Genomic DNA, 129,444 nt, shown 5'->3' with positions numbered 1-129,444 from the left:
AGAGTCATACACTTATAGAGAATTGGCAAAAGAAAAGGGATTCCTAGGGTTGGTAAATTGTGTGGAGGTAAATACATGGGGGAAACTAATGGAAGATAAGGTAATTGTAGTAAGCGTTATTTGTGTGGACCCAACTCAGTGCTGACTTTCTGTCTCCAGTAATAATGTTTGTTTTCCCTCATCCTGGTATAAAGGAAGAGACAGGGAATATCTTCACAAAGGGAAATGTACATCCTGCTATGAGGCAGAAGGAAGGCAGAGATCTCCTGCCTTTATTGCTTCGTAATCACCTTCAACTCAAAACAATTCTCCTGCAAAAGAGGCATATTTTGATGTGCCACATTCTGATCCCCTTCCCTATCATGACTGATTTTTGCCTAGGCATAAGTCATTTGTTTTCTAAGATCATTTTCTTTCCCATTTCTTCCCTGTTTAAAGCATGTGTGTGGAAATATCATGGGACAGCCATACAAAGTTCAGCCCTCGCAAAGATAAGCTCCCACCTCCTACCATTTTTGAGACTTTTGCCTTCCCTGTCTCTAACTCACCTCAAATTTGGACTCTAGAAATCTTTATTAAGGCTTATATTTCTGCTGACATCATAGTAATACATTGAAATACATAAGATTATAATGATCTCCCACACATATTTATTCCACACCCACTATGTTCATGAGTTTGCACTAAGTACTGAAAACGCACTGGCAAACAAAGCACACTGACTCCATGCTTGTCCCGGGTGAGCTTACAGTTTGATGCATAAGACAAACAAAAGTAAAGAATTTTTTTTGAACTGGAGTGAGGCTCTTCAGGAAAAGAACTGAATGCAGAGAGAATAGCAGGGAGGGCTACTTGAGTGGGGTGATGTGGGGTGAGTTAAGGAATGCCTCCCTGGAAAGGTGAGACAGGAAGTACACAAAGGAGCTAAGGCGGTCAACATTAGAAAGAATGCAAAGGAAGGACTGTGGGAAGGCGCACCTGAGGGAACAAAAGGACAGAGGTACCCAAGAGAAGATGAAAGAAATAGATAGGAATGCGTTTTTCCAAGTCTTGTAGTCCTGAGTTAGGTGTTGCGATTTTATGCTAAGTGCAGTAGAAAGCTTGGAAGCATTTTGGAAAGAAAATGACATGATCTAATTTACACTCTGAAAGAGTAGTTCTGGCCGCTATATAATAGAGGGAACAAGAACAGATGCAGGGAGAACATTCTGGAGATTACAAAGTGCCCTTGTAAGTGCTATTTGAATGACTGTAACTATTCCCACAGCATTATATAAATAATTGCTGTCCCACATGAACCATTTTTTGAAACCCAGAACTGTATCAGTAGGTTAAGAGAGTGGGTGCTGAAATTTCCTCACAAATCAGCTTAAATCCTGAGACTGATGCCCGGGATTCACAAAACTGAGAGACTACAATAGCGTGGTCAGGCATAAGTGATGAGAACTCTGAAAATGAGAAGAAAGAACAATCCAGAGACAGATGAAATTACAGCACTTTCTCGTGACAGGAGACAAGAAGTTATTATGAAATCTAATTTTTTTTAAAGATTTTATTTGACAGAGAGAGACACACAGCAATAGAGGGAACCCAGGCAAAGGGAGTAGAAGAGGGATAAGCAGGCTTCCCACTGAGAAGGGACCCCGGAGCAGGGAGCATTGAGCAGGGAGCCCAATGTGGGGCTCAATCCCAGGACCCTGGGATCATGACCTGAGTCGAGGCAGACACCTAAAGACTGAGCCACCCAGCTGCCCCCATGAAATCCAATTCTCAAAGGGGGATGTGACTCAGACCCAAGAGCACACAGCTGCTCAACAGCATGTGTCCATTTGGAGTTCTGTATCATACTTTCCTCGTCTAAAAGATAGACTTGGGACACCTCGGTAGCTCAGTGGGTTAAAGCCTCTGCCTTCAACTCAGGTCATGATCTCAGGATCCTGGGACGGAGCTCACATCCGGCTCTCTGCTCAGCAGGAAGCCTGCTTTCCATCCCCCCTGCCCCTGCCTACTTGTGATCTCTGTCAAATAAATAAATAAAATCTTTAAAAAAAAAAATGGGCATAAACTAGGGTTTCCTGATCATGGTGGAGAGGTGAGGATTCAACAGCTAGCAAATATGAGTACTTGGAACAGTGTCTCAAAAACCGTAACTGGTTCATAACCCATACAAATTTTAAGTACATTTAAATAAAGTCTCAGATATCCCCCATGTTTTGTTCTGACTTCAAATAATAGCAATTCCATATGGCCATCTGGGAAAATTTAAGATTTGCAAGGTCATTTTAATATAAATTTTATTGACTTACATGATTTAACTGCCCCATTTTATTAACTTTTATTTTTTTCTTAGTTATTTTACATACACCCGGTACCTCCTTTAGAAATCTTGCTTATCCATTATGTGTCTCCCTCTTGAGTTTAATAAGATATTTACTCTTAATAATGTAATAATTCTAGGTAAAACAGTATTGCATGGTTTGAAATTTATTTTCTGACTCAATAAAATATTTAAGTCTCTAGATAGATCAAGGCTCTATCTTACAAGGCTAGGATCAACCTAGAAAATAATCACCTTCAAGATGATGAGTAAAGGTCTTAAGACATTAGACAAAACAGAGAGGCATGCTTTTACTTCGAAACATTTTTGGGAAAGGTTAAAAAAGCAAGTATTTTTATTTGAAGGATGATTCATATTGCTCTTTCAGTGATTACAGATCAGTAGAAAGTGTTTCATTACATTTCAATACCTAACTTGTAAATCAAATAGCTGTTGGGGTCATAAGTATTTACAATGTATAATAAATTTTTCAGTTACAAGTGCTAATATGAATCAACATTAACATTTTATTCTTTTCCTTCACAAAGGGATTAAGGAATTGAAATCCCTTTAATTGTGACTAAATCCTCTTCCGAATTTGAATGTGCTCTTATGGAAATTTTAAAGCCCTAGAAGTTTGAACCCAGTCTCCTTTTAAAATAAATGTCACTTATTTCTTGCAACTTTCTTTTAATAATTGTTTAAGTTATTTAAATGCATGCAGACTTCTTACTGAGTGCTGAAAGTAGGTACCAGCACTAAGGGTAAAATTAAATGACTCATTTCCTTTACGATCAAGGCAGCAAACCTTTTCTTGTTATTATGTTGTGAATTCCAGCAAGTAACTCCACAGCCATTTATTGAATTTTTTCTTCTTTCAGACATTCACATTCCAAGCTCTTGTATAATAAGTGAACTGGTAACATTTTTCAATAAACCTCAAAATTTCATTTGGAATGCCCTGCAGCAAAGACAATACTAGCTATTTCCTAGCAGAGGGGTGAGCCAGTTTAGCCTTTCTAAAGTTTGACATTTAAAAGAAGTCCAGAAACATAAATTAAGAACATCTTAAATTAATGCTGTAGATTAAGACTGGGCCAAGAACACATTTGCCATTAACTATTTTTGAAAAACTCTCCTGCTTGAAAGAATTTACCTTCTTTCCCAAACAAGGTACCCTCTTGTGAGTAAGCTGGAAATGTAATTTCCAAAACCACAAAGCACATTTGCTCTTTTTCTACAAATACAACAACTCTGATACCTCTACTTATATCATGACCCATCATTCTATTGAAAAAGGAAAAGATGGGGCACCTGCATGGTTCAGTCCATTAAGCATCTGCCTTCAGCTCAGGTAGTGGTCCTGAGATTGAGCCCCAAATCAGGCTTCCTGCTAGGGGAGCCTGCTTCTCTTCCCTCTCCCCATCCTCTGCTGGTGCTCTCTCTGACTCTCTCTCTCTTTCTCAAATAAATGAATAAAATCTTAAAAACAAACAAACAGAAGCTCTACAATGGTAAAATCTGGCAGCTAAATGGTGATTTTCAGAGTCAGGAACTGAACATCACTAATGAGCTCTACGAGTCCTGGTAATCATTCAAGAATTTTTTGAAAGCTTAATAGGACGACATGATGGTCATTCATTACAGTGAACTTTTGCATCTCCTTTAAAATCAACTTCCTTGCTCCTTTAAAATCCTACCCAAGATCAGTTTGGTTTTAGATGGAAAAATATTTTAACCCATTGATCACTAATAAAAACACGATCTTTATATGTTTGGTGCGTTGCATTTCTGGTTTCTGGTGCAGATAAAGAAGACAGCAAGATATCAATCTGTTGATAGGACATCCCAAAGGATGTCATATTTAAGTGTCATATTTATGAGATGAATTAAGGCAATGCTATGTGTAATACCAACTATTAAAAATGATACCCAGTCGCAGTATAATTTTTGAAGGTATCTTTCACTCTCTCCCTTTATCTTCTACATTCGATCTGTCACCAGGCACCACCATTCTTCTTCATCATCTACCTGCCTTCACTGTTCTTTCTTCTCCTTCCCCAGATTCTCATCATCTTACTCCTGAATAATGATAATATTCTCTTAGCTCAGTGAATCTCAGACATCAGTCTGAGGAGACAGGCAGGCCAGGGACAAAGTTTTAGAGGTACAAGAGAAAATGAGAAAATAAGAACAATGCAGTAAGTCTTTAATAATACCAAGTGGATTCATTTTAAAGTTCTGTCCTTGGCTCTGGGCAAGTGTCCTTTCTACTAATTTAATGTTAAAATTTGATTCCTTTATGAAATTTTGGAGATAGCATGTGGCCATTTACTTTTTATTCTTTTAGTTTTGTTTTTGTTTTTTTGTTTTTTTTCCTTAACATCGCTCCTTAGCAAAACAAATATTTGACAACTACACATTAGTTCTCAAGAATAATTTTTGGAAAAAAAAAGAATTTTTTTAGGAACTTTACTAAAGGATGAAATTCAAAATTCTGTAAAACAGTAGTAGCTGATCACCCTGAGTCAGGTTACCTCCTTCAACATCTACACCCCAGGATCAGGCCAAACAGATGTAATGAATAGCGTGATGATGATAGTTAATTTGAAAGTTGTTAAGAGAGTAGATCTTAAAAGTTCTCCTTGCAAGGAAAAAGTATGTAACTATGTGAGGTGATGGATATTAACTTATCTTATTGTAGTGATCATTTTATATTTACATATATAAATGCATCAACATATATCAAATATCAGTATATCCATCATACCATAATACCATTATGTGGTAGGATGACCTTACACTTACACAATGTTGTATGTCAGTTACACCTAAATAAAATTGGGGAGGGAAAGAAACTTCAACAGCAATTTGCTGCATTCAACATGCATTTCCACACCCACAACAGCCTCTGCAACTGGCCTTACTGTACCTACCCACACACTAGTGAGCCAGGCAGCCTCACCGTCTCACACACACACTAGCTTCCCAGCTCCAGATTTGATTATGCGCTTAATTTCTGGGAAAACAAACAGAACAAAACAAACCACCTCATTCTTTCCCCAGTTTGGATATGCCTGAAACTAAAAAATTCTTTTTATTTCTATAAGGGGTTGCTCATCCTGGTTACCTGTTCTAGTTCCCTTCTAGAACCAAATTCTCTGAATTCCTATTCTTCCTATTCTACCAATTAATCTTAATCTTATTGTCTCGACCATTTCCAGGAGTCTGTGCCTATTCTCAAGGAGACTGACTTTGAGAAGGATTTTACTAATATAAATTTGAACTGGGAAAGGCAAAGCCAGACTTCTGAATCCAACTGTTCACGGATCTAGTACTTTAACGTTTACAAGTATCCAGAAAGCCTACATTTTCATTTATCGGCTATATATCAGCCTTACAGATGGTGTCCCGTAGACTCACAGACACAGATAAATGAGCCAGGGTGCCCCCAAATTTTGTTATGAATATTTCAGGATGCACTGAAACTTAAATCAACAGCCTGGGACTTAAGATAACAATCATATCCAATTGCTCTTCTCACCATTTCTACGCAAACTTCTTTAACCTCCTCTCATTGCCAAAGACAATTAAACAGTCATCTCTATGTTAGGGATAACGTAAACGTATCTGTTCGGAACAGAGAGGTGAAAGTGTATCTATTAGCGTGTAGGATGGTTCCTAATTGCCAGCCTATGCCCATTTAGTATCTAAACGCATTCAATAACAGTTTGATAAGGCATCCACATAACTCTAAGTTATGAAAAATGCGTGGTCCTGTAATGTTTTAACAAAAATGTCAGTTTAAGAAATAGATTTACTTTGAAGAGTCACTGTACCTCTGTTGTTCCATGTGTACATGTGCTGCACTCATTGTAGAAACACCTCTAAATCATGATCGGAAAGGCTAGAGTTGAGCAAACACATACTCACAACCTGTGGCAATGTGAATGTGGCCATTTATCTTTTTCTCTGAGTTTCAGTTTCTTCATTTGTAAATGGGGGGGGGATTAAATACCTTTCAAAAAGTTGTTTGAGGATTAAATGAGGAGATGTCTGTGAAAAATCTCTGTCATATTATTGCATCAATATAGGGAAGTCTCAAATTGAACAAGCCTTCATTATATTTGTGTTCAAGTACTGTGTAAGTCAAAAGGGAAAAAAAAATAAATAAAAGGTACGTTGCCTGCCATCAAAGTCCCCACCAAAATAAACAAGGACAGGAAAACACTTTGCCCACCTTCCTAACTTGCAACCAATGGTAATACTTCAAGTGACACAAACCATTTTTATTGTACAACTTTCTGTTTACTGCTAACAAAAATATATTATTTCTTATTCAGTGCAGTTTGACTGACAGGTTCAATTTTCTCTTCGGCTAATACAAAATGAACTACTCAGCAAATAATCGTGCATTGTGTCAAAATATAAAATTAAAGAGATTCATGCAGGAAGTAAAACAGAAAAAACTAATTATATGTGGTTTTCATGAAAAATCTCCTTGGCATGAGCCATTTCAGTAGACTTACGAGGTCAAACATCAGTTTGCTGTGGGCTGAAAAGGTAAAGAAGTACAAACTGAAATTACCTGCCTCTGTTTTAAGAAGTCCCACTGAGAGGGGTGCCTGGGTGGCTCAGTGGGTTAAGCCTCTGCCTTCAGCTCAGGTCATGATCTCAGGGTCCTGGGATCGAGCCCCACATTGGGCTCTCTGCTCAGCAGGGAGCCTGCTTCCTCCTCTCTCTCTCTCTGCCTGCCTCTCTGCCTACTTGTGATCTCTGTCTGTCAAATAAATAAATAAAATCTTCAAAAAAAGAGAAGAAGAAGAAGAAGTTCCACTGAGAAAGGATGGAGGAAGCTGTGATCAAATCTCAAGGAAGCCTTACGGAGGCCGCAAGGAGGGGACGAAGGAAAGAGTACGGAGGTACAGAAGTTCAAAACGAGCAGGGAAAGGGGAAGGGACAAAAACTGATGGGATCAATGCCAGTTGCTGATGTTTGTGAATTAAACGAGAAGCAAGGAAATGTGAGAGCAAAAGCCTCCCTCACTTCTACTACAGCCCAGACCTGTCATTTTTCTTCAACTGCTAACCGTGTCAAAGGGAGTGTTTTCTTCATATCGTGTAACTTACTAAAATTACAACTGACCTCCTAACTGCCAAATGAACACTTTTCAGTCTCTGTCTTGCAATGAATACTTGCTGTCTTTGTCCTCTTGAAACCTCCCGCCATTCTCTTTTCATCTCCCTGAAAGTCTCCTTCCCTTAAAGCCCTCGAGGTATCAGGAGGATCCCAGGAGGTTATTGTGCGGTACAAGGAGTTGGGTGGCGTATCCCCAAAAGAGTGTATTCCTTACTTACGTGGCAAGTCTCAGGCAGGTCGTGAGAGCCTTGGCTATTGATATCATTCAGGGAGACAGGGGGACAGAGGCTGCATCTCAACACATTTCATAATCATCACGGCAAGAAGAAGGGAGCCAGCTGACTCATACGTTGCCTCCTAAAGCTTCCGCAGGCCAGTGACATGCATCACCTCTGCTCATATTCCAGTAACCTGAGCTAGTCGCATGGCCATAATCTCACAAAGGCCAGAGACGTGAAATACTTCTCTATGCCCAGAAAGAAAAGAATGGGAGTATTTGTCAACAGTCCCTATAGCTACACCCTCTCCCTCCCTCTGTAAATAGTGCACAAAATTAGATTAACTTCCTTTTTCCACTGTGTACATCCTTCCTGAGTGACCTCATTCACTTCCTTATGAGAGTAACACCAAATTTACATATATTGCCCAGAAATCTCTTATAAACTCAAGACCCATTTATCTCTCCGTGGATATCCCAAAAGTACCTTTAATTTAACGTGTAATTGTAAATTAATCACTGCTCTCACTACCCTAGCCTGTCTCCTATTAACCATTTGCTGACTTTCCCTCCTATTAAACTATGATTTCCTTTAAACTGTGTTTTAGTTATGCTTGCATACCCAGGACAGAGCAACACATGAGCTCTGGGAGGACACAAACATTCAGTCCACAGTTGCTATTAAAGAATTTGGATTTTACCCTGAGGGAAATGGGGAGCCATTGAATTGCTGTGGCTTGCTATTTTAAGAGCAATTTAAAGGAGGGTTGGGACGCCTGGGTGGCTCAGTTGGTTGGACGACTGCCTTCGGCTCAGGTCATGATCCCGGAGTCCTGGGATCGAGTCCCGCATCGGGCTCCCAGCTGCATGGGGAGTCTGCTTCTCTCTCTGACCTTCTCCTTGCTCATGCTCTCTCTCACTGTCTCTCTCTCTCTCTCAAATAAATAAATAAAATCTTTTAAAAAATAAATAAATAAATAAATAAATAAATAAAGGAGGGTATATTATCTATTTCTACATGAATTTCCAAAACACATAGCAACTTAAAACAACAAGCATTTACAGTTTCTCAGTCTCTATAGGTCAATAATTTAGAAGCAGCTAAGCTAAGTCATCCCAGCTCAGGGTCTTTCATGAAGTTATCGTCATGAGATGTCAGTAGAGGCTATAGCTCCAAGCTCAAATGAGGTCAGATGATTCATTTCCAAGATGGCTGACCCATATAGTTGCTGCCAAAAGGTGTCAGTTCCCTGTTGGCTGTTGGTAAGAGATTTTTTTCAGTTCCCTGCCATGGGGATTCTTTGTAGGGTTGCTTAAGTGTACTCATGGCATGCCCACTGATTTTCCGAGAGTAAGTGATCCAGGAGAAAGAGGATAACACCACAATGTCTTCAATGACCCCGCCCTCAGAAGATGCACACTGTCCCTCATGCCTTATTCTATTCATTAGAAGCAAGACTTTAAATCCAGCCCATACTGAAGGAGAAGGGAATTAGGCTCTACCTTTTGAAGACTCAGAGTTGGAGAATATACTTTAAACCTCCACAGAGGGCAAGGGTAGAAACAGGGGACAAGGCAGGAGGCTAGAACAGGGAAAGGTGATATGAGGTAGAACAGAGTTGTAGCAACAGAGATATTAAGAACTGACTGGATGGTTGCCAGAGGCAAGGGGTGAGAAGCTGGGCAAAATGGGTGAAGGGGAGAGGGAGATACAGACCTCCAGTTATGGAATGAGTAAGTCTGGGAATAAAAGGCACAGCATGAGGAATACAGTCAATGACATTGTAATAGCGATATCATGGAACAGATGGTAGCTATACTTGTGGTGAACATAATGTATAACCTTGTCAAATCACTAAGTGGTACCACTGAAACTAATGTAACATTTTGCATCGACTGTACTCAAAAAGAAGAAGAAAAACAACAACAACTTATTGGATTCTTGATACATTCTGAAAATAGAGCTAGCAGGATTTACTGAGGGATAAGCAAGATGAGGAGTATAAGAGAATGAGAGAAGTCAAGAAGCGGCTACAAGTTGCTTGGCCTGAACAACCAAAAGGATAGAGTTATCACAAAGTGAGATAAAACCAACGAAGTAGCAACTTCTGGGGTTAGTAACAGCATTCCATTTTGGACATTTGAAGTGAGACCAAGAGGGAGTAACTGATAAGACTGGAAGAAAACAAAGTCTGCTGTCCTAGTAGAAACACATATGTGTATCAAGGGGAAGGCAGCGATTGAGGGTCAAGGAAGACAGGACTAGAACTGACCAGGGAATTAGGAAAGTGCAGGACAAGGAACCTCATCTGATGCCATTTCAGTGGGGTGTGGAGAGAGAAGCTGAAAGGAGTGAGCTCAGAGAAAATGGAAAAGGAAGAACAATCTACCATTAACAGTTAAAGAGCCTAGGCACAGGTGCAAATGGAGGCTAACATACATTCTCCTCTTATAACCAGTAATTACATCTTTATTTAGTGAAGAATATGATGTTTCAGGAATTTCATGTGACCTATCCAAGCTGAGGGTTTGATGAGAAAAATTTTTTTGCTCGTTTTCCTTATTTTGATCAATAGTTAAGTCATCATTAGTTTATTAAATTTATTAATTCATCATGTCCTATTCATGATTTTTATGTGAGTCATACTCAAAAGAATGTTTCCTTTGTTTCTAGCTTTTAAAAATGTAAGCAGACTGCCTCTTTGTAAGTTTTCTATTCCTTTTCTTTTTCTTTTTTTCCCCCTCTAATTTTCTTCTTTCTTGGGCCTCACTTTTGAGGGAAGTGCTTTAAAAAGTAAGACTCAATTTTTTCCTATTTTTATTCTATTTTTATCACCATGTTGACATATTCATCCCCAATAACTTAAAGAATTAAAAAGTAAATAGGGGTGCCTAGGTGCCTCAGTAAGTTAAGTGTCTATCTTCAGCTCAGGTCATGACTTCAGGGTCCTGGGATGAAGCCGGCATTTGGCTCTCTGCTCAGTAGGGAGCCTGCTTCTCCCTCTCCCTCTGCCAGCTGCTCCCCCTGCTTGTGCACTCTTTCTCTCAAATAAACAAGTAAATTTTTTTAAAAATTAAGAAGTAATTGTAATATTTTTCAAAGTGTTCAAATGTATATATATTTGTATCAAAAACATGAGTTAAAGTGAATGTTAAAAACCGAAATATTATTACTGACATATTTTCAAATAGTTTTTCTCTTAAAATACTCAAAACTGTCTCTTAAAATTAAGTGAAAACTACTAATAGAGTCAATTTTTAAATCAGAACTATTTAAAGTCAGTAGTTTATTTTTAAATTTAATTAATAACCATAATTAATTACAGTTATTGATATTAATCAATATTATTCAGTACTTTGGAAAAGTAAAACCATTCCCAGTTCTAACCCTAAATAGCCATCTAGTTGTCAGTGTGGTGTCATAATTAATGTATAGTATATCTAAATGTAAATACCCAGTAATTATGTTTACGAATAAAACAAATTGTTTATCACTCTAGACATTCCTCAGCAACCATGTGTAACCATTAAGAATACTTCACTAGCTCATGCATGCCTCCAAACCACACATGAAGGGAGACAAGAAAATGACACCAGGCACTATGGGACCCAGCATTCACGTGGACAGGAAGGCTTTGGTAAGTTCACTTGTCTTTCCTCTCACTCACCGTTTCCTCTGGTCACATTCTCCCCATTCCCTGAAGCTGTGGTCTTTCCAGTGTGAACACCACAACACACCACTGTCACAGCATCTAGCGTTAAAGACTTTGGGACAAGAGAAGTAGGGAAGTTTTCCCTGTGCCTGAACAGTGGGAGTCCTGAGCATAAATGCTTTGTAACTGCATCTTGACCACAGGTATTCTCTCTCTCTCTCTCTCTTTCCCTCTTACTCACCCCCAGACCCGAGAGAAGAGAAAGGGTCATAAATGCCCCATTTTGTTTCAGTAGTAACCCCGTACCCTCTACAAACTGTTAGATGAAAATGACACAGTCAATACTGAATGAACTAAGAGGTTGGGCATGCACAACTTTTTGGATAGTTGAAGACTCTCACCTTCATTCAGGTAGAGGACTGAGAGCAGTGTGATTAAAATCTGAATATTATTGGGACACTTGCATTCAGTAGAGAACAAGGGGCAGGAAGAAGTCTTTGAATGATCTTTCTTAGCCTCCTAAAATTTCCATTTTATTGCTATTTCAAAAATCAAAGTAAAGTCTAGCCTAAAATGGAAAGTCATCTCTACTTTTGACAGACAACTGTTTTCTAGTTAAAGGTCTTTAAAAAAATAAAAATAAAGAGGAAGATGTGGCAGAGAGAGAATCCCAGGCAGGCTCCATACCCAGTGTATAACCTGACTTGGGGCTCAACCTCATGACCCTGAGATCATGACCTGAGCTGAAATCAAGAGCCAGATGCTTAATCCACTGAGCCACTCAGGCACCCATACTTAAATAAGATCTCTTCATTTTATTTTCAAACTGTCTGTCCTATCTCCTTTAGCCTTAATTTCTTTCAGTTCCTATAGAGAGGTTAAGTTATATAATTACAACATATCTTCCATAAGTAGCTGTTCATAGGGAGAAATTCTATAGTTTTGCATATATTCTAATTTTTGGATTAAATCATACAGAATTTTTTAAACAGTTGAGATCCAAAATTTAGCTTTTCTGGGGAAAAAAAAATCTCTTCTGAGAAGGTGGTATACTTTTTTTTTTTAATAGCCACTGTGTTCCATACTTAATTTTATGAAAGGTTTAGTCCTCCATTGAGCACATGATAAAACTGATCCCAGATGCAGTTTTTATTTCACTAAATGCAATCTGAAAATGAACATGCTCTTTCATTTGGGAACAAAATTCAATTATAAAGAAACAGAAAAATACGATCTGAGATCAATAGCCTATTACAGTGCCAGCATGAAGGATAATTTCAGTTCAGTTTAATCTACTGAAATATGTGGCTATATACTGTTTATTGTTTGTGCATTCCTACATGAGAAGTGACATACATTTAGTTTAGTTTTATGGGAATACAAAGGATATATGTAGAATTGAGTAGTGTTCACAAACATAATAGAAAATTCAAAACCAACAAGCTAACAACCTATAGCAAAAAAAAAAAAAAGCCTCAGCAAAATATATAGATCCTATTTTTAAAAAACAATAGAATTTTTATATCCAATAGCCTCATTTTAATGAAATTTATATATTTTAGAAGTTGATTGTCAATGGAAATGCTCTGTCTCTGAACTGAAAATTAATTTTAAAGATGAATATTTCAATTTCATAGATTTGTTTTAAAGGTATGAGATTTAAACAGATTATATAATCTACTTCTGTGCTTTCTTGGATGGACAAACAGAGGTCCAGAGAGGACACTGAGTGACTTGTTAGGGTCAATCAGTTAGTTAGTTAGGGTAAGAAGTGTGCTTTCTTGGCTGGTTAGATGGGATAGGAAGCCTCCATATTAAAAATGTCTCTGACAGGGCTCAGGACATGCTACCCCATGTACAGAAACTTGGCATGTTAAATATTTTAAGCTGAAGAAATCTGAGGAACGGTGTGTTAAAATAAATGTCCAGGCACAGGACTTAGATAATCGCCAAAACTTAGATAATTTTCAGGTATCCAAAAATGATCAGCTTGACCAGATATGTAGCCAGTGCCCATTTTCTGAGTTATCCATTTATTTGTTTAAATGTTTTACTTATGAAAGTAATGCATGTTTGTTATAAATAATTCAGACCAAAGAAAAGGCCTAATGCTTTGTTTCACAAATACTCTCCATTATACGGCTATTAAATGGCATAATTCTCTTAAACTACATCATGTCCAACTTCATGGTCTTCTTCAGAAATTTCTCCCTCCATCACAAATATTGATTCTGATCAAGGGCCAATCTTCAGTCAAACACATTCTCTTGGTGTTTGTGAAAAACTTCGTCTCTTGCTAGGATTTAATCACAGTGATTTTATAAACACTAATACAGGAAGTGAAGTCCAGGTACCTGACATTGCTAATGTCCTCAGCTATTAAGTTTCCTCAACTCCTTAAAAAAAAAAAAATTTTTTTTAAATAATCACCATGCAACATGGGGGCTTAAGTGGGTAGGAGAAGAATAAATGAAACAAGATGGGATTGGGAGGGAGACAAACCATAAGTGACTCTTAATCTCACAAAACAAACTGAGGGTTGCTGGGGGGAGGGGGGTTGGGAGAAGGGGGGTGGGGTTATGGACATTGGGGAGGGTATGTGCTTTGGTGAGTGCTGTGAAGTGTGTAAACCTGGTGATTCACAGACCTGTACCCCTGGGGATAAAAAATATATTATATGTTTATAAAAAATTAAAAATTAAAAAAAAAATAATCACCAACATAAAGAAGAAATAAGAATGTCATCTGGATCCCTAAATCCTCCTGTGTTCTACAAAAACATAAAATTCTCTACATATTCCTTTCTGATTTCTTCTGTCAATGTAAGGTACTATTACACTAATAATCAATGGGGTGATGCTTCACAAAGGAAGCCAGATGGACCACCTATGTCAGAATCACCTCAGCAGCTGGTTAAAACTGCAGATCACAAACCTCACCCTCAAACTTTTTGATTCAGAGTGCTTGATGGTAGAGCCAGGAAATGTGCATTTTTTTTTAAATAAATAGGGATTTTTTTGGAAATTTTTAACAAGCTTCTCCAACCCCAAGGCTGGTTTCAGGTGATTCTTATCCACAATAATTTTCAAGAACCATTTGGTAAGTCTTAGCATCAGTCCTCACTGTCTCACAAAACCTGGTCTAGATAGAGTATAGTATCACTAATAAAATGGAACATAGGCTTCTTTGGGACTCTCCTCTCTCTCCTAGAAGAGCACAATAAACTAAAATTTGTAGTAAATACAAATTTAATTAACCTAGAAAGAATGAAGACAACATAAGTTTCTGCATAAGGTCTCTCACTTTTTGTCTTACCTCTATAAAAACCAACGGTATTCCTTAGATGCCCTGGAGATTCTCCTCTAAAAACTGCCCACAAAACAAATTTTATATGTTTTCATACTGTCCCAGATAACAGAGTTCCTTTTAAATGTACTCAATCCTAGGGGCGCCTGGGTGGCTCAGTGGGTTAAATGTACTCAATCCTGCCCTTGTTTAGCTGTGAACTGAATATTCTATCTTTAGCAAATTACAGTCAACCTCTACTTCTTAGATACATTCACACAACATTAAAGTACACTGCATTAAAAATAAAATAAATAGGGATGCCTGGGTGGCTCGGTGGGTTGAGCATCTAGGTCATGATCTTAAGGTCATGAGATTGAGCCCTAAGTGGGGCTCCACACTCAACATAGAGTCAGCTTGTTTTGTTCCTCTCACCCTGCTTCTCCCCCCACCCATGCTCTCTTTCTCTCTCTCAAATAAATAAATTTTAAAAATAAAAATAAAATTTTAAAAATAAAAATAAGATAAATAACTTTCTTAAGATACTAGAAAGTCACAAAACCTATGGAGAGTAACAAAGCCAGAGAAAGGCTAAAGAATGCCAGATTAGGGAGTAGAGACTATAATTTTAAATAAGGTAGTTAGAGAAGGCCCCAGTGAGAATGTAACATTTGAAAAATGAAAACAAATATGGTAAGAGACTGGGGCATGCAGATATTAAAGGTAGAGCTTTCCATACAGGAGGAAAAGAAGATGCAAAATCCCTGAGTTCAGAATGTACCTAGTATTTTGGAGAAAGAGGAGACCAGTGTAGCTAAACAGGGTAAGCAAGGAAGACAATAGTAGGTGAGGTAAAGAGGTCAGGAGGAAAAGACAGGAAAACAAGATAGGAGCTTGTGAACCAGAGTTAGAACTTTAACTTTTACTCTGAGGGACACAGGGAACCACCGACTGTTTTGAGCAGAAGAGCATCATGACCTCACATTCAAAAGCATCACTCGGGTTGAGAATAGATTCTAGGAGGACGCCTGGGTGGCTCAGTGGGTTAAGCCGCTGCCTTCAGCTCAGGTCATGATCCCAGGGTCCTGGGATAGAGTCCCGCATGGGCTCCTTGCTCGGCAGGGAGCCTGCTTCTCTCTTTGCCTCTGCCTGCCTCTCTGACTGCTTGTGTACTCTCTCTCTCTCTCTCTCTCTCTCTCTCCTTCTGTCTAACAAATAAATAAATGAAATATTAAAAAAAAAAAGAAGAATAGACTCTAGGGGCACCTGGGAAGCTCAGTAGGTTAAGCATCTGACTCTTGATTTCAGTTCCGGTCATAATCTGAGTCATGAGATTGAGCTCTGTGTTGAGCTCCATGCTCAGCAAAGAGTCTGCTGGAGATGCTCTCTCTTTCTCTCTCTAAAATGAAGAAATACATAAATAATTTTAAAAAATAGACTCTAGGGACACAATGGTGGAACTAGTGACAGCAGTGGTGGTAGTAGTGAGAAAGAGCAGGATTCTCAGATTTGCTGGTGGGGTTGGTCTAGATTGTGAGAGAAAAGGAGAAGTCAAGGACGACTCTATGGCTCTTCAGCCTGAACAACCACAGGATGGAGCTATCATCAACTGAGGAGGAGGCTTCATTTGAACATGTTAAGTCTACGTGTAAATTAGACATTCCAGTGGAGTTGATGAATAGGCAATTTAGTATAGGAGTTAGGACTTCAGAAGAAATCTTTATACTAGATGAAAGGATCAGGAAATGTCAGCATAGGAATGATATTAAAAATCATGAGTCTGGCCATGATCACAAGAAGAGTAAGTGTAGCTACAAAAGAGAATGCAAGGCTGAGCCCTTACCACACACCACGTTGGGAAGTTGGAAAGATGAGGAGGTGCCAACAGAAGAGACCAAGAAAGGGCAGCCAGTGAAGTAAGAAAAAGAGGAGAGGCGATCAGTGGTGCTGAATGCTGTTGATGAGTCAAAGAGGACGAAGATGGAGAATTACCTACTGCATTTAGCAACATGGAGGTTGTTGGTTACCTTCAGAAGAACAGTTTCAGCAAAAGATTCTGGGTGAAAACACATGGCAGTGGGTTTAAGAAGAATGGGAAGAAAGAAACTGGAGGCATTTGAGAAGTTTTGCTAGAAACTACTCTGAAAGCTCGCTCTGTCTCCCGCTGGTCTCTGTCATGTGAAGACCAAGCAAGAAGATGGCCATCTGCAAGCCAGGAAGTGGGCTCTCATCAGACACCAGATCTGCCAGCACCTGAAACTTGGACTTCCCAGCCTCCAGAATTGTGAGAAAGAAATGTTTGTTTTATAAGCCATCCAGTCTGTGGTAATTTGCTATAATCTAAGGCAGGACAGAAAGAACACCTTGTTATTTTATGATGGAATAATTCACAGCAGGGGCAGAACCGATGACTCAAAAGAGAAGTGAGAAATGCTGTAGTAGGCCTGAAGAGACAGGATCTAGTGCCCTAGCAGTAGTGTTTGCCTTTGGATGGAAGATCAGACAATTCCTCTATGGGTACAGAAGTGAAAATAGAGCAGATAGTCACAGAAGTTTGTAGGTGAGAAAACGTGGTGATGGAAACATGTGAAAGTTTCCTTCAGAGTCCTTACGTTTTCTTAGTGGGAAAGAAAGCCAGGATACCAGTTGAAGAGTGGGGTTAGGGGGCAGGCAGTAGGGAGGGTTACAGCAGATTCACCAGTAAATTCTCAAACGTCTACTACTCCCGAAATGAGCAAAGAAAAGAATATCTCCTTAATTTTCTATAACTCATTTAATGTTTTTTTATAACTTATTTACTATTTCCTCCCATTTGGAGGAAATTGAGAGGACAGAGATTTATCTCAAAACTGCCAATAAACAGTTTCAATTTAAAGAGACTCTATGATATATAAAAAAAAAAAAAAATCCATCAACTCAAAGTTTAACTCCCTATCAAAGCTGTTCTTCTCATCCTCCTCTTCCCAAGCTGGCACTGGAGTATAGGGAAGCTTACCGAATTCAGGGGATTATCCTGTACAAGTAGCCTGCCATCCTTGTGCTGATCTCTACTGCAGGATGGTTGGTGTGACCCTCGAGGATACCAAATTGTGTGACTGAGGAATACAAGGTCTGTTTTCTTTGCTCAGTCATAGCCTGATGAGACTCCACCCTCCACCTCACTCAACTGGCAGTGACTGAACCCACAATCCGGCCTTGCTTGCTGAGCACATGTCCTCATAGGGTCTGGGGATAGGTCCCATAAGTGCCTAACCTCATCCACCACTGCAGCAAGTTCCCAGCAAGATCCCTTCCAGACAACAGCTGGACTGTGGGCAGCCAAGAATGCTGCCTCAGACTCCTCTCTCTAGCCACCTCCATCACCCATTCCCACACTACTACCTCCCATGGGGACACACAAGCCACCCTAAATGGCAGCCTCATACCAATATTCCAAAAGAGAAAGGGAAAAAAAGCTAGTCTATTTTTGGCTGTCTTGTGAATTTATCAGCCAGAAGAAGGACACTTGTGTCTGACTACCTCTTTCCTTCATATTCTGAGACCATTAAAAACAGACTTTCTCCCTTCCTTCAGGCAGAGTCTTCCAGAGCACAAATTCCTCCTTTTGCTTTCAGTCTGAACTTTCAGTCAGAACTTTACTTCTCAGTCTGAATGGTAGAAGAACTGTTATAGGAGAAAATATGTGATCAGAGTCCTCTTGGCATGGTTCTAAATAATGGAAGCTCCAGGTGAACTTAGACCTGGGGATTACTAAGATGGAAAATGTATTGGTTGAGTAGCCTTGCAGTATTACCCTGTCATCCCAACAACTACTTTCTACTTGCTCTGTGTAATTTGGAACCATTAAAAATCCCTGACTCTCCTCAATAGTTGTCATTAAAAGGGTGACTTTTTCAAAGCATTTTTCATTCCATGATTGTTTTAGTTGTTCATGTTTGTTGTCATCACTGTAAATTTTGCCTTATTTCTACACTGAGGTGATTTCTCAAAAGGCACAATTTTTAAAAACCAAATCAATAAATAAATATGCTTTATTGCCATCTAAACTGTAAACCCAAAATATTATAGCAAGTGATTATGTTGAGATTATTTATGCATTCCCTTTTAAAGGTCACTCCTCTAAATTGAAGGCTTTCTATCAAACTGACATTGCCTGTGTTTTGCTCATCATTGTTTAACCTGTAACAACCTATTTTTCCTCTTGGGAGAAGAAAACCTCATTAATTCACATTAATACACAGGTTTGACAGCCAGTGCTGCTAGGAATTTAGTGCTTATTAATACTTATGTACCACAACCTCACTGAGAACTTATCTTTTTCCAAACACACTGAAAACATGGAAGCATCTCTTCACCAAAGAGGCTTTCTTGAAAGTTAACACTGTACCTAAGGGATCAATAATATTTAATCCATTGATTGTTCCTCTTCAGTTCAAAATTTAATAGGCGAATTCATTAATCATATAGAGTTGTTTTGTGAAGAAGGAAATCAATTTATTTGCGCTGAATGTATTTTTGTGATGTGAGAATATGGGCTCTTTTGGGCTCTCTACAAATATATTGGAGGTTAGGTAGAATGGTAAGGTGGTTGTGTAGAAGTCTTATAACAGAAAAGCAAATATAAATTTTAAGTTTTAAATTTTATAGTAGGAGAAATTTAATGATGTTGTGTCTATAACATCCCAAAATCTTATATTTTATTATAGTTTTTATGTTATATTTTATTAGAAGAATGTTTCTATTAAGATTTTGTGCTTTTTAAAAAATATTTTTATTGATTTATTTTTGAGAGAGAGAGTGAGAGTGAGAGCATGAGCAGGGGGGAGAGGCAGAAGGAGAGAGAGAAGTAGACTTAGGTTGAGCAGGAAGCCTGATATGGGGTTCAATCCCAGGACCATGAGACCAGAGCTGAAGGCAGATGCTTAATCCACTGAGCCACCCAGTGGCTTTTTTATTTCACGTTGAGCAAAGAAAGATTTTAGAAAATATTTTCTAATCTAATGACAAAACTATTTATATTTATGAAGTTTACATCTTCTTACAAATGCCCTAATGAACTTTAAAAATAACCGATGGGGGGCATCTGGGTGGCTCAGTGGGTTAAAGCCTCTGCCTTCAGCTCGGGTCATAATCCCAGGGTCCTGGGATCGAGCCCAGCATCTGGCTCTCTGCACAGCAGGGAGCCTGCTTCCTCCTCTCTCTCTCTGCCTGCTTCTCTGCCTATTTGTGATCGCCCTCTGTCAAATAAATAAATAAAATCTTTTAAAAAAAATAATAAAATAAATAAATAAAATAAAAATAACCGATGGTTCTTGCCCTAAGATAATCTCCATTTCTAACTTTCTGGGATGAGGGGCTCCTACTCAATGAAAGCACACTTTTCAATATCCTGTGTTCTATTTAACTGAGCAGACATTTAGTGAACACCTACTAAATAAATGCAAATGTTTTTATATTAGTTAATGAATGGGAAACGTTTTTTAAAAATTGTTTTCAGGGCATCTGGGTGGTTCAGTCAGTTAAGGAACTGCCTTCAGCTCAGGTCATGGTCCTAGAGTCCCAGGATTGAACCTCACATTGGGCTCCCTGTTCAGCAGGGCGTCTGCTTCTCCCTCTGACCCTATCCCTCTCATGTTCTCTCTCAAATAAATAAAAAAATAAATATTGCTTTCAGTTCTCTAGGAGCTTATAATCTAGCTTCTAAGAAGCCAACACATGTTTAACAATTAAATAATGACCTCACGTGCTCCATTTGAGGACCCTAACTGTCCTTATGGAGATTGTACAGTGGACTTCCAAAATATGTAAGCTAAGCCCCTGCATGTCCCTGCAGGCAAATGTGAGTGTATAAACACATAAAAACAGATATGTTGCATTTCAGCTGCTACATCAGAGCATCCTGCCCAGTCAACTCAAAAACCACTGCTGGGAGAAGTATGGGCTTTAGAGTCAGTCTTGCGTGTGAATCAAACCACTCCTACTACTCCTGTGGCCTAGGCAAGCTGTTTCACTGTACTCAGTCTCAATGCCCTTGCCTGGAAAATGGGAACAATTATAGCTATGTTACTTTTTGAATAGTGACAGAATTTTATGAAGTGCCAGACAGATGGCAGGTGCTCAGTAAAACGTAGTTTTAAAAGATTCCATTAAAAGGAGGGCTTGGGACACCTGAGTGGCTCAGTTAGTTAAGCGACTGCCTTGGGCTCAGGTCATGATCCTGGAGTCCTGGGATGGAGTCCCCCATTGGGCTCCCTGCTCGGTGGGGAGTCTGCTTCTCCATCTGACCCTCCCACTTCTCATGCTCTCTCTCTCATTCTCTCTCTCTCAAGTAAATAAATAAAATTTAAAAACAATAAAAAAATTAAAAGGAGGGCTTGAGGGAGGCCTGGGTGACTTAGTGAGTTAAGCTCTGCCCTCCCCTTCGGCCATGATATCAGTGTGTTGGGATGAGTCCCACATTGGGCTCTCTGCTCAGCAGAGAGCTGCTTCCCCCTTTCTCTCTGCCTGCCTCTCTGCCTATTTGTGATCTCGCTGTCTGTTAAATAAATAAATAAATAAAATCTGGATGCAGAGGAAACACAAGGCGTTCCGAAGGAATGAGGCATTCTGAGACCGAAGTCTCAGAGGCGAACTGAGCATGGTGCATCCAGAGTGTTGTAAACAGAAAGCTTTATTAGGACTCGTGGGAAATAAGCTACAGCACGCAAGGTTGGGCCATATTCAAAAGGGGTTTAAAAGATTTATTTCTTTATTTCAGAGAGTGAGAGAGAGCATAAGCCGGAGGAGGAGAGGGAGAATGAGAGAAAGAATCTCAAGCAGATTCCGAGCTGAATGGAGAGCCCTCAGCTGGGTTTGGTCTCATGACCCTGAGATCAGGATCTGAGCGGAAACCAAAAGGCGGACTTTCAACCAACTGCACCGTCAGGTGCCCCTTTACCTGAAAGGGTTTTGAATATCTGAAAGGCTGAATATTATCCTTTCCGATAGTTCTCAAATGTTAGCGCACGGCAGAATGATCTGCATTGCTTTCTAAAAATGCCGATTCCCAGGACCCACGTCCAGAGAGTTGATTCCATGGAGGTAGGATGTGCACAGCAAACTGTACCTTTAGCAAACACTGCAGGGGACTCTGGAGCTGAAGGTCAGGCATCATGCAACTACCCTTTGAAAAGCAAAGAGCTATGCAAGGTTTTATTTCTTGGGTAAGTAGCATAAGGGAAAAAAAAAGAAGTCCCAATTTAAGATCAGTGTTCCAGCATTCAGTCTAGAATGAATGGAAAATACATATAAAAAATTAAAACATGGGCGCCTGGGTGGCTCAGTGGGTTAAGCTGCTGCCTTCGGCTCAGGTCATGATCTCAGGGTCCTGGGATCGAGTCCTGCATCGGGCTCTCTGCTCAGCAGGGAGCCTGCTTCCCTTCCTCTCTCTCTGCCTGCCTCTCTGCCTGCTTGTGATCTCTCTCTGTCAAATAAATAAATAAAATCTTTAAAAAAAAATTAAAAAAAATTAAAAAAAATTAAAACATATTAATCTATTAATGAAATTATCAAGGACTAGCTAAGAGCAGTCGAAGTGAGACCAGACTATAATTGGCGGATACTAAGGGAATTTCTAGACAAGAGTCAAAAGGACCCTGATTAACTGAATTTTGAAAATAAAGGCAATGGAATAATACCAAAAATAACATCAAAGTGTCAGACCTAGAAGAATGGGGGAATGGAAGGAAAGAAATTGGTAAGACTCACTGATTTGCAAATAAAGATGATACAGCTGCATTTCCAATGTGTAGTTTAGGGTAATGGTGGGGACTCCTGGTAGAAATAAATGTTCAGCAGGAGGACTGGAATTTGAGTGAGTACTAAACCAAAAATACAGGAATTAAAATCAACCGTGGGGAGGAAGTGTTTGAATCCCTAAGAATGGGTCATTTCTTCATGGAGAAAAGTTCAAAGTGAGGAAAAGCAGAGGGTCAAGGAACAGAAAAATCAGGTAAGAAGACAATAAAGCAATTTAAAGACTATAAATGAAATGTACTGTTCAAATTGACTAGCTTTATATTTAGTCTCTCTAAAACCCTAAGAAGAGTATTAAATAATTTCAGAGAACAAATTTTGTTATGTGTTGAAATACTAAGAGGCAAGTGATTATCTGATGATCTCTCTGAAATCAGAAATAACTCAATTCATTCATTCATTCATTCATTCATTCATTCAACACCTACTCTATGCTATTTACTCTATGTGGAACTGAAGATACTGAGTTAAATAAAACAGTCCCTGACCCAAAAAATGCTAATTTGAATGCTGTTAAGAAGCTTTAACCTAAATACAGGTGGCCTTCCAGAAATCTTATTTCAGCTTATCAACCAAAAAAAGAAAAAAATAATAATAATAAATAAATAAATAAATAAATAAATAAATAAAAAGAAAAAAAGCATTGCCAGATGCCTTGAAAAACCGCATATTTACCACTGCTTTCCTGAAAGGGGTAGTACAGATGAGTGTTAAGTAGCGTATCACACAGAAAGTTGCCTAAAATTCCTCTTGACAGTTCTCTCTCCTCCCAGTACATGGCCATTAGTAAACTTACTCCACAGCGCCTGTACATTTTCAAATTACAAACCTTCTTTCCAACCCCTTAGGATAAGGGTTTATGCTCAAAGATGATCACTTTTCGTGAGAGACCCATCCACCAAGATTTCTGCCAAATAAAATTCTTTGCCTATCTCCAAATGAAGGTTTATTAATCCAACATCCCAGTTGGTTTATAAGGCTTCAGCTCTGTGCTTTGGCTCTGTCCTCAAGACGGACTCACTCAGGTACCCTGGGCCCTTCTGCACCTCATTAGTCTGTAACACTTACATCCTTGCAAATCATGAGTTAGAGTAGATGTTCCTAAATCAGAGATACTGTATGATATCTGAGCCATTACAGTTACTGCTGGAGTCTGTTTGTGTATGTTTTCCTAGGCTTGATTTCTTCAAGTGTACTCCTATGAACCCTAGACCGAATTTCACCATCTACAAAATCCTTCCTTCCAAGATGGACTTTCACTTCTTCAGAAACTAACATTAAACAGATTAGGAAGCAACCACTTCAAAATCTCCTTTCCTATGAATTTGTCATTTGCTTTTGATGTCTTAGCTGTGAGCCCATTTAGATACTCATTTTTAAATTTTCTAAGATAGTGTTTACTGTGGAAAATTTTATACTTTTTATTGAAAGAAAAAAATAAAATCTTTTTGAGACTCAACTTTCATTAAGTAAATGCCTTTTTTGCCTCTGTTACTAAGCAGTATGAGATTAATCATAGTTTCTGTCCAGCATTGCCCCAAGGAAGCTTTGTATTTGGAAGACATGACCGAGCACTGTAACTAGCAATATGCATCCTTCTGTAAGAGATCACAGAATTCCCCCAACCCTTTGCCCTGATTTAATTCGCTCCCAAAGACTAATAAGTGGATTGAAGCTAACTGGAAATACATAAGTAAATAGATGGATACATAGATAATATAATATCTATATTGATATCTATAGATCCATATGACTTTTTAGTCCTGAAAATTCTGCTTTCTTAAATAGTTCAACCTCCAAATGGGTCAGCTGCCACTTACCACCATTAGTATCTAGTGTCCTTATTATGAAACGGATGATACTAGCTTTCACATAACACCTGACTTTCTACTCTATGCAACTAATTCTCAGGCAGAAAAAAACAAAAAAGGGGGACACATAAAGGAAGAAATGATTTCCTGCCTATGTTCCTCAACTGATGTTCCCTTTAAATGATTTTCATCCTATTATACTGCATATATTTTTAGAAGCTACTTCAAATGCTTTTTGAAAACGCAGAGTACAAATATAGACACACACTTACATAATATAGTTCTATTTTCTTCTGACGCTTCCCATTCTAATCCCTGTTAGAATATTTTTCCCCATTCTGGAAAAATATCTCTATTACACAGATTTTTTTTTTTCTTAAAGGTTACCACAGTATCTGTCAAGCTTAACATAAATATAACTATTTTAAGAGCCTCAAAAATCACTATCTTTAGCAAGATATAAAGGACCTTACAGCTGATTGGTAAGATAATTAGCATTATGCCCAGCAAAGAGCCAAAGGTAAAATTTTAAGGATTGTTTTTATTTTTTGATCATTTAATTTCATTCTATTTTATTTCATCATGATAAGGGTACAAGAATGTTTTTAAAGCTGTATGGGTTCATATTTCTTGTGTACAGTCACAGAATTGCCAACTTCAGACTTCTCTAGTTCTAAAACCACTAAAGGAAGTTGTTTTAGGTCATTTAACAGAACGTACATTTGCTCCTTGAACAGATCTATGAGAGCTATTCCTTATCTCCTGCCTGCTCGCCACTCTCTACCAGCAAGTCTAAGCAGCATTTTGAGTGCAGAGATTAGAAAAGGAATAAAATATTTCAAGAAATTAAGATTTCTCCAACTCACTAATGAAATTATTTCCTTTTTTTTAAAGATTTTATTTATTTATTTGACAGAAAGAGATCACAAGTAGGCAGAGAGAGAGAGGAGGAAGCAGACTCCCTACCAAGCAGAGAGCCCGATGCGGGGCTCGATCCCAGGACCCTGAGATCATGACCTGAGCTGAAGGCAGAGGCTTTAACCCACTGAGCCACCCAGGTGCCCTGAAATTATTTCTTGAAGACTACCTCTTTATAATTTTTTTAAAGGACATAAGCGTTGTAATTTCCCACCAACAGGAAATCTGCACTTAATACTAAGAGCTTGCTGAAGATTGACTTCTATAATATTTAGTACTTATCAGGTATTATCTTAAGTACTTTATATACATTAATTCATTAAATTCTTTCAACAGTCACATATGATAGACATTAATATCATCTCCCAAGATGGTATAGCTGGTGAGTGGAAGAATCTACCCCCAAAGCCCAGACTCTTAATTATTAAGCAGTCTTTGTCTCTGTTGGGGAGACATATATTATTTTTAGAAGCATTACTGAATAGGATATCTTTTTTATTGAGGTAGGTGATCAAAGGTGATGAGGGAGAGATGTGCCTTTGAGGGGAAAATGATGTTTTGTTACCACAAAATTTGTGATACCTTGAATTAAATTACCAAAGTCTTTGTTAAGATTCCTGGGTGGCTTAGTTGGTTAGTCCTCTGCCTTCAGCTCAGGTCATGATCCCAGGGTCCTGGGATTGAGGCCCACATTGGACACCGTGCTCAGCGGAGAGCTTGCTTCTCCCTCTCCTCCTGCGGGCCTACAGCTCCCCCTGCTTGTGCTTTCCTCCTCTCACTATCTGTCTCTCTATGTCAAATAAATAAATAAAATCTTTGAAAAACGGGGGGGAAAGTCCTTGTAAGTCTTCTTTTTAGTGTCTACATATGTTTCCATGTAAACATACTTTGAGTAACCAAATTGAGGGTTGGTGTACTATCAGTGATCAATTGTCACAATAATGGTGCTTAATAAGCTATCCAAAAACATAAAATCTTAAAATAACAACTATTTATTGTTTCTCCTAAGTCTATCAGTCAGCTAGGCAGTTCTGGTCTCAGCTAGCCTCATAACTCTGCAGTCAGCTGTGGGTCAGGCAGGAGGTCCTGCTGATCTGGGCCAGGCTTGAGTTGATTCTAAATACCTGGGATAACTTGGCTTTGTTCTACCTTCTCTGTCTTCCTCCATTAGGCTCACTCAGACTTGCTTTTACGGTGATGGCAGGGTTGCAAGAGAGTGAGAAGAGTGCAAGCATTTTAAGGACTAAACTTGGGACTTTTACACTCTCATTTCCATTTATTTCATTGTCCAAAGCAACTCGCTAAGCCACCCCAGATTAAGGGCATAGAGAAAGAGACCCCACTGTATAATGCAAGGAACTGTCAAGTCACATTGCAAGGAATATGAACATAAAGTAAAGAATTGGGCATTTTTCACAGGAACTTCTTTCAAGACATGTCTCCAAAGGCAAGGGAAACAAAAGCAAAAATGAACTTTTGGGACTCATCAAGATCAAAAGCTTCTGCACAGCAAAGAAAACAGTCAACAAAACAAAGAGGCAACCCATGGAATGGGAGAAGATATTTGCAAATGGCACTACAGACAAAGGGCTGATATCCAAGATCTATAAAGAACTCCTCAAACTCAACACCCAAAAAAACAGATAAGTCAGAAAATGGGCAGAAGGCATGAACAGATACTTCTCCAATGAAAACATACAAATGGCTAAGAGACACATGAAAAAATGTTCATCATCTTTAGCTATCAGGGAAATTGAAATCAAAACCACATTGAGATACCACCTTACACCAGTAAGAATGGCAAAAATTAGCAAGGGAAGAAACAACAAATGTTGGAGGAAAGGAAAGGGGAACCCTCTTACACTGTTAGTGGGAATGCAAGCTGGTGCAGCCACTTTGGAAAACAGTGTGGAGGTTCCTCAAAAAAATTAAAAATAGAGCTACCCTATGATCCTGCAATTGCACTACTGGGTATTTACCCCCAAAATACAGATGTAGTGAAAAGAGGGGCCATATGCATCCCAAAGTTCATAGCAGCAATGTCTGCAATAGCCAAACTGTGGAAAGAGCCAGGATATCCTTCAAAAGACAAGTGGATAAAGAAGATATGGTCCATATATGCAATGGAATATTACTCAACCATCAGAAATGATGAATACCCAACTTTCCATCAACATAGATGGGTCTGGAGGAGATTATGCTACGTAAAATAAGTCAAACAGAGAAAGTCAGTTATCATATGGTTTCACTTACTTGTGGAACATAAGGATTAGCATGGAAGACATTAGAAGAAGTAAGGAAAAAATGAAGGGGTGGCTATTGGAGGGGGAGACAAACCATGAGAGACTGTGGACTTAGAGAAACAAATTGAGGGTTTTAGAAGGAGGGGTTGGGGCAAGTGGTTGAGCCTGGTGATGGGTATTAAGGAGGGCACATATTGCATAGAGCACTGGGTGTTATAAGTAAACAATGACTCTTGGAACACTACATCAAAAACTAATAACATACAGTATGGTGACTAACACAACATAATAAAAAATAATTTAAAAAAGAATTGGGCATTTTTGTGATCTATCTACCATTTTACATGCCATTTCTAAGGCCAATTCCCAATTACTGTATACTTCTGTATATAGCATATATAGCACTTGCAATAAGATAGACCATATTCAAGGCAATAAAACAAACCTCATCAAATTTAAAAGAATAGAAATCACAAAAGTACATTTTCAGGCCATAGCAGAACTAACTAGAAATCATAATAGAAAGTTATCTGAAAAATCCTCAAATACATGAAAAGTAAACAACACATGTCTAACCCATAGGCCAAAGAGAAAGTCCCAAGAGAAATTTTAAGATATTTTAAACTAAATAAAAATTAAAATACAATATTTCAAAATTTATGTAATACAATTAAAGCAGTGCTTACAGAAAAATGTATGGCATTAAGTGCCAATTATATTTAAAAAAGAAGAAAGATTTAAAAATCAATAACTTAAGTTCTACCTTAAGAAACTAGAAAAAGAGGGGTGCCTGGCTGGTTTTGTCGGTGGTGCATGTGACTCTTGATCTCAGGGTTGTGAGTTTGAACCCCACACTGGATTTTAAGTAGAGATTACTTAAAAATAAAATATTTTAAAAAGGAAACCACAAAAAGAACAAATTAAAACTAAAGCAAACAAAAATATAATAAATATGACAGAAATCCGTGAAATTAAAAATACAGAAACAATTGAGAAAAACCTATAAAACCAGAGATTGCTCACACTAAATGAATTTGAAATGAGAACTTCCTTGAGATATTATAAGGCATTGGTTCTCACACTTTTTAGTCTCAAGACCCCCTTATACTCTTAGAAATTACTGGGAACATCTCCCTAAACCAATTTATTTTTTTTAAAGATTTTATTTATTTATTTGAGAGAGAAACAGTGAGAGAGAGCATGAGCGAGGAGAAGGTCAGAGAGCGAAGCAGACTCCCCATGGAGCTGGGAGCCTGATGCGGGACTCGATCCCAGGACTCCGGGATCATGACCTGAGCCGAAGGCAGTCGTCCAACCAACTGAGCCACCCAGGCGTCCCTCCCTAAACCAATTTAAACACAAGAATACACAATCATATATTCCAAAGCCATCATAGAGATATTATCATCACATGTCGTGTAGCCTCTGAAAAACTCCTCTGCACATTCATTTAAGAATGGAAAAGACAGGGTGCCTGGGTGGCTCAGTGGGTTAAAGCCTCTGCCTTCGGCTCGGGTCATGATCTCAGGGTTCTGGGATCCAGCCCCGCATCGGGCTCTCTGCTCAGCGGAAAGCCAGCTTCTCTCTCTCTCTCTCTCTCTCTCTCTCTCTCTCTCCCCCTCTGCCTACTTGTGATCTCTGTCTGTCAAATAAATAAATAAAATCTTAAAAAAAAAAAAAAAAAGAATGGAAAAGACGATGTCTTAGCATTAGGAAAAAAAATCTTTGAACTCATGAACAACCAGAAAGTCTCTCAGCAACTCCCATTGGTCCCAGACAATACTTTTATGAATTGAAAGAGGAAGATATCCAAGGCGGAGGTAGACTGGAATGCCAGAGTGAATTTATCACATAAAACTAGTCCATCTGCCCCCTAACCATATCATTTCCGAGGGTCTAGAAGACACTCTTTTCACGAAGGCTGTGCAATATACATTCATAAGGGGAGTCCCAGCATCCTCGAAGCTCCATGGTGGCTGTTTTCTGTAAATCAGGAAAGACAGGGGAAGCTCCAGCCATGGAACCGGGCCCTTGAATGCAATAAAGCACAGTGATAGGGCCAAGTTTATTGAGAAAAACAAAGGGGAGATGGTCATCATATGCATAGTAAAGCCAAAGCAGTAATCAGAATAGTTTGACATAGATTATCTTTGACACAGGTAAATCATGGTGCCCCTAACAGTGAATCAGATGGGCACCCTACTGAAGTCTTTTTTTTTTTAATTCCATTTAGTGAACATACAGTATTATATTAGATTCAAGTGTATGAAGTTTAATTTGAAGAAGTAGAATAGGACTGACTTGAATCACAAGAAAAAAGAGTGGGTCGCCCAACAAATAAATTTCCAGGGTGAAGCTTCTAAACTCATGATGACTAAGTTTACATTATATGTTATAAGCCCCCTGTCTGCCTAGTTTTCAGCATTTCATAGTACCAACTTTTCTTTCCTAAATTAATCATAATATTCATCATTAATATTTCAAAACTTATGGTACTAATTTTCTTTCCTAAATTGATCATAATATTCATCATTAATATTTTAAAAGTTTTAACTTAAATCTGACAAAGTTACATTGGGTGGGGATTTCAGTGGAAATAGGAACTTGTTGCTTTGAGAATCTGCATTATGCTAAAGTGAACAGGCTTTATGGATACTTGCAGAACCAATTGCCTTAGTGTGTGGTACAATTTACAATGCATAAGTGAATTTAATCTTAGGTAAAGTAACTTCATCTTTTTGTTTAGAAAGAAGTGTCAAAGCAGCATATACATCATGCCCAGCATTTTACTTTAAAAAGAAAGAGAAAAAGAAAAAAGAAAAAAGAGAGAGAGAGAGAATTACACTCTTGTATCTCTGGGGACATGGGAATTTCTCCCTAAGAATACTCATCTATCACTTAAGTTATTTTTTAAAGCTAGTGGCTTCCAGTGCACAGTTGGTAAATTTACCTTGAAACACAGAAGCACAACAGAGGATTAGTTTCCATCAACATCGATACTATACTAAATACAGATAATTTTGAGGAAACCTCTTTTAGGAACGTTCTATTAGTAACTGCTAAGTCCCATTTTTGGCCTTCCTGTGTGTAGGCCCAGAGGTCCTCCTAGAGCTACAACTTCTTATCCATAGCTGATTGGAGAAGCTCTTTGGTCCCACACTATAGTGTGTTCCCTCGAATGGAAATAAGTTGTACTGAGCTACTGTTCAGTACTAACCTAGAACACAAATAGTTATTTACTGAGGATTGATTCATTAAACTTCTGGGCTGTTTCTGCTTGAGACAACAAAATGGAATGCTGTAGAAAATATATCCAAATGTTAAGAAACATTGAAAACAGAAGCTTAAAGACAATCTTAGTATCTTTTATCCTTCACTTAACCTTTAGTACTTTGTTTCTTTTTCTTTTTTTTTAATTTATTTATTTGACAGACAGATCACAAGTGGGCAGAGAGGCAGGCAGAGACAGAGAGAGGGGGAAGCAGGCTCCCCGCTGAGCAGAGAGCCCGATCCGGGGCTCGATCCGGGGCTCGATCCGGGGCTCAATCCCAGAACCCTGGGATCATGACCTGAGCTGAAGGCAGAGGCTTTAACCCACTGAGCCACCCAGGCGCCCCTTTAGTACTGGATTTCCTGGGGCGGGGGGATATATATTAATGCTGAAAGTAGGAAAGTATAAAAGCCTTTTCAAACTACCAAAGTTATGTCACGATATAAATTACTGGGCTTTCAACAACCAAAAGTGAAAGGTAATTACCCTTAGTGAGAGACTGGTTGTAAAAACCACTTATGTTGTGAAGAAACCACAGAAATCTACATAATTAGTAAAAAGGGCACAAACTGTATCATGATACTTCTGTACTAAAAAGTATCCAATCCCTGTTTCACTCAGAGTGTTTAGTTTTTTATTACTGCTAAATCAAATTATCACAAATTTAGTGGCTTAAACAAGGCAAAATGTATTATCTTACAGTTCCCACAGGTCTGAAGTCTGGAGGCTGGGAGGAGTCTCTGCTTAGAATCTCATGAGGCAAAATCAAGAAGTCAACAAGGATGTGCTTCCTTTTGGAGGCTCTTGGAGAGAATTTCCTTGCTCATTGAGGTTGCTGCCAGAATTGAGTTTCTTGCAAGGCTGGAGGACTGATGTCTCCATTTCCCAGCTGGCTGTCAGCTGAGGACTCTATCAATTCAAGGGACTCTGGTTTAGGTGGAGGCAGGCCTCCTCTGAGTTTAAGAGCTAATACGATTAGATAGGGCCCACCTGAATAATCAGAGATAATCTTCCCACCTTTAACTCATACCCTTTTGATGTTTGCTTGTTTTTTTTTGTTTTAAATTGAGGTACAATTAATATACAGGTTTCACGTATACAACATGATTCAATATTTGAATGTATTATGAAATGATCACCACAGTCACAAATTTTCTTTTAATTCTATTTACTCATTTAATGGAGAGAGAGAGAGCACACTCTCAAGTGTGCACAAGCAGGCAAAACGGCAGGCAGAGGGAGAGGGAGAAGCAGGATCCCCACCAAGCAAGGAGCCTGATGTGAGACTCGATCCCAGGACCCTGGGGATCATGACCTGAGCTGAAGGCAGCCAGTTAACCAACTATGCCACCCAGACACACACACCCCCAATTTTTTTTCTTTTTAAATACTTGTTTAGAGAGAGAAAGAGCAGATTCGAGCAAGAGGAGGGGCAGAGAGAGAGGGAGAGACTCTAAGCAGACTCCGCACTGAGTGCAGAGCCCCTCGTGGGGCTCCATCTCATGATGGTGAGATCTTGACCTGAGCTGAAATCAAGAGTCTGATGTTCAACCAATTTAGCCACCGAGACACCCCTGAATTTTTTTCTTCTGATGAGAACTTTTAAGACCTACTCTCAGCAACTTTAAAATATATATTATTAACTATAGGCACCATGTTGTACATTATATCCCATGACTTACAACTGGAAGTTTGTACCTTTTGACCCCCCTCACCCATTTTGCCACCCCACGCACACCTCTCCCCTATGACAACCACCAATGTCTTCTCTGTTATCTATGAGCGTGGTTTTGTTGTTGTTCTTCTCCTGTTGGTATTTGTTTGCTTAGATTCTATGTATAAAATGATATATGGTATTTGTCTTTCTCTGTGTGACATCTTTCACTCAGCATAATGCCCTCAAGGCCATCCATGTTGTTGCAAATGACAAGATTTCATTCTACGATGGCAGAGTGATATTCTATCATGTATATATACTACATTTTCTTGATCCATTCATCCACTGGTGGACATTTACGTCGTTTCCGAATCTTGTTTTTGTAAATTATGCTGCAATGAACATGGGAGTGCATATATCTCTTTGAGTTAGTGTTTGTGTTTCCTTTGGGTAAATACCCAGAAGTGGAATTACTGGATCATGTGAGATAGTTCTATTTTTAATTTTTTTAAGGGAATTCATTCTGTTTTCCATGGTGGCTGCATCCATTCATGTTCCCATCAATAGTACATTAGAGTTCCCTTTTCTCCATGTCCTCGCCAACACTTGTTATTTCTTGTGTTTTTGATAATAGTTATTATTCTAACAGGTGTGAGGTGATATCTTGTGGTTTTGATTTGCATTTTTCTGATGATTAGTGATAGTAAGCATCCTTTCATGTACCTGTTGTCAAGTGCCATACCTTTAATCATTACCTGCATACTTACTCTTACCACATAACATATTCACATGTTCTGGGGATTGGGACACCGACACCTTTTGGGGTCATTATTCTGACTACTACAAAAAATAAGTCAAAATATTTTTTAAGGTCTAGTAGATCCAGTGCAATCTGAGCCCTCATTACCTTTCATCTATTTCCCTACTACTCTCTCCCCTTGGTCACTCAACTCTAGCTTCCTCTATGCTTTTAACACACTAGGCAAACCTCCTGCCTTCTTGCTCTTCCCTCTGCCTGGAATGTTCTTCCCTAAATTCCACGCTAACAACCTCATCCCCTTCAAGTCTGCTCCAATCTCACCTTATCAACGAGGTCTCCTCTCCCATGAGTTCTGTGTAACACTCCAGTATTTCTGACCTTTTTTTCCCCATAGCACCTATTACCCTTTTACTTACTCTATGACTTATTTACTATGATTATTTTGTTCTTTCTTTCTGCTGGGATGTTAGTTCTGCTGCTTTTATTCCTCCAGTATAAGCCAAGGCTCTAGAACATATTAAGAGCTCAACTATTATTTGACTTGGTTGTTGAAAAACGTTTTCCAAATATTGATTGGTAGGATTACAGGTACTACATACTTTTGGCAGGTCATATAAACTGTAGTACAGCTGCTAGAAACACTGAGTTACATTTCCTTGATACTAATTTTTCTTTTTTTTTTTAAGATTTTACTTATTTATTTATTTGACAGACAGAGATCATAGGTAGGCAGAGAGGCAGGCAGAGAGAGAGGAGGAAGCAGGCTCCCCGCTAAGCAGAGAGCCCGATATGGGGCTCGATACTCTGAGACCATGACCTGAGCCGAAGGCAGAGGCTTTAACCCACTGAGCCACCCAGGTGCCCCCTAATTTTTCCTTTTTAAATCAATGAAATAACTTGGCATCTATTTCAGTTCATCAATATTCCTTTTATTTTGGCTCAAAAGAAACTTTGAAAAATGATCTATTGGGGTGCCTAGGTGGCTCAGTGGGTTAAGCTGCTGCCTTCAGCTCAGGTCATGATCTCAAGAGTGTTGGGATCGAGCCCCGTATCAGGTTCTCTGCTCAGCAGGAAGCCTGCTTCCTCCTCACTCTCTCTGCCTGCCTCTCTGCCTGCTTGTGATCTCTCTCTGTCAAATAAATAATCTTTAATGATCTATTTATACATGTTCATTCCCTCCAAAAATATTTTTGATCTTCATGATAAAAGTAAATATGTGCAGTAAGACTAACACCAAGGCTCAAAAAAAAAGTCATAAAGGAACGAAGATGTAAAGAAGTTGTCAATATTCCCAAAAACTTAAATTTAGCAATTGCTTTTCATTGAATCTTCCAGCTTTTTCTCTAAAATTTCTTCACCTTGGACACTTCTGACAGTCACCACAAGATGGAGGTACATCTGTAGTTTGAGTTAAATGTTTCTGAAGTACTTGGAATACAAACATTATTTTCAACAAGAGAAAATCTATTTAAATTCCACTTCAAAAACTGTTTGGGTAAGAATTAGCAGTTACTTATAAGAAACAACCAGAAAGTTGTTCCACAAATTCATCAAGAAATAACGTGGTAATTTGTGACCGGGAGGCTCTAAAGAAACCTATTTCACTGACCCATCTTAGGAAAAAAGTCCCAAGTCCTTCTCCAGTGTCCATGTCTGACTCCAGCACACAATACCGAGATTTCTCCCAGTTTGCAGAAACGTGGAGACTTTTTTTTGCCAAGAATTCCCCTATGGTAATGCCTAGATAAGGGCTAGCCAGCACAAACATAATATATGAAGAACTCAGAAAACGTTGATGTTTAAATATTCACATTAACAATTGTGTGCAGTGATTTGAGATACTTTGTTCATTGTAAATTTTTAATAACTTTGTATGTCCAAAAATAATTCACTCATTTGGTTTTATATTTTTAATACTTTCTTTTCAAATATTCTTTTACATGGTAGTTGATTCTAGAGCTGCGGTTGTAACCCAGGAGATTGATTAAAAACTTCTCCAGTGCATCTTAAATTTAAATGACTTAAAAACAAATAACCTAAATATAAAAGAAACTAAACTGTAATTCAACATTGCATTCTATAGAATCTGGGTTTCTGTCCTATTCCTATCAGTAAATATTTATGCAATCTTAGGTGAGACATTTTTAAAGATTTATTTGAGAGAGTGCCAGTGCACACACACTAGAGAGGGAGCGGCAGAAAGGGAGAGACAATCTCCAGCAGACTCCCTGCTGAGTGCCGAGCCCTACCACAACCACTTGGGACTATTCCCTTTACCATAAGATCAGGACCTGGGCTGAAACCAAGAGTTTGGTGAGCCACCCGGGTGCCCCTTAGGTGAGATATTTATGTGTTCTGTGTTCTCACCTTCTGTTTCAGTTGCTGTAAGACCTATCTCCCTAAAATTTAAACAACCATTTCATGATATCTCACAATCTCGTGAATCAGGAATTCAAGCAAGGCTTGGCTAGATAAATCTTCTGCTCCATGGGATGTGAATGGGCTCTCAGTGACATGACCTGGCAGTTGGGCAGTTGGGCATACTTGATGCCTTGGGCAACTGGAAGGTTGGACTTATCTGGGTCCCTCTCCACTCCACTGGTCTTCTCCATCTCTGTCCTGCAGGGTAAGGTGTCTTCTTATGGCGGTAAATGAGGACTTCAAGAGACCAAGGTAGAAGCTGCTGGTCGTCTTATAGGCTAGTTGGCTATAGTTGTGGAACTATAGACTAGCTGTGAAACTGGCATAACATCACTTTCCCTGTACAATATTGGTTTTCTTTATATTAAAAACAAAACACAAAACGTACACAGGAGAGGAGAAATAGATCCTGCCTCTCAGCGGGGAGGAATGTCAAAAATTTGAAGGCATCTTTAATCCAACACATAATTTTAAGATTTTATTTATTTGACAAAGATCACAAGTAGGCAGAGAGGCAGGAAGAGAGAGAGGGGGAAGCAGGCTCCCTGCTGGACAGAGAGCCCGATGTGGGGCTAGATCCCAAGACTCTGGGATCATGACCTGAGCCGAAGGCAGAGGCTTTAACCCACTGAGCCATCCAGGCACCCCCACCACATAACTTTTTTTAAAAAATGAGGCTAATTAGCAAGCATAGTAACTGATCTTGCTAACTACTTCATGATGGTTAATGTTTAATGGGTTCTTAGTACACGCCAGGCACTGTTCTAAACGACTTACTTGTATTTATTCATTTAATCCTAACAACCCTATGAAGAAGACACTATCATTATTACCATTTTACTGATGATGAAGCTGAGGCACAAAAATGTTACTTGTCCAAGATCATGTAGCTAGTAGACACAATTAAGTTTTACTCCAAAATCCATGCTCCTAATCATTGTAGGATGCAAATTCTAAAATTCCAGTAACTTTAACCACTAGTTTTTAATTAACCAATTAGTACTAAGTAATCTGAACTGTACATATTATCAGAACGCTTACTAAAATTAATGCAAGGACCTTGAGTCAAGAAAATAAGTATTAAATTGAAAATTATGTCAAATAGATTATTTTTACTTTAAAGCATGACCGACTTCTAAGTTAAAATAATATTGATTCAAGTTATTTACTAACCTGAGGTAATTTCAGAAACTGAATCTCTGAGTTACAGCACCCACGCTTACAATCTCTGAAGAATTTTAACTTCTATCAGCTTCCTACATCATGTAGAAATCCCAACTCTTTTAAAGCCTACCCTGGATCTCCAAAAAATATAATTACAGCAGTATTTAATTTTGTGGGTAAGGAGAGAAGTTGAAATGGGGCATATGGAAACTGCAGGTAAAATTGTATTTCTTCATGCATGGTAGTTACATGTTTACCACCTTAAAATTTATTAAGCTGTATTTTAATTTTCTGTATTTATATCTTATTTGGCAATTACAATGCTTTTTTTTTTTTTATTTCCAGCATAACAGTATTCATTATTTTTGCACCACACCCCGTGCTCCATGCAATCCGTGCCCTCTATAATACCCACCACCTGGTACCCCAACCTCCCACCCCCCGTCCCTTCAAAACCCTCAGATTGTTTTTCAGAGTCCATAGTCTCTCATGGTTCACCTCCCCTTCCAATTTCCCCCAACTCCCTTCTCCACTCTAAGTCCCCATTTCCTCCATGCTATTTGTTATGCTCCACAAATAAGTGAAACCATATGATAATTGACTCTCTCTGCTTGACTTATTTCACTCAGCATAATCTCTTCCAGTCCCGTCCATGTTGCTACAAAAGTTGGGTATTCATCCTTTCTGATGGAGGCATAATACTCTATCCCCAGGGGTACAGGTCTGTGAATCACCAGGTTTACACACTTCACAGCACTCACCAAAGCACATACCCTCCCCAATGTCCATAATCCCACCCCCTTCTCCCAAACCCCCTCCCCCCAGCAACCCTCAGTTTGTTTTGTGAGATTAAAAGTCACTTATGGTTTGTCTCCCTCCCAATCCCATCTTGTTTCCTTTATTCTTCTCCTACCCACTTAAGCCCCCATGTTGCATCACCACTTCCTCATATCAAGGAGATCATATGATAGTTGTCTTTCTCTGCTTGACTTATTTCGCTAAGCATGATACGCTCTAGTTCCATCCATGTTGTCGCAAATGGCAAGATTTCATTTCTTTTGATGGCTGCATAGTATTCCATTGTGTATATATACCACATCTTCTTGATCCATTCATCTGTTGATGGACATCTAGGTTCTTTCCATAGTTTGGCTATTGTGGACATTGCTGCTATAAACATTCGGGTGCATGTGCCCCTTTGGATCACTACGTTTGTATCCTTAGGGTAAATACCCAATAGTGCAATTGCTGGGTCATAGGGCAGTTCTATTTTCAACATTTTGAGGAACCTCCATGCTGTTTTCCAGAGTGGCTGCACCAGCTTGCATTCCCACCAACAGTGTAGGAGGGTTCCCCTTTCTCCGCATCCTCGCCAGCATCTGTCATTTCCTGACTTGTTGATTTTAGCCATTCTGACTGGTGTGAGGTGATATCTCATTGTGGTTTTGATTTGTATTTCCCTGATGCCGAGTGATATGGAGCACTTTTTCATGTGTCTGTTGGCCATCTGGATGTCTTCTTTGCAGAAATGTCTGTTCATGTCCTCTGCCCATTTCTTGATTGGATTATTTGTTCTTTGGGTGTTGAGTTTGCTAAGTTCTTTATAGATTCTGGACACTAGTCCTTTATCTGATATGTCATTTGCAAATATCTTCTCCCATTCTGTCAGTTGTCTTTTGATTTTGTTAACTGTTTCCTTTGCTGTGCAAAAGCTTTTGATCTTGATGAAATCCCAATAGTTCATTTTTGCCCTTGCTTCCCTTGCCTTTTGCGTTGTTCCTAGGAAGATGTTGCTGCGGTTGAGGTCAAAGAGGTTGCTGCCTGTGTTCTCCTCAAGGATTTTGATGGATTCCTTTCGCACATTGAGGTCCTTCATCCATTTTGAGTCTATTTTTGTGTGTGGTGTAAGGAAATGGTCCAATTTCATTTTTCTACATGTGGCTGTCCAATTTTCCCAGCACCATTTATTGAAGAGGCTGTCTTTTTGCCATTGGACATTCTTTCCTGCTTTGTCGAAGATTAGTTGACCATAGAGTTGAGGGTCTATTTCTGGGCTCTCTATTCCATTCCATTGATCTATGTGTCTGTTTTTGTGCCAGTACCATGCTGTCTTGATGACGACAGCTTTGTAATAGAGCTTGAAGTCCGGAATTGTGATGCCACCAACGTTGGCTTTCTTTTTCAATATCCCTTTGGCTATTCGAGGTCTTTTCTGGTTCCATATAAATTTTAGAATTATTTGTTCCATTTCTTTGAAAAAGATGGATGGTACTTTGATAGGAATTGCATTAAATGTGTAGATTGCTTTAGGTAGCATAGACATTTTCACAATATTTATTCTTCCAATCCAGGAGCATGGAACATTTTTCCATTTCTTTGTGTCTTCCTCAATTTCTTTCATGAGTACTTTATAGTTTTCTGAGTATAGATTCTGTGCCTCTTTGGTTAGGTTTATTCCTAGGTATCTTATGGTTTTGGGTGCAATTGTAAATGGGATTGACTCCTTAATTTCTCTTTCTTCTGTCTTGCTGTTGGTGTAGAGAAATGCAACTGATTTCTGTGCATTGATTTTATATCCTGACACTTTACTGAATTCCTGTATAAGTTCTAGCAGTTTTGGAGTGGAGTCTTTTGGGTTTTCCACATATAGTATCATATCATCTGCGAAGAGTGATAATTTGACTTCTTCTTTGCCGATTTGGATGCCTTTAATTTCCTTTTGTTGTCTGATTGCTGAGGCTAGGACCTCTAGTACTATGTTGAATAGCAGTGGTGATAATGGACATCCCTGCCGTGTTCCTGACCTTAGCGGAAAAGCTTTCAGTTTTTCTCCATTGAGAATGATATTTGCGGTGGGTTTTTCATAGATGGCTTTGATGATATTGAGGTATGTGCCCTCTATCCCTACACTTTGAAGAGTTTTGATCAGGAAGGGATGCTGTACTTTGTCAAATGCTTTTTCAGCATCTATTGAGAGTATCATATGGTTCTTGTTCTTTCTTTTATTGATGTGTTGTATCACATTGACTGATTTGCGGATGTTGAACCAACCTTGCAGCCCTGGAATAAATCCCACTTGGTCGTGGTGAATAATCTTTTTAATGTACTGTTGAATCCTATTGGCTAGTATTTTGTTGAGTATTTTCGCATCTGTGTTCATCAAGGATATCGGTCTATAGCTCTCTTTTTTGGTGGGATCCTTGTCTGGTTTTAGGATCAAGGTGATGCTGGCCTCATAAAATGAGTTTGGAAGTTTTCCTTCCATTTCTATTTTTTGGAACAGTTTCAGGAGAATAGGAATTAGTTCTTCTTTAAATGTTTGGTAGAATTCCCCCGGGAAGCCATCTGGCCCTGGGCTTTTGTTTGTTTGGAGATTTTTAATGACTGTTTCAATCTCCTTACTGGTTATGGGTCTGTTCAGGCTTTCTATTTCTTCCTGGTTCAGTTGTGGTAGTTTAGATGTTTCTAGGAATGCATCCATTTCTTCCAGATTGTCAAATTTATTGGCGTAGAGTTGCTCATAGTATGTTCTTATAATAGTTTGTATTTCTTTGGTGTTAGTTGTGATCTCTCCTCTTTCATTCATGATTTTATTTATTTGGGTCCTTTCTCTTTTCTTTTTGATAAGTCGGGCCAGGGGTTTATCAATTTTATTAATTCTTTCAAAGAACCAGCTCCTAGTTTCGTTGATTTGTTCTATTGTTTTCTTGGTTTCTATTTCATTGATTTCTGCTCTGATCTTTATGATTTCTCTTCTCCTGCTGGGCTTAGGGTTTCTTTCTTGTTCTTTCTCCAGCTCCTTTAGGTGTAGGATTAGGTTGTGTACCTGAGACCTTTCTTGTTTCTTGAGAAAGGCTTGTACCGCTATATATTTTCCTCTCAGGACTGCCTTTGTTGTGTCCCACAGATTTTGAATCGTTGTATTTTCATTATCATTTGTTTCCATGATTTTTTTCAATTCTTCTTTAATTTCCCAGTTGACCCATTCATTCTTTAGAAGGATGCTGTTTAGTCTCCATGTATTTGGGTTCTTTCCAAACTTCCTTTTGTGGTTGAGTTCTAGCTTTAGAGCATTGTGGTCTGAAAATATGCAGGGAATGATCCCAATCTTTTGATACCGGTTGAGTCCTGATTTAGGACCGAGGATGTGATCTATTCTGGAGAATGTTCCATGTGCACTAGAGAAGAATGTGTATTCTGTTGCTTTGGGATGAAATATTCTGAATATATCTGTGATGTCCATCTGGTCCAGTGTGTCGTTTAAGGCCTTTATTTCCTTGCTGATCTTTTGCTTGGATGATCTGTCCATTTCAGTGAGGGGAGTGTTAAAGTCCCCTACTATTATTGTATTATTGTTGATGTGTTTCTTTGATTTTGTTATTAATTGGTTTATATAGTTGGCTGCTCCCACGTTGGGGGCATAGATATTTAAAATTGTTAAATCTTCTTGTTGGACAGACCCTTTGAGTATGATATAGTGTCCTTCCTCATCTCTTATTATAGTCTTTGGCTTAAAATCTAATTGATCTGATATAAGGATTGCCACTCCTGCTTTCTTCTGATGTCCATTAGCATGGTAAATTCTTTTCCACCCCCTCACTTTAAATCTGGAGGTGTCTTCGGGCTTAAAATGAGTTTCTTGGAGGCAACATATAGATGGGTTTTGTTTTTTTATCCATTCTGATAGCCTGTGTCTTTTGACAGGGGCATTTAGCCCATTAACATTCAGGGTAACTATTGAGAGATATGAATTTAGTGCCATTGTATTGCCTGTAAGGTGACTGTTACTGTATATGGTCTCTGTTCCTTTCTGATCTACCACTTGTAGGCTCTCTCTTTGCTTAGAGGACCCCTTTCAATATTTCCTGTAGAGCTGGTTTGGTATTTGCAAATTCTTTCAGTTTTTGTTTGTCCTGGAAGCTTTTAATCTCTCCTTCTATTTTCAATGATAGCCTAGCTGGATATAGTATTCTTGGCTGCATGTTTTTCTCGTTTAGTGCTCTGAAAATATCGTGCCAGCTCTTTCTGGCCTGCCAGGTCTCTGTGGATAAGTCAGCTGCCAATCTAATATTTTTACCATTGTATGTTACAGACTTCTTTTCCCGGGCTGCTTTCAGGATTTTCTCTTTGTCACTGAGACTTGTAAATTTTACTATTAGGTGACGGGGTGTGGGCCTATTCCTATTGATTTTGAGGGGCGTTCTCTGAACCTCCTGAATTTTGATGCTCGTTCCCTTTGCCATATTGGGGAAATTCTCCCCAATAATTCTCTCCAGTATACCTTCTGCTCCCCTCTCTCTTTCTTCTTCTTCTGGAATCCCAATTATTCTAATGTTGTTTCGTCTTATGGTGTCACTTATCTCTCGAATTCTCCCCTCGTGGTCCAGTAGCTGTTTGTCCCTCTTTTGCTCAGCTTCTTTATTCTCTGTCATTTGGTCTTCTATATCACTAATTCTTTCTTCTGCCTCATTTATCCTAGCAGTGAGAGCCTCCATTTTTTATTGCACTTCATTAATAGCTTTTTTTATTTCAACTTGGTTAGATTTTAGTTCTTTTATTTCTCCAGAAAGGGCTTTTATATCTCTCGAGAGGGTTTCTCTAATATCTTCCATGCCTTTTTCGAGCCCGGCTAGAACCTTGAGAATTGTCATTCTGAACTCTAGATCTGACATATTACCAATGTCTGTATTGATTAGGTCCCTAGCCTTCGGTACTGCCTCTTGTTCTTTTTTTTGTGTTGAATTTTTCCGTCTTGTCATTTTGTCCAGATAAGAGTATATGAAGGGGCAAGTAAAATACTAAAAGGGTGGCAACAACCCCAGGAAAAAATGCTTTAACCAAATTAGAAGAGATCCAAAATCGTGAGGGGGGAGAAAGGGGATAAAAAGAGGTTCAAAAAGGAAGAAAGAAAAAAAAAGAAAAAAGGAAAAAAAAAAGAAAAAAGAAAAGAAAAGAATTTAAAAAAAAAGGAAAACACCTAAGAAAAATGTAAAAAAGAAAAAATATATATATTAGATAAACTAGTAAAAAATCGTTAAAAAAGAAAAAGGTAACAGTTAAAAAAAAAAAAAAATTTTACCCGAAGGCGAGAAAAAAAAAAAAGAAAAAGAAAAAAATTAAATTTACTGCAAGACTAAAAAAAATCACATGGAAAAAGCCATGAGTTCCGTGCTTGGCTTTCTCCTCCTCTGGAATTCTGCTGCTCTCCTTGGTATTGAAACCGCACTCCTTGGTAGGTGAAGTTGGTCTCGGCTGGATTTCTTGTTGATCTTCTGGGGGAGGGGCCTGTTGTAGTGATTCTCAAGTGTCTTTGCCCCAGGCGGAATTACACCGCCCTTACCCGGGGCCGGGGTGAGTAATCCGCTCGGGTTTGCTTTCAGGAGCTTTTGTTCCCTGAGCGCTTTCCGTAGAGTTCCGGAGGACGGGAATACAAATGGCGGCCTCCTGGTCTCTGGCCCGGAGGAGCCGAGAGCCCAGGGCCGCACTCCTCAGAGCGCCCTCAGAGAACAGCGCCCAGTTACTCCCGTCTGCCTGACCTCCGGCCGCGCTCCGAGCTCTCCGAGCCTGCGACCAGTTCAAGGTAACACCGAGCTGTGAGCTTACTGTCGGCTCTCTGTAGCCGGCTTTCCCGTTCCAATACCCGCAAGCTCTGCGACACTCAGACACCCCTGATCCTTCTGTGACCCTGCGGGACCTGAGGCCACGCTGAACCCGCGTGGGCTTCGCCCCGGTTTAGCCTCTGGAGCGATGTCCCTCAGCGGAACAGACTTTTAAAAGTCCTGATTTTGTGCGCCGTTGCTCCGCCGCTTGCCGGGAGCCGGCCCCTCCCCCCGGGGTCTATCTTCCCGTCGCTTTGGATTCACTTCTCCGCCGGTCCTACCTTTCAGAAAGTGGTTGTTTTTCTGTTTCCAGAATTGCTGTTCTTCTTCTCTTCGATCTGCCGATGGATTTTCAGGTGTTTGCAATCTTTAGATAAGCTATCTAGCTGAAGCAGTCTCAGCCTGCTACTTCTCCGCCATCTTGACTCCTCCCCCCCTACAATGCTTTTTAAAAAAGGAAAGGAAACCAAAGGTTTCACACAATTTAAAAAGATCAATTTAAATTGATCTTTTTTACATACAATTTAAAAAGATCAAAAGAAGATAAGCAGAACTGATGTCAGCAGCCCTACATCCCAGTTTCTAGATGTGAGTCAATTCTTAGGCCCATATGAAATGGGAGACAAGTTGCAACTGAGGAAGGAATTGTCAATGCCATAGCAAGTATATACACTAGCAATTCTCCCAAGTCTTCCGCATTTTTCAAAGTGCACCGATGGGAAATACCCAGATATTTTAAGGACTAGTAGATACAAGGTTATAGATAATGCTGATGAGCCCAAATGCTCTCAGGGTTTCTGTTAGAATGGGGCCATAAAGTGACACTGATGAACCCACAAATAAATGGAACCCTGGCCCGTATCAGTGCAGTGGGCAAATAACAATATATAGTCAGAGAACTCAATCATTCAAATATTGTGCATTGACGGCATCTTGTTCATTAAACCTGCAAGAAGTAAGTGCAAATACTCAGACATCCTGGAAAGGCACATAAATATATGCCAGAGGGTGGGAGGTAAAGCACAAAAATTCAGTTTTACCACATTGGTGCAGGTATGAAGTTCTAACACTGAGACATGCCAAGACAGCTCTCTCTAAAGGATGAATTACTGTACCTTCCTTCTCCCACCACTAAAAGACAAAAAAGAGTACCTGGTAGCCTTCTGGACTGAGACAACACAAAATAGATGGGGAAAATGCTTCAAACTATTCCTTAGGTGACTTGAATATTTTAGTGGGGCCCAGTGAGATTAGGCACCACAAGTGACTTTGTAACTAAGCATCAATTACATAGTGAACCAACCAGGTGACCAGAGCAGCCCATCGTAAGATCAGTATCAGATTCACCAGCCACCAGCCTAGCCAACATGACAGCAGTTCATGGGACACTCAGGAAGGGGGCCAAGCAGGACCACAGGCAGCCAAGTGTCATGAAAAGGTGGCCCAGAAACCCACATCACTTACTCCAAGATACTAACACCTCTCCTCAATTCACAATCTACAACTTAGAGTTCACTACCATCAGTTAATTGGAAAGGAAAAATACAGGTTTTATTCACAGATGGATCAGACACCTATATGCCAAACACTGACTGCTGCGATGTTAGACACAGAGTAGACGCGAAAGACAATAATGGAAAGTCCACCCAGTGGGTTGAACTTCAAGCAATGAACCTAGTCAGCAGACTGGTGGCGATGTCATGTCAAATTTAATGTTGACTTTGCGTCAACATCCTCCTAGTTATTTAGTTATTTAGTTCATCTGAGGACATTCTCTGGAAGTGCTCAAGGAAAACACGTCTCCTGAATTCCTGCAAATTGATGTCTGAGAAGTAATCTTTACACTTCAAAATCAGTTTTGTTAGAAATAAAATATTTTGTTCACGGTTTTTTCCAACAAGTATCTTAAATGTATTATTTTCTCCTGGTGTAGTGGTGCTTCTAAGCCACTTGCTGTTTTTATCTAGATAGCAATTCCAAAGTTTTACGTAAGAGAACACTGGCAGGTAGGTAGGGTGTTCTTTTAATAAATATGTAGCCCCGAGTATTTTTTTTTTTGAGTAAAGTATTCCTCATGTAATTTATTCTGTATATATGTTCATTTTTTAATCTCTAAAATTTGTCACTTTCCCATGAATCTTTTTTATAAAGCCATTCTACTTTTTGACATTCTATTTCTCATATTATCTGCTGTTTGCCTGCTTTTGTGTTTATCCTAGTTTAGTCTTCACCTCCAAATTATTTTTCCTTTTATTTCTAGTACTTTCCCAAGTTTTGAAATTCTAATTTTTGGTATTCTTTCATACTTTGTATTACTTTCAAAACATCTTAGAAGCCATTTTTAAATATTTTAATATTCAAATTAATTTTAAATATTTTAAATAATAAGTCACAGTTCTGACCTATTATGAGCATGCTGTTCTGGTATTCAGTGTCTTTAGGATGCTTTGTTCCTTACAAACCACTTTTTATAGCAACTTTACATCACTATAGTTTCATGTTACTTTTTTTAACAGAAAATCTTTTTTTTAAGATTTTTTTAGTTACTTATTTGACAGAGAAAGACACAGCGAGAGAGGGAACACAAGCAGGGGGAGTGGGAGAGGGAGACGCAGGCTTCCCGCTGAGCAGGGAGCCCAATGCGGGGCTCGATTCCAGGACCCTCGGATCATGACCTAAGCCAAAGGCAGATGCTCAACGACTGAGCCACCCAAGCGCCCCCATGTTACCTATTTTCGTATGAAATCAGCTTTTCTCAATGTTGAGGAAGAGGCCTGATTCAGGATAACTTTTCTAGCTTTCTCAGTATCCACTTCTGTTGTGTTTTGTAGTACTGAAAAATATGGCAGTTTGCTTTCTGATATTTTCTTGGTCCTTTTCTGTTTGTTTTGGTTTTGTTGTTTTTATCATTTTTTAAAATTGAGATCTAATGGACATATAACTTGATACATTTATATCTTCTCTAGCTCTTTTTAAGTAAACGATGAAATGGACACAAAGACAAGTAATACAATATTGGGCTTACACAAAATCAATATAGCAAACAAGTACTTTTGAATCAGAAAGCAAACTTCATGCTCCATGAAGGTCTACAGAAATAAAATGCCCTCTCAAAACAAAACAACAAACTATAATCTTTTTACAAAAATGCGTAAAACACAAATACAAATGCAAGAGTTTAATGGGCTTTAGCACCCAGTTCCACCTTGAAAAACTGGATTCTGTATGTAAGATATAAAATATAATCCTATTTTAAGTTGGAAAAGAAAGACTTCAATGTTACATATCAGAAGAAAAATACTTTATAAATATAACAGTAAATGGATTTTTACCGTGCCAGTATATCTCTTAGTATCACACTTCACCTCACAGAACTATACAAATCTTCAATGGTAGTTTCCTGTGATTTTATTAAAAAGCACATCAATACCTTCCCATACAATGTGCTATTTTATTCTTTGTAAAGATGTATTAAAGTTAAAGAAAGATGCATATTACTCTTAGATACCTGTACTATGAGCAAATATTATTTCAACTAAAAACCTCCTTTTCACTCAAGAGCCAGCTTGATGAGGTCTTACTGGCCAAGCGTGATAATTTGAATAAAAGAATAATGACTACAAGTGATAAAAAGAGTGAATTTAAAAAAAAAAAAAAAAAAAAAGGCTGTGTCTAGTGACACTAAAGGGAAAAACATTTAACTCACTGGACACCAACTAGAGTTACCAGTACCAAAAATTACTCTGAAAAATGGTAAGAGGAAAAGATGAAATATTTATCCTGCCATTCTGGTATGAATACATTCCATGTAACCAAAAAGCCCTAATGGTTGGAGCAAGGTTTTTAAATATAAAAGAATTCCATCTAATAATACAACAGAAGTAATAGATTTGGAAAATCTTGCTTTTGCAAACCTTAATGAAATAAATGACTCAGGCAAATACCACTAATGCATATTTTCAAAAACATAATGCAAAAAAGTTATGGGGACTTTTCCAACAAAGGTGTCAGGCTTTTGCCTATGTACCCAATGGCCAATTTGAGCCTTAGTAAAAAGTGAGACAACCAGAATTAAATACCTCTGATTAAATATAAGGAGCACCATTCCATTACTATCATACTATCAAGTATTATTACTCAAAAGAAAGAAAAAAGAAAAGACAAAGAAGAGAAATCAGAATCTAATTAATCCTCTCTAAATCCAACTTTTAGGATATGGGATAAATGACAGAACAAGGTAACACAATAGCAATCGACCAAATTGAGTCTATGAGACTCTATAGGCAATTTCCACAGTTCCTTCAAGAAGTCATGGTGTGGGGGAGCCTGGGTGGCTCAGTAGGTTAAAGCCTCTGCATTCGGCTTGGGTCATGATCCCAGGGTCCTGGGATCAAGCCCCGCATCGGGCTCTCTGGTCCGTAGAGAGCCTGCTTCCTCCTCTCTCTCTGCCTGCCTCTCTGCCTACTTGTGATTTCTGTCAAATAAGTAAATAAAATCTTTAATAAAAAAAAAAAAAAAGAAGATGAAGTCATGGTGTGAAAAGAGCAAGAACTAATTTAGATTTCAAGATACTTTAAAAACAAAACAACCAGGAATGCCTGGATAACTCAGTTGGTTGAGCATCTGACTTGATTTCAGCTCAGGTCATGATCTCAGGGTCCTGGGACTGAGCCCCCCATCAGGATCCCCACTCAGCAGGGAGTTTGCTTGTCTCCCTCTCCTTCAGCTTCTCCCTCTGCTCTGTCTCTCTCAAATAAACAAACCTTAAACACACACACACACACACACAAACCAAATATACCATGTACGTCTACTCTTGACATTGATTTGAAACAACCAACCATAAATACATTTTGGAGATAACTGTGATTTTTTTTTTTTTTTAAGATTTTATTTATTTGAGAGAGAGAGCATGGGACACAAACTGGTAAAGGGGCAAAGGGACAAGTGGACTCCCTGCTGGGTGGCCCAATGCAGGGCTCAATCCCGGGCCCTGAGATAATGACCTGACCTAAAGTCAAAAGTTAACCGACTGAACCACCTAGGTGCCCTGATAACTGGGAAATTTTTAAATGGACTAGACATTAGATACTAAGAAACTATTACTAATTCTGTTAGGTATGATACTGATACTATAGTTTTAAGTGGGATCGTTCTTTTTTGATATCTCCTCAAGTATTTAGATTAAAATGACATTGTATCTGAGACAGGCTTTAAACAAAAGGGGGAGAGAAGAAACAAATGCCAAAATATTAATGGTTACATCACTATTAAAGCTAGATTACAAGTATGTGGAGACTCCTAACATATTTCCTCTATTTCAGCAAACACTTCAAATTTTTTTAAATAAATCACTTACAAAAAAGGTTCAATATGTATAATTGACAAAGTTTATTATCAAGAAACTTTAGTTAAGTTTTTAAAAAGACTGTTTTGGTTTTAGAATACTGAAGGATGACAATCTACGACAGGACATACATAAACAAGGATAATTAAAATATTAAATACTATCTAAATTAAAAGACCATAATTCAAATTATTTATTATAATCTTTGTGTCTTGTCCGAAGGAGCTGTACCAGTTACCCTTCATGAAATTCACCCCACCAACTCATGAAGACTACAAGGCTTCACCACAAATTCAATTAGATAATTTACGGTAATCAATGCTGAGTTTTTGTGCTGAAGCATGCACTGTCACAGAAAGCACAAAATCCTGTTTACAGGGATTTTTTTGTTTCTTTAAAATATATCTCAAGCATCTTTTAAAGTGCGAGCTACAAATATGCTGTGTCCTTAAAGAAAAAGGTTTCTAAAGAAAGTATGAGATAGCTACCCAGTACTGCCTTGAGTGGTTATACAACTAACCAAAAGGGAAGCCAGCAGTACTCTGCTGTTTTAGTGCAGCAGCCTCCTCCACGGTAGGTGAGCTCTTAGCTTGTACTATGCTACCAGCCGAACATGTACTCCATTGCTTTGGATACCAGACTTTCATCTTTTTTTGGCGTTTGTCTGTCAGAAATAACCTATCAAAAAAACACACATAATTGTTAAATTTTCCTCAGGATCATAGTCAATTCTAGATTAATAGCTAATTTAAAAGAGCCAAACAGTTAAATCCATTTGTAGTACTGAAATGTATATTTAAAGACTAATATATGGATTTAGTTAGAACATCCTTATGCTTTAAAGGACTAAATCTTATTCCTTTGGCAAGATAAATTATATCTACTCCTTATATCAGAAAACTGAATAAACAACATTAAAGCTACAAGAGATTTTTTTTTTTAAGTAGGCTACACTCCCAGCATGGAGCCCAACAAAAGGCTTGAACTCATGACCCTGAGATCAAGACCTGAGCTGAGATCGAAAGTCGGATGCTTAACTGACTGAGCCATCCAGACACCCCCAGGAAATAAGGATTTTAAAATACTGGTTTAGGCGTGCTTGGGCTGGCTCAGTGGGCAGACATGTGACTCTTGATCTCAGGGTTTTAAGTTTTAAGCCCAACAATGGGTATGGAGTCTACTTTAAAAAAAATAAAAAATAAAAAATAAAAATAAAATACTGTTGAGGGCGCCTGGGTGGCTCAGTCATTAAGTGGCTGCCTTCGGCTCACGTCATGATCCCAGGGACCTGGGATCGAGCCTTGCATTGGACTCCCTGCTCGGCAGGAAGTGGCTTCTCCCTCCCCTGCTCCACCTGCTTGTATTCCCACTCTGTGCCTCTCTCTCTCTCTCTCTCTCTCTCTCTGTCAAATAAATAAATAAATAATCTTTTTTAAAAAAATGCTGTTGAAAAGAAAAAACTTAAGGAAAAAAAACAGTTCTAAGTCTCTAAATTTCAAGGAAAATCAAAAGACTAAATTTGCCACTGCTTGTCATTTTAAGCATGAAGTGTTTTACTTGCTGTTTCAGGACCAATGTCTGTGGTTAGGCAAGTTCAGAACCCGGTTAATTTAGTAGGGGACAATAACAACATACTGAATGAGAGTCATACTTTCATCATTCTTCAATGAATGCAATGAACTTTTCCTTTAAACTTTTTGAAATGAGAAACTTTGAAACGGGAGCTGGTCAGTGGTTTCTCTGATAACCACAGCTACTCCAACCTGAGGTTCTTCTTTTGTGATACCATTAGATTTAGTTTTCAGTTTAAATGGGTCTTAAAAAAAGATTTCCTCATGCCAGAGATGTTCACAAGAGAAACTTAACGTATGCAAATACAACTTAGAGAAAACTAAAACTCTCAAAATGCTTTAAATAATGGCAAAATAATTTTTTACAAAATTTAATGTAAGTTTCCAAGTGGCCAAAATTCTAATTTTTAAAATAGGAAATTTAAGAATGCAAAGTTTATAGGTATTTCTTCAAGGAAATCACTTCAGTAAGAAATATTAAATGGCATACAAATCAATCCAATGAGAAGGTTAAACATGCTAGGCACTTCACCCTTTAAGGTATATCGTTTAATAAATAAATATATAAATGAAGTATATCTTTTTTATTCAATTCTTAAAATACCTGATAGTCACTAGTAGAAGCTTTGTATGCTGTAGCAAGAGGTCTCATGGTAGAAATCCTAGGAGTACTTCCAGGTTGGGTTGGTGTACCTAAGGTTTTGATTGGTGGTGTAAAGGCTAGAGATGGAGATGATAAAGCACACCTGTCATTGTTTTCCATAACACTCTGGAGAAATAAAGATAAAGAACTTCTCTGTTTATAAATGTAGTATGTTATCACTATTACATCCTAATTTTAAAAAAAAAACTTTATTAAAAAGAGCATAAATTCTTTGATCTAATTTATCTTTCAATTTTAGCCTTGATAAAACAGTTCGTGCTTCTTAGCTAGTATTTGAGATACAATACTCAGCCAAAGTTCACTTCAATGACCTCAAACATGATCAGGACAACTAGACACTCACAAGAATAAAAATCTTCTAACAAATACTATGAGAAAAAAAAAAACACACAAGGAAGAAAATCTTGAGGAAATCCTAGGGTGGGTAGAGGACTAAAGTCCAGTGTTACTTAGTAGCCAGGAATCCCAGATTCTCCTCTAGCCTCTACAAACACCTGTTACAGCATAATATAGTAATTACATAACTACACGGCCACCACAGATTGTAAGAACATGAGCCATGCCCGCTTTTGTGCATTAATGTGTGTATACAAACACCAAGCACAATGCCGGGTACATAGTAGAGAAGTTCATGTATAATTATTTAAGAATGATCATGATTTTATAAGCCACAAAGGAAAGCATAAATTGTGCTAAATATTATTTTATAGGTATATAAATATATGTTTTAAAATATTTTAAAATAAAAATGACTAATAAAAAGCTTCAGCCATTTAGTAATTAATTTTGTTAACCATTCCTGTGAAATCTTTTGTTATGAAACAGCAGCCCTTAAAGAATTTAAAGAATCTGATGTTGCTTTGCACAGGAGAATGAGAAGAGACCTAAAATCTAGGTCTCACCTTTAACCACTCTGTAAGTTACTCAGGAAACCTTGGCCTCTTTATCTGTAAAATGAGGGGGTTGGTGAGGATTATCTCTAAATCCTAAAATCTTGAGACTACATCTTTGGCTTCACATGAAAACAGTACTATAACATCATCACATTTCGCAAGAAAAAGGGGCACAGTGAAGCAAAGTGGCATAACTGTCAATGTCAGTGCTTAGACTCGTGCTCCTCATATAGATTAAGTTTATATTCCTTACATCAGTAATAACTTACTTTATCTATACATGGCTTTACACCAATCATGATGGACTCTCCAAAAATCCTCCCATCTTTGCTTAAGGCTTTCCGGGCCTGCAGTTTAGATTGATAACGAATATGCATCCAATTTCCTGTGTTAGACATCTGCAAAGAATGAAGTTGCCTCTTAAAACAAAAAATATATAAAATCTAAAAAATGAATCCTATTAAAAGATACAAATATATGAAAAGATAGGGGCACCTGGGTAGCTCATCAGTTAAGCATCTGCCTTCGGTTGGGTGATGATCCCAGGCTCCTGGGATCTAGCCCCACTTTGGGCTCCCTGCTCAGCAGGGAGTCTGCTTCTCCCTCTCACTCTCCCTCTGTAATCTCCCTCTCTCTCTCAATGAATAAATAAAATCTTTTTAAAAAAAAGATGTCCCATAATAAGCTGTATGCTAAGATTCAACAAAAACCCTATTAATTTTTTTTAAGATTTTATTTATTTGAGAGTGAGTGAAAAAGAGAGAGCATGAGCGGGATGGAGGAGCAGGGGTAGAGAGAGAAGCAGACTCCCTGCTGAGCAGGGAGCCTGACACAGAGCTTGATCCCAAGACCCCAGAATCATGACCCAAGCCTAGGGCAAACGCTTAACAAAATAAGCCACCCAGGCACCCCCCCCAATTAAACAATTTCACTAATTTCTACCTAGCTCCCAATTCTCTACTATAAAGAATATGTGGCAAATATTGGGGCACCCCGGTGGCTCAGTTAGTTAAGCATCCAACTCTTGGTTTTTGCCCCGGTCATGACCTTAGGGTCCTAGGATGAAGTCCCATGTGGGGCTCGACACTCAGAGGGAGTCCGCTTGTCCCTCTACCTCTGCTCCTTCCCCAACTTGTGCTCTCTCACTCTCTAAAATAAATATATAAATAGAATCTTAAAAAAAAATAAAAGGGGTATGTTGCAAATATCTCCAAAGGTAAAGTAATTCTCAAAAGATAACTGTTGCTTACAAATAGGGCTTATTAACACTCACTATCAAGTTTTTAAAAACTGTATTCATCAATCTTATTTTCTGTAGGAATTGAAGTAAGTCAATCCCTGGTAACAGAATAAAGATTTGTTATTTATAACTTGTTATACACAAGGTAAAGCAAGCTAGATTCTTTTTCAAAAAAGTTCTCTAGAAGCTAAAAAAAAGCCCTAAGAACTCTGTAAATCAGGAACTTCTCTCTTTTCTTTTATCTCCAATAAAACAAGCTCATACTGGAAGAAAGTAATGTAATATTTGGCATAATTTTTGTTAAGAAACTGTGAACTATTAAAAAAAAAAAAAAGCGGGGGGAGGGGGTGTTGTGTGGAGGGTGGAGCCTGAAATTCTCACTCTCCTGCTTATCTTCTCTCTTTATCCCTTTTTATCAACTACTATGCAACTTCCAGCCTTCTAGACTTCCACACATGTATTCAATGAAAGCTTAAAAAAAAAGAAAAAAAAGAGAAAGTTTGGAAAAAGCAGACAATATTCAGCAGCAGTTTCCCTCAATTCACAGCTTATTTTTCTTCAGACTAAATCTTGAACTGAAAAGAAGTAAGCCTTACCACATGTTTTAAGATATTCCCATACTGTGCAAACTGTAATAATATATAGGAAGCAGATGCTTGAGGAAACCTGAAAAAGAGTTGTCCAAAGAGTCAACTTCCATAATAAATACAAATGGAAATTACCATACTTATAAGTTGTTTCAAGGTAAGTTCCCCCAACAGACTAGAATATTAATAGGAAATCCCTGATCATTGTTTCCCCCCTACAGTTAAATCTGTTATTGCTTATCACCCAAAAGCAAGTATGTTAAAATTAGCTTTGACTCAGCCATTCTCCATCCTCAGAGTCCATCTATGAAATCTCTAAAATTCCATTCCCACTGCCATTACCACCCCACACAGGAAAGAACTATAATGTTGCAGCTCTGTATATATTTTACAAGGGTGTGTGAGCATGGGTATATGTGTGTGAAATACTGAGGTATACTACAGTTGTTAAAAGGAAAAGAATTTTAAATTATATAGTTATATTATATACTGAGCACCAACTGAGAATTCAGAAACTTAGTTCTGAAACAAAAATGAAAGTCAGTACCAGTATCAATGGTACAGAAACATTTAAAAGGATGGTTGCCAAGGTTTTAATAGCCAAAAATCTGAGAAAACTGTGATTTTTATTTTCTTCTTTATAAAGTTTTATATGGTTTAAATATTTTATCAGACATTACTTTTATAGTCCAAGCAATAAAGCTATTTTAAATTGAAAACCTGGAGTTTCCTTAACCAGTTGCTTTAGTTATTGAGACCTTGGATAAGAACCCAAGGAAAACAAATCTGAGTCACAAAAATAGATGAGAAATTCTACATATTACAATGTATGTGAGTAAAATACTGCATTCAGGACTGAAATTTTATTTTATGTTATATATGCTTGGATATAAGATTTCTTTCCTCAAAGAAAAGCAACAAATAAGGCTAAGTGCCTACAAAGCAGAGCTAAGAAAATAAAAATGAAAGAAAAATAATGGTTGCAAGTGAGGGAGGTACTTGAAAAATAAAATGTAATTCTAAGACTCTAGGACCACTTTGAATGGAAATATTCCAATAACCTACAAAAACACCACCTAAAACAATGAATGATATTTCATGATAACTCTGAGTCAACAGGAAAAAAGTTAAATTATCAAAGAAAGAACATACATATTTTAGATGTACTACCCTATAAATGATCAAAATATTTTATCCCTTAGAAGGAAACGTTTTAGTTATTGCAATCCAACTCATATAGAGGTTTACTAAAACACAAAACAAACAGAAGATTCATAGGCAGGAAAGTGTTTATCTTAAAAATTAAAAAAAAAAAAAAAAAAAAAAGACTAGCAGAAGAGCTTCAAGTAATTTATCCAAATACTGAAGAATCTTAAAAGTAACACCATTACTACTGAGTCTCAAAAACTTGGGAGTGGATATTCAGGCTCAAAAACATAGCCACATCATGAGAGAATATGAGCTAAGCATGGGCTTTCTGGAGAATGAGACGATCCCAATTTTTTACATAACAGGATCAATAACACATAGAATCTCTCTGGAAGGTTACACAACAAACAGATGGTAGATATTGCCTTAAAGGGGAGAAAAACTGTAGCTGGGTAAAAAAGTGGGAAGGAAAAGTTTTCATTGTAGATTCTTACACATTCCTTTGAATTTTTAAATTTTAAAAAAACTGAATATATAACACTAACATTTACTAAGCACTGTTCTTCAAGAAGCTCATGTGTTATTTTTCTACTTTTTAACCCCAAAACTAAATACAGTAAAACTCAATATCAGTATGACATTTCACACTTTCAGAATCAAACCTTACATAGTATGTTATGAACAATAACAGCTTAAAAATCAAAGGACCTAAGGTTTTTTGCTGACACTTTACTAATAACTAGATGTAAACCTCTGAATAAATCACTTAATCAGTTTTCTCATCTATAGATGATGCAGTATGATCTCCAAATGCCTAAAAGTACTCTTTCTTAATCTAAGATCCTATACCTTTCCTCTCTAAAAAAAATAAAATTAAATTAAAATTAAAATAATAGTAATAATACAAATTCTGAATGCATCCAGGGCTGTCATGTACAACTTCTATTAATACTCAGTATCCTGTAACTATAAAGTACCAACCTTGTGACATAGTATGTACATATACAAATGAAATTCAATTTGATAATTCCAAACTGGTTAAGTCCAATATAAGCAGAGTAATAACCACTACAAAGAAAGGAGCTTCCTAAGTCTAAAGAGGCAATCTTGTTCCATTACCCAGCAAATATGCTTAAACGAAAAGAGTAAGAGAAGTGACAAACAAATAATTAAAAAGAACTATACACAAATACTGAACACTAGTTAATAATGTGCATGCTGGGGGCACCTGCGAGACTCAGTCAGTTAAGTGTCTCACTCCTGATTTCAGCTCAGGTCATGATCTCAGGGTTGTGAGATGGAGCCCTGCATCAGGCTCGGCAGTGAGAATGGAGCTCACTTAAGATACTCTCTCTCCCTCTCTCCCTCTGTCCCTCCCCCTTCCTCTCTAAAAAAAATAAATAAAAATTAAAATTTAAAAAATAATAGTTAATAATACACACTCTGAAGTGTCAGGGTGATTAATTTCTAGTGAAGTGTGCAACTGATTCTGAAATGTACCAACAAAAAGAGATGATTAATGAAAGATAAAATGAATTTAAGTAAAATATTAACAACTGTAGAAGTCAGGTGGTAGGTATATGAGCATTTGTTGTGCAATCCCCCCGCCCTTTTTTTTTTTTTTTTGTATGTTTATTATAAATGCTGGAGACAGGGGTTTTTTTTGGTTCCTTTTTTGTTTTGGAAAGGTAAATGATACTGAAACCTTACCCAAACACAGTCACCCAAGTGTCATCGAGGTGATCTTCAGAAGTCAGAGAATCTCCTTGAGTATAAAAAGGATCCAACTGTGCAGGAGATAATGTTGTCTTTCGTGGTTGACCAATGTTTGCTGGACTAAACACACTTTGTCCTATATTAGTATATTTAGTAAGTTAGTTACCAATATAAACTTCTTGACTTATTTTAAATCAAAGCTCTGTTTTAAATGAAAAAAGTACATTAAAACTGGCAACTGCATATATAGTTCAAAATATACAACTATAACCATATGATAATTTTATATTACCATACAATGTCAAAGCTCACTAATAATTGAGCCTAATTTATGATTTTACAGAAGTTTTATTATAAATTTGCTAATGTTTTAATTTCCAGTTAAGCCCACACAAGAAGGATCTCAAATCAACCTCAAGGACTTCTACTTGCATTCATCTTCCAAACCTACCACTTTCATCACAGCACCAGTTCCTTAAAAATATGCAATAACTTGTTACTTACAGAAAAATCCAAATGCCTTGGCCTCCAAAATATAATTTCAACCTATTTTTTCAATGTTCCCCTAAAAAGTATCTACCCTAGCTCCTGAGATATAAATGCAGTTTTCTTTTATATTCAGGTCATTTCTATCTGAAATGTCTAGTTCTGTTCTTTCTTTGCTTATCCTTCAATAATAGCTACCAATTAATGATTACTGCTACATGTCCAAAATGTCAAGCCAAATGCTTTACATGTTCATTTTATTTCAAAGGCATTGTCCCACTGAGACCACACATTTCTGAGAAGCAGAGATTATTCTTTCATCTTTGGAGTAGTAATGATTCACTCAAACAAAAAAAAAATTTTTTTTTTTTTTTTTTTTTTTTTTTTTTTTTTTTTTTTTTTTTTTCAGAAAAACCGAGTGGCTCAATCGGTTAAGCATCTGACTTTTGTTTTCAGCTCAGGTCATGATTTCAGGGTGGTGAGATCAAGCCCCATGATGGGCTCCATGGTGGACACAGAGCCTGCTTGGAATTCTTTTTCCCTATTCCTCAGTCCCTCCCCATCCTAGCTCATGCTCTCTTAACAACAACAAAAAAAAGAAGTGAACATGTTAGTCAATGCTCCCCCAGCCCAAAAAAACCCCACCTATCTCTAACAGAACTTAAATTCTAGTGGAAGAGAGAAAAACAAATAAAGTGTGTTAGAAAACAGAAACTCCTACAGAAAAATAAATAGAGCAGAGAAGGGAGACAGGAAGTATATATATTATCATGCATGGAAGAATTAAATGAAGAAAAGATTTCACTGAGATGCCATTAAACCAAACCCCGATAGAAATGGAGGATGAGAAACATGCCAGTACCTGAAGAACTAAATGTTACTGGAGATAATATCATGTATAAAAGCCCTGAGAAAGGATATGACTGGTGTTTGATGAACAGTAAGAAAACCAGTACTTGCACAGTGAGGAGGGGCATCTGAGGTCAAAACAAGTGTATGAACACAGAGAGCTAACAAGAAGTCAGATGATTGAAAAAAAAAAACTTTGTAACCCACTATAAATAAAACTTCTGGATTTCACCTCAAATGAGTTGGGAAGTCAATGGAAAATTGTGAGCAGAAGTGATGTAACAGGACAAAAATCTTGAAATAAATAAACAGCACTTTATTAAGAGTATTTATATCATTTTTCACATGTACAATTTTATTTGATTCTAACAATAAGATGGGTCCTATTATAAATCCACTTAACAATTTTAGGAAACAGGGGATGTTAAATAATGTCCAGGATGGCAGCTGGAATTCCAATCTAAGCCATCCAAATTTGAAGTATGAGCTCTTAGGAAACAATCTAGTTAACACTTATTTACTATAGGAGCAGTTCTACAGTGTGCACTGGAGACCCAGAGCTCCCGATGACCCCTCTCATAAAACCAGCCAAGTCAAAATGTTTTTCATAGCCATTTAAGGTTTCATTTGCCTTTATATCCTCACTCTCTCACGAGTATATAGTGGACTAGTGGACCCTTTCAGAGGATACTTAATGCGATTCAATCAATGGAGACTAAATATACAGAAGCAGACAGGAGAATTCAGCTTTATCTCATTTTTTTTCAATTTAAGGAATTTTTAAAAATTTTATTTTGTGGGACGCCTGGGTGGCTCAGTTGGTTAAGCAGCTGCCTTCGGCTCAGGTCATGATCCCGGCATCCTGGGATCGAGTCCCACATCGGGCTCCTTGCTCGGCAGGGAGCCTGCTTCTCCCTCTGCCTCTGCCTGCCTCTCTGTCTGCCTGTGCTCTCCCTCTATCACTGGCAAATAAATAAATAAAATAAGAAATCTTAAAAAAAAAAAAAATTTATTTTGTTTTTTCAGTGTTCTAAGATTCATTGCTTATGTACCACACCCAGTGCTCCATGCAATATGTGCTCTCCTTAATACCCACCACCAGACTGACCCATCCCCCCACCCCCCTCCCTTCTAAAACCCTCAATTTATTTCTCAGAGTCCACAGTCTCCCATGCTTTGTCTCCCCCTCCAATTTCCCCCAATTCACTTTTTTCCTTTCCTTCTCCTAATGTCCTCCATGTTATTATTAGGTAATTCCACAATTAAGTAATTCCACAATTATTAAGTAATTCCACAATTAAGTGAAATTTTGAATTCAGCTGTATCTTAAGCCAGACATTAAAATTTAAAAAGCACAAAGCAATGTCACTATTCTCAAGAGAATCTTTTCTTATAGAAAGTTATTTTTACTTTAAAAAAAGGTTATTTATGTTTATTGGAAACAAATTATTTTTAAATGAATAATACTATAAAATAGTTTTAATTTCTGATATGGTAAATATCAATAGCTATAATCCAAAAGCTCTGGGCTTCAATTTTTAAAAATGTATTAAGGACCCGAGGGGCACCTGAGTGGCTCAGTCAGTTGAGAATCTGACTCTTGATTTCAGCTCAGGTCAAGATCTCAGGGTGGTGAAATGAAGCCCTAAGTCAGGAGCTGGGCTCAACAAGGAATCTGCTTGAGGATTCTTTCTCTCCCTCTGCCCCTCTCCCCACACGCTCGCTCTCTAAAGTAACAAATAAATAAATCTTTTTCTTTTTTTTTTTTTTAAGAGTATTAAGGACCCTGAAACTAAAAAATCTAAGAACAACTACAGGGCGTTGTGCATGATTCACAATCCACGTTTAGTGATTTTTAGAGGCTCTCTGCTCAATACATTCTAGTATCTGCTGCCTAGTCATTTGTCCTGAATTCCCAATTGAGTTGAAAAATCAACCTAAATCATTTCAAAGTGTTTGTAGTCGAATGGAGCTCTGAAAGCACGCTCTTAAAAAAACAAAAAAGGGGAGATATAAAGCTACTGTGTTAAGTTTTATAAAAGGCCATATACTATATTATCCTGATGGGATATTTACAATTCACGTAAAAAACTCTGAAAGATTACTGAATAAAGAAATATTTTTAACTTTATTCAATCCCAAATCTCCTATAATGACCACATTTTACCTTCATATTTTGGTAAATGCTGATCCTGGGTTGAGTATATCCTATATACCTTAAAAATGCTTGATTAATGAGAGGTAACGGGAACTGCTATTAGGAAATGCATAATAAAGTTATTCACATCCAAAGCTGAGATTTAAAAAGGGCAACTGAGTTTTCCTATTCATTGATTTCCTATTTATGAATACAGAATGATTTTCTCAGAAGCATACAAAAAGAATTTCTCTTATCAAACAAACATATTCAATGACAAGTCACAGTGACACACTGTTAATCCACAACAAAGTAGTATTGGAGAGTCAAGTTACTCTCCAGATACAACACTCAAAAGTTCAAACTAAATTTTTAAAAGAAAAAAAAACCTAAGCAACCCCTCAAATTTTATTTTGGTATATTATTATTTTTATTTTTTAAAATTTAATTTTATTTTTATGTGTGTGTGTTCCAAAATTCATTGCTTACGCACCTTACCCAGTGCTCCACGCAATACATGCTCTCCCAACCCCCACCTTCATCCCCTCCCAAACCCTCAGTTTGTTTCTCAGAGCCCACAGTCTCTCATGGTTTGTCTCCCCTTCCAATTTCCCCCAACTCACTTCTCCTCTCCATTTCTCAATGTCCTCCGTGTTATTATTTTATTTTAGATCCTCATGTTCCAACTGCTAGTGAATTACAGAAATACATAAAAGTATCTTTTAATGTATGGGGGAGGAAGAGTATAACATCTTGCTTTTTTGAAAAGCAACAGGAGATTGCGTTAGGAGCCCAGAAGAGGACAGGACTGGATGGCAGAAGGCTAGTGTTGCTAGCCCTGAACTAATCATTCACCTTGATAGCATTATGGGAAAATGAGAGGGAAGATAGCAAATGGGTTTGTAGTTAGTTCACATGTAGTTCTATTACTTACTGTCACAACTAGAACAAGTAATTGAACCTCACTTCCCAAATATTACAACAAAAAATAAAAACAATAACAATATCAATGATAATTGCTAACAAGTACTGAGCACTTATACTACATTCAAGGTGCTCGTACATGTTCTTTACATGTATTATTTAATACTAAAAGCAATTCTATGAGATATAACCTACCTTCTGCATTCTATATATGAGGAACACAAACATATATATATATATATAAAAAACACCTATCCAACATAATTTAAATAACTGAAAGAGCATGTTTAAGAGGTTCAATAAATGTTAATTTCCATTTTATAAGGCCAGGCATTTTTCTCACACAAAAGCCAGATTAAGATCAGATGATCATCAGCAGATGCAAAAAAAACTACTGACAAAAATACATCCTCTCATGATAAAAATGCTGAACACCTGGGTATAGGAGGATAATTTTAAAAGGCCATATTATGCCTAGCCCACATTTGACATCATACTCAATGGTGAAAGGTGGAAAGTTTTTCCTCTAAAATCAGGAAGAAGGGTGCCCACCTGCCACTCCTTTTGACATATTACTGAAGTGCTATCCAGAGCAACCAAGCAAGAAAAAAATAAAATAAAAGGCATCCAAATTGGAAAGAAAGCTGCAAAACTGTTTTTGCACATAAAATGATCTCAAACATGGGAAAATCTAAAAGACTCCACCAAAAAACTTTTATAACTAATTAATGGATTCGATAAAGTTGCAGGATACAAAATCATTCAGAAATCAGCTGCATTTCTATAGCCTAACAACAAAATAACTAAAAAAGAAATAAATAAGACAATCCCCTTTAAAAAAACCATCAAGAACAATACAAAACACAGGAATAAAATCAACCAAGGAGGTGTAAGATTTATATACTGAAAACCACAAGACTTTGATAAAAGAAACTAAAGACAAACAAATGGAAAGATATCCCATGTTCACAGATAGGAAGAACTAATATTGTTAAAGTCCATACTTATCAAAGCCATCTACAAAATCATCAACAAGATGAAAAGGCAACATACAGAATGGAAGAAAATATTTGTAAACCATGTATCTGATAGGGGTTACTCTCCAAAACATATAAGGAACTCATACAACTCAAACAGCACACAAAAAAAATAATACTAATTTGTTAAAAAGAAAAAAAAATCAGCAGAGGAACTGAGTAACATTTTTCCAAAGAAGAGACATATAGCCAACAGGTACCAAAAATAGTGCTCAAAATCATTAATCATCAGGGAAATGGAAATCAAAACCACACTGAGATGTCACCTCATACCTTTTAGAAAGGCTAGCATGAGAAAGCAGGCACTAAATGCTGTCAAGGATTTGAAGAAAAGGAAATCCTTATACACTGCTGGTGGGAATATAAATTGGTACTGCCACTATGGAAAACTGTATGGAGGTGCCTCAAAAATTAAAAATAGCACTACCATATGATCCAGCAATCCCACTTCTGGGTACGTCTCCAAAGTAAATGGAAATAAGATCCCAAAATGGTTTCTGCACTCCCATGTTTCTTGCAGCATTACTCACAATAGCCAAGATACAGCAACAATCAAAGTGTCCTTCAGTGGATGAATGGATAAAGAAGGGGTGGTACATATATGCCATGGATGTTTTTCGGCCATGAGAAGAGGAAAATCCTGCCATCTGCAAAACAAGGATAGACCCCGAGGATGATGTGCATGATGTTAAGTGAAGAAAGTCAGACAAAGAAAAGACAAATACTGTATGATCTCACTTTTATGTGGAATGTAAAAAAGTCCTCACTTCATGTGGAATGTAAAAAAAAGCTCAGAGTAAGAGAGTAGTGGTTACTGTGGCCCGGGGGCTGCACAACATGAGCAGATGTTAGTCAAAGGGTACAAACTTCCAGTCACAGTATGAATAAGTTCTGAGGAGGTAAAGAACACCATGGTGATTATTGTTAATAATATCATATTATATACTTGAAAGCTTACACCGTAGTCATTCTGTAATATATGTAGGTCAGATAAACACACTGTATATCTTAAACTTACACGTTTTATGTCAACTGTATCTCAAACTTGTAATAAAGATTTCCCTTAGCTATTATATCCGTAAGACTTAACTGTTACTCCAATACCAAACAGAACAGTGGTAGATAAGAACTCACAAAAGTTAACTGTTTTAACAATAAAGAACTTCAATATAAAAGATGTACTTGGCACAACCATTCTTCTACATTAAAGGCACAACTATATTCAGAGTCAAATCTTAAAGACTTCCAGGAATGATGTCCAACTCTCTACTCCAGATGGTACCAAATCAAAACTATACCCTCAACAGGATCAACAGTTAAAGATATCAATTAAGTAAAAACTATAATGGGATCACGTGATTCTAACTAAAAAGAAAAAAAATACAGTCACCTAAAGATTTGAAAATTCTTCACTCTTTATTAGGTCATACAACTTGAATCCATATACTTCATTTGGACTCAAATTTAGAAAACCATAATTAATCTAATTTAACCTAGTAATGTAGCCTTTCATAAAAAAATAGATTTCAATCACCTTAGATCTAAAGGCATTATTAAAGCATCTACTTAATTCAGAACACTGTTTTAGGCACCACTAGAAAACAAGGAAAGATGCTCAAGACTAACTGCTTACGTTCAGTCATCAAGTAACCAGGTTAACAAAAAACAGCTCAGTAGCCAGAAAGCTTGAAAAATGAATACTCAAATATTTTTTATAAAAGCAATCAGCAAGTGAAGATATGTAATCATTATTAACTCTAGAGAAAACAAAAAGGTATACAAGAAGGAAATGGAATCTCAGCATATTACACTGGTCAGTCTTACAGATTTATCTAACCAAATTCATGTTTAAGAAACAAACTGCAATTTATTGAAAAAAATCAAACTACATACATGATATGATACATTTAACAATTATTCTTTTTCCTCATCAGCTCAGACGCACAACGTTATTTTTTTTTTTTAAAGATTTTATTTATTTGACAGAGAGAGATCACAAGTAGGCAGAGAGGCAAGCAGAGAGAGAGAGAGAGGAGGAAGCAGGCTCCCCGCCGAGCAGAGAGCCCGATGTGGGACTCGATCCCAGGACCCTGAGATCATGACCTGAGCCGAAGGCAGCGGCCTAACCCACTGAGCCACCCAGGTGCCCCTGCACAACGTATTTTTAAAATGAGGACAATTTAGGGGTGCCTGGGTGGCTCAGTGGGTTAAGCCGCTGCCTTCGGCTCAGGTCATGATCTCAGGGTCCTGGAATCGAGTCCCACATTGGACTCTCTGCTCAGCAGGGAGCCTGCTTCCCTCTCTCTCTCTCTGCCTGCCTCTCTACCTACTTGTGATCTCTCTCTCTGTCAAATAAATAAGTAAAATCTTTAAAAAAATAAAATAAAATAAAATGAGGCCAATTTAAAATGGAACACACTACTTTGACAATTGTCTGCCTATCAACTAACTTAACAACTATCCCTTTAGAAAATAAGCAAAAGCACACGAAAGATACTCTTAAATAAATTTAGTTCCTACTACAAAGACATGCCTCTAACATATAAAAGATAATAAAAGGCATTTTAATATAAAATCTAAAGCCAATTCCAATTTTTTATGTTGTGTATTACCATTAAAAATGTTAAATTTAGTAATGCTACATCATGTAATAACCTTCAAGCAAGAAATTAAATGAAAGCTCAAAATGAGACAACCATTATGACCTTTAAAAATAAAACAAATCAAAATTAAGTCTCAAACGAATAAGCAATCTAATTTTTGCCCTGTCAACTACTCTGAAAAATGTAATTACTTATACATAATCTAAAACTATTTACATAACTTTAGCATAATTGCCCCCCACCTTGTTAATGTTTAATTGCTCCACTGATTTTACTTCCTTTCAATCAGACTTCTGGTACCCACATGCTAAGCTTTATAAGATGAAAATAAAGTGCACCTATCAAACCACATCAAATTGGGACTATAATGTGTCTCCCTTGGTAAATCACTATTCAAACACCCTCCATAAAGATCAAATTGAAGAAGAGGGCAAAAGACCTTATTAGCCTTTATGAAATGTCTTCAATTAAAGAATACATTGAATTATTTCAAAATAGGTCACTAACATAAATGAAAACAAGGGATAAAAAGAGTGGTAAATCTTAAACAGATACATGGCATATAAAACTTGGAAAAAAGATTCCTTGTAAAAAAAGATTCCTTTTTACCATGAAACAAAGTAGCACAATGTATACTAAAGAATTTGGCCTCAGACCAAAGAGAGTTCTGGCCTTTGTTCAGTTTCTGGAGGTAACCTCTAAACCCTGGGAATTTTCCCAGAGACAGGAGTGTTTCTGTTATTCACCCACACCTCTCAAGAGCACTTGATAATTTATGCTAACAAGGTGGCTCAGGCTGGGGACAGATCACACCATAAAGACCAACCATGTGATTCTGGTTGGAGCTTTGAGCCACATGCTATCATCCCACCTGTAGGCAGAGGAGGGGAATGGACACTGATTTTAGCTACTTGATCAATGACTCAATCATGTTTGTTTATAATCATGTTTATGAAACTCCAATAAAAGCCCTGGACATGAAGGCTTCAGTGATCTTGCCTAGCTAGCAATATTGCATGTATAAGCACCACATAATAATGTTAGGAGAGTAACACATCATGGAAGCTTCATGTTTGGAACTCTCCTAGACTTCACCCTATGCATCTTTCTTTGGCTCTAATTTATACTGTTTTTCTATAAAACTGTAACCTTAAGCATAGCACTTTCAGTGGGATCTGAGTCTTTCTAGTGAATTATCAAACCTTAAGAGGTTTGAGAAATCCCTGCATTTATAGCCAACTGGTCTGAACTGAGGGCAGTCTTGGGGACCTCTGAATTTGCAACTGGCATGTGAAGTACAGGCAATCTGGGGGAGAATGTTTCCTCAGACTTTTTAGATAACAAGCTCATTGTACCCAAGAGTGTATTAAACAATGGATAAAACAACACCAATCAAACACCGTGAAATGAACGCTTGCATCATCCCTAAGCCCTGTCAGACACCCAATGACAGTCCTTCTAGAAAGTCTCAGGTTTTGAGAACACAGGAACGTGGAAGGTGTGAAAGAGAATGCTGGCTGAAATCAAGGAAAACCTGTTTCAAGTGTATATAAAAGGAATGATATGGCAGGCCCCTCCTCATCTTAGGCAGCCAGATGACTACCTTTCAACCACTTCACTCCCAAGAGACCAAGAATTTAGTATCTGAAGAAAGGAAACCTAACTGGCTCAGGACCCAGTGAGTCCAATCACGTAGAGAACAACTGTATGGAAATTAAGTAAGTGAAGTCTGCATATTAAAAAGGGGACGTCTTCCCTTTCTATATTCAGAATACCTGCTTAGACATAAAGACTGAATGTAAGGAACTCTTCTTTGGGAAAATTTAAATTCGAAGGAAAAAAAAGACCTACATATGCTGAAATCAGAGACTTTCCCAACAAAAAATCTAGTTGACTGTTCATTCCTCTTACAGTAAAACCCAGTAAGAGACAAAATAGAGCCACCAATTCCATTTTCCAGGCAATGTTGATACACATACACGCACAGATTCCAAGTACCTTTTTAGTGTCTCATTAAATTAAATACACCCCCCTCAAGAAAGAAAGAATACTGAAAAAAAAAAAAAAAGAAAAAAATATGAACTAGAAGGAAAAAGGCAAAATGAGCAGGAATTTTAAAAAACCAATATAAATCTCACTGCTAAGATATTTTACCCATAAAACAAGAAAAGGATACTATGTTTCTAAGTACATTCAGAGAACTGAAACAACAAATATGTTCTTTGAAATTTAAAATGGCAAAATAAAAAATTATTACAGAAGTTGGAAAGAAACTGGTATTAAAGACATGTCCCAGAAACTAGAATATATATATAAAAGACAATGCAAGGGAGAAAAAGTAAAATTAGAAATCTCTGCAGAGCTCACAAGCAAAAGGAATTCAAGAAACAGAAAACAACAACAAAAACAGAAGAGTAATTACCAAACACAGGGAAATTTCCCAGAACTACAGGTAAGTGTCATGATTTAAAGGCTCTATCAATTAATTTCCCAGGAAAACATATGAAAAAGCCCCACACCAAGGCACAGCTATGAAACTGAGAACACTAACCATAGAAAGATCTTACATTTTTCGAAACCAGGCCACATACAAAGTCTAAGAAATCATCACCACATGTGACTTCCACAAAACACCAGAAGCTTAAAAAAACATGGAATGATGCCTCTAAAATTCTAAACTAAAATACTATACTCAGCCAAACTAGCAATCCAGTGTGAAGACAGGAAGAAAAAAAAAAAGCATTTCGGATACAAAGTCTTAAATTTCATTTCTCTCACAAGCTTTCTTAGAAAGCTACTCAAATATATTCCTCACCAACATGAGGAAATAAACTGAGAAAGAAGAAAGCATATCACCTAGGGAAAAATCTCCACTCTAGAAATTTGCTAAGACAAGTCCTAGGATGATAGTTGTATACCATGCTGAAACAGGAAACATCCAAAAGAGAGGTTAAGAGAGAGAAGTTCTCAGTTTAAAGCAAAACAAAAAAGTATTTGAAACTATCTTTGAGCATTTTTAAAAAGACAGACATGTATCTTAGCAACAACATGTGCTTAAAATAAAGGGAGCAGATGGCACAGAAAAAAATCAGATGAACGGGAAAAAAATTATTAACTTAAAGAGAAATAAAAATTTTAGAGAAAGAATAAATTATACTATTTGGTTCAGCATTAAAGTGTCTATATAATCACAAACACTGACAAAGGAATAAAGTCTGATATAACTATATTCAGTAATGTGTGAGAAAGAAGACAGATTATCTCCAATTACCTTAAAATAAATACACCAATACTGGAAACTGAAAATCAATTAGCAACATAATCATACATGGTTGATTGAGTAATGGACCTCCAACATGACTACATCCTAATACTTGGAACCTGTGAATATTGACCTTATATGGCAAAAGGAACTGTGAAGATGTGATTAACAATCTTGAAATGGGAAGATTATCCAAGATCATTTAGATGACTTGGGTCCCCAATATATTCATTAGTGCCCTTACTAAAGGAAAGAGAGAGAGATTTTAACTATAGAGAGGTGATGATAGAAACAGACTGGAGAGATACACTTGAAGATAAAAGGTGCCACAAACCAAAGAATACAGGTAACTGCTAGAAGCTGGAAGGAAGAAAAAAAAAAATGAATTCTCCCCAGAACCTCTGGAAGAAACTGGTCCTATCAACACTTTGACTTGAGCCAGTGATTCTGGATTTCTAACTTCTAGAACTAAAAGAGAATAAATCTGAGTTATTTTAAGACACTAAATTAGTGGTAATTTGTTTTAAGCACCAACAGGAAACTAATACCTCTCATTTAGATAAATGGAGGTAAATTCCTAAAGAATAGCTCAAAGATCTGGACTGGATGGTTCTGGAGGAATAAAGAATGCTGCACCTTATTGTAAGTATTTAAGTACTGTTTGATTTTTAAAAACTATTTGCTTTTAAATTGTTTTGACTAAAATATAAAATATCATCTGCACCACAACTAAACGCCACCCAATGGTACTATTTAGTCTGGCATGAAAGTAAATAAATTTTGGTGAGTAATTTTTTGAAAGTCAATATGGTAGGCAGAAAACAGTCTCCCAGAGATGCTCACACCCTAATATCCAGTAACTGTGAGTATATTACATTACATGGTAAAAAGAAATAAGGGATGTAGCATTAAGACTGCTCTGGCAATTCACAGACCTGTACCCCTGGGGCTAATAATACATTGTATGTTAATTAAAATTTAAAAATTATAAAAAAAGACTGCTTATCACCTGATCTTAAATGAGAAGATTATCCTAGATTAACCTAGTAGGTCCATAGTGATATCCAAGAGTGATATAAAAAAGGTCCAACTGGCTAGTATAGGCTTCAAAGATGGTAGGGAACTCTGCCCCAAGTAATATGGACAACTCTAGGAGCTGGAAAAGAGAAAAGAGATTCACCCCAAGAACCTCCAGAAAAAAATACAGGAAAGAAAAAGAACCTACCAGGGCGCCTGGGAGGCTCAGTTGGTTAAGCCACTGCCTTTGGATCGAGTCATGATCCGGGAGTCCCAGGATCAAGTCCCATATCCCACTCCCTGCTCTGCTCTGCTTCTCCCTCTGACCCTCCCCCTTCTCATTCTCTCTCTCTCTCTTGCAAATAAATAAATGAAATCTTAAAAAAAAAAAAAAAAAAAAAAAAAACCAATGCCCTGATGTTAGCATACCGAAAAAACATTTTTGAACTTCTGACCTCCAGAATTTTAGTATAATAAATCTGAGTTGTTTTAAGCCAAAAATCTGCGATAATTTGTTTCAGTAGCATCTGAAATTAATGTACTCTGGAATAAGATTACTGTTTATTCTAATTTTTTATATATATATGTATATATATATAAAAAATTAGAATAAACAGTAATCTTACATATATATATATTTTTTTTTACAATTTTTATTTTTTTATTTATTTGACAGAGAGAGTGAGAACAGCAGAGAGAACAACAGAGGGAGAGGGAGAAATAGGCTCCCCGCTAAGCAGGGAGCCTGACATGGGGCTTGACCCCAGGTTTGTGGGATCATGACCTGAGCTGAAGGCAGACGCTTAACTGACTGAACCACCCAGGCACCCCTAATTATATTTTTAAAAACTATGTCAAGCCAAGTTGCACAGAGATATTCCAATCCTCCTTTTGGTATTGGGATGTCACTGCCTCCAAACATTATATACATATATATTGGTTTCCTGTGTCTCCTATAACAAATTACCACATACTGCGTGACTTAAGACAACAGAAATTTATTCTCTCACAGTTCTGAAAGCCAGAAGTCCAAGACAGAACAAATTTGCAGCAGGGTCAAATGTATGCCAAAGAAATTTAGAGAAAACCCATTGCTTGCCTCTCCTAGCTTCTGGTTACTACTGCTGGCATGTTTTGTTGTTCACTGGCTTGTTCTGACAACACTCTTATCTTTGCCATTTTCACATTACCTTATTCTCTGTCTCTCAGGTCTGTATCAAATCTCTGTCCCGTTCAGGACACTAGTAACTGGACTTAGGGACTACCTAGGAAATTACTAGGATTACATTCTCCCCACTCTTCTCTCTCCTTAACTCCCCAGCTTTCCTTGGGAGTTCCTCCTCTCAAGACTTTAACCATTTGTTTTAACCACAGAGGTTCTGGGGATTAGGACATGGACATTTCATTTCGCAGCCACTACTCAACTGACTACAACTTACATTCATCAATCTATTCAGTTAACAAATACTTACTGAGGTCCCTTTATAACCAGCTCTGTGATGTGTACATAATGAAAAAAACAGAAGGAATATCTGTCCTGAAGGAGTTCATAAACTAGTAATGCAGAAAGACAGGAGCTAAGCAGAAGGAGCTGTACAAGAGTACATACAATGAGTCTCCAACCTAGATCAGAAAAAGAATTGTCGTGAAAAGGTCCCTCACAGATAAATTAGTTCTCTTCCTTCCTTTCTGAGAACACTAGCAGAACTCTGAGCTCCTAGCATCAACAAAACCAGTCAGAAAGAGCTATCATCTGAATATCACACTTAATCTGTTAACAATGTGCTAAAATAAGGACTCTAATTCAGTAGATAAAATTGGTATACCATCTGAGAAGACAACTGATAAATACAGGAAAGAATTTCTCAAAAAAATTAAGAAAAATTTAAAAGAGTGTAAAAAGCAAAGGAATACTTAAATAGTAGCAGAAGAAAACTGAGGGGAGAGGAAGGGGAAATAGGGCAAACAGGCCATGGTTGAAAAGAGTTTCTGATTCTCTAATCTAGAGTTACCACTCTGTCATATGACCAAGGCTTCCCTGCAACAGAAATAAGATTTTTAAAAAGATTTTAACATCAGCTACAAAATTAAAACAAACTCTTTACTGGACAAACACCTAAGCATAAAATAAGTCACGTCATTAAATCCCATGACATCTCTTTATAAAAGCTGCCAATCTCAGAAAGTTAAAATTTACAAATTACATAAGAAATTTTCATTTGGTTAACACTGTAGGAGCTTGTAAAAAAAAAAAAAAAAAAAAAAAAATCTCTAAAAAGTCTGTTTTCCCTTCAATTTTCTTAACTCCTTTTCCCAATTCTTGCTAACTACTGACAATATATGATAGATCCTCATGCCCATCATATCTTTTCAAAAAATATTCTTTTTCACTTACGCCCCTTAAGACTTTCTATAAACTCTTCAACCTCAAAGTAGAAGCAGCAGTGGCTCCCAGTGGCCAATTTATGATACATATATTTTCCTACTGTGGTTCTTTTATTTTCACATATAATTTCTAAAAGTATAAGAATCTCATAGAAGTTACACTATTAGAAAAAATAAGATAACCAAAGGATGTTTAATTAACTTTAATCATGTCCTCTTCCACTTGACAACAATATTATAATGTATGCTCTTCAAACAACGAAGAGATCCTTTAAAACATAACATACATTACTTAACATTTATGTTTTTGCATTTTCAATGTCCCTGGGATCATTTGTTGACTCAGTTAAATAGCTGAATAGTCACTACTGTAGCAAGTAGTCAGGTAACAGCACTGTCATCTACCTATTTGTATGACCAGATTACAACTGCTAAAACCTGGACTAATTCCCCAGAACATTCCACCTCACGTATGTAACTGAAGATTTTCACTATGATATAGGTGGCAGAGAGAAATCTAAAGATATCCCCTCAAAGTTTCTGTCCCCTGGTTCCACTGGTAATTCAAACACTAATTCAGGTACTACCAAGAAGGGTCCTTGTAGATAGAATGAAGGTTATTAATTAGTTATATCTTAAAGTAAGGAATTACCTTGGACTATCCCAGTGGGCCCAGGGTAATCAAAAGAACCCTTAATAGCAGCCAATGACAGAAAAGTTAGAGATACAACCTAAGAGTGAGGTCAGAGAGACTGAAATATAAAAAAGATCTTGATCTGCCACAGCTGTCTTTGAAGATGGAAAGGGAGCCACAGGCCAAAGAATAATGGCAGCCTCTAGAAGCTGAGAAATACCTCCAAGCAACAGCAACAGCTAGGAGAAAAAACAGGGACCTCAGTCCTACTTTCACATGGAAGTAAATTTAGCCAACCTGAATGAGTGTGGAAGAGCATTCATTCCCAGAACATCAAGAAGAGAACACAGCTCTACTTACACCCGAGTTCTAAAGCAAAGAAACAATCTGTGCTCAGACATCTGACTTACAGAAACTGTAAGATAATAAATTTGTATTGTTTTAAAATCTCAAAAAAGGAGGGGAAGGGGAGCACCTGGGTGGCTCAGTTGGGAGAGCATGAGACTCTTGATGTCACAGTTTTAGGTTTGAGACCCACATGGGGTACAGAGATTACTTAAAAATAAATCTTAAAAAAATAGTAAGTTTGTATTGATTTAAGCTACTAAATCCATGATAAAGCAGCAAAATAAAACTAACAGAGAGTCTGATACAAGGGGGGGTGCTGCTATAACAAATGCCTAAAAACATGGAAGTGGCTTTGAAACCAGTCAGTGGGTGGATCCTAGAAGAAATCTGAGGTACTTAACAGAAAAAGCCTACACAGCTTTAATCAAACTGATAGTAGAAATCTACCGACAAGTAACTATAAGGACACTGCCACCAATGAAGATTTAGACTGCTGGAAAAAACCTGAACTTAGAAGATAAAAAGATCTAACTTGTCACTGGATATTGCTTTTGTTATCCATTCTGATGACATTTCCCTTTTGCTGGAGTGTTCAGTACATTTTGCTTTTTAGCAACTGTAGATTTGGTTTATTTTAGATCTACCATCATGCTATTGTTTCTTCTGTTCCATCTTTACTGTTGTTCCTTTTCTTCTCCTCTCCCACCTTGCTTTGTCCCTCATTTGGAGTAATGCAATAATAGCTTCTTACCCGGTCTCCTTGCTTCTACCCTGCCTCTCACTCCAAAGTCTGTAATCACTACGGCAGCAGTTTCATCCTATTTGTTTTCCACCTTTCCTGGGTAAAGGTGAGTTGATACATGACATACAAGGCCCTGTACTATGGGTCCCCCATTATCTTCCTGATCTCATTTCTTACTACTCGACCCTTCACTCCATTTCACACTAGCCTCCTTGAACACTCCAGACACACACCCACCTCAGTGCCTCTATACCTGCTATCTCCTCTTTCTAGAACATTGTCCCTACCTCCCTTACTTAGTTCAGGTTTCTGAGCAAATGTTACTTTTCCTCTACCTTTCAACAGGAAGCAGAGTAATAGCCTCCAAAGATGTCCCTGTTCTTATCCCTGGAACCTGGGAATAAGCAATGTTACACGGGCAAAGGGGAATTAAGATTGCAGATGGAATTAAGGCCGCTAATTAGCTGACCTTATTAAAATAAGGAGATTATCTGGATTATCCAGAAGGGTCCAATGTACTCATAAAGGTATTTAAAAGAAGGGTGAGAGCAGAGGAATGACCAGAGACATGCAAAGTTTTGCTAGCTTTGAAGAAGTAGAAGGGAATCATAAGCAAAGAAATAATATGGGTAACCTCTAGAAGATGGAAAAGGTAAAAAAGAACAGATTGTCCCCCAGAGTCTCCATAAACTAAATACAGCCCTGCCGATGCCTTGATTTCAGCCCACTGAGACCCATTTCAGACTTCTCACCTCTAGAACTATTGTTTAAGTCACTTTTAAGTTTGTAATAATTTGTTATGGCAGCAAAACTAATATACTACCTTATTTAAGTCTATAAGCTCTGACACCCCTTTTTCTGCTTAATTTTCCCCCATAAAATGCATCACCTTCTAACAAACTTTACAATCCATTTTATCTATACATGTAAATTATCTAAATAAATGCAAGCTCCAAAGGCAAGGGTTATCTATTTTGTTCAGTTTTCCTGGTCCCATGAATGTATATATTCATATACTTGCTGAGTGAACATCTGACAGATTCTATGAATATGTAAGAAGGGTGTGCTAATGATGTTGATGGTGATAAAAATAGCATTAATCTTAAAGAAAAGCTACATATAATCAGTAGCTGTTTGCAGTTAATGACATTTAGATTTAGAGGTATGCATTAACAGCTTTCAAAACACCTTTATTCCTCAGTCTCTGTATTCCTTTTCTTCCCAATTGCAACATCTCTTTCCTAAATTACAGCTTTTAGTAATACAGGAGACACTATTAAGTATGTATTTGGGGTGGGGGGGCACCTGGGTGGCTGACTCTTGATTTCAGCTCAGGTCATGATCTCAGGGTCATGGAATCAAGCTCCACAATAAGTTCCATGCATGCAGTCTACTTGAGATTCTCTCTCTCCCTCTCCCACTGTTTCTTCCCCTACTCTTGTGTGCACTCTCTCTAAATAAATAAAAATCTTAAAAAAAAAATGTACTTTTCTAAAAACTCTCTTAATATTTTGAGAATATCATATCCTACCTATAAATTCAGAAAAAGAATTTTAAAAAACCCAATATACAAAGTATTTCCCTCTGAATGAAGTTACTAACATTTGAGAAAGTCTCCTAACTTGAAATATAAAAGAAAAAATTTTGGCAATTATCAACAAAGTCTTCTATTATCTCAAAGAGAAGAGTCTTTGATGTTAAACAGCATTATTTACCTGTTCCAGGAGTAGAAGTAGTTGTCATAACTCCAACAAGAGGACTCTGCATTACTGAAATATTTGGCTACATGAAAACAGAATGAAGTGTTAAAGTAAAAGCACAAAGTTCTAAACATAACCATAACACAGTAATTGCTGAAAGGTCTCATTCAACAAACAACGGCAAATCTATCAAGTACTATAGATGCCTCTAATTAGTTCACAATCTAAGAGTATTCCAACTTTTTTCCTTTTTAAGTTGACCAGTATTAATCTAAAATATGCTAGATCCTTTAGCACATTCTTTGCTTAAAATAAGCTACATCAGATAAAGACACTACTTTTAGTAGAAAGTAACTTTGCTATTTGTTTTTAGTTCCTAAGGTATAGTATTTGAAATAACTGAGAGCATGGTGAATCTTCAAATCACCAAGCTCATACAGAAAAACAGAAAGAGGGCAGAATCTTATTTTTAAACAGACATTTAAAAACCATGAGGTAATATAGATTCAAATCAGTCCATATAATAAAGACAACATATCTCTGTCTATACTAGTAGAAAGTAACAAAGCAGGAAAACTATCAATACTAATTCCTCTGAAGGTGAGAAAATTAAAAATTAAACAATTAAAAGTCCTTCTATAAACAAAGACAATAATATCTAATCAAGACTAAGAAGAGGCTCTTTCTCTAGAAGTAAATATACAAATATAGACTCTTTTGTAGAAAACTGACTAAACGAAGGAAATCTAAAATCTGGCTATTATCTAACAACCAGAACCAAATGTTGAAATAATGTTAAGAGATACAAACTATATTATTGTTCAATTCTTAATGCCAGTTTATTTCATGATTAGAAAGAGGCTGAGCAAAGCCGCGGCGGGGGGGGGGGGGGGGGGGGGGGGGCAAAACTAATTTGGGCTTTAATAATGATATTCCTACCAACCTTTAAGTCAAACACATTCTCTACAAATTATGGCACAAGCTTTTAAATATTTTGAACATAGCAATAACTGTAAACTACCTTTGTTTTCATTGGTCATCAAAGAAGTAATGAAAACCAGCATGAATTTATAAGCCAGTGGTTCTCTTATCAAACTAAACATCAGATTTACTTGACAACCTTTAGAAAACTATCCCAGGCCAGAATATTCTGATTTAGTTAGAATACCACTGCCCAAATATAACACAAGCAATATAAGTAATTTTAAATATTATAGTACACACTAAGTAAAAACAATACAATTTATTTAATCTAGTACGTCCAAATTATTATCACTTTCAATATGTAATTAACATTAAAAAGTAAGTGAAGTAGTTCATTCTTTCTAAGTCTTCAAAATGGTGTGTATTTTACACTTAAGTATATCTCAATTAAGTACAGGACTGGCCACATTTTAAGTGTTAACAGCCACACTTGGCCAGTGGCTACTGTGTTGGGACAGCAGAGCAGTTTTAAAAGTGTTGTAAAGAGAAGGTAATGTGTTTAACACAATGAATTAATTTTGCTTTGCTTAACAAGTAGGCCTAGTATGCTAGGCATAGCAAGCCTATAAATAGTCAAAATGTACTGAAAGATGTTTCCTACCGTTCTTAAACCTTCCAGTAACTATGCTATATTTGGTTTAGGAAAAGACAAAACATTTCTTCAAACCAAACAGCAGAAATGTCTTTATTCAAATAATTTATCAGTTTAACTGACACACTGTTTTAAGTCCTGCTAAGCACAATAGTGAAAGAACACTTGAGACTACACACGCCACTAAAATTCATACTTAAAAGAAAAATCCATACTACCTTTCAACTAACAATCAAGAGTTAATCACAGTATGTTAGCACAGCATGGCTGTTCCAACACTGGCTCTAGACTGAAGACTGCCTGGGTTTAAAGCCTGGCTCCACTAGAGTAGCTGACAAATTACTTAAGCTTTCTATGTCCTAGTTTCCTCAATGATTAAATGAACCTCATTAATAGCTACTTCACAAATTCACCTTAAGGATCAACTAAAATAGTAAGATCAGAACCTGTAAGATCAGAACTACAGAATTACTGATATGAGAAAATAATCTGGTGTTCCATTATATTTTTAAGTATATTTCACAGTAAACACAATTTAAGTAGATTCCCTGATAAATGTCCTTAATGCTTATTCTCTGCCACACAGTTACACTAAAGCAGACCTCAGAAAAACATTTTAAATTACTGATCCTCACCGTGCATCCACACAAAAACATCAAATTATTATGGATCATAAACAGGGGTATGTTTGTCACCTGTCTTCTTGAAGTTAAAGGTGTTGATCCAAGTCCTGGGCTGGAAATATCATCATAGATACTTCTAACTGGTGGAGCTCCACTTTTATCTTTATGAGCTGGTACAACTGGTTGTGGTGGTGACCCACCTACAATGTACAAAAAAAAAAAACAACACAAACCTCAAGTGAGAAAAAACCTTCCACCTTTCTGGTAAGATTCTTTTTCATTTATATTTTAAAAATATTGACTTGAACTCTGGTTTCATAGGGCTTCTCAAACTTTAATACACTTAGAATCACCTGGGAATCCTATTAAAATTCAGATTCTGATTCAAAACACGTGAAGTGCAGCCTGAGATTATGAATTTCTAACAAGGTCCCAATTATGCCAATGCTAGTGACTGAAAAACTGCACATGAATAAAAGGTTTCAGAAAAAAAAAATCTTAATATATACAGCTTTCGCTTACTCTACAAAATCCTTAACATTTCAACATAAAACTTGATCTTATTTCTCACTTGAAAGCAGGTAAACAGTTCCAGCTCGTATACACTTGAATATTTATAATGCCCTAATGTGGAATTTGACTGCCAAAATTAAATAGATCCCATTCATGTTTCTCACAATAGAAGTATATTTAAGTACATAATAAATATGTAGGAAAAGGATCAACTTTGGGAGACATAAAGATGTCTTTGTAAGTCAGAGAATCAGCAAGGCAAAACAGTGAAACAATCCAGATTCTGTCATGACTTAATGTCTGAGCTTAAATAGTATAGTATAAGTTATTTAGAGTAGAGGCTATAAAACAAGTCTGACCTAGGTTTTAACATCCTGCTCTGTCACTTACTAACAAATAGGCTTAAGCAAGTTCTTTATTGCATTTGCCTCAGTTTCCTATTTTGAAAATCAGGGATACTACTACCTATCCTTTAAGATTGACAAAAAGAATGAAAGTAACATAAAATGCTTGGCATACTGCCTGGCTCATAAGTACTCAATATATAGTAGCTACAATAAAAATACATTTTTTTAAGATATTATTTATTTTATTTGACAGAAAGAAACACAGTGAGAAAGGGAACACAAGCAGGAGAATGGGAGAGGGAGAAGCAGGTTTCCTGCTGAGCAAGAAGCCCGATGCAGGGCTTGATTCCAGAACACTGAGATCATGACTTAAGCAGAAGGCAGACGCTTAGCCGACTAAGCCACCCAGGTGCCCCCAAAATACATTTAAAATATACATTTGGCCCTTGAATAACATAAGTTTGAACTGTACAGGTCCACCTATACACAGATTTTTTTATAGTATAATACTGCGAATGTATTTTCTCTTCCTTATGGTTTTTTTTTTTTTCCCTTATGGTTTTTTTTAAAAGACTTATTTATTTTAGAGATAGAAAGGGAAAAAGTGTGTAAGCACGGGGGAGGGGCAAACGGAGAGGGAGAGAGAATCCTCAAGCAGACTCCCCACTCAGCATACACCCCAACAAGGGGTTTAATTCCAGAATTGTGAGATCATGACCTGAGCGAAAATCAAGAGTCAGACAGCCAACTGACTGAGCCACACAGGCACCCCATCTTCCTTATGATTTTCCTAATATGCTTTTCTTTTCTTTAGCTTACTTGATTGGATGGATAGTTTATAATACATATAACACACAAAATATGTGTTAATCGGCTATTTATGTTATTGGAAAGGCTTCCAGCCAATAGTAGGCTATTAGTAGTTAAGTTTTGGAGGAGTCAAAATTATCCGAGATTTTTCAAGTGTTCAGGGGGTCAGTTTTCCTAACCCCTGCATTGTTTGAGGGCCAACAGTGTAAAAAACAAAAACCTACCCAGAAAAAGGTTAAGTCAATTACTTCAAATATAATTTACCTAATCAATCTTAAAATAATAATAAGCCACTTTAAACCACACAATATCTGAAGGACAATCAAAGTAAGACATCCATTTAAACATCCATTAAAAGGATCTTGGCTCACATTTGGAATTCAACCATTTCTGTAGCTAATTCTCACTACTCATAGTCAAAACTTCAGTTATCTTTTAAATTCTTTCTTTGCTAAAAGGAGTTATGTAAGATACATGCTGCATTTTGGTAATAATATTTTGTGCTAATAATTGCAAATTCTGTGTAAAGAACTTCCCCATAGCTTGTAGAATAAATCCTTTAACTAAATAAGGTAAGAATCTTATGACTAGACATAGAATTCATATCTACAAATTACAAATTACACTTCTTATTGTCACAAATGGCAACGTCTCATTCTTTTTTTATAGCTGAGTAATATTCCATTGTGTACATATACCACATCTTCTTTATCCATTTATCTCTCAAGGTCCTAGAGGGTACTGTGCTAAGTGAAATAAGTTAGAGAAAGAGAAATACCATGCTTTCACATATACATGGAAGCTAAAATAAAACAACCAAACAAATAAAACAAACCAGACTCTTGAATACAAACAACTGGTGGTTGCCGGAGGGAAGGTGAGTGAGAGGATGGGCAAAATAAAAGGGATTAAGAGGAACAAACTTCCAGTTATAAAATAAGCAAGCCACAGAGATGAAAAATACAGCATAAGGAATATAGTCAATAATATTGTAATAACGTTGTATGGTGGACAGATGGTGACTACCCTAGCTGTGCGCACTAATACGTAGAACTGTCAATTCAATATATTGTACCATGAAACTAATACAGCAAACTAATATGCTGATTATCCTGCAATACAAAAAACAAATTACAGTTCTTTTGACAAAATATTTGCTATTATCGTATTTAAGATAAATCATTTAAATGCATTAAATTATTCAGTTAAAGTTAAATGACCATATTTCTTCCCCAGCCCTCTATACTTTAACATCTTTGATATGGATAATTTACAAAAAATGGTATCTTGGCATTGTATCCTATTTGGTGCTTTTCTTAGTGGTACTTTAAATAATAGTGAGTTTTACATTCAAGGGCATCTTAAATTGGATGAAATGTAATACACATAGTTTTAATGAGTGGTTCCTGGAATTACAGTAGCTTATACTACTTATACCTCTAATCCAACAATCTAAAAATTTAAAATAGAGACATTGTTTAATCTTTTTAATTAATAAATGTGTTAATAAGATTGAATGTTGTATCATTACTCTTTTTAAAATTCTAATACATGTATTAATAGTACTATAAAATCATTTTAAGCAATTTACCTACCTGCAAGTAAAGGTGATCTCATTTCCATTACTCCTACTGAAGGGCCACTGATTGATCGAGGTTGTGGAGTTACTGGAGCTGGCAAATCCCCCATTAAAAATCCAGGTAAGAACTGGGCATTAACCCCTGGCTTTGGAGATGTTGGTGAACCTAGCATCATTGGTTCAGATCCTAAATGAAGAAAAAAATAAAATAAAGGACCTTAAAGTTACATTATCTAACAAAAAGATGCAAGAATCCGGCATAAATAATTTTGAGAATTTAATCAAACCTTACATATTACAGAACCATAGTTGGATTTATTATTTTAAAAACTAATAAAAATTATTCCTATAAAAATGTAAAAGTATTTTTATTAACAATATTTGTCAGTTTTTCTTGTTTACATTATTTCACAGGTTTAAGAATCAAGTTATTTTTAAATGGAAAAATTTTGGATTATCTTAAAAAAATTCTTACTACATACAGAATAACTTCTTTCCACTTCTGGGACAGCTTCTTCCATGCAACCACCAAAAACAAGAGCAGGGTGCACTAGTTACTTACACAGACTCTTAGCAAATCAAACACAATGGGTTTAGTTTGCTATATGTCCCATTTTTTTCTTCCAACAAACAAAAACTGTAAATCATTTTTGTAATAAAAGTAAAAGCATGCACACATTATAGCACATATGAAATAATAGTAATGACTAGCATCCCAACCAAGAAACATTGAAAACTTTGGAAAGTTTACTTTTTGGATCATTCTTTAAAATAATTTTAAAGTTAAGAATAATCAACAAAAGTCTCCCCAACATAAAACCAATTTAAAGAGAGCTGATATTTCACAATCATCAATTCAAAATTAATTTCACAATTTAGAGGGTAGGTATTATTATTCTCACCATGAAGATAAGGAGGCTATAACCTACTCTAATAGAGTAAAATAGCACAGTAAGGAAAACATGGGTCCTGGAGTCAGAGACCTGGATTCAAGTCTCTTGGCAAAAATGGCAGTTTAGCACTCAGTCACAGAGCTTTGTTTAGAATTAGAGCAAATACAGCACTTGACCCAGTACCTAATATTCAGTAAGTGCTCAACATTAGTCATCATTATTATTCTAAGAGTATCTTAGAATAGCAAAAACTAAGTGACTAAAATGTAAATGCAGAGTTTGCAATTTTTGCCTATGAAAACTTAAGTTTTCAACTGTGTGACAAGCCTGAATGTGATTCATGTCACTCAGAAAGGTCAAACATTTGGTGTATTATTTATTACAATGGTTAACTATTCCTTGATTTCTAAGCAGCCTCAAAAATTTGTTTCTTGCTATCCAAATGCAATTATTTATCCTTCCTCATGATGTAGCCCTAGATGTTAACAATGCCAATGCAAGTATATAAAAGAGGAAAAAGGCAAAGTAGTTCATGAAAAAATAAAGCAAATTATGAAATAAGTTGTGAAGAACTGTAACTACATTGTAATTATTTTAAAGTGCTATGTTACTATGTTACTATTACATATTTCCAAAGAACATAAACACCAAAAGTCTAAACAAAAGCATATTCTGAACAGATCTTTAGAAATCTATAGTAGTAAATACAAAGTTCTAGGTACCACCAACTACCTCATTCTCCCATCGCCCGAAAGAAAAAAAAATATAGGGCAATTTTAAGAAGAATTAAGTCAAGAGAAGTTCTGATATATATACTGTGATACACTTAGAAAACACCCGAGTGAGGAGAAGGTCATAATCCCCTGTTAATAACCACCCCTCAGTCTAAATTTCACTTGGAGAATTAGAACAATGGATCCTGCAAGTCTTAAATTCCATTTCATGGTCTGTACATCTAAAATGATAAGCCCTAGGTCTAACTAAGGTAGCACTGTTTGCTGAAGTAACCCTTAATTATAACATTAGGAGCTGGAAAAATTATTCTTCACCTGCAATACCTGCAGTATGTGGACTTGAACAATTAAAACCAGCAAATGTCAGATTTCTAACCAGGCAATAAACATGGACAAGTTTATTCACATTTGCAGCCCCAAGAACTATGCACTCCAAAATGTTTTGTTGAGTAGAAAACTTCGTAACTGGAAATGAATGATCTCCCGTTCTCTAAAAATAACACAAAACATAAATACCTAGACCAACATCTGTACATAACTTTAAAGTTAGCAGGGCGTCTGCGCCGACATTATGCATTTAGTTTTTTATGACTAATACTACAACAGTTCAAGTTATTCCAGTCTCAAGAGACATTTTGCACAATGCATGACAAGCACTAAATATCCTTCAAACCTTAAAAAACAAAAACAAAACACTCATTCTACAAACATATATACCGCGCTTGTTCTCTTTTCCAAGCTCAGAATGTTGTAGCCTAATTTTCAAATGCGTCTCTACGATAGCAGACAATATTCTTCTCTAAAAATGTTGACGGTTCCCACAAGTGCCAAGAGTCAGCAAAGAAAAAGGAAATCGACATCCCGCTCATCAAAACATCCCGGTTTTTTTTTTTTTTCACCCCAACACTTTCAGCAAGGCTCTCCGTTAACAATGCGAAGTTTTTTAAAATTTCATTCCGTGACCGATTAGAGGAAAAGACCTCCTACAAAGTCACTTCCCCAAGATAAAGGCGGGAAAATGGTACGAACTGTGGAGATACTAGCCAGTATCTCCACAGCTATCATCAACGGGTTAAATGTCGCACGATTCAAGTTTCTATTAATAACAGATTGCTTTTACAAGGCCCAGGACAAGGAAGGAATCAAACAGGAACTAAAAGCCCAGGTGACCAAAGAACGGTAAACTGTAACCACATTCCAGGGCACCGCCCACCCACGTGTACGCCGGTCAGTTCCTTCCGACCGAAGCCTCCCCGGATCTGGGAAGCCAGCATCGCGTCCCCAGCACCCGGAGGGACTCAGGTATGGGCAGGTCGAGCGCGACCCGCGTGTGGGGGTAACAAAACGGCGTAGTAACCACTCGACAGTCATTTCCACACCCTACGCAGAGCCCGCAGCTTCCCGGAGCCGCCTCGCTGCCTGCAGCGTGGCGACGCCCTGAGCAAAGGGACAACTAGAAACTTGGGGGTGAACTAGGCGCTCGTCACCGCGACTGAAACTGGCAAAGAGGCTGATGACTACTGGCTTTTAGTCTTGCTTGCTCCCAGATCTACAGCGTGGATCTCAGCCACCAGCGAGAAAAACAGTTTTTCACTCACCCAACGTGGGCGCCTGGGGTTCCACAGCAAAGGCTGCCATCGCAGCAGTAACTACACTTGGCCCCAGACCTTCTCGATTTTCAAAAATGGCGGAAACTCCCCACGGGTAAGGGCGCGCTGCCTTATGAGGTTGCGTGACTTCCGGACTTGCGCAGTCCGTGTATTGTGGACGCCGCAGCCGTCATTTTGGAATGGGGCGAGTGTCTGCGCGCACAGTGCGTTTCCAACAAGATTTTAGCCGGGAGCGTGGTGTAGCACGGTGGTAACGATGGTTCTGGGAATGCTTTTGCGGGCGCTGTGCGCCTCCTGAAGTGTTGGTGCTTGGCTTTCATGGAAGCACAAGTTCTTTTACTCATGGTTTTATAATCAGCGTGAATTTACCCAGTGCCGTGTCATCTGTCAGCTTTTCCAAGTTACACCTGGAAGAATTACCTTAATGAAGCAGGTGGTGCCGCTCTTCAGTATTGATTTCTGGCTTAGTATATGAGTACCGTTCTCAAACTATATTTCCTACCGTCTCCATGCTATTTTAAAAAACGTTGTTATAGAGGCACAATTTAAGCATAATGCATATGCTGTTTTATTACATTTTAATACATAGAAAAGATTTTAAACAATGTAGGCTAATAATGAACACACGTGAACCTACCACACTATGTGCTCCTTCTGTCTTCCCACCACTTTGCTGCTTTTCTTTAGAGGGTCTTCAAATATAGGTCAAACACACTCACATTCTAGATCTGTGTGTGCAAAAATATATTTAGTTTTGTTAACTTTATGAAAATGATATGCTATATGTATGTATTTTAAGATGCTCTGTGCTCCATAACAAACTCATTGTCCTCTAAATATCCACCCATCCTCCCTCCCTGTTTTCCTCTGGGATTTCCTGAAATCCCAAATCCAGCAAGAATATTGTAATTGAGTGAGGCAATAAAAATTCCAGCTTCACTTAATTTCTGGCAAGTTCCCAGAAACCAAACTTAAAACCAATTTACCTTTTTTTTTTTTAAACAGGTGTGTGGGTTGAATTGTGTCCCTCAAAAAGGTATGTTCAATGTCTAACCTTCAGTACTTATTTATGTGGCCTTATTTGTAAATAAGGTCTTTGTAGATGTTACTAAGTTCAGATGAGGCCATACCACATTAGGACAAATTTGGCGGCTTAAACCAATAAAAATGTACTTTTTATAGTTCTGAGGCCACAAATTTGAAATGAGTCTTATGGGGGCATAATCAAGGTGTCAGCAAGATTGGTTTCTTCTGGAGGCTCCAGGGGAAAATCTTTTTCCTTGGGCTGGTAGCTCCTTCTTCCCCCTTCAAAGCCAGTGGCATAACATCTTCTGTCTCCCTGACACTGCTTCTCTCTGCTTCAGGTGTCACATGCACTTCTTCCATAGTAAACTATCCCTGTCCCTTCCTCTTGTAAGGACATTTGTGATTATATTTAGGTTCCACTGAGATAATCCAGGATAATCTCCTAACTTCAATATCCATTTATACTGGAGTAAGTCGATAGTCATATCTGCAAAGCACTTTTGCCATGTAAGGTAACATTCATAGGTTCCAGAGATTAGAGTGAAGATTACCTTCAGGGGCTATCATTCAGCCCAACACACCCACCAGTTCCCTTTTTAGAATGAAGGTACCAAGAAGGGTTCATAAATGAAGGAATTTCTATATAAATTGTGATCTAGCCAAACCAAAGAACATTATGTTAAAAAGCATAAAATGTATTTGATGAGTATGTGTATTGACCGAGAAAAATCTACATAATTGATATTCTGAAAGAAGGGATATGAAATCGTTTTACCTTATTTCTTTAAAAGATTATCTGGGTACATATGCAAAGGGGTGGGAGAATGCTCACTTAAATAAAGGAAAAGGTTGGAAAACATTTGTACTAACCTGTTAACAGGGAAGATGCAGTAGGAGAGGGGTTTGTAGATTGGAGTGCTTAAGAATGGCCTTTAACTTATTCTATATAACTTTTTAGTGGTTGATTATAGGTGTTATTTATTATTCCAATTAAAAACTTGGGTTTTTTTGTATTTTGTTTTTTAAGAAAAATTCATTTTCCCTTCTTCACTTGCATTTCAATCTTCTACCCTTTCATCTGGCTCTTTCCTTATCAAGTTATAAAGATACCCAGTTTGCCCTATCAAAAAACCTTCTCTAGACTTTGTTCCTCCTTCTAGACTCCATGCACTAATTTCACTCACATTCTTATTTTTTTTTTTTAAGATTTCAAAAGAAAGGTCTACAGACTTTAGTAGATGATCTCTTTCCCTAATGTCTCCATCTTGGTTGTTAATTCATTACACACTGGCCCCTGTGTAAATCGTCTTTTGAAACCACTGACCCCAACTCTTTCTCCATTTCTTTGACATCTGCAGTATTTAAAAGCTTTGACAAAATTTCCCTCAACACAAGAGTTTTTTCCTATTTTAGTGATGCTACACTTCCTATTTCTCCTTAAAACTTTCTCCTCTTTCCCTAACTTTTCTGTACCTGATTCCATTTCATTCTAACCTGGAATTATTATTGCTAGTCAAAACTTGGTCCTGCCTCTCTTCTCATCTGGCATGTAATGCCCCACCACTCTCTAAGGCCAAATGCTACTTTTCTTTGCTTTTTTTTTAAAGAGTTTATTTATTTATTTGACAGAGAGAGCACAAGGAGGGGAAGCCGCTAGACCCTGGAATCATGACCTGAGCCGAAGGCAGACACTTAACGACTGAGCCACCCAGGTGCCCCTTTTCTAGATGCTTCTGAAAAATCTACCAGCATATCAAACCTCAAAAACAAACTCATCTTACCCCTAAAACCAGCCCCATTCCACCTGCCCCTTTTTTTTTTTTAGTTTCTTAAAAACCCAAAATTAAAATTGTAACATGTTAAAGCAGAATTTAAGGTCAAACAGACTTGAATTCAGAGCCCAACTTGCTCACTTAAATCCTATATTATTACTTGGATTTGTATTGAATATCTCCGGATTTTATTTTCTGTAAAATAGAAACAATACTTAAAAAGGTGGTTATGCTTAATAAGGTGCCTGGTCCACTTGGCTTTTTTCTGGTTTCCACTTTCCCTGCCATCAAATATTCACTCTTATTTTTTCTGCCTCCTCAATTCTTAGGCAATTGTAGTCAACACTTAACATTTCCTTACCTTCAGTTCTCTCCCACCAAATCTAACATACCACTACCCAATACTCTCTTCTTTGTACATTTCACCCAGATCTTCAAAAGCTCTGACTTCTTATTCCCTACAGTAGCCTCCTTATCCTCAAATCCATAAGCTTCACATGTGCAACACATACCAACCAATACATACATTCTCACCTGGGCAAAAAAGAAAAGGAAAAACCAGAATCTCAGAGTGTAAGATACTATAGACTGAAAGTTTTTCTCCCCGCCAAATTCAAATGTTGAAATCCTAACCCTCAACCTGATGGGTTTTTGGAAGTGAACCATTGAGAAGTGATCAGGTCATGGGATGGAGCCCTCATAGATAAGACTCCTTGTCTTATAAGAAGAACCCCATAGAGCTCCCCATGCCCCCCACCTCTGCCTTGTGAGGATATAGTGAACAAACTGTGATCTATGAACCATGAAGCAGCTCCTCACCAGACACCAAATCTGCTAGTGCCTTGATTGCAGACTTCCCAGCCTCCACAACTATGAGAAATAAATGTCTGTTCTATAAGTCACCCAGTCTATGGTATTCTCTCATAACAGACAAAGCAGCCTGAGACAGGAGGGTAGGAGCATCTCTTTTAGAGGTTGCAATAGGCACCCTTAAAGGGAATACATATTGTAATCCTAATTTCACCTCAAGGTGATTGAGAACTCTGGCTTCAAAAATCAGGTCCTTTTACTCTAAACTTCTTAAGTCAATTCTCCCTTGGCAAAACTTCAAACTCTTGTGAAAGACAATTGCACTTTATTCCTTGATCACAGAAGTCTCTCTTTACTTTCCATCCCAATTTACGAAATCCTGTTCTTTATGCAAGTAGCAGCCCAAGCCTCTCTTCCACCATGAAGCTTGCCCCAGCCGTGCCAGCCCTCAGTCATCATTCCTTTTCAGAATGTCCAATACATTATTTCTCCAACTCATTTTCTATAAGATACTTGTTTCGTAAGTTTTCTTTTCAGCCCCACCCAATAGATGGATTTTTTCGAAGATAGGGATCACAACTTTTTCTTTTCTGTATTTCCATCAATTTTCAGTAAATACATATTAGAAAAGTTAAATGAGGAATATATTAAAAGAGTAAATGATGAATGAGTTCTAAATAAATAAACATTAAATAAAGGTTAATCATCTGACATTTTGATACAATTTTGTAAGATTTCAGATTTTTAAATCATAATTTTGCACCTTAAGTCTATTAAATATGCTTATTATTTATATTATAAAATGAAGTTTATAGTTTGATTTAACCTTTTTTGATAAATTGAAATTATCATAACTTGGATTATCTTAAATGACTGGTGTGGCATGATTTTACTTTTTTATATTTCTTATTAAACTATAATCATTAACAATATTGCATGTGTCACTATATTCTTCTATACATGAATATTGCTATCTTAATTCCAATACTTGTTTTCTTGCTTTCCTTTCTAAACATACTAAATAAAATTTCACAGAACGTGGAACACCTATTCCCTACTTCTATTCTGGATTCATGGTTCCCTGAGGTCTGCCCTCTGATGACATAAGACTTCATCAAAGTACTATTTTTGTAGACTACTGATATTCAAATTGGTATGAAGAACCCTCTCTTTAAACGAAGTATTGTGCAGATACTTACTACATACAACAGAACTGCTCTGGTGGGGAAAAAAATGGTAAGAATATGAGATCCACTAACTCAGACTCTTGTACCCTAAACAGTCTACGGACTGCCACACCTCCCGGTGACCCCTGAAACCCTAGGGTGGGGAACTGGGGCATTATGTGTATTTCAACTTTCTTCTAAAGTCAAAACAAATTTTTTAGAAGTAAATATGGGAAATCTCAAAGTTTATGTTCAATATATTTGATACTTTCACAGCCAAACTGCTTTTGTATACATCATATATACTCAATCCTCAGTACCTACTCATGTTTATCAATATGCAGAATTTATATGTAAGCATAAGGTCATTCTCCTAAAAGCCCCACACTCGGTCTATTCTGTATAAGTACCACGCACTAACCTATTGCGCCAATGGAGCTCCACACTCGGTCTATTCTAAAAATAAAGACAAACAACTGTTTTAAATTAAAATGAAGAAAAAAAGATATCCACCCTTAGGAAAACTTTAAGAATAGGACAGTTTATCACCTTTAGAAAGAAAGCAAGAAGAGGAAGCATCTTATCACTCATGTTTTCATCTCAGCCTTTGGTGGCTGGTGTAGCATGGTCTGCCGATCACTTAGATTGTGATGTCACATGAAGCACACAGAGGAACCATGACTTCATAGGGCCCAAGGACAAGTGATCTCCAAGAGACTTTTGTGATGTTTAAGATGTAGGGAACATGTCTAGAAAGATACAAATCTATTAGTTACTATTTGCATTATCTGATTTCTATAAATAACCACTAAAGTCATGTCTTTATAAATTAGAAATAAACTATTAAATTTAGGAATGTATGGGTTTTGTCTTATCATTTCATTACAGTAAACAACTGGCAGAAAGGAAGTAGTCAAATGCCAGAAAACATTAGTTTAGCTGGTTCATCTGTTGTTTTTAAATCAATTAAATGGTTCCTTGCATCTGTTGGAAGTGCAAGAGTAATATCAAAATTTACATAACGTTGAGATAGAGGGATGAATAGGTGCAACACAGAGGACTTTGAGGGCAGTGAAGCTACCCTGTATAATACATAATAGTGGATACATGTCATTACAAATTTATTTCAAGCTATAGAATATACAACAGGAAGAGTGAACCCTAATATAAATGATGGATTTTAGGTGATAATGATGTACCACTGAAGGTTCACCAGTCATAACAAATATACCGTTCTGGTGGGAGAGGTGGGGAGGGCAAAACGGGCAGAGGGCATGTGGGAAATTTGCTGTGAAAAATAAGGTGTATTTTTCAAAAACTCATGTAAACTTTCAGTTGCAGTTTTATTCCCTGCTTTTATGTTTGAACTATCATGTAGATTTAATCAGATATTTGAAAGCCCTGTGTAAGTTTATAGCAGGCAACTTTGTCTGGCAGTGAGGGCAAGAGCAGGGAAGGACCATAATGGCTAACGGTATCCTTTAAACAAGAAAAGCCGTGGGATGATAATTACTGATGGGTAATTGATTATGCTATTCTTTACAATGTTGTGTGTTTGACATTTTCCCTAATTAAATTCTTTTTTTAATTCAATAAGCCTAAATTGTAAGATGTTTGAAGGTCATACATTTTGCCCCAGTTTATGTAAAAAAAAAAAAAAAAACTGTGAGCAAAAAATATCAATGGAAAAATAAATCTTTTCTTACTTGACAGTGTCTTCAATTAGAGAACCAGCATTTCGTTAAGGACAGGAGCATATCTTGATTTTAAATAATAGTATGTGATATTAAAATCTCTAAAAGTTAGCTCTCTTATCTGAATAGTGGAAATAATAGTAACTACCTCATATGTAATACCTAATGATATATATATAAGATATATATTCAATAACTGAAATTTATCCTAATGTTCTTATTACACAGATTTTAATAAACTAATTAGGCTTCTTTCCCCATTAGCCCACTAAACAGCTCTTGCTAGGGTCACCAAAGAACTCCATGAAACTGAACCCAAGACATTTTCAGTCCTCATCTTAAATAAATCTCAACAACATTACTTCACGTTAAATACTCTTTGAAATTCTCCTTAGTTTCTTTCATATTATACTCTCTTGGCTTTCCTCCTACCTCTCAGAGCATGTGGCTAAGTTGCTTTTCTTGACTCATTTTTCTCGATCCAGCCTTTAAATGTTTTTGTTCCCAAGTTTCAATCTTGTAGTCTGATTTTTTTTTAATATTTTATTTATTTGTTTGAGAAGAGAGAAAGCAGGAATAGGGGAAGGAGCAGAAGGAGAGGCAGATTCCTCGAAGAGCAGGGAGCCTGATCCCAGGGGGCTTGATCCCAGAACCCAGGATCATGACCTGAGCTGAAGGCAGACACTTAACCAACTGAGCCACCCAGTGTCCCCTTGTGGTCTGGCCTTACTCAAAACTCCTTCCCTGTGTGATGTCACCTGTCTGTGTCCATTCCCTCAGCAACTTTCAATTCATACCATCAACCCAGATCATTCTCTGAGGTCCAAATTTATATATCCAATTGCCTCTATGACATCTGCACCTAGGTATTTCAAAGGCACCCCAAAATCAAATATAAAAACCCGAACTCAAGATCTTTTCTGTAAAACATGAATATTTATCTCAGAGAAAGACACCACCAGCTATCTTGCTGGAAAAGCCTGAAACCTTGGAATGGTCTTGACAACCTCTTTCCAACACCAATCCAGTGTCAGGGCCTATGAATTTTGCCTTTCAAATATATCCACTTCTTTTTTTTTTTTTTTTTAAGATTTTATTTATTTATTGACAGAGAGATCACAAGTAAGCAGAGAGGCAGGCAGAGAGAGAAGGGGAAGCAGGCTCCCCGCTGAGCAGAGAGCCTGATGTGGGGCTTGATCCCAGGACTCTGGGATCATGACCTGAGCAGAAGGCAGAGGCTTAACCCACTGAGCCACCCAGGTGCCCCCACTTTTTTCAGTTTTTACTGCTGTAACCAAATCCCAGCTTTATCATCTGATACTGGACTTAGCTTCCCGACTGCTCTTGCTTTTCTTCCCTAATCCATTCTCCACAATGCATTGAGAGTAGCCTTTTTTTTTAATTTTTTATTTCTTTTCAGCATAACACTATTCATTGTTTTTGCACCACACCCAGTGCTCCATGCAATTCGTGCCCTCTCTAATACCCACCACCTGGTTCCCCCAACCTCCCACCCCCCACCCCTTCAAAACCTTCAGGTGGTTTTTCAGGGTCCATAGTCTCTCATGGTTCACCTCCCCTTCCAATTTCCCTCAACTCCCTTCTCCTCTCCATCTCCCCTTGTTCTCCATGCAATTTGTTATGCTCCACAGAAAAGTGAAACCATATGATAATTGACTCTCTCTCTGCTTGACTTATTTCACTCAGCATAATCTCTTCCAGTCCCGTCCATGCCTTTTTAAAACAACATTCTGAGCAAGTTGCTCTCCTGCTTAAAGTCTTTCAGGTGTTTCCACTGCTCCAAAAGACCAAAATCTGCAGTCAAATGCTCTACCCCTGAGCTATACCCCCCAAAAGACCAAAATCTGAAAGATGCTTGCTTACAAGCTTCTACTTGACTGGCGTAATGGCTCAGCTTCGTCAGACACTATCTCATCTCATCTTGTGCACTGCTCTGGCCACTCAGCCTCCTTTCCATTAATGTACCATGCTTCTTCCCCTTCCTGGGTCTTTACATGTGTTCTTCCTTTGGTTTTGGAAAATCTCCAACAACTCACTCCCCCTCAGTAAGTTAACACCTACTTAGCTTTTACAACTGATCTCAAAAAAGTTAGGAGAGCTTTCCTGTAAAACTAGACAAGATCACACTTCATGTTTGAAATAATATTTATTCCCCAGCTAGATTGTACACTCCATGAGATCAGGTACTCTGGCTTTTTGTTAATGTTCTTTAAATGAAATTTTTAATTTTGAAATACTTGCAGATTTACAGGAAGTTGTAAAAAGTAATGCAGAGAGTTCCCATATATGCTGTACCCAGTTTACCCCAATGGTAACATTTGCCAAACTATAGTACAATGTCACAACCAGGATATTGAACATTTATACATCAAGACACAAGATATTTCCAGTTCCAGGAGGAACTATTATGTTGCCCTTTTATAACCACAGCCACTTCCCTCTGCTGCCAACTTCTTTATCTCTGCCAACCACTAATCTGTTCTCTGTTTCTATCATTTTGTCATTTTGAGAATGTTATATCAATGAATGCAGTGAGCAACATGTGAGGATTGGCTTTTCACTCAGCATAACCCTTAGGAAGTTCCCCCAGGTTGTCTTTGGTGTCAGCCGTTCATTTCGTTTTATTGCTTCATAGTGTTCCATGGTATGGAAGCACTACCCCCATGGTATGATAGTTCACCATTTGTTCACTGAAGAACATCTAGGTTGTTTCCAGTTTGGGCTATTACAAATAAAGCTGCACTAAACATTCATGTACAGGTTTTTGTGCTAACCAACATTGTCTTTCTCGAGGAAAATGACCAGGATTATAGTTTCGAGATCTTGCAGTAGTTGCATGTTTAGCTTTTTGAGAAACTGCCAAAGTGTTTTCCAGAGTGGCTGGACCATTTTACAGTTCCACCAACAACATGTAAGTGATCCAGTTTCTTCACATCCCTGCCAGAATTTATGTGGTCACTTTTTTATTTTAACCATTCCAATAGGGTTGTAATGATATTTCACTGTGGTTCTAACTTGTACTTCCCTGATGGTTAATGATGTTGATCATCTTATTGTGTGCTTATTTACCATATGTATATCCTCTTCAGTAAAATGTCTCTTTATATCTTTTGCCCATTTTCTAATTTCATGGATTTTTTTCTACTGACTTTTAAGAGTTCTTTATATATTCTGTATACTAGTCTTTTGTTGGGTATATGGTTTGCAAATATTTACTTCTACTCTATAGCTTACCTTTTCAACGTTTTTTTTTCCTTTTCAACTTTTTATTAAGGTCTTTCACAGAGAAAATTTTGAATCTTGATTACATCCAGTTTATAAATTTTTCCTTTTATGAATCTTGAGTTTGGTGTCAAGTCTAAGAACATTTCGCCTAGCTCTAGGTCACAAAGATTCTCTTCTATTCTAGAATTTTTATAGTTAACATTTAAGTTTGTGCTCCATTTTGAATTGATTTTGTTGAAGGTATTACACTACATCAAAGATCATTTTTTAAACTATGGAAATCCAGATATCTAATTGCTCCAGCACAATTTGTTGAAATAGGCTATCTTTCTTTGTTTAAAGTACTTTGTTAAAAGTCAATTAAGTGGGGCGCCTGGGTGGCTCAGTGGGTTAAGCCGCTGCCTTTGGCTCAGGTCATGAACTCAGGGTCCTGGGATCGAGTCCCGCATCGGGCTCTCTGCTCAGCAGGGAGCCTGCTTCCCTCTCTCTCTCTCTCTGCCTGCCTCTCCATCTACTTGTGATTTCTCTCTGTCAAATAAATAAATAAAATCTTAAAAAAAAAGTCAATTAAGTGTGTTTATGTAGGTCTATTTCCAGGGTTCTCTGTTCTTTTTTGTTCCATTGATCAATGTGTCTATCTCTCTGCCAGTACCACACAATCTTGATTACTGTTCTATAGTTGTAAGGTAAGTCTTATGGCTATATGATAAGTACTGCTATCACTATAAAATAAGCATACATTATTCTTTTTCAGAATTGTTGTAGCTATTCTTGTTCTTTGCCTTTCCATATACATTTTAGAGTAATCTTATTTATATCTATAAATATGCTTGCTAAGATTTTGATAAGAATTACACAAAACCTGTATACCAACCTGGAGAAATTTGACATCTTTACTATGGTGAATCTTCCAATCAATGAACATAGTACATTTCTCCATTTATTTAGATATTCAGTTTCTTTCATCTGCATTCTGAGATTTTGAGCATAGAAGTCCTATACATATTTTTTACATTTATGTCTAAGTCTCTCTGTCTCTGTCTCTGTCTGTCTGTCTGTCTGTCTCTCTCTTTTTTTTTTTTTTTTTGAGTGATTATAAATGGTATTGCCTTTTAAATTTTGGTAACCAAAATTTGGTAACCAAAATTTGGTAACTAGTTCATTGCTAGTATGTAGAAATACAGTTAATTTTATATATTTATCTGGTATGCTTCAACCTTGCTGAACTTTAACTTATTCTACTATTTTTGTAGATTCTTTGGAATTTTTTATGTAGACAGCAGTACTATCTGCTAAATGAAGACTTATTTCTTCTCTATTCTCTGATCTGTAAACATTTTATTTCCTTTTCTTGATTTATTGCACTGGGTAGAAATTGAAGCAATATATTGAAGAAGAGTGGTGAGAATGCACATCCTTGCCTTGTTGCCAATTTTTTAAAAAAGAAGAAGCAGCAGCATGCGGACTTTCACCATTAAGTATTTTAGCTATAGATTTTTTGTAGTTCCTCTTTATCAAGCGGAGAAGATCCTCCTTTTTTTTTTATTTTTCTGGGAGGATGCTGAGTCGGTGTTGAAGTTTGTCAAATACTTTTTCTGAACTGACTGACATGATCATGTGATTTTTCTTCTTTGCCTGGTAATCTGGTGGAATATACTGATTGACTCTCAAATGTTCAACCAGGTTTGCATACCTGAAATAAACCCCACTCCATCATGGTATATAATTCATTTTTTATATAGCTGAATTCTATTTGCTAATATTTTGTCAAGGATTTTTGGATTTATATTTCAGGAGTGATATTGGCTGTAGTTTTCTTTCTTTTTTGTCCACTGTCCTTATCTGGTTTTGGTATGGGACTAATACTAGCTCCATAAGATGAATTGGGAAGTTTTCTCTCCTCTTCTATTTTCTGGAGGAAATTGTGTAGAGTTATTGTTATTCCTTTTTAAACACTCAGTAGAATTCTCCAGTGAAGTTTTATAAGAAAATCTGATGGGGGGGGGTGGCATCTGGGTGGCTCAATTGGTTAAGCATCCGCCTTTGGCTCAGGTCGTGATCCCAGAGTCCTGGGATCAAGTCTGGAAGAGTCTTGCATCAGGCTCAATGCTTCTTCCTCAGCCCAGGGAGTCTGCTTCTCCCTCAGCCCTTCCCCCGTCTTGCACTTTTTCTCTCACACACTCTCTCTCTTTCTCTCTCACAAAAATAAATTTTAAAATCTTAAAAAAAAAAAAAAGAAGAAAAGAAAAGAAAGAAAATCTGGTCTGAGAGACTTCTCTTTTCAGCAACTTTTAAATTGCTAATTCAATTTCCCAAATGGTTTATAGACTTACTCAAATGATCTAGTCATGTTGGGAGAGTTGTGGTAGTTTGTGCTTTTCAAGGAGGCGGTTGATTTTGTCTAAGTTGCCAAGTTTATATGTGTAGAGTTGTTCATAGTATCTCCTGTCCTTTTGGTGTCTGCAGTTCGATATTCCATTTAACTCCTGATATTGGTAATTTGTATCTTCTCTCTTTTTTCTTTGTCAGTCTTTATAAGTGGTTTGTTAATTTTATCGGTCTTTTAAATCATTGATTTTCTCTATTATTTTTCCGTTTTCAATTTCATTGATTTCTTTTCTTTCATCCTTCTGTTACTTGCACTTATTCTGCTTTTCTTTTTCTAGGTTCTTGAAGTAAGGGCTTAGATTATTGATTTGAGGCTTTTCCTTTTCTCTAACGTATGTACTTCATTTCTCCTATAAATTTCCCTTTCAGCACTGTTTTAGTTATGTCTCACACGTTTTTCTATAGTATTAAATTTTTGTTGTCATTGTATGAACTCTGTTCTTTTTTTTTTAACTTATTTTCTCTGTGCTCAGAGTAAGTGATTTTTATCATTCTGTCTTCCAGCACACTGATTCTTCTATTTCCTCCATTATACGGTTGAGCCCATCTCCTGAGATTTTTATTGTGCATATCTCTCAGTTCTAAAATTTCCATTTAGTTATTATTTACACCTTCTATTTTTCTGATGACACTTTCTATTTCTTTGCGGAGGCATTCTAAGTTTTTTCATTTGTTTCAGTTATGTTTATAACTTCTCTCTGAAACACTATTATCATGACTGCTTTAAAATCTATGTCAAATGTTCTATAAATAGTAGTTAATATTATCTTCCTGATCATAACTTAATTATTGATAAATTTTAGAAGAGAACCTCAAAATTTCTCCCATTATATAGATTTTCCTAATTACAGCTTTTCAGCTTCTTGCACCCTGCACCTTCACTGGAACATACGGTAACTTTGCTCTTCTTGAGTGGCTTCTATTGTCTGTCACCTGTCATTCTGACTTAATTCCTAAACCTGTCTCTTATCCAGCAGCTTCTAGGTCTTTTCATTATTTTCATATATTGCCTACAGTTATACTGAACTCTTACCCCACAAAATGCACTTACAAACATGAGAAGTGTCTTTAGACATGTTCTGAGCTTTGAACAGTATTTATATATGTAGTACTAAGCATACCCCAGGAGTACTAAGAAACCAATACTTATTAAGAGCATTTGTTGAGAGCATTATTTCTATGCTTACATTAGGTTACAATATATAAGGTTCTTATTTTTTTTAAGGTTTCATTTATTTAGAGAGAGAGAGGGAGAGGGCAAGTGCAGAGGAGAGGCAGAGAGAGAGGGACAGAGAGAATCTTAAGCAGAATCTGCACTGAATGCAGAACGCTATGGGGGGCTTGATCTCATGGCACAGATCATAACCTGAGCCAAAATCAAGAGTCAGATGCTTAACCAACTGAGCCCATCAGGTGCCCCAATGAGGTTCTGTAAAGAGAAAATCAAGTTCTAACATTAATAACAAGAAACTTTTTTTGTTTGAATATCTGTGTGTTCATTTAACTAATGAATTATGTTGTGCAATTAACATTTTCTCATTTATAGTAAAAATAATTCAAGCGACTATCGTATAGATGGGGGAAGACTGGCATACCTCATGCTATTGACTGGGAGAGGACTGGTATATTCTGTGCTATGGACTAGGGAAGGACTAGTTTACTCTGTTACAGAATAAGGGAAAGCTAGTACACTCTGTGTTAGAAGCACATCAGATTGTGTTATCCTGTGATGTGAACATATATTTCACAAAAGCAGAAAACAAGTGAAGTTTCTTTAAAAAGTCCAAAATGACTAAAAGGTTTCTCCTGACCAATTCAGAGTAAGAAAATAATAATATTAGTATAGTACTTTATAACTTAAATATAGTTTTTCATACAATTTAAGTATAGAGCCATTGATTAGGAGAGATGATTATCTAATTAACATATAACAAAAGAGAATGACTTGATGCCTAATTTGTTCTGACCAAAGTATTGCAAAAGGTAGACAGTCCTCGGCTGGTATGAGTGGAGTTGAGCCTCAACTGAACCAAGAGTCTGCAATGTCAAGAAGCTATACACTTGTGGCATGTGGTCAGTTTGGGGTATTATTTATGAACAAGGTCCATAGCTGTCCATCCTTGCTAAATAGGAAAAGACTAAAAACTTGAATTCTAGTAATTTCCCATTTTCTTAACTCTGCTGAAATGGCAATTTACTTCTTAAGTAAAAGTTTTATGAATGATTCTTTTGTCTATAAGAGATAAGAATTGTAGGGTATATTAGTACTTAAAAAAAAAAGAGTCTTCTTGACATCTAAGTAAGTGCTTAGCCTATTCTAAGGAGATGGACTGTATAGTGAGAATTTTCACTCCTAGGCTACTAATCATATGAAAATCTAATTTTTTTTATTTGAGTGCCTACTGTTAAGCTGAATCCTATTGTAATAATAATTGCAACATCTTTCAACCAAGAAACAAAAGGTTAACATTCAGTTGTTAATTCTCTCAACTTTCTTGCAAGGACAGTTAATAAACAGTCATCCAAGGGATCCATTCCTTCATGGAATAGAAAATATCAGAACTGTTTTTCTTTAAATATTGGGTTTCATTAATATTTTTAATTAATATTTTAAAGGAATAAGGTTCTTTTTGAAAACCATAATAAAATAAGCTGCACATTGGGGAAGGAAGTTTAGAAAGCTATGATTTTTGCAGCAACCTCTTTGACATCAGACATAGCAACTTCTTACTAGACACATCTCCAAAGGCAAGGGAAACAAAAGCAAAAATGAGTTTTTGGGACTTTTTCAAAATAAAAAGCTTCTGTACAGTGAAGGAAGCTATCAACAAAACTAAAAGGCAACCTTCAGAATGGGAGAAGATATTTACAAATGACATATCTGTTAAAGAGTTAGTATCCAAGATCTGTAAAGAACTTATCAAACTCAAGACCCAAAAAACAATCCAGTTAAGAAATGGGCAGAAGACATGAACAGGCATTTTTTTCCAGAGAAGACACAGAGATCACTAACAGCACTAACAGATACATGAAAAGTTGCTCAGCATCACTCATCACCAGGAAAATACAAATCAAAACCACAATGAGATATCATCTCGCCCCTGGCAGAATGGCTAAAATTAATGAAACAGGAAACAATAGGTGTTGTCAAGGATGTGGAGAAAGGGGAACCCTCTTGCACTGTTGGTGGGAATGCAAAGTGGTGCAGCCCCTCTGGGTATGGAGGTTCTGCAGAAAGTTAAAAATAGAACTACCCTACAATCCAGCAATTGCACTACTAGGTATTTACCCAAAGGATAAAAAAGTACTGACTCAAAGGGACATATGCACCCTGATGTTTATAGCAGCATTATCAATGGTCAAATTATGGAAAGACAAATGTCCATTGACTGATGAATAGTTGAAGATGTGGTACACACACACACACACACACACACACACACCCCACACACACAATGGAATATTACTCAGCCATAAAAAGAAATGAAATCTTGCCATTTGCAGTGACATGGATGGGGTTAGAGTCTATTACACTAAGCAAGGTAAGTCAGAGAAAGACAAATACTATATGATTTCACCCATATGTGGAATTTAAGAAATAAAACAGATGAACACAGGGGAAAAAAGAGAGGCAAACTATAAAACAGACTCTTGACTATAGAGAACAAACTCTATATGAGGGTTGCTGGAGGGGAGGTGAGCGTGGGATGGGCTAGATGGGCAATGGGGATTAAGGAGGGCACTTGTCGTGATGAGCACCGGGTGTTATATGTAAGTGATGAATCACTAAATTCTACTCCTGAAACTAATATTACACTCAATGTTAACTAATTAGAATTTAAATTAAAACTTGAAACAAACAAAACTATGACTTTTAGGGACCTTTTTCTTACAATGAAAAGAATACACAATTGGTGCCTGTAGACAAAATTTTTCCTGGTGATGATTACCAGGAAATTGCTTTCTTTAAACTTTTTCATTATTAATTGGTATTACCATTGTAAGAAGATGCTGGTAAGGAGGAGTTTTTTAAGGCTGCTGTTTACTTTAATAGGACCAGGAGTAATTGTGTTCTCAGATCCTTAGAAAATCCTGCCCTTTCAGGCCAAGACTTTTGACAATTTGTCTACTTCTAAGAAAAAGGGCTCCATGGTTCAGGCATTTTAAAATAGTAAACAAGCTCACCAGCAGAAGGCTAAGAGATCAATGTGGATAATATCTGATTATTACTTAATGATATTACTTTGATTGCAAGCTCCACAGTGGCAGGAATTTTTGTGTTTTGCTCACTATTGTATCCCCAGTGCCTTGAACAGTGTCTGGTGTGTGACAGATGACCAATAAAATTTGTTCCATGAGAAAACAGAGTCTACAGGGGAGCCCCTAATATGAAATGAGTTCTTTTTACATGTTGAAAAAGTACTGAGAAAAAACTGGTAATGATGTCCCCAAAGTCAGATCAGTCTTATTTGAGGCATGCTGTGAGAGTGCCATACAGCTGAAGATAGTCAATTATTATCTCAGTTTACTTATTTATTTATTTAGTTAGTTAATTGGTTAGTTTAGATGAGGGGAATGGAGGAGGGCAAAGGAAGAAGAGGGAGAATACCAAGCAGACACCCGCTGAGTCTGGAGCCTGACTCAGGACTCTATCTCAAGACCCTGAGATCACATCGTGAGCTGAAACCAAGACTTGGAGGCTTAACTGCACCAGCCAGGCACCTCTATCATACCAGGGTTTTTTTAAAAGTTAAAGGAGAATGTTGTAAATTATACATAAAAAGCTATTATTATGTGAAATCATACATTTTTGAATCCCGGGAAAAATTTATAAATCTTTTTGCTCTGAGCACTTATTATAAGGATACACCAGAGAAAGCTTTCGTTTACAAAATCATGGCTGATAAAGAGCTACTTCTTTCAGTGATGGAATTATCAGGTTGTTGGATGGAGAAACATTAGGCATCAGAGAAAAAACCAAATAAACATACTAGCCTTGTACACCATACAAAAGAATTTACTTAGGGGATGGATTACAGTTGTTTAAATGATTGATTAACTTAAAAAGAAAATTCAACTGAGAGAGCTATGTCTAATGATAGGTGGTAATATGAATAATTGCTCTATCCTAGGCAATCAACCCTTTTTGTAAATAACCTGAATAAAGACAGACATGGCATTCTTCCCAAGTTCACAGATTTTATGAAACCAAAAATAACAATGTGGTGGGTGGCAGAATCAGGATCCCAAATGATTTGCAGTGTTTAGTATGCTAGATATTCTCTCTTGGATCCTATAGATTTTTTATGTTTTTCTGTTCTGTACCTCAGAAGATTTATATATAAAGACTGTGCCATCTTGGGTTCCAGGGACTTCCTGCTTCCAGCTGAGGCTGGCCAATTGAAGTCACAGGGAAGGGATCGGAGGAGGGGAGGAAAGAGAAGTACAGTATGCATTTCCAGGGCTCCTTCCCCATCAGGCCAGTTTGACAATGGCTGTGCACCTCCACCTAAGGCCACTGCTCCCTTCTATTCAGCAGTAACTCTCCATGGCTACAAGTTTTCCAATGTTCTGGTAACTTCTCTTAACCACTCCACTTTCTGTCCAAGAGGTTGCAATGGCTGTCTACTATTGCTAGATTCAAGGTGCTTTTCCATCTCCTGAATGTTCCCTCTGTCTACACCTTTGTAAACTGACCCTTTATTAAATTATCTTTAATTCCTTTTTGAGTAAGCCATCTCCCCCCAACCCCGCAAGTTTTCAATTCTACTTGGGGTGGGCGGGGGCAAAAACATGCAAGATGGAGATGTGAAAAAAAAGCAGGATCAAAAAAATTATAATTACAGGTGCAATATGAGACTCCAAGTAATGTGATGTGGCTCCTGAAAAGCATTTAACTTAGAGTTATCCTAGTGCATCTATCGGTGACCAAAACAAGAAAAGTCATACTCACATATACCTGGTTCTGCTGTTCTGTACTCTACTCTGTGCCACTGATCTATTTGTCTTTTTTTGTGTGAAAATCACACTATTGAATGATGTTAATTACTACGGGGCATTTGGAGAGTTTGTTTTTAATGATAGGGGTAGAGGAAATGCTCCTGTATTCTCAGTAGCTATCTGCTTCACCAGGCAAAGCACATCCCTGTTTTAACTAGTGGCTAAAGGCCTCCACTGCTATTCTTCAGCAAAAGTAGGGATGGCCGGGGCGCCTGGGTGGCTCAGTGGGTTAAAGCCTCTGCCTTCAGCTTAGGTTATGATCTCAGGGTCCTGGGATCAAGTCCCACATCGGGCTCCCTGCTCAACGGGGAGTCTGCTTCCTCCTCTCTCTCTCTCTCTCTCTCTTTCTGCCTGCCTGCTTGTGATCTCTCTCTGTCAAATAAATACATTAAAAAAGAAGAAGAAGAAGAAGAAAAAAGTAGGGATGGCCAAATGCCAAATGCCCAACTCACCTCCCAGCCCATACCAACACACTCTCCCCAGAAAATACCACTCATAGTCTCAGCTTGGAGCAGTTCTGGAATGATTCCATCTCCATAGAAGACCTAAGTATACATGATTTGTGGCTCCTTTTATCCTTACTCAGAAATTACTCAAAATTTCTACTTCACTGGTGATAGTGTTTCTTGTTTTCCTGTGCTCTTGAAAACCTATGTATTTATCTCTCTTTCTAGTCAATTCTAAGGAAGTAGGTTTATCAGATGAAGCTGCCACCTGGATCCAACCCCAGTAACTATTACACTTTTACTACTTTAATAATAGTAACTAATACTTATTGAGAACAATGTGCCAGGTACTGTGCTAAAAGATTAGCTTATATTATCTCCATCTTTGAAACAACTTAATGAAGAGGACTGGAGATGTTAACTTACCCATGTAAGCAATGGAGTAGAAATTCAAATTAAGACAATCTGACTTCAGAGCTCAGGCTCTTATTTCAGAAAAAAATACATTTGCTTTTCTAGAAAGTATATATACACAAATCTCTAGTGGCAAGACATTATCTGTTTTCATTTACCCCTCAGAGTTCATGAAGTTGCACAGTAGTAATTACAATGATTATTAAGTAATTCACAAATTTATGAGAATTGAACTACTGAAAGAGAATGGGAGCTTGGAGAGTGCAAGCAATGGGACACATTTCCTGCCCTGCTGACATGCAAGTGGAAGAGTGGGTTAAAAAAAACAGGAATAAAAGCAGATTGTATTATTTATGGGTTTTTAAATATTTTATTTATCTATTTGACAGAGATCACAAGTAGGCAGAGAGAGAAAGAGAGAGAGAGAGAGAGAGAGGAGGAAGCAGGCTCCCCGCTGAGCAGAGAGCCCAATGCGGGGCTCAATGCCAGGACCCTGGGATCATGCCCTGAGCCGAAGGCAGAGGCTTTTACCCACTGAGCCACCCAGGTGCCCTTATGTACTTTTTAACCAAAGAATTCATCATTCTGTAGATAATAAGCATTAACAAAATCAGGCTATATATTCTTACATTGGACACCATTTATATTGATAGAATTAAACCCTCAAAAATATTCCAACATCAATTACAATCTGAGCTGTTATTATGATAATCTGTATGATTGTAACATAACTGAACTGCTGTTAAAATACTCCACAAAAACCATTACTAAAATAATTGACTGCACACTATAGGCTGAATCAGCCTGGATCCAATCAGTAGAGATAAACCACACACTAATTTCAACAGGGAAAGTTTAATAAAGGTTTATTAACTAAAACAGGATTGGAGTAATGACGGATTGTTTAGAAAGTCTACACAACATAGGAATAGCAGATATAAAGAGCAGTAACCACCCCTGGGGCTGAGAGTTCAAGGAAGAACACTCTCAGGGTTGCAGTCTGAATCTGGTTGCAGAGTGAAGCCATGGCTCACTGGATGGTGGAGATAGTGCTGTGATATTGACTGGTAAAACTTGCTGGGAGGTCACCCTCTAGGATGCCAGGTAAAGCTGTTGACAGGGAGATGTCTCACCACATGCACTACTACAAAACCACCATGGGGAGTTATATGGGAAGGCTCCTGGCCACCGGGTGTTACAGGAGCCAACCGCACAATACCAGATGGAGAAACTTCGAGCACCGTAGGAGCCTCCCTGTACTCCCAGAGAATGGTCCGGAATGCAAGAGGCTACCCTGGGAGCAGACCAGACCTTCCTCCTGAAAGGTATCTCTAACACAGTGCCTTCCACTGACAAAATTCAGCATCATACCAGTGGTCAAAGGAAAAAAAAAATCCTTCAGTGGTCCATCCTCCTTTTTGCAGAAGCAATGAAGGGTGGGTTTAGAGCTGAGAGACAGTAGATTGGTAACTGGCACTTAAACCATTGTTTCCGTATCATGAGTGAATGCAAAATACCATATATTGAATATGCTTGCTAATGACTTGATTTCTAAATCATTTTGGGAGAAGACTTTACCCTAGGTAAAAGGCATTCACATTTGCTGCTGCTCAGAGTCCCATGTGGATCATGTTTCAGACCTATCATTCCAAACTGTCACCCTCAAGCACTATCAGATGTGGCTACTGATGCACGGTGTGGCCCATTTGCCAGACCTTGACTCGAAACCTGCAGTGGCTAGTATTACTACCACAACAACATGCATCACATTCCCCCCTTCCTTCCTCCCGCCCTTTCTTCTAACAAGCAATTTTTGAAAGACTACAGTGGAATACACACTGGTATAAACAACATAGTAAAAATCTCTGCCCTGTTCAGGAGCCCAAGTTTTGATGGGAAAAACAACAAAGTAAAATATATAGAATGTTGGTAATAATTAGGGCATGCAGTAAATAAAACAGGAAAGGGAGATAAAAATATTAAGAATGGGGCAATTTCATCTGTACCCCAATGTTTATAGCAGCAATGGCCACGGTCACCAAACTGTGGAAAGAACCAAGATGCCCTTCAACCGACGAATGGATAAGATGTGGTCCATATGCACTATGGAGTATTATGCCTCCATCAGAAAGGATGAATACCCAACTTTTGTAGCAACATGGACGGGACTGCAAGAGATTATGCTGAGTGAAATAAGTCAAGCAGAGAGAGTCAATTATCATATGGTTTCACTTATTTGTGGAGCATAACAAATAGCATGGAGGACAAGGGGAGTTAGAGAGGAGAAGGGAGTTGAGGGAAATTGGAAGGGGAGGTGAACCATGAGAGACTATGGACTCTGAAAAACAACCCGAGGGTTTTGAAGGGGCAGGGGTGGAGAAGGTTGGGGGGACCAGGTGGTGGGTATTAGGGAGGGCACGGATTGCATGGAGCACTGGGTGTGCTGCAAAAACAACGAATACTGTTACGCTGAAAAGAAATTAAAAAAAAAAAAAAAGAAAGGGGGTTAATTTTGAGTAAGATGGTCAAAGAAGGCTTAGTAAGAGTTAACACAAGCACAGATCTGATGTTTCTGGGCGGAAAAGTATTATAGGTAGAGGCAAATGCTGGTAATGTTGTGGAGTCTTGATTATGCATTTTCAAGCAAGAGCAGAGGCTGAGAAAGCAGCAGCAATGGGGTCAGAGAATAATGGGTGAACATGGGAAGTAGGAGCCAGACTGTGTCCAAATAATCTCAATGCTGTCTAGAATATTCAGTAGTTTAAGAGTAATTTAGCATATTCTCTTGATTTAAAATACTAGAATGTTTTATTGAATTCTGTCATTTCATCCACAGTAATGTCAATTATAAAATCTTACTTTACTTTTTCAATTCTTGAAGCAGCTGCCACAACAAATCTCCACAGGCCTTTAACTAACTTATATTCCAAAATGTATGATTTTGTGTCTTGCCAACAGGTTTAACCCAGAATTTGACAACAAATAGGCAGTAAATCTTTTAAAATAACCTCAAAGAAATACATATATTAATAGCAGAAAATAGTAAATATATTATTTTTTATTAAAGTATATCAATACCTAGAAACAATAAAGGGTACATTATAAATACAGATACAAAATAAGTAGGTCAAAGAGTCACTTGAAATAGAAAACTTTTTAAGTTATTCTTAAAAGTATATCAATGGAAAAAAACATAAATTTGTTAACTTTAAATGCCTCTATATGTATTGTAAGAATATATAACTTTAAAATCTTCTTGTTTAAATTCTTAAATAACTAGAGTGACTAAATATGTTCAGGATCCTTTGGGCACAAAAATTATTTAGACTCACCTAGCAAACCAAATACAGTTGACCTTTGAAAAAAATGAGTTTCAACTACATGGGCCCTTTTACATGCAGACTTTTTTGCAGTCCAGTACCATAAATTTATTTTCTCTTCACTATAATTTTAATATTTTTTCTCTAGATTACTTTATTAGAATACAGTACATAATGTATCACCTGTTTACCTTATTGGTAATACAGCTTCCGGTCGACTGTAGGCTATTAGTAGTTAAGTTTTGGGGGAGTCAAAAGTTATACATCGATTTTGGGGAGAGTTTGGGGGAGTCAAAAGTTATACATAAAAAAAAAAAGTTATACATGGATTTTTGGGGGAAGTCTGGAGGAGTCAAAAGTTATACATGGAGTTTTGACTAGGTGGAGATTTGATGCCCCTAACCTGTAATTCATTATGCTGTTATTTCTGTTCTTTTACAATTTTGCTTATAAAGGTGTTAATTCATTAATTCAGAGTAATACTGTAAAACAATACTCTGACTTGTATGTGCTACATTTTGAATATTTGGAGAAGTTACTTTTGAGGGGGGACTTTATAAATTTGAACCATTTGAGTTACTAATAATCACACTGACAAATTCAGAAAATTTCCCCACCACCCCTGAAATTATCCATCAGAATCACAGTAAGTTCCCTATGTCACATGCAAAAATACCTTCCAAGTTCTATATCCATATATTTCAATCAGGTTCAAAAGGGAAGAAGGGATGCAAAAGTAAAACTGTAATAACAATTTTAAATACCATACTCCATTTTCCCTGAAATTTTTGTCTTTGAGTTAGTATAATGGTCTAAATTTTGCCCAAAAAAAAAAAAAAAAACTAAGAAAAATATTTCTTCGGTCTTCCAAAAATTTAAATACTTCTTGGATTTTCAACTCAAATTATATGTAATCACAAACCTATAATAAAGCACAAGGTTAGCAAAACATTAAAAAAAATATTAACCTCAAATAAATATAATTTTATCTTATGTTATAGTACCTTTATTCTACTCACTTTTTTCAGCTTGCTAAGAAGACTCTAGATTTCTTTTCAATGTTTAAAAGCAACTGATATTTTCATTTCCTCTTCCCTTTAAAAATGGTAGAAAAATCTATTTTAAAATAGAGGCAAAAGCTCCTTGAAACATTTTTCCTCGCCTCAAAACAGACCTATATTTGGTATATATATTTTTTTTACATTTTTTAAAAAGTATTTTTTATTTGTTTATTTTGAGAGAGAGAAAGAGACAGAGTGAGAGAGAGCCTGAGAGGGGAGGTCAGAGGGAGAAGCAGACTCCCGATGGAGCTGCAAGCCCAATGTGGGACTCAATCCCAGGGCTCTGGGACGATGACCTGAACCAAAGGCAGTTGCCCAACCAACTGAGCCACCCAGGCGCCCTTTTTTTACATTTTTAAAATGAAAGAGGATCAAAATTAAACAATTTTCTTTTTATAACTAGGTCTGATAGAGTGACATATCCATGGGACACACAAGAAAAATACTGTGTGTGTAATTTTTATATGTATATATATATGTATGTGTGTGTATATATATATATATATGACACACCATTGCCTTATATAGTACCCCTAATTTAAAAGACTGCATTAAATTCACTTATCTATTTATCTATTTTAGATACAGCAATTACTGTCATTTAAGATAAAACATTACTGATGTTCAAAGTACTTCTGTAGATGATACGGAAGATAAGTGTTTGCCCCATAACCAGATAACTACAGGCAACAACTAAGCACACAAACCAGAAACATAAATAATATACTATTCATTATGAACAAGCTCTAATCAGGCTTCATATCATATTTAATGGCTAAAAACTAAAAAGCACCTAGAAGTAGAAATAAATGCTTTCATGTGAATAAAAAAGGTTCACTTAGCAAACCCTCAGCAATACTGACCATAAAGACAACATTACACATCAGCCTCTTAAGATTCTTAAGATTCTATCTCCTTGGTCTGCTTCAAAGAGCTCACTATAGGTTGATTACATACATTTATGCTACTTCTCAAGAGAAGCAAAGTTCATAGCTTTGCATGTGATGGCATCCTTGACAGGATGACAGGATGTCTCAAATACATAGAGGTACTCAATGTGCACTTTCCAAATTACACATAGGAATATGCTTGCTTTCTATAATGTATATTTAAGAAGAGCTCAAGACTTTCTTAATAAAATCTAGATGGCAATGAAATTTTCTAAGTCATGAAAGACTATCTGGAAGCTATTAAATAAATTCTATCTTAATTACTGTAATTTTAAGTACACCTTATTCTGAAGAATTCAAATAATATCTTTAAGCAAATTTATAATGTACAGAGTTTAGCCTTGCCAATATGGAAACTTAATTTAAAAAAAAGAGAAAGAAAAGAAAACTATTCAAAGCCTCTAACCAGAGATAAAATTGTAAATCATTTTAGGCTTTCTAACAAAGTATTTAAATTTTCATACAAAACCATAACTCTTCTTTCCTTAAAAATATATTCTCTAGAATACCAAACTAGAAAAGAGAGATGAATAAATCATACCTAAAGCATGATCTTTCAGTGTAAAATATTTTCCCACAGATCCAAGGAGACCAAAAACTATGACATATAACCCCCAAAAAAGAAGCCTAGGGACCCAGGATATGAAAAACATAAGAGGGGCGCCTGGGTTGCTCAGTGGGTTGAGCCGCTGCCTTCGGCTCAGGTAATGATCTCGGGGTCCTGGGATCGAGTCCTGCATCGGGCTCTCTGCTCAGCAGGGAGCCTGCTTCCCTCTCTCTCTCTCTGCCTGCCTCTCTATCTACCTGTGATCTCTCTGTCGAATAAATAAATAAAATCTTTAAAAAAAAAAAAACATAAGAGACCAGATCACCAAAAGAAGCATAAGCTCACATCACATAAGACAGAACATCTATACAAAAGTTTTAAAAATAAAAAATAAATACAGGCCATAGAATTAAGTGAAAAGTGAAAAGTCAGTACATTTTCATGAAAGGACATAAAAACTTTGTGACTGGGACGCCTGGGTGGCTCAGTTGGTTAAGCAGCTGCCTTCGGCTCAGGTCATGATCTCGGCGTCCGGGGATCGAGTCCCACATCGGGTTCCTTGCTCTGTGGGGAGCCTGCTTCTCCCTCTGACTCTGCCTGCCACTCTGTCTGCCTGTGCTCACTCTCTCTCTCTCTCTCTCTGACAAAATAAATAAAATCTTTAAAAAAAAAAAACAACAAAAAACTTTGTGACTACTGTAACCACTATATAAATACAGGCCTATACCAGAGATATTGTGGGTTCAGTTCCAGACCACTACAATAAAGCAAATATTGCAACAGTAAGTCAAATGAATTTTGTGGCTTCCCAATACATGTAAAAATTACATTTATACTACACAGTAGTCTATTAAGTGTGCAATAGCATTATATTTTAAAGAAACAATGTCTATATCTCAACTTAAAAATATTTAAATTAATTTAAATTAATTAAAAATTTTTTTATTGCTAAAAAATGCTAACCATCATCCGAGCTTTCAGAAAGCCTTAATTTTTTTGCTGGTGGAGGGTCTTGCCTTGATGTTGATGGTTGCTGACTGATCAAGGTGGTGGTTGCTGAAGGTTGCGGTGGTTGTGGCCATTTCTTAAAATAAGACAATAATGAAATTTGCCTCACTGATGGACTCCTCCTTTCACGAACAATGTCTCTGTAACATGAGATACTGTTTGACAGCATTTTACACACAGAAGAACTTCTTTCAAAATTAGCGTCAATCCTCTCAAAGCCTGCTGCTGCTTTATCAACTAAGTTTATGTAGTATTCTAAATCCTTTGTTGTCATTTCAACAATCCTTACATCATCTTCACCAGGAGTAGATTCCATTTCAAGAAACCACTTTCTCTGCTCACCCATGGGAAGCAATTCCTCATCCATTATAGTTTTATCATGAGATTGCAGCAATTCAGTCACATCTTCAGGCTCCACATCCAATTCTAATTCTTTTGCTATGTTTACCACATCTGCAGTTACTTCCTCCACTGAAGTCTTGAACCCCTCAAAGTCAACCATGAGGGCTGGAATCAAATTCTTCCAAACTCCAGTTAATGTTGACATTTTGACCTCTTCCCATGAATCACGAATGTTCTTAATGGCATCCAGAATAGTGAATCTTTTCCAGAAGGCTTTCAGTTTACTTTGCCCAGATCCATCAGAGGAATCACTATCTACGGCAGCTATAGCCTTACGAAATGTATTTCTTAAATAATAAGACTTGAAGGTTGAAATGACTCCTTGGTCCATGGGTTGCAGAACAGACGTTGAGTTTGCAGGTATGAAAACAACATTAATCTCACTGTACATCTCCATCAGAGCTCTTGGGTGACCAGGGGCATTGTCAATGAGCAGTAATATTTTGAAAGCAATTTTTTTTTCTGAGCAGTAGGTCTCAACTGTGGGCTTAAAATATTCAGTAAACCATGTTGTAAACAGATGTGCTGTCATGCAGGCTCTGTTATTCCATTTATAGAGTACAGGCAGAGTAGATTTAGCATAATTCTTAAGAGCCCTAGGATTTTCAGAATGGTAAATGAGCATTGGCTTCAACTTAAAGTCACCAGCTGCATTAGCTCCTAACAAGAGAGTCAGCCTGTCCTTTGAAGCTTTGAAGCCAGGCATTGACCTCTCCTCTCTAGCTATGAAAGTCCTAGATGGCATCTTTTTCCAATATAAGGCTGTTTCATCTACATTGAAAATCTGTTGCTTCGTGTAGCCACCTTCATTAATTATCCTAGCTAGATCTTCTGGATAACTTGCTGCAGCTTCTATATTAGCACTTGCTACTTCACCCTGCACTTTCATGTTATAGAGACGGCTTCTTTCCTTAAACCTCATGAACCAACCTCTGCTAGCTTCAAACTTTTCTTCTGCAGCCTCCTCACCTCTCTCAGCCTTCATAGAATTGAAGAGAGTTAGGGCCTTGCTCTGGATTAGGCTTTGGCTCAAGGGAATGTTGTGGCTGGTTTGATCTTCTATCCAAACCACTAAAACTTTCTCCATATCAGCAATAAGGCTGTTTCGCTTTCTTATCATTCGTGTGTTCACTGGAGTACCACTTTTAATTTCCTTCAAGAACTTATCCTTTGCATTTACAACTTGGCTGACTGTTTGACGCAAGAGGCCTAGCTTCCGACCTATCTCTGCTTTTGACATGCCTTCCTCACTAAGCTTAATCATTTCTAGCTTTTGATTTAAAGTGAGAGACATGCGACTCTTCCTTTCACTTGCACACTTAGAGGCCATTGTAGGATTATTAATTGGCCTAATTTCAATATTGTTGTGTCTCAGGGAGTAGAGAGGCCCGAGGAGAGGGAGGGATGGAGGAAGGGCCAACTGGTAGAACAGTCACAACACATGTAGTATTTATCAATTAAGTTCACTGTTACTGGGTCTGGTTCGTGGCACCCCAAAATAATTACAATAGTAACATCAAAGATCACTGATCACAGATCACCATAACAAATACAACTATAATGAACAAGTTTAAAAGACTGAAAATTATCAAAATGTGACACAGAGACACTAAGTGAGCAAATGCTCTCATTAAAAATGGTGCCAATAGACTTCTTTGATGCAGAAGTACCACTTTTGATTTGTAAAACACACATCTGCGAAGCACAATGAAGTAAAGTTCAATAAAACAAGGCATACTATATCTGTATAGTATACCTATACTGTATTAACCTGCAGGTTTGGGTTATCTCTTTTGGGAGGCTTAAGGTATTAATTTTTAATCTCAAATTCTTTACAAAGAAATTTACCTCCCTCTGAAATATTAAGTCAGGTAGTACTTCAAATTTCTTCCTTCATGGAAACAGTTACTGGAATAGAAAAATCTTTTCATGCTCTAATAAAGATTTTGAATGTAAATCTTTTTTTTCTACAGAAATCAATTATTGGTAATATATCTTCTTCTCTTAGCAAATTAAAGAACTGTTGAATCACATATTTAATACCAAAGAAAACATGATATAATTTAAAAATGTGTTTATACACCAGCTCAAGACACTCAATTAACGTCCATTTCCACTTGAAAAACACAAGACAAAAGGAAGTTTTTCTGTCTATACTCTTCAAAAAAGGGGACAGGTGGCTATAGAGGCTAATTCAGAAATTACAATTGTCCTTTATCTGCCGGAGTGTAACTTATGAACTGTCACCCCTTTCTAATTCCTGTATGTTGTCACACTTATTGCTTTCTTTGCCCTCTTGGTATGTACGAAGCTGCTCCATGAAGCCAGCATTTGGACATATGGAAGGCCTTGCATTTTTCACCAAAGAGAAAGCACTTGTAAATGAAATTTCTTCAGAATTCATCAGGAAACCTATTACAATTGCAGCAGCCCTGGAAACTCCTGCATTACAATGAACAAGAAGCACTCCATCCTGCAATAAAACCAATCAAAAATCCCCATTATTCACTTAGAAAGGTTATTAAATCACTTGTACATTCTTATGCTACTTGAAATTATAAAAATACTCATTTTATCAATTTGTTGGATTCAATGTATTCAATTACCAAAACACAATTCCTTATAAGCAATGAATGGAAAAAATCAATTAATCCATCAAAAAACTTTTCTTCCTACCCCCCCAGGGATTGAAATGCTTTGATAATGTATTTGGAATTTTGAAAAAGTATCTTTTATCAAACTGAAGTAATCTAGTAAAGTATATGTAAAAGCCTGTGTTAGGAGATACACATCCACAAATAAAAGTCACAGGTAATATACGTATAGAAATAAATAAAACCATAGTCATAACATTAAACAGAAAAGACCCAAACATCATAGGCACACAATGTTCCTACAAAGAAACCAGTTTCACTGGCTTGGCAATCTATGTGTAAAATGACCAGAAAGGAAAAACATTTCTACCCTCGGATATACTTTATTCTGGAAGGGAGTAACTTAAAAAAAAGTTAAATTTATGAGGTAGTAAAATGATGACACAAACAGCTCATGACAATGTGAGGTAGAAAAGGCAATTAGATACTTTAGCATCGGGTCAATAAATGAAAAATGTCTCAGATAACTTGCAAATGATACTTTACATGTGAAAAGGGACACGGTGCAAGACCAATGCTGATGGGGGTAATACTGCATTAATAACATTAATAATGAAATGATGGAGCCGATGGAAAAGCACTCATCAGGCTGCTTTGTCTCAGGCTTTTAAAAAGTTAATTATCTAAGCAAAATGAAGTGAACTGGAAGCACACCTTACAGAATTAGACATTTTAGTTACTTCATTTCCTGATTCTTCTTTTGGTACAACACAAAAGAAAGATTGGAACAGGGTAAGGGGGAAAAAATAAAACCTAAACTAAGTCTCTACCCAAAGCATATATTAACAGTACCGTATTTATGACTCATAGGATCATTTCACTTTTGCAAGGTAGTTTTCTCACAATTAAACATCTGTTGAAAATTCCTTTCCTAATCTATTGCAATAAATTTACAAATGCTTCTGATTTCAAGAAAACCAAATGATTCACAATGAAATTAGTTAGTCTTTTGAAAATCCTCATATCAAAAAGACAATTTCAATTGTTTTCTTATATATATGATTATTTCCAAATTTTAACTGTTTCTGTACAGGATGGGCTAACACCAATACTCGCTATACATACATGCAACTTTCTTACTTTGTATAATAGCTCATTTTTATGAGATTAAAGGCATTTAAAAATCATATTACAGTAAATTATGAAAACTAGTAAGGAACTTCTTTTATCTCAAAACAAATCAGATGTTCAAAAGAAACCTAAAATTGTAAGCTAAATAAGAGATATCATTCAATGTCATTTTTAATATTTCCTGACTACATACTAGTCATCAGTTTTGAGTCACAATATGTCTTTGCAAATGAAACAAGCTTTATTTTCAGCCTTACATACTATGTATCCATGGTAGGCTCATGTTTAATAATGTTAAGTATTCCTGGGTGGCTCAGTGGGTTAAGTATCTGACCTAAGTATTCTCAGGAAAGTTACTGGCTTTTGATCCCCTTTCTATAACTCAAAATAGTAATAATTTAAAAATTTATAAAGAAACTTTTTCTTTTACACCAGTTATTGTCCTCTGCCTAGAAGGCCTCTGCTCTACTTCTTGGTCTAGCTAATAGTGGGTTCTGTTCTAAGTAGTCTGTCTCTTTCTGAGTGAGATGGGGTCAGGGGAATACCTTAGCCATCTTTGTATGCTGTGTCCTTAGTGCAGTTTTAGGCACATAGTAGATATTCCATAAATGTTTGCCAAGCAAATAAATTAATTTTGTTTTTCATTTCCAAAAAGAAAGTGTTCTCTTAAAAATTTGAATCATCATTTTGCTCTGGGCAGACAGAAATCATGTAAAAGTATTTCTAGTTTATCAAGCATACTTTATTCTCATGCTGTTGTAAATAACTTTTCAACTAGACTGCAAGCTCTGTGAGGGCAGTAGTATGTATGTTTCCCTCATATCTTCTCAGAATAAGTACTTAATATTTATTGACAGATAAACCAAGCCAAGTTTAGGTCTTTTTTAAATGAGTCTTTTGATATCAAATGTTAAAATATATATATATATATATATATATATATATTACCAGTAGTTATGTCTACACGGTGTAAGGACAGTAAATTTTTAATTATCTGTATTTTTAAATTTTTCTACAATGACATTGTTTACTTACATCATGTTTTTAAAATCACATCACATAAAATGAATAATAGAGTAAACATGGAATATCAAATACACCTTTTCATATTAACAAAACCTTCTGCACATAAAAATATAGGGAGTCAAGTAAATTTTCATAAAAGAACTCTTAAGGCTACAAAGGTTACTCTACTACTTTCCTCTCATGTGTATTTCTGTCTCTTAATGCAAAAACCTAACAAATAATGCATGAGGCAGAGATAGAGGAAAGGCAGAGAAACTAAACAATAGGGTTTTACAAGTACAGAAAACAATGAGAAAAGACATGGGAAAAGAGAAGAGAATCCTTTTGGCAGCTGAATGTGAAAAGATAAAACAAGTAAATATAGGGCCTAGAAAGGTAGTTTTAAGACACTCAATTCACTGAGTAATCACATTTAATAAAACCTGTACATACAACAGAGAAAGTTGTGAAAGGTTCTCTTCTAGAAAAAAATGAAAAAATTCAAGAATTCTATTGCTAAAACTAAGTATGTATTACTCTGAACAGCAAAGAGTTTTCAGGGCAAGGAAATACAGGCTGAGTTTAGGACTGCAGTATAAAACATAATGCTTGAGAAAATTAGAACAGATTATGGAATTCTAATACATTTTATAGCAGAAACATTTTAGGTACCTCCTCAGATTCTCTTGGTGCCATCACGTCATGGACCCTAAGCTTCTCCACCTCTGCCTCCACTTCTTGGCCAACTGCTCCCCTTAGGCCTGATGAGTTTTGCTTGCCTAAGAAGGCCTGGCTCTTCCCCTGTGGTGGTCTCTGCATAAACAAGTAGGCCCTGAGTTCTGGACTCTCCTGCTGCTTCTGAATGTGGATGAAAAGTCAGACCACAGACTACTGAGTCTGGCTTCAAGGCAGCTGCTAAAGGAGTGGATTGTTGTAACTTGGAATTGTGGTATTAGTTACCTCCCTGTGGGCAAAGTTTGATCGTGTAGAACAGGAGCTGACAGAGAGCCAGATGAATTCTCTCTTCTCTCCCTCCCAAAGTCTATAAAGTGGTGCAGTTTCTTTGTCCTCCCTGCAGGAATGACTTCAGGAGCAAAGGAGGTACACCTGCTGAGCACCCAACTATTTCACCGGCAGCTCCCTGTGCAGTCGTGCTGAGCAAGGAAAATGCATCATCCTTTCGCAGCTTCCCATCCTTTCCTGAGTCACCTCCCTTTCTTCCCACTCTCACTGCCCATGGATTCCCTCTTTCAAATGAAGCACCAGCTCTTAATCTTTTTCTCGGGTTCTGTTTTTTTAGGAAACCCAAGAAAAGGAAACTTTTAATTAATTATTACCCCTTCCACATTTTACTTGCAACATGTACATGTCTTCAAATATGAATATGCATATGGATGATGCCTACATTTTTCTTTTACCATTTAAGGCATATTCCACATCTCCTTAGAGAAGCAGCTAATAGAGAAACATGATCATGTTTATTTTTAACACTATCACAACTGACACACTGGAATGTTATAATCTAGACCTCATAAAGGTTTTCATAAGAGAAAACACTGGCCAATATTAGGCCTTGAATTAGAAACCTTCCTCCTCTTCTTTTATCTAAATATCCGCTATTAAATAAAGCTGAATGACAGAGTTGAATAGATTTATATTTTCCAGATAATCTAAAGGAAAGCACCTAGAACAGTGCTGGACATGTAAAGCATTCAGTAAATTTTACTAAATATAAAGAAGGAGGGGCGAGGGAAGAAAAAAAGGAAAGGAGAAAAGGTAGAAGGGAAATCATTACCCAGATTCAACTAAGCTGGATTCTGATGTTAAGTGTCATTAATCATTAGGTACCCCAGGACAGTTAACTTTTCTCTGTAAATGCTTCTACATTCCCATCTACTTATGTCACATAAACTTTGTAAGAATTATATACTAACTAAAAGTGACCTCATTTCAAGGTATAATTACTGGTAACAGCCAACCTAGAAGCCCAGTGTTAACTTGGATCTATTACCAAAGCTGAAGTAGGAGATTATCTGTTGGTCTTTTAAAATCAGAGAACCAATGGACAGCTTCTGATCAGCATTTTCATACAATCTCAATAGAGCAATACACATTTAGTCTTTAGAGCACCCTATAATTTTCTATTGTTAAAAATGCATAAATTCAATATCCCTACCACACCCATAAAAATGCAAATTAATCTTTATAAATACATTGAAAGGACTACAGCAGCGTCCATCCCATACTCCATCTGATTATCTTGCAAAGTGGTCAGAGAGCAGGTAGTTATAAACCATCGAAGGAAATCTAAGTACATATAAACACAGGAAAATTCAGTAAGTGGAGAATTTCATCTCCTACCATTTCTCAGGAAGCTAGAGGAAGATGAGAAATTAATGTTAAAAGTAAGTATCTCTGAGTGCCTGGGTGGCTCAGTGGGTAAAAGCATCTGCTTTCGGCTCAGGTCATGATCCCAGGATCCTGCACCTGGCTCTCTGCTCGGCAGGGAGGCTGCTTCCCTTCCTCTCTCTCTGCCTGCCTCTCTGCCTGCCTCTCTGCCTACTTGTGATCTCTCTCTGTCAAATAAATAAATAAAATCTTAAAAAAAAAAAAAAAAAGATGGTTGGGGGAAATTTCATAGTGATTCTCTATGTATTCATTATAAAGATTGAATAATGGACTTGTATTTTAAAAATTTTTGCCTTTGAAGAACTGTGGACCAAAACAAAACTTACCTTCATTTTCACTTGTTCAATAAATTCAAAACATTCTGGAAAATAAGACAGGATATTGGTTTCAGGCAGATCCAATATAGAAATGTTCTTATATATAAAGTCACCAAGGAAAGCATTTTCAACTCCATATGCAACATTGAGAATATGAGTCACCTTAAAGAGAAAAAAAAAGATGATTTTTAAAAACTTAGCTATGAATTAATATTAGGCAAGAGAATGGGATGTTGAGATTTGTAACAAGGATAAACAATTTAAGCATAAGTCACTTGAATAATATGTGCAGGAAGCCACCTCTGATACCTCCCTCACCAGAAGTGCTAATTCTCTGTATTCCCATAGCACCCTCTACCCACCCTAATTATAGCTCTCCCCGCTTTGAGATTATTTGTCTCCCTGATGGCACTAGAAACTCCAAGAGGATAGGGACCATGTTTGGTTTATTCACTGTTATAGAGGTAAGCACTGTGAGGGGCACCTGGGTGGCTCAGTGGGTTTAGCCTCTGCCTCTGGCTCAAGTCATGATTCCGGGGTCCTGGGATGGAGCCCCGCATTGGGCTCCCTGCTCGGCAGGGAGCCTGCTTCCCTCTCTCTCTCTGCCTGACTCTTCTGCCTACTTGTGATCTCTCTGTCTTTGAGTCAAAAAAAAAAAAAAAAAAAAAAAAAGTAAGTACTGTGAGTGAGCAGTGACCTGAGCACAGAAAGCACCTAAAATATTTGTTGGGAAAATCAATGAATAGCCATATAAAAAACTTGAATAAGGGAAGTATATCAATAACACAATTCCCTTTCAGTAACTATCTCCCAATTTCCCTTCACATTCATTATAAATACGATGGTCCTCAAGAGTGGCCACACCGGAAAATAGTATGGAGTTTCCTCAAAAAGTTGAAAATAGAGCTACCCTAAGACCCAGCAATTGCACTACTGGGTATTTATCTGAAGGGGCGTGTGCACCTGAATGTTTATAGTAGCAATGTCCACAATAGCCAAACCATGGAAAGAACCTAGATGTCCATCAACAGATGACTAGATAAAGAAGATATGGTATATACAGACAATGGAATACTATGCAGCCATCAAAAGAAATGAATCTTGCCATTTGCAATGATGTGGATGGAACTAGAGGGTATTATGCTAAGCGAAATAAGTTAATCAGAGAAAGATAATTGTCATGTGATCTCTCGGATATGAGGAATTTGAGAGGCAGGGTGGGGAGTAGTGGGGGTAGGGAAGGAAAAAATGAAATAAGATGGGATCGGGAGGGAGACAAACCATAAGAGACTCTTAATCTCAAGAAATAAACTGAGGGTTGCTGAGGGGTGGGAGGGTAGGGATAGGGTGACTGGGTTTTGGACATTGGAGAGGATCTGTGCTATGGTGATTGCTGTGAAACCTGATGATTCACATACCTGCACCCCTGAGAAAAATAATACATTATATGTTAATTAAAAAAAAAAAAAGTGGCTACACATTTGAATCACTCAGTGAGGTTTTAAAAGATGTCAATGCCATAGGGCCTCAAACCCAGAGCTTCCAGTGAATGAGTCTGGTTGAAAGGATGGTCATGAAAGATTTTCTTTCCAATGGTACACAAAAGCAAACTTCTACTCCATCTGTGCATTTGATTTCCTTTCCTACAGCCTACCAAGCATATGGAAGGAGCCATGTGGAAAGTCAGTTAAAAGATTCCAAAAGTAAAATGGATCAGGAAAATAAGGCACTGTTTCTTGTTATGACACGCTTCACTGTTCTTATTCTCTCTCTCAACATGGGTGTTAGGTTTTGCCTAATCTCCGATTTTCATGTACTTCACACATATTTTAGACTATGTGTCCAGCTCTACCTCTCTTGCCCCTACTATTCTCATAGATATGGTTCTGACAGTGCCATACTCCTCCCCCTAGTACAGCTGACTGCATTCAGGCAGACACCCAACTTAAACAAGACTAACCAAATTATTTGATCCCCAAACTTGATAGCTATAAGATAGCCACTTTCTTTTAAGTGCTCAAAGAAGCTGAAAATTTTCTGCTCCCAAATAATAATAGAGTAGATTTGCAGAGAGGGGCCACATGATGCCTGTGGGAGAGAAGCACCATCTTGCATAGCGTTCTATTCTCCAGTATAGCTACTTTCCGCCCTCAGATTCCAGAGATCCCCCTAAAGCATTATACACGTTCTCTTTCCTTACTCGGGTTTCTGTGCTTCCCAACCCAGGATTTAGGCCTTATGAAAACAGGCCATAGGCCATTTACTGACCTAACTGCCTTGTGGAAGAAAAACAGAAAACATCTCATATGTCTACTCAAGAAAGACTCTTAAATAAGGAGACAGGAGAAACTAGAAAGAAAGGTAAAAATATTTTTAGAAAATAAAATCTGAAATGTCCTTCTGTTTTCCCCCACTGAAGTCCTATCTATGTCAAGTCACTCACAGCCAGTATACTTCTGACCAGCATTATATTATGATTCTGCCCTTATTATGTAACAGCTTCCAATGTTTTACATTATCGATGTGTTGGCCTTGTCTTTACAACTGTATTGTACATTCCCAAAAAACCAGGAATGAGGAATTTTATATATGGATGTATTCATGTGCATATATATATGCATAAGCGCAAACACATACACCTCTATCTATAGATCTTCACAGGATTATGGAGAAAAACAAATGACAATCTTGAGAAAACCTGCTGAAAAGTAAAAGTGCTTTACAAATATTGTGGATTACCAATGCCTGGGGAGTTTGGGAAACTGCTGGGAAATGCAGTTTACATGTGTATTGATTAGTTCTGATTAAAAAGAATGGTACTAGGTCACAGGTGGTGGTGGTAATAGGCATCCAGTCTAAAACACTTTCTAAGCATACTTCCAAAATGTAGTTATGGAGGTCCTAACAATGATTGCTCTTGGGAAGCCTTCGGCAACAGGGATAGTAGTAGCCCCTTACCGAGAACCTAGTATGTGCAGGATATAAGTTATCACACTTAATCCTCACATTTAGGCATTCTTATTTCCAATTTTAATAAATCTTGTATTTTGAAAATGGTTAAAAAATCAGAACATTATAAAAAAGAAACATAAAGAAATCTTGCTCTCACCATGTCCCTATCTACTCCATTATCTCCCACCTTAATGGTAACCACCTTTTTGGTTTTTTGTATATCTTTTAGAGCATCTTTAGACAAATAATTTATTCCCTTTCTGACACAAAGGCAACACCTTGGGTTCCCCTCTCTCTTAAATTTATCCTGGAGATTTTTTCATATCAGTATTTACAGACCCTTCTCCTGATGTTCTTTTATATAACTATACTGTATTCTAAGTACACTAAGTACACTATTGTTTATTTAAACAGTTCACTATCAATGAACACGTAGGTTGTTTCCAGTGATTTGCTATTATGAACAATGCAGCAATAAGTAACTTGGAACATTTTATGTTATACTCAACCTTCCATCTTTCACAGCGCTTTATAGGGCACACACCAGGCACTGGATACCTTACCAATAAAACAACTACTATTACTATACCCAAACATTAAAATGAAATTCCTATTGAAATTTCTGAAATGATCCTCCGCAAAAGAATTTCTATTAATTATAGCACTTTACTTAAGTTCTAGAATATCCCTTCGAAATGTGCCATCCATTTAAGTGAATAATCTAGTTTTGCCAAATCACTAAATTTTTCAATAAACCCTCTACTTAGCTGCTTAGTTTACCTTTGCTTCTTTTAGGCCTCTAACAGGGCCACATGTACAGAGACAGAGGGGTCTTTTATTTAATTTTTAAAATCATTATTTATTTATTTGTTTGACAGAGAGATAGAAAGCACAAGCAGACAGAGCAGCAAACAGAGGGAAATGGAGAACCAGGCTCTCTGCTGAACAGGGAGCCCAACATGGGGCTCAATTCCAGGACTTCAGGATCACAGCCTGAGCTGAAGGCAGCCACTTAACCAAGTGAGCCAACAGAGGGAATCAACCAACAGGCGCCCTCAGAGGGATCTTTTAAACAGCTGCTTGATTCACATCACCAGGGTGAAAGCAAATTTGAATTGGTGTACCCTAAGAGGGGATAGATCATGAAACACTTGCCAATGAATGAATTTATCAGTTTTTTAATTTTTCATTTTTTCCTTGAGAAATATTAACTTACTAAACAAGACTTTGAAACTTATTCTACTTATGTTAATCCATCTAAGATGGATTCTATTAGGAGACACAGTAATTCTCGTAACCGTATGCAATTCCAGGCCATTATCTCTATTGTCAGGCAGTTATAACGGTTACTGCAACTGCCCCCTAACTTAGTTTCTCCACACTAGTTTGTGCAACACTCCAATTTATTTTCCACAATGCCTCTGACAAGAACCTTTCAAATTGCAAATTTGATCCTATTACTCCCCTGGGTAAAGAATTTCAAAGACTTCTGGAAAAGTCCAAAGCGTTTACTCTGGTTTACATGGACTTTAATGATCTTACTCTTGCTTACATGTCTGGCCTTGTTTCTTGGTCTCCTTCTTTCTCACTCTCTAATTCCTGGGTTACTGAAATTTTCTTTTTTTTTTTGTAATTTTTTTTTTTTTAAGATTTTATTTATTTGACAGAAAGAGAGCGAGATAGGGAGAGAGGCAACACAAGCAGGGGGGTGAGAGAGAGAGGAAGGCTTCCCGATGAGCAGGGAGCCTGATATGGGGCTCGATCCCAGGACCCTAGGATCATGACCTGAGCCAAAGGCAGACGCTTAACGACTGAGCCACCCAGGTCCCCCTGAACTTTTTTTTTTCCGTCTCTGAAAGCACTGACCTTTCTCTTCTGGGCCTCCAAACAAAGCATTTCTCCTAACTGAACACTTTTCTGTCTGCTCCCTCCCCATGCCGTTCTGAGCAAACTTCAGTTATCATTCCCTCCAGGAAGATTTCCCTGATCTTACAATCCCCAACCCAACCCAAACAAACATGGACAAAGGGCATCATCTCATATGCTCTGCAACAGCACCTGCATTTCCCCATCAAAGCACAAAATACACTGGACTAAAGCTGCTTATTTGTCTTTCTTCCCTCTATGCCTCTCAAATCATAAGCTTCATGTAGACTAAAAACCTCTTGCATTCTACAAATCACAGCAACTCCATGATGCTGAAATACTGTGTGACAAAATAGATGGCTGAAATTTTTTTAGTAAATTCTGAAATAAGTAATAAATCACATAGTTGAGGGTAGGAAAAGATAGCATTGGGGAAGAAGTGATTATGTGAGTTGGGACTCGGGCATGGGTAGGTCTTGGACAAGAAAAGAAGAGGAAAGTCTATCCTACACAAAGAACTACACAAACAGAGTTAAGAAAACATGCTTCAAAATCCAGTTCATAAATACATGAAGGGAGACAGAGAGAATATAAAATTGGAAAGACAGATTATAAATCCACACATTTTAATTAGGTACAATAATTGTTGCAACTTTATTAAAATGACAGCCAAAAATGTTATCAATTAAACTCTGAAGTGGGGGCCCCTGGGTGGTGCAGTCGATGAAGCATCCAACTCCTGAGTTTTAGCTCAGGTCACAATCTCAGGGTCGTGAGATCAAGCCCCACGTCAAACTCAGTGAGTAGTCTACCGAAGTTTCTCTCCCTCTCCCTCTGCCCCTCCCTGTGCTCTCTCTCTCTAAAACTAAATAAATAAATCTAAAAAAACCCCAAGTCTGATATGGACTAATAGTTTCCTAAATAAATGTAAAAATTAAAATACTTCCTATCCATTGTGCCAGATCTGAAGCATTTTTTTTTTTACCTTGTACTTTTTCAGGGTATCCAGATCATGAGCAGCATCTTGTGACCCTATAAGAAATAAATCATATCATCTTGAACATAAAATAATCATTCTAACTTTTTAAACTAATTTTTGCAGCAATTCTATTAGTTATTTATTTTAAAAATGCAACTTGGAAGGACCTCAATCCAACCTTCTAGAAGGCAATTTAGAAATATTCACTCAAAAATGTTCATCTTGTGGGGCACCTGGATGGCTCAGTTGGTTAAGTGTCTGCCTTCATCTCAGGTAATGATCCTGGGGTCCTGGGATAGAGCCCCACATCATCTAGCTTCTTGTTCAGCGGGGAGCCTGCTTCTCCCTCTCCCTCTGCCACTCCTCCTGCTTGTGACTGATCTCTCTCTCTGTGAAATAAATAAAATCTTAAAAAAAAAAAGAAGAAATAAAAAATGAGAATGCACAGGCACCTGGCTGGCTCAGTGGGTAGAGCACGTTACTCTTGATCTGAGTCATGGGTTTAAGCCCCACACTGGGGGTAGAGTTTACTTAAAAAACAAAAATAAAAACAAAAAAAAAAAACAAGGAAAATGCAGGAGAGTATCTATGGCATGGAAATACATTCTCAATATATTAGGTGGTGATAACATTAGGTTACAAAATCTATTTTTATAAAAACAAACAATATGTAAATGCCTAAAAATGGACAGGAAGTATAGAACAACATAGAACAAATGTTTACAGTGGAATTACAGGTGATTTTTTTTCTGTATGTTAATTTATATTTTTTTACAATAAATATTTCTTTCTTTTGTAACTTAAAAAAGGATATTTAAAAAGCCATCCACAAAAAAACTTAATGCCCTTTGGTTTGGGAATACCCAATAGCTTAGAGCAAACACTATTGGTCTATGAATTCTAGCCACATTCCGTGTACCAATAGGGCTACCCCCTTTTACCATTTCTTCCTGTCAAAGTTGGCTCTCCAGATCCACCAAACCTGGAAAAGGACTCTAGCTAATAAGCAAGTCTAAATAAAAGATAACCAGTTAAAAAAAAAAAAAAAAAGATAACCAGTTAAAGTGAGTTAAACAATTTGAAACTGAAAAAATAGGACATTTACTATTTAAAGATTTTAAGAATTTCTTTCCTAAGTTAGGATCCATTTCCACGCACAATATTTTTCTTACCTTACCGAAGGAATCTGCCAGCTTCTATTAAGTGATTTTAGGTAGCTGAAAAGCCAGTAATCTCCTCATAATCTGAAACTCAGTTTCCTTACTGAGCCTACATTTAACTTTATTCCTAAATGTTAGCCTATGAAAATATTAACATCTGTTAAAAGCTGGATGCTGAATACATAGTTGTTTGTCATATTATTGTCTTTAACTGTCTATACCTTTGAAATACTTCATAATTAAAAAATAATTTTTGGGGGCGCCTGGGTGGCTGAGTGGGTTAAGCCTCTGCCTTCGGCTCAGGTCATGATCTCAGGGTCCTGGGATCGAGCCCCGTCAGGCTCTCTGCACAGGGGTGGTGGGGGGGTACTGCTTCCCCCTCTCTCTGTCTCTGCCTCTCTGCCTAATTGTGATCTCTGTCTGTCAAATAAATAAATAAAAATCTTTTAAATAAAAAATTTTAAAAAATAATTTTTCAATTTTATGCAGGAAGTTCTAACCATCTCCAGGGGGAAAATGGCTTCAAATAAATTAAATGTAAATAATCTCTTAAATAACAATTAATTCTACTCTGCCTGTCTCTTTAAAGAGGAAAAAAAAAAAGGAAGCATGCATGAATGAAATTCTTTAACACTAGATTGCCATTATTATATTTATCACAGCTGGATACTTCGATCATTTCCATTAAACACACACCCCAAACACAACAGGTTGATTACATTTCAGAATTGGCTGCTACATTTTGAAACTCACTTCCAGAATATGAACTCTATTGAAACAGAATTAGTATCCTTGAGGCCAAATAAATGCAACTTGTATGCTCTGCCTTTTCAAACAATAAGAAAATTATGAGTGTTAATAGGTGGGGAAACAATTTTAGTCAGCATAAATGGATTTCAGGTCATTGGTTTGTATGTTACATTTATTACTTGGTAGTATTACAGTTCAAGTTAATTCTCTCTAAATTCTAGATATAAACATCAGCTTTTCTCCAATTTTAAGTTACTGCTTTGTGTTAGAGTCCTGTGTTAAACTTTTATTGGAAAGACACATTAAAAAATAAATACTATAAATCATATATCATGACAATGGTTTTTTGTTTTTTTTGTTTTTTGTTTTTTAAAAGATTTTATTTATTTATTTAACAGAGGGAACACAAGCACAAGCAGGGGGAGCAGCAGAGGGAGAGGGAGAAGCAGGCTCCCCACACAGCAGGGAGCCTGATGTGGGGCTCAATCCCAGGACCCAGGGATCATGACCTGTGCCAAAGGCAGATGCTTAAACAACTAAGCCACTCAGGTGTCCTGAAAATGTGTTATTTTTGTGTGTGTTCCTTTTTTTTCTGAAAAAGTAAAATGTTATTCTTTTATAAACTACCTTGAGATTGAAAAATAAGTATCAATTTTAAGAATTTTACTGTTTTAACAGTGCTACATTAATTATAATTGTGTTAAAACTCATAAAACTAAATACCAAGTACTTTACTGTATGAATAGTTTTGAAAATAATTAAAAAGTTGATGTATAAGGAAATAATTAAACAAAGAGGGCTAATAATAACAATTTACAGGGTTTTTTTTTTTTTTACATTGATACTTACAAGCCACTAATATTCATTATTTGGCCAAGGATTCTTATGGAAATATAAAGAGGTATTTATAGTATTTTGCCGTCATAATATACATATCATCTGTTTCTGTTTAAGAGATTCTTTTTATGGGGGCACCTGGGTGGCTCAGTCGGTTAAGCCTCTGCCTTCAGCTCAGGTCATGATCCCAGAGTCCTGGGATTGAGCCCCACATCAGACTCCCTGCTCAGTGGGGAGCCTGCTTCTCCTTCTCCCTCTGCCTGCCAGCTCTGTCTACTTGTGCTATCTCTCTGTCAAATAAATAAATAAAATAGTTTTTTAAAAAAGAGATTCTTTTTATGAAAGTACTAATTATTGTATAAATTCTGATGTAGTAAGTCTTAATTTATAAATCACTATTTTCTTTCTTTTCTTTTTTTTTTTTTAATAAATCACTATTGCCATCATCACAAAAACAAACCATTATTGCAATGGAAAAGAAATGATATCCAAAAGAGAAATGTTTTATTTGAGAAAATTCGTAGGAGTGAGCATTCATAAATGAATAAACACAGGAGCATAAATTACTATAAGGATAAAGTAAAAGAATATTTGCGGAAGAACTGCACAAAATAAAAGAGCTAAACAAATTTAATTTATTATCACCTCCCAAGAATACGGGGCTTCCTAGATATCAAAAATTCTCCATACCCTTATAAAAGATTCTAAGATTTTCACTTAGAATTGAAGAGAGGACCTCAAATATCACCAGTTGGGACTTCTTAATAGAATATATATATGACAAATAATACATGTACCTTTCAACTACCCAAGAGAAATGAAATTTTCTACTTTTACAAAGTAAGTTGGTTTTAAGACAAGTCCTAGTTATTTTGTTGTAGAAATATAATCTTAAAAGCCTAGGACAAAAATGCTACGATCTTTTTGTCAGCTTGTTGGATAGTTCAAGGGCCTAGATAAGATTTTTGAAATGCAGAAGCTGGTCTGAATTTATGAGATAACTGAAAAAGGTTAGTTTTACAGCTTCACTTTCTTTATTCCCTGCAGAAAACAAAAATTAATTTTATATAGTCCTAGGTGGAAGTTGTGCTGCTTTGAAGAGATAAAGGAAGCTCTTTGAAGTAACCTAGAAACAATCCCCCCATCTCCAGAGAGAAACTCAGTCTGGTCAGAAAAAACCCCTGCATCATTCATGTGGAAGAACTTAAGATGTAATCATTCATGCGTCCCTCAAGAATAAGGCACTTGTAACTAGGCAGAAAAGGGTCCATCCACCTCTCACAGGAAAGGAGGGTGTACCTAATAAATACCCCATTTCCTGGTCCAGAGAGGAGACCATATAAGGTCTAGTTTCAGAAATCTCTCCCAGAACTCTCCCAGGATTCTGGGAAGGGTTCCAATACCAATATGAGAATACTACCTTGATCAGCTCACTTTGGATTAAGTCTAGATTAAAAAAAAATCATAAACAAAGTTCATGAGAGTGAAACGGTATTTTAAAATTCTACAATAGAATTTTAAATCATTATTACTACAATGGAAGCCATATAACTGAAAAATGTGCCTGGGCGTATTTTCTTTCCTAGAAATGGTGTGCAAGTCCTGGGTGAAAGTTTAGACTAATTAAATGATCCCTTGATTTTCATGGGGCTTCAGAAACTTGTTGGAAATATTTATTTAAAATGAAAGATATCTCATGTAGCAATTCATGTAATACATAATACAATAAAAACTCATATGTATACTTGCAATTAATTTGTTTCAGAAACTTTTCACAACCTCAGGATAAACCTAAGAGAGAAACAGACACCTTTACTTTAGTTTTACAGGTGGTTTCTTGGAGGACCAGAAAGAACAAATGACTTGTGCTAGTTTATTTACCAAGAGGTAGAGCAGGACTGAAAACCTGGACTCCCTGAGGAAGTCTAAACGAGAATGCAGAGCAGGAGTGGATCAGACTTGAGCTTGATGTCCATCCAGCTCTGTTATTTACTATGTGTGTTACCTTGTGCAAATTATTTGACTATTGTTGAATTCAGGTCCCATCTGTGAAATGGAGCTGATAATCTCTACTTCCGAGAGTTTTTTTAAAAGATGCTACTGTGCACTTCACAACAGGACCTGGCTATTGCTGACTCCCAGTTCAGTGTTCTTTCTACTCAAGAATGGCTTGACTGCATAAATACTGGCAAATCATTAATCTTTCCAAGTCTTAATTTCTCTATTCACAAATGAAAAATAATTCAAATCCTCTTGAACACACTAATTTTTTTTTTAAAGAATGCCATGCCACATTCTTGCCAAGCTAACAAGTTTGAGCTTTTCATAACTGTTTCATTTACTATTTGCCAACCGTGCTTTATGTAGGGAAGCAATATTCTTCCTAATACAAGAAATTCACTATCAAACTATCAAATTCATAGCTATGAAATGAAAACACAATTTCTCCTTAACACTCCAAAAACAGGTACTTCGATAGAGGTGGCTATAGGAGGCATGCATTCCATGATTTGTAACAGCAGAGGCAGCAAACAAACATTCGGCAATTTCAAGTACTAACTTTTCTATACCCTTAACCCTTACTATTTACAGTTTTGCCTAATAAAAGCATTCTTTCTAATTTGATGATTTTAAAGGCTATATCCACTTATAATCCAAGAACACACAACATTAACATGCCACCCTCCAGAGACGAAAAAAAAAAAGGATAAGAAGTTGTAAAATCCATATGTCAGGTGCCATGTGGTACTAGAATCCATGCTTCTTATGGATATATTGTGGGGCAGAAACATCACCAGCCAGCTAATGGAAGTTCCAAATCTAAAAAAGGAAACATTTCAGCTTTTCTGCAGAATAGCTGATAGAACAGAATATTACACATTTGGGGGAAAAACAAAAAAACAAAAACCGATAAAGTAATGTCGCTAAAAGGAATCAATGAGTTCATGCCAAATCGATATACTCACCCAGGAGCAACCATGGCTTAATAACACCAATATGCAGGTCCAAGCTAAGATCCTGCACAAAACCACAACTACCCCCACTGCTCGGCTCTACTTCTTCCACAACATGAATTCTGGCATCTTTCCATGTTTCTATAATTTTCTTTCCAGTTAGCGTTGTCACCCTGGTACATTGCTTCCTGAGATTATCCCGGGAGAACGCTTTAATTTCCTGGTTAAGGGAGTGCATTACATGAGCAGAGGCTAACAACAAAATACAAGCAAATCCAGCCAAGACTGGAAAAGGCCGGAACCTCTTGTCCCTTCACCGTCAGATTAAAAAAAAAAAATAGAGCCTCAGGTGTTCAATCCCCTCCAAGGGATCGCGGCCGCACACCGGAGACAAAGACTTCCAGGTCCGTTTCCCTTCAGCACGACCGAGTAAGGCGAAGTTTAATTGGCCATTGAGAAACGAGCCCCGATTGGTTGCTGTTTCTTCTTCCGGTCAGCCGAAAATCTGCATTCTTTCCACCGACTCCAACAATCTGCTTGGAGTTTGTTATTGCTGCTGCTTAAATCTAGCTTTATTATTCATGCAGGGGAAAATAGAAGACGTAATTGGAGAGACGACGGGTATTTCCTCGCTCTCAAATGCAGTCATTTTCTGGCTATGTTGGATTGGCGTCACTTGTGACCATAACCAAACGGGTTGAAGGAAGTACACCAGCTGCTTTTAGTGGAAGGACAAGTGTTAGCGTAAATCGGGTTGTTTCGCGGGGCTCTTTTCGGTTTGTTGCTTATAGAATTTCTGCGGGGGTGCTGTAGATTTCGAAAGTAGTCTTATGCGTTTTCTTGCTACCATTTCTAGGAAGAGCGTTTGTTGTGTAAATGCTTGTTATATGAGTTTGTGAGATAAACTCACGAAAGTGCATTTTAATTTTTTCTTTTGGCCTGTTTTTGCAGCCGGTGGAGTCCTTTGTGAAGTGAACATACGACCATTGTAAGGCGTCTCTTCAAGTCTTCCATA

General features: G+C 37.2%; 3 protein-coding genes and 1 long non-coding RNA gene across 8 annotated transcripts; 1 reads left to right on the top strand and 3 right to left on the bottom strand.

Moving 5' to 3' along the window:
• Window positions 1–48,616: 48,616 nt before the first annotated feature.
• Window positions 48,617–88,648, bottom strand: NUP35 (nucleoporin 35). 4 transcript variants are annotated; one of them, XM_032356159.1, is made up of 11 exons: window positions 88,549–88,601; window positions 88,421–88,455; window positions 83,863–83,953; window positions 80,005–80,175; window positions 76,812–76,939; window positions 74,556–74,622; window positions 56,411–56,552; window positions 53,561–53,630; window positions 51,994–52,122; window positions 50,772–50,936; window positions 48,617–49,274 (listed from the first exon to the last, which is right to left on the bottom strand). In XM_032356159.1, the coding sequence occupies exons 4-11, from the start codon at window positions 80,162–80,164 to the stop codon at window positions 49,197–49,199; spliced, it is 939 nt and encodes a 312-aa protein (XP_032212050.1). In that variant the 5' UTR covers window positions 80,165–80,175; window positions 83,863–83,953; window positions 88,421–88,455; window positions 88,549–88,601; the 3' UTR covers window positions 48,617–49,196. The 4 variants fall into 4 exon arrangements, with proteins under 4 accessions (XP_032212050.1, XP_032212049.1, XP_032212048.1 ...); XM_032356158.1 differs by lacking the exon at window positions 88,421–88,455 and having other exon boundaries at window positions 88,549–88,648; XM_032356157.1 differs by lacking the exons at window positions 83,863–83,953; window positions 88,421–88,455; window positions 88,549–88,601 and adding an exon at window positions 83,214–83,326.
• LOC116597873 lies at window positions 82,743–85,893 on the top strand. The gene is made up of 3 exons (XR_004288824.1): window positions 82,743–82,917; window positions 84,231–84,261; window positions 85,881–85,893. It is a non-coding gene; the product is annotated as an uncharacterized LOC116597873 (long non-coding RNA).
• A 16,409-nt stretch (window positions 88,649–105,057) lies between the features above and the next one.
• LOC116597870 (tigger transposable element-derived protein 1) lies at window positions 105,058–111,444 on the bottom strand. 2 transcript variants are annotated; one of them, XR_004288823.1, is made up of 3 exons: window positions 109,029–111,444; window positions 106,527–106,602; window positions 105,058–106,429 (listed from the first exon to the last, which is right to left on the bottom strand). XR_004288823.1 is itself a non-coding variant. In XM_032356154.1 (2 exons), exons 1-2 carry the CDS (start codon window positions 110,803–110,805, stop codon window positions 106,589–106,591), a joined length of 1,791 nt encoding a protein of 596 aa, XP_032212045.1. In that variant the 5' UTR covers window positions 110,806–111,444; the 3' UTR covers window positions 105,058–106,588. The 2 variants fall into 2 exon arrangements, 1 of the variants encoding a protein (XP_032212045.1); XM_032356154.1 differs by having other exon boundaries at window positions 105,058–106,602.
• Window positions 111,445–111,534: 90 nt separating this feature from the next.
• DUSP19 (dual specificity phosphatase 19) lies at window positions 111,535–128,876 on the bottom strand. The gene is made up of 4 exons (XM_032356156.1): window positions 128,442–128,876; window positions 122,735–122,781; window positions 116,941–117,093; window positions 111,535–111,948 (listed from the first exon to the last, which is right to left on the bottom strand). Exons 1-4 carry the CDS (start codon window positions 128,665–128,667, stop codon window positions 111,709–111,711), a joined length of 666 nt encoding a protein of 221 aa, XP_032212047.1. The 5' UTR covers window positions 128,668–128,876; the 3' UTR covers window positions 111,535–111,708.
• Between the last annotated feature and the right edge of the window lie 568 nt (window positions 128,877–129,444).

This window comes from Mustela erminea, chromosome 8 (assembly GCF_009829155.1).
Source record: "Mustela erminea isolate mMusErm1 chromosome 8, mMusErm1.Pri, whole genome shotgun sequence".
Classification (NCBI taxonomy): domain Eukaryota; kingdom Metazoa; phylum Chordata; class Mammalia; order Carnivora; family Mustelidae; genus Mustela; species Mustela erminea.
Note: the sequence above shows the minus strand (reverse complement) of the source record. Positions and strands in the feature narration are given on the sequence as shown.

What these genes read in the sequence shown, in the direction of transcription:
- NUP35 (XM_032356157.1), bottom strand. Translation starts at nt 83,253, where the DNA reads ATGGCAGCCTTTGCTGTGGAACCCCAGGCGCCCACGTTGG. An exon ending in GAGATCACCTTTACTTGCAG is followed by an intron (nt 76,940 to 80,004) that starts GTAGGTAAATTG and finishes TGTACATTGTAG; the next exon opens with GTGGGTCACCACCACAACCA. An exon ending in ACTTGGGTGACTGTGTTTGG is followed by an intron (nt 53,631 to 56,410) that starts GTAAGGTTTCAG and finishes ACTCTTTTTCAG; the next exon opens with GTTTCCTCAAGCATCTGCTT.
- DUSP19 (XM_032356156.1), bottom strand. Translation starts at nt 128,667, where the DNA reads ATGCACTCCCTTAACCAGGAAATTAAAGCGTTCTCCCGGGATAATCTC. An exon ending in TAAGCCATGGTTGCTCCTGG is followed by an intron (nt 122,782 to 128,441) that starts GTGAGTATATCG and finishes TATTTCTTATAG; the next exon opens with GGTCACAAGATGCTGCTCAT. An exon ending in TTGAACAAGTGAAAATGAAG is followed by an intron (nt 111,949 to 116,940) that starts GTAAGTTTTGTT and finishes GTTTTATTGCAG; the next exon opens with GATGGAGTGCTTCTTGTTCA.
- LOC116597870 (XM_032356154.1), bottom strand. Translation starts at nt 110,805, where the DNA reads ATGGCCTCTAAGTGTGCAAGTGAAAGGAAGAGTCGCATGTCTCTCACT.